Raw genomic sequence first — 133,329 nt, 5'->3', positions numbered from 1 at the left:
AAAACAACCAATCTTTTATTGTCTTTCTAGCTGAATGGAAGAGGTTGGGTTTTCTCCACATGAGCATCTCCAGGAATAACAGCAACCTATCAGTATGTCAAAAATTGCAACATGTATTTAAAAAAAATAAATATATATATATATATTCATGTACTTCTATAATAGGAAATCAGAAAATTATGTTAATTCCCTCAACATTCCTATATTTGTTTCCTTCCCACATGCTCTACTTGAATCTGAAGATCCAAACCAACAGCATGAAGTGCAGTTCTGCAGGTATAATGGCTTTCAAACCATTAACGACTATATGAAATAAGGTGAGGGTCTTTGAGAACACGTTGTTTTATTAAGGCAAGGACAAGCTAAAAGAAGTCAGTCCATCAGCCCTCCGTGAAGCTGTAGAAAGATGGTTTGGTCCCAGTCACACATGAACTTGCCACCTCGGCGTGCCTGAAGCTGCCGTCGGCGTCTCCGCTTCTCCCAGCCACTGCAGCTCACTGCTCACCACTCTGCGGCCTGCACGGGACCACCGTGCTGCTTGCTCATCTCTGAGGTGGTGCTCTCACCTCAGCAAGATGAAAGCTCCTTCCCTTCAGACTCAGAAGCAGACAACAAACTGCTGAGCAGCTGATCCGTGGGGCGGTGTGGTCCAGTGGGGGAACACGGCAGCGGCAAAGGCTCATTGCCAGGCCAGGGACACCACCAGGTCAAGCCTTGCCTGGTCATTCAGGGGACATGAGAGGAGCAGTGAAACCCCAAAGCGTTTCATGGGAACAAAAATCAAGCACATATAGACAAATTTACACAGGCGTGCTTTTACACACTGGCGGCGTTACAACATAACATGAGGTTAGAGCACTATCAGAAGAGCAGTAGTATATCCCAAAATAAGATTAAAACCATTCCATATCTAAAGGCTCGCTGTTAAGTTTGCGCTACTTAAAGATGCCCTCATTGACGATCTATGGCAGGGCTAATACACAATCAAAAAAATATCATCAAGACAGGATTTTTTATTTCTGCAGCAGGGTAATTGTCTAGTTGTGCCTCATTCACCAGACAAATGGTTTTATTCTAACACTGATGTAGGAGATACTTCTTTTGCACAGAAGATTAATAGCAGTTGCCAGTATAATTCCCTGCTGCATCCCACAGCGAATGTTTAGATAAAGGCTGCAACCAGCTGCAGGTGATAAGACGTGAAACTACTGGGTTTTTTCCTACCAAACACAAATACAAGCTTAGAAACTCACGGGCCTGAGAAAATATTAGGTACGTTAGATGAGACCCTAGATACATGAATATGTGCAAAGATGCACACACAGAGACAGAGACATGGAACACCTTGGTCTTCCTCTTTGTGTGTGTGTCTGTGTGTACGTTCACATAAGCACATGGATGCAGATGTGCACACACAAGCCCTTTGCCGTGCCGAGCCTGCGAACTGCTCAGTTAAAAAAAGTAAAAGAACCAGACTCAGTTGTGTCAAAATAGATAAAGCCTGACAATAGAATCATAGAATCATAGAATCTTCATGGTTGGAAAGGACCTTTGAGATCATTGAGTCCAACCATACACACACAAAAAAAACCCCTACATCTCTGCCACTAGAGCATGCCCTGAAGTGCCACATCGAGACATTTCTTAAACACCTCTAGGGACGGTGACTCAACCACCTCCCTGGGCAGGCTGCTCCAGTGCCTGACCACTCTTTCAGTAAAGTAATTCTCCCTCATATCTGATCTAAACCTCCCCTGCTGCAACTTCAGACCATTTCCTCTGGTCCTGTCATTATTCACCTGGGAGAAGAGGCCAACACCCACCTCTCTGCAACCTCCTTTCAGGTAGCTGTAGAGGGCAATGAGGTCTCCCCTCAGCCTCCTCTTCTCCAAGCTAAACATGCCCAGCTCCCTCAGCCTCTCCTCATATGACCTGGTCTCCAGACCCCTCACCAGCCTGGTAGCTCTCCTCTGGACACGCTCCAGCACTTCAATGTCCCTCTTGTGCAGAGGGGCCCAGAACTGAACACAGGACTCAAGGTGAGGCCTCACCAGTGCCGAGTACAGAGGCACGATCACTTCCCTGCTCCTGCTGGCCGTGCTATCCCTGATACAAGCCAGAATGCTGTTGGCCTTCTTGGCCACCTGGGCCCACTGCTGGCTCATGTTCAGCTGGCCGTGCACCAGCATCTCCAGGTCCTTTTCTGCTGGGCAGCTTTCCAGCCACTCTTCCCCAAGCCTGTAGCGTTGCAAATGTGCATTAATTCAGCTTTATTCTAAATTATAACAGCCCGTGTTTTGCAGCACCAGCGCAGTATTTTAGTCAGCTGAAGTTGTTGAAGTTTCTTCAGGAATTTTGGTTCCTAAGGAAAGTGGCCGTAAGCACATTGGCTCCATGTAATGTCTGCTTTTGTTGTTCCTCTGAAACACCTGGCAGAGCTGGCATGGCCTTCCAGCCTTGGCAGAAGGTAATAAAGACATCAAGCCTATAACTTAGCTTCTTTCATCTTTTTTCTTTTCCTCCCCCCCTTTTTTTTTTTAACCTCCCTGGCAAGCTCAAAGCCTTCCTTCGGCAAGACCTTGCAGGCAGACAAACAGTGCTGAGCCTTTCAATGACTGTGCACGTATTTTATTCTACCTGGATTGTGCCGGCTTCCTCTTCTACATTAAGCAGGCTTTTAAGACAAAACAATACACAAAAGGAAAAGACCGTTTGCATCTCTAAGTCTTAAAATCGCAGGTACCCACATCAAGCCCGAGAGTTCCCTATTTTCTTGCTGCAAAGCCTCAACACTGTTAACGCCGACGTGCTCTTACCAGAGGCTGTGAGTACCATATGCAGGGGCCCTGCACTCCCCCTTTGTCAGGATATAAGGATTCCTTAAAAGTTCCCCAGTACTTAGGATGCTCTTCCTCTCCTGACAAAAATATGTTGATTTCTCCTTTGTAGTCACCCTTTTTTGCTTCTGCTATCCTGGCTTTGTTTCCTGCTGACCCCGGCAACTCCTCCCCTGCGGAGCTGGACACTGAAGCCCTTTCTTGCCCAGTCCTGTCCATACCAGCATCACCATTAGGAGATTCCCTCTCCCACCCAGGTCACCTGTCCCCATCCGGTACCCATCCTCATCCCCATCCCCATCCCACACCGGCCCCACGCTCCAGACCCGAGTTCAGCAGAGAGGGACGGTGCCCCAGCCCTCCCCTCATCCCCCAGCCCTAATCCCACCTCCCACCACCTTCCACCCCTTGGTGACAATGGTGGCCCATTCCTGCTCTGTTCCCACATAGGCTGCTGCCAAAATCACCTGGTCCTGAAGCCAGCCTGACCTCCCCATCACATGACCGACACCGCGGGGCTGTGCACGCCAACGCTTCATTACCCCCACTTTCCCCTCCTGCCACTGTCTTTAACAAAAAACACGAACCACAGCTGGTCACAAACCCATCGCAGGGAGCGCTCCCTTCCAGAGCAACACATTTGCTTAACGCTCCGTGTTTTCTTTCCTTCAGTGTGATGGGATTGGGGTTTTTTTTCCTCCCCTCCACTAATTTCCCTACTGAGCCTCATTTTTTCGTGCTTCATTAACGTTTTCCCTTGTGCCGCTTCTAATACATAGCTTTACTTACAGAGCAGGTTCTCCCCCTCCAGCCCCCCTCTTCCACTCCTGCTGGGCTCTCTGCTTGCTCACCATACGCTTAGGAACGTGGCCGTGTAGGTAGGCACCGTTTATGTCTGGAGTCCCATATATGTTCCTCTTTACTCCTTGGGCTGGAGTTTGTGACTTGTCTCACTCTCGACGTCTCTAACCCCGAGTGAATCAAAGTTTTCCCTTTTGTGAATGGGACCATCAGTAAGAGACTCCTTTCTTTTAACGCGCTGTTGCAGGAGATGATTAAAATCCTTGTAGAAAGGTATGCTGGTTCTCCTTTGTTTGTTTAGGTTTGTTTTTTTTTCCCTTGTTTTGTTTCTTTGTGGGTTTTGGGTGTTGTTTTCTAAGAACAGGGCTTACCAACTTGCTTGCTGCTGGAATTTGTGTTGAGAATGGCGGTTGGCTCACATGACCAACAAGGCTCCATAACCCCCATGGACCGTGACTGCCAAAGGCAGCCCCATGGACTCAGCTTTCAAAGGGGGATGCAAACTGTGCGGCTTATGTCCCGTGAAGGCGATTCACTAAAGTGGCCTATTTTTAAGAATTTTTTTTTTTTTTTAAGAGCTAAACACTCAAAATCATCCAGTGCGCTTGTGGGTATCTGTACCTCACAGAATCACACCGCCAACATTCAAATGGCTTACCGTGGAGATAGCAGCCAGACTTCAAGTATGGTACTCAGGAAATTAGGCACCAAATGCACCTGATTTTGCTGCTCACTTACTCCCACCCCTCAGCACAGAGGGAGTTAGGGAGGTTGTGATCCCCGGGCAGGGGAAGGCCACGGTGAGAAGCCCAGCTGGCTGAATGTCAGGCATTAGCAGCACTGGTGGGCTCGGGGACGGCGGTGGCTGTTGCCATGGGCACCGGAGCGGCAAACGATAATAATATCAAGGCAGACTAAGGGGGAAAGGGTAAAATAGGATATCTCCATTTCACTTCGAATATGTCTTCAAATTAACGGTGGTGAGTAATTACCTGTGAAAAAGTAATAATGATGATTCTGCAGCTTAGAAGAAAACTCCTTTAACAGCGGGCTGCAGGAGACACCTTTGATTTTGCCTGCTATTAAAGGGCTTTTTTTTTCTTTTGTATGAGAAAAGAAATCATAGCCATGAAGTAAGTCACATCAGTTATTGCTAAGACAGCTGTTTCATTACAGCGTGCACTGCTAGGTGTTATTTTTTCCAGACTGTTGCCTGTTGTGCTCGGGTGGCCTTCCCGCCTGTCCCCGTCAATCCCAGTGGAAGTTTTCCATTTTCATCTATAAGAGGACATTTCCCCATCTTCCCCGCGCAGAGTTTTTCTCCAGCTGAGCTCCGCGCATGACCCCAGCACTTTGATCCTTGCCTCGCATCGGCAGGATAACTTCCCTGACTTCCATCCGATTTATACAAATCATTTGACCTTTTTCCTTTTGCCTTCGGCCACAAAGCACTCAACTGCCACAAAGAGCCTGCCAGCATCCCACAGAAGGAAAAGAGCATCGCGTCAGGGCTGTTCAAGAGTCACCTTCTTCTTCCTCACCCCCTTTGCACTGCTTTGAGTTATTTAAAAAAAGGAGTAGCACAGAAGTGAGTCAGCCCAAAAAGGCCCTGTGGGCTCAGTGAAAAGCATCCCTCGTTTTGCCCGCTGCCGTGTCTTAGAGCCAAGGCTTTGTGCCTGGGCTCTTCTGCTCTCTCCTGTAACACTTCAAAGTCTGTGTGGGACTGTGCAGAGGACGACGGCGGGTCCTGCAGCCTCTGTATAGTGTGAGGCTTCTGGCACTGAGAAACCTTGCCTCTTCTTTCTGGGGAATGACTTTTAACCTAAGTTAACGATACTACCTACATTCAGCATTTCCCAAGTCTGGGCACCTAACAGCCTCATTTACAAAAGGAAGGCTATTGAAGTTAGGGCTCCTGGTCTTGCTCCTTTCTCTTTTTCCTTCCCTCCCCCCATCGCCCCATTTGCTTCACGCTGGAGCTGTGAGAACAGTGGTCCTTAGCTGGCAGCAGCAGGAGCATCACCCAAGCCCCTGCCCTCTCCACCTGGCTTTCTTGGCGCTGCCAGGACAAGCGTGCGACGCCGAATCAGCTCCGCTTCATCACATTTGTTGCGTGTGCACGAAGTGCCGCTGTGAGCACGCTGCGCCTCCGCCAGGTCACAAAGCGATGGCACCAGGGCGCGCAGACAGCCGCCGTCTCAAATGCGGTGCAGAGGAGCGGCGCCTGTGCGTCCGTCCTGATGGTCTGCAGCTCCCATCTGTAATCCAACATGGCTCTGCTGTGCGCTGCCATGGGCTGTCTGGGTTTAGCAAACACTTAGGGAAGTACCGGGTGCCGTGAACTAGATGCTCATTTTAAAAGATCCTGAGAGGCAGAGAGTTGCGTGTATTTTTTGCAGTCATTACTGCACAAGAAACGGAGAAATCCTGCGGGTGGGATTCATCATCTGCAGCACATTATCCCGTGACATGGAGAAGAGACACGGGATCATTCCCAAAATATCCTTCCCCACTGATAAATTGCAGCGAGCAGGTTTGAAGCTGCGCAGCGTGAAGGATAACCTACTTAGGACGGACACGTGCGTGATGCTATCAGCAATACTGATGCAGTTACCAGACCTCACGACGGGTTGGAGGAAAGGGTGACATCGAATCACAATTTGCAGAAGCGCAAGGGAGCCGGTAGCCTCGGGGCAGAGCCACCCCACATTTCCTCCAGGCTGGGCTTTTCCCTCAGCCGCAGGGTATTTGCTCACTGCAGCCTTCCTCCTCCCCCACAGTGTGAATATAAATATTAAAAAAAACCCAGAAAGCAGGGGAATACTTTGTGTTCGAGTGGGTGCCGGAGGAGCGGTGCCAGCTCCGCTCTGGGCAGCCCGGGCAGAGATGCCTCCAGCCGATCAGCCGCCCCACAGGGAGGTGGCACAGTGGGGCCGGCGCCGCTACTCGTGGGGGGATGAGATTTTGGGCATCTCTGGAGCCAGGCTGGGGACCGACCTCCAGCTGGGTTGGGGATTTACACGGGGGAATTCAAATCCGTTCATCCTGACAGTGCCCGGCATGAGTAGGGGCGAGAAGGACGCAGAGGGGCAGCAAAGGGGCTGGGGGGCAGCTCATCCATCGGGGTGATTTGCTTTATACATGGGTCCAGGCATTTCACAAGATAATTTCAAGGTGGCACAGGCAGCGGGGCACATTTTTCAGCAGAGCGTTTGCAGCAGAGGCCTCTTTAAGGCAGAAATAGTTTAATTTATGAAAAGCTCACGTGGGGCTTTCCTGGCTGAGGCAGGAGCACCAGCCGACTGATGTTTTCCAAGGCAGTCATCCATTAACGGGCGATTTCCCCATCCTTCCCTGAACTCCACTGCCCTCTGCTAAGCTCTGGTGCGCATCGTTTCTGTAAGCACAAACCAGCATTTTAATTTTAAGCGCTTGACGGTGTCATGGGTTTCACTTCAGTTGTTCTTACAGGCTGCAAGACCCCAGTTGTACCCTGCGCTCCGGTAAAGGCAGGAAACAGCAACGCAAGGAGCAAATCACTCGGCACTTCAAATTTCTCCTGTAATCTAAAGGAAAGGAAGAAAGGAAGGAGAGAGGAAGGGAGGAAGAGCTCTAAAACTGTAAGAGCTAACAAAATAGCTGTAAAACATGTTTGCTCCCCCCACCAGGAAATATTAATATGATGTATAGGTACGATGCTGTATTGGTCTAGCATGTATCTGGTCGCACTAAACGCAGCCATACATGATAATCAAACCCACCTACACACAGGGAATATTCTCTTTAGTCACAGCTAAGCAAACAACAAATCTTTCTCTCTTCTACAGCCAGCCCAGTGCCTTTACCACTCTGGTGATTGCGCTGCAGTCTGCAAAGCGGCTGGGGGCACACGCGTGTGTGGAAGCAGCAGGGGTTATATAGAAATATATATAGCTAATCAAACTTTTATTAACCCATGGCCTTCCATCTCAAAAGGACATGGTCGAACCAATGATGATTTGTAACGGCTGCAGCCTCTTGACTGAGTAGAAAAATCATTTGCAAACTACTCCTGATTTTCTGTGAGGGTTTTCATGATGTGTCGGCGTTTGCTGGATGCCCTTGGGCAGTTTTGCAGCCCGGGATGAGCATGCGGCCGCTCAGGATTTGCTGTCCCGAGGGGATGCCCTGGGGGTGGCAGTGGCACCGGGTGCCCAGGGCTGTGCAGCACCTTCACTAGCCACACACGGGCCCACGCCGGCCACGCAGGAGGGTGTCTCTCACAGCAGTGGTGGCAGAGGAGGCTCCAGGTGGGAAGTCCTCGTTTTTGGTTGTCTGTATGGCTTTTTTGTTACGTTTCAGCACAGCGAGGCGCTGAGCCGTGAGGAGGGCAGGCCCTGACAACTTGAGGTCCGCAGCACTCTCATGCCGGCTTGTAATGGGGATGTCCTCTGAAACCAGGGCTTGTTGGTCCTGCTGCCAGGCTGGATGGCTGGAGCATGCATCACAAAGGAGAAAACAGAAACAGAGGAGCCTTTTATTTCTTAAGCTGGCAAGTAGCAAGCAACTCCATGTCCCAAATATTAGCCAGCTCTTCAAAAATCCTGAGACTTCCAGATTTCCAAAATGTTTCTGTTCCTTATTATTTAATAGTTCACACATGATCCCCAAAAGCTACCCCAACTGCTTTGGCTCACATTTGCAAACAAGCCCTCATTCACCCCATCCTAGCCCAGTCCCGTCTGCCCTGGGGGGCTGCTTCTTATTCACCCCCCAGATTCCCCCCCTCTGTCCTGGGATCTCCAGAGGTCCCCCAACTCCATCCCTCCTTTCCCCTCTCCCAGCACCACAGGGGAATGCCTTTGGGGTGCAACAGGGAAGGCAGCAGCCTCCTCATCCTCTCCTGGGGTGCATGGCATGGCAGCTCTGCTGCCAGAGGAGCGGTGGCTTCCCTGGAGGTGGCAGCTGCCCGCAGGGTCTGCGGGGTAGGGGCAGAGCCAGAGCCGAGCCACTGCGGCCATGCCAGGAGGGAATGGACCACCTGAGGTGCAGGAGGACCGCAGGGAGGTTTCTTCCAGGGATGCAGGAGCGGAGGGAAGGACCAAGCAGCTGGAGACACAAAGACCTTCTCAGCCATCCTGCTCATAGCAGCAACAAGCATCTCGTCTGCGAGGTAGCAAAACCAGGATGAGGTGGGGGGAGAAATAAAATGAAAGCTTAGCTTGATTTCAGCCTTGCATAGAGGTGAGTATGTGACAGCGAGCACCACACAGTCTCACACCTTTGCCTTGAATGTGGTGACTCATGCAGGTGCAGAAAGTTTTCTGCTGCGGATCTTGTTTCAGCTCCAACCCAGCGCTTTTGGTCCCCATTGCTTCCTGCTGTTTGTGCCGTGCTCCTTCTGGCACCCTGTCTTTCTCACAGAGCTTTTACCGCGCTCTCTCCCTGGTTGCCATATTCCCCCTCCATCTGTTTCGCCAGCAGCTCTTCTCTTCTTCATCTCTAAGGCACCAGGGGCTCTGCCCCCTCCCCTGCCTGCCTCCTCCTGTCCCCACGCACCTTCCACCGGCACTCACTGCACCTGGAAAACAGAACTCCACCTCCCAAGCCCTGCCTGCTCTCAGCTGCTCTCTCCCCAACACCTACTGATGTCAACCCGATAGGAAAGTAGCTCCTGTTCTGCTTTCCATGCTCCAGTGGATGGTGATGAAGCACAGCTGGCACAGCTGGAGGGGACGGCGTAAAGCCTGAGCCCCTCGGCTGGAGTTCACCCTGGGCTTTGAGTGCAGCGCAAGGTCCCAGCGGCTTGCAGGCCCTGATGCTGCAGTGCTTGTACCACCCAAATTCCCCAGCAAGTGACTCCTGTGGACACACACGGGGCTGGATGAACTAATTACAGCCCCTGCAGTTCAAAAACGGAACGGGCAGAAACGTCAGGCAGATTTCACCTTCGTCGGGAAGGCAGAGCAAAGGCTGCTGGTGCACAGCAGGTGGATGTATCAAACGCAAATGCTTTTCTATTACTTCTGGATGAAGGTAAGTGCAAACAATCAAATGTCCTTTCCTATTTTCTGTGTCTCCCTCTGCGACGCTGATAGAGGGAATCCAAATGTTTCCAAGCAGGCAGCGCCTATCTGCAGCAGGCAGACAATTTCTAAATGTATTAGCAGCCCAGAGTCAATAGAGAAATAGCAGTCCAGCATATCATCCAATTTTCAAATGTAAACAACCAGACCACTTTTAATTTGAAGGACTACAGCAGGGAATAAAACCAACCCTGGAAAATACACACAGCAATGACCGCTGGTCGTGATGCATTACCTTCAGGCATGCCTGTTATTTTTTCCCCGCCGGCTGCCATGCCACAAAGCAGAGACAAACCGGTGGTTCTGGCCTGTGCCGAGCGGGCTGAGCCCCCAAAACGGCCCGAATGTGTGAGGGAGCAGGCAGGCTGTTCCCAGGAGATGGTGCAGAGACGCAGCGCTGAGCACCCCGCGCAGGATGCAGCCCTGCCTCGCCTGGCCTCTCCCGCTCTGGCACGGCTGGAGGGGGAGACGACATTCAGGAGAGGCGCTGGCAGTGCAGCCGGTCACCGGCAGCAGTGCTTTGCCTCTCTCCGGAGACCCCTGGTGCTCCCCACCTTTGGTCTCACAAGCAGCAACGCCTCAATGTCCCAGCCTGTAACCCGCCGATGCATTTTGTTAAGGTAATCACGGGCAGAGTAAGACATGGGATGAAGCATCCGCCTCCCTCCACAGCGACTGCAAGGAGGAGGGAAACAGCAAGAAACCTCCAGGGGATCCTGGAGAGGAGGGAGAGGATGGGGAGGAATGATGCTTTTAGGAAAAACCCTCTTGGGGTTTGCCAGTGTAACTGAGAGCAAAATTGTCCCCTTGTCTACACTGCTGTTGTACGACTGCTGAAGGGAGGCCTCTCACAATCTTATCTCTGGCGGCACACGCCGGCTTACAGCGAAGCCTGAGAGGAGGGGACATGCTGCGGCTGCAGCCCAGGGGACCGGGCTGCGAAGCCATCCTCACCCTCGCTGGGCGCTGGGCTGCTCCCGCCAGCCGCACATCCCGAGGGAATGCCGGGGGCTGTCCTGCCGAGCCAGCAAAATGGGTCTGACACCAAGACAGGCAGTGACACAATGGATCCGTTCAAAGGAGGAGACCAACCAGGCAGATTACGTCTTGAGTGAATCCGCCAGTCTCCATTGAACGCAATGGGAACGGGCAGGTTCAACCTGGGGCTCCTCGTCCTACTTTGCTCTTTCCTCACTCCCTTTCTGAACCACCGGTGGGGGTTTGCATGGTGCATGCGAGGGGGGTGACGCGCTGGAGGTGCTAAGCCAGATTGAAAAGGTCACCTTCTCATCACGCCATTAAAAACAACAACCACCACCTCTGGAAATGAAAGATGAACATCTGCTTTAAAGTCCACCACTTCCCAAGGTGAATCTGGCATGCCGGTGGAGGCAGGATATTGCTGGCGAGAAGATGAGGCTTTGGGAAGCCAGCAGCAATATCGGGAGGGCTGGCTGAGACCCTCCCACCCGTGAACCTCTGCAGCTGGGCTGGGCCGTAGGAAAAGGCTGGGTCTGGTTTTCTGCGCGAGCCGTGTCACAGCGGGTTGCACGGAGCAGAGGAGGGTGCTGGGCTCGCAGGGAGCCATGAAAGCCCGCAGTGGTGACACCACCTGCGGTGCAGCAGGAGCGATGTTGTAGTCAAGATGATCCAAGCGTGTGAACAAGGCAAGATTTGCCATACCTTTCATTGCAGGGCCTGATCTAGTCGGAAAAAAACAGACAAGATTTCAGGCGCACACGACTTTTAGGCTTGTTTGCCTAAAAGCTAGTCTGCCCTTGTCGCTGTTGTTTTTTTTCCCTAGTCTCATGAAAAATACACTGGAGACAAAAAGTGAAACATCAGACAGAAATGATGGGTGTCCTAAGATTTCCCATACGCTCGGTGTCGGTGTGAAAGGGAGGTCCCCTGTGCTTATGGAGGACCTGATGCTGAGCCCTCGGATGCTGCTTCATCAGTGCTGGGGCCCTGGGCAGCCGCAGCCGCTGCAGCAGCACAAAACCGGCACGGAGCTGCATCCCTAGCACGGAAAGGCAGGAAAGCTGGGAGCTGATCCCCAGGCTGGCACTCAGTTGTGGAACAGGTTTGTCTTAGGGGTTAAAAAAAAAAAAAATCAAACCACAACAAAAAGTAGAAAAAGAGCAGCGCCCAGAACTGGAAACTGTTAAAAGTTTGCTCTTTTTCAGATTTTTCTCTCCCATCTAGATCCGCTGGCGCTTGGCCCCGCGTGGTTTGACATGAGTCACGGTGTTGTACGTTGGGGTCCAGCCAAGATTAGCTGTTTTGTATAGTGCTGCGCTACCTCGCAACTACTGATTCACTGCAGTAGAAATGATAGATTGTTTTACAGGAGGAAGAGAAGGGGAAAAAGAAATAGAAGGCCCACCGGTAGCTAAAACAGTGGATGTGCTCCACCTACCGGCTGGTAACGACAAAGTGAGCCCTGATAAAAGGCGGCATCCTTACAGAGAACCGAACCAGCGCTTGATGTTGCCATCCTCTTGACTTTTTACATTTGGAGGGGAGCCCAGGGGAAGAAGAAAGGAAAAAAAAGGATGTGAAGAAGAAAGGAGAGTGAGAGAAGATGAGGGCTGCATGTCAGGAGAAAAAGAAATAAAAGAAATGAAGACACGGCTCTTTTGATTTAAAAAAGAGATGCTTCAAGCATATGTAAGCTTGCAGCAACCTTGGCCATGTAAAGCCATTTTGATTTATTTCAAAACTCCCAAAGGAGAGTTCTTTGAATCTGTGTCCTGTTTTTGATTGATGGCAATGGGGTTTATACCTCAGAGAGCTAAGGACACGTCCCAGGCTGCCACCTGCTTCCTTCGGCTGCCGCTGCCTTTCTCGCCAAGGCTTTTGGGCCGGGCAGAGGGATAAAATTCCCAGGGCTCCTGCATCCTCTGCACCCTCTCTCCCAGTGAGCGTAGCTGCCTCTACTGCCATTATGATATGGAGTCGCCACACATTTGTCTCCTGCTCCTGGTCCTTGATAGCAAAGCAGACCTTGCTTTCATTATCGTGCTTCCCCCGTCCAGGACTCTTTTTCCATTCAGGTCAATGGAGCCTGTGAGCAGTTGCTGCCTATGTAGGATCTACCTCATCTCATACGATCTTCAGTCCCCACAACGTCTCCTGTGAAAGACAGAAATATTTTTTCTCTACTTGCCAGGGAAGAGGCAGGGACACAAAGCAGACTGAAGGTAATGGTCAGAAGTACACAGTGTCAGAGTCTCTGTGATGACTTTAAAGTAGATATGACTTAGGCACTTAAGTGCCATTAGGCTGGTTGAAAATCGAATTCTCAGCATGATCTTCTGTGAATTTCTTGGATTAACCAGTGTGAGGATCAGGTCTAGTGGTTTGTCAAGCTCAGGGTGGAGCTGCTACTCAGACCTGGACAGGGAGGCAAGCCACTGCTAGTCCCTCCATCAGTCGAAAGGTTTGTGCACAGGACACAGTCAGGGGAGTCAAAAAAAGCTAAGCTGCGATCTTCACTCCAGATCCAAAAATAAAAAAAAGGCATTTGCAAAATAGCACTTCTCCAGTGCTCTGAGGCGTGAAAGGGATATCTTACTCACTGCTTGTTTTTTCTTAAGAAAAAACCAAACAAAACCACCCAATCTTCAGAAGGTCTGTCCTGAAGCAGGTGTTTTTTTAGTATGTTTAAATTTATATAATATTTTTACATACTTCATATATATGTGTGTATGTACATACACACATACATATGTATACACACTTATATATTGTACTTATATACGCGCACACACACACACACATATATACAAATGCCCTCACACAGGGGTCAGGAAGCTCATTTCTGCCAAGGTCTACTTTAAAAATATTTAAGCACGTGGCTGCACACACGTAGTCAGGTATTCCTGCTCTTATGCTGTCCAGTTGCATGTTCCCTCTGCTGTAGTGTGATACTAATGAGGACATACGGCCCTGGGCTTGCTGCTGCTCTGCCCACACAACTGTAAGCATGGCCAGAGCGAGCACAGGTCCACCTATATCCAGCCACGTAGACCTGTCTGAAGCTGTTCAGATCCCTACTGTCCTTGAAAACCTCGTGCAAAGCAATTGCCCAAGACGGTGCAGCGCCTTTGTGACAGCGCAGTAACTAACCACAGGTTAATGCAATAACAGTATCATTTAATATCCCATGGGACAGCATCTGAATATGTTTCAGACCTGTCCTGAATACAGATATTACCAGTGGGGTGTAATTTGTCTATGCCTTTGCCTGCAGCTGCTCCTTTCTATTACTCTAGCAAATATTGCAGAAACGAATAAAAGCTACGGAAGAGTAGTAGGCTTATGAAGTGCACGCCGGCTACCATTTCCTTGTACTCATTATTAATGTACTCTACTTTTTCATCATTCTGTACCAAGTCTGTCTCCTCCTAAAAAAAAAAAAAGATGCTTCCTTTTTCACTTTGCATTGATACGAGCCTTCAATTCAGCCCCGTCTGCTGGCTTTGACAGAGCCACGCTAATTTGTAATCAGATTGAGGATATGACACCGTTCAAGTGCATGCAAAATATGAAGGATATAGGGGAGAGAAGGAGGAGGAGGGAGAGAGAGAGAGAGAGAGGGAAAGGGAAAAAGTATATGAGTGAAGTCGCTGCTTCTGGTGTTACATTCGACTTCATGCTCTAGTGCACAAAGGGACACCAACGGGCACAGGGAAAGGTATTTTGCCTGAGGAGACACCACTTCCAGCCGAAAAACTGCTCTGCTGTACCTCGGTGTGTTACCACAACAGGCCAGGTAGAGAGGAGAAAGAGAGGACAAGGTCAACCAGCGAATGAAAGGAGAGCTGGGGGTGACCAAGGGCATGGCTGAGGCTAGAGCGACGACGGTGATGCAAGTGGTGAAGCAAGGAAAGAAAGTCAAACTATATGGTGGGGAAAAAAGAACAAAAACACCAAGAGAAAGATAAAATAAGGGAAGGAAAGAGCAATAAGAGCACAGAGAGAGGAAGAGGAGATGTGTCCTGACAACATGAAGCACCCCTCTGACTGCTGCTGGCTGTAGCTGCTGTTCAGGCAGCAGGCGGGAGCAGCCGGGGATGCTCGCCATCCCTGACCGAGCGTGCGTGGGGCCAGGAGGTACTGAAAATGAAGCTGCAGCACCCTGAGCTCCTTCTTTTCCCTGTGATCTGGCAGGGCCTGAGTAAAAATAGGTAAGGTTTTGGCTTTTGCTCTGGCACTGTTCTGTGAAAGCCTCCCCATCCTTCTTCATGGAAGCTCGAGATACCCCAGCCCCCCCTCCTCCCCGCTCCTTCTGGGTGGGACACCTTATAGCTGTCTTCTATCTCAACAGTTTCCAACATGACCTTTACTACAGGGGGATTATTCTAAATGCATTTCATTTTATTCTCTCCTCACTTTATTAAAGGTGCAAACTCTGGTGGCCTTTTTGCATGACAAATCTCCGAGGCTGCCACATGATGTCTATTTTCTTTCAACTCCCTTGAGGGGAAATACCTCCCTGTTCCCCCGGGCACGTGAAACGGCTGATTACAGGATTTAGTACACCCAGCACCCAGGCATACTATATTAAACTGTAATCCAAGGGCACAGAGACTGAGCATTACGAATGGCTAATGACTTTTTCTCATGGTTTTAGTCCAAATATGTGATCTTAGTTATTTGTCATTTAAAGGGATCTAGGCAGAAATAGAATTCAAAGCTATTGATTGCAAACACTTTTTTCTTCAAAGAAAACCAATGTGAAACACTGAGAGATAGTGGGCCAACTTATGTTACGGCTTCTTCTCTTTTTTCTCCTTTGTGAAGAGGTTTCAACAGAGATTACAGCTTTATGGTGCAGAAATATGTTTTCCAGGTGAGCTGAAGCAGGACTGATTTGAGGTTTGACAGTCTGTATCAAAGCCTTCCCCCAGCTTAGACAGCACCTGTGGTGCTTTGAAGGCTGTCAGCATCAGCCCAGCTCTGCTCCCATCACACCTGTGGATGTTCAAAAGGGGACAGATCATGATCCCTCCAGTAGCCAACTGGCAGGCCCTCCGGTCTGTCCCAGGCTACTCGACCTACTCTTTGGCCAGTCCAGCCTGATGCTTGCTGGTGACACATGCTGAAACACCCACTCCAGCTGTGGCCCAGAGGCACATGGGCACTAAGACCTGTGGGTCCCTACTTCAGCTGCTGCTACTCAGACACCATTCCCCCCCCCACACACACAGGAAAACGGTCAGAAACAGAGTTTAATGAGAAAACAAGGACAGGCTGGTCAAGTGCAGGGCAGGGTCAGACAAGCATGGTGACCAGCAACTTATGTACACAACCACCCCCTTTTATCCCTTTTCCCTTCTGTTTTCTCACACTTGCCCCTCCCTTCCCCGATCTTGGGTTCCCTCCCCACCCCAAAACAGCCCATAAAGTCATGTGCAGTCCCAAGATGCTCATCCCATAAAGGGTCCCATCCCGCCACAGGCAGTGACTGGGGGCAAGTCAAAGCTGTCTGAGTGCCTTTTGCTGACCCCATTGTGATGGACGTCCCTCCTGGCCATGGGTCTGGTCACCTCCTGTGATAGCCTGGAGAGGGACAAGAGCAGGGTCATGGTCCTTTCCACCCCTGTGCCTCTGTCCTCTTTTGTGTGTGGGGACACCAGTTCTTCATCCAACACTACCAAATTGTTGTCCTTCATTCAACATAACCAAACAGCACCCAGTTGCTCTAAAGTTCATAGGAGATTTTGGAAATGCCATAAGCAATAAACAAAATGGTGCTCTAATGGAAGGGGAAGGGATATGTTGAGATGAGATGCCACCACCTTCAGCAGTTGCCATCACCTGCCACCAGCGTGTCATGCAGGCAGTCACGCACATACCTGGAACGAGGGCAAGTAAAGATTTCTAAAGCAAAAAAGGAAGGATGGAAGAGGTGTGAGGAGAGAGAATATAAGCGGAAGGCAGAGACAAGCTGAGAGGTAGGCTGGTCTCAACCTGCTGCTGACAGAAAGGAGGCAGAGGATGAGGACGGGGCAGAGAAAGGATGGGGAAACCAACAGGAGCAGAATAAATCTGACAAGGAGAACAATGTGGTATGCAGGGCTAATTTCTCATCCACAAATACATGGAAGCATGCAGTGAAGGAGAATGTGAAAAATAAATAAGAAAGTGGAAAAGAAATACATATTAAATGAGGCAGTGCATTCAAATGTGGAAATATAATAGCACAGAACTGAGAGGACCCATGTCAAATAATCTGATTACACTGAAGTAAATTTTCCAGGAATTCAGAGACAAATGGAACTGTACTTAGAAAAGGCATAACTTATGAAAAACTCAGTGTGACTCTAGTTTGCTGAGTGTGAAGTGAAAAGTAACCCTAAGTCATGTAGTTGGAAAATTTTCTGCACGGGGTACAATATTACATCCACACTGCAGGGTTTGGTAGAAATACCTGTAGAAATCTCCACGTTGGTGGAGCCAGGAGCTCTGCCACTGGCAAGCAGGGAAATTTACCCTCCTTGGGCTCTGCTCCTGTTTCAAAGCAGCGCAGGGGGTGACTAGTATGGAAAGGGAGGTGGGCGGCCAGGAGGACCAGGCGGGCAATCCTGCGCTGTGCCTGCCTCCTCTGCCACAGCACCATCCCTGAGGCACCTTCAGCTCTCATTAAGGTCATTTTAAATGCCTACATGAAACACATTCATAAGAATCCTATATTCATGGTGTCACAGGATGGTTTGGGTGGGAAGGGTCCTTCAAAGATCAGGTAGTCCAACCCCCCTGCCATGAGCAGGGACGTCTTTCACCAGACCAGGTTGCTCAAACCCCATCCAACGTGGCCTTGAACACTTCAGGGGTGGGGCATTGCTCTTTCTGCTCTGAAACTTCATTTCATTATCGACTTTAATCTTTGGCAGCTATTAAAATAAAGAGCTGGTAAATAATCGTTCTCTTCACTCGTTAGCCCATATTCCAGCATTTAATTGTTTTTTAATAAATAGCATTAATTTTTTAGCTCTTAGCTTTTATTTTCATTCTTCCAGCTTCACTCTTGAAAATAATTCTCTCTCATCTTCTCCTTCACATCTCACCAGAAAAAGGAGAGAAGCTCAACTTATGACTGAATAATTTCCACAACAAACAGACTTTGAGAGGGAAAGAGGAAAGCGTGATAGACTAGAAGATGATACTCCTGCTGAGAGAGAATCTAAGAAATCTGTTAGAGAAATACTAACAGTTACGTTATAAGAATACTACAGTTTTAGGGTAGACATTAAGAAGAGAACTAAATGCTGCAGGATCCACATGAGAAATTTAGAGAAGTAACTGAAAAATAACTTGAATTCATAGAGAGATGCAATTAATTGAGGCTCATTTGTATTAATTTCACCCCTAGAAGCGCAGAACAATATGAAAATTAAATACTAGGGTTTGTAGGCTGCACACTTTTTTCATGCCAAAAGTCCCTGTGACAAGGCAAATCTGTCTGAAACTGCTAGGATTGCACTGAGGGCTCAGAGAAGAAAAGCAACTTGTTTTTTTTAAAGTAAGCAAAGAACCGCATTGCAATTCATCCTTCAAAAACACTTTAGGAAATGCTATCTTAAAGGTTTCAATTCCCACACGTCATTTTTTCTGGCTGGTTACCTGCAGCCACAGCCCCACTTGGTACGATTTAAAGCCTCTCCCTCTACCCCACGTACACAGCTCCGTCTCTGCCTGCATCTCTGCGCCGCGAATCCGCCACGAGTCTGTCCCCGTCCGGAGTCTCACCCGCTGCTTCTCTAACCCACGCGCTTACATGCTTTCTCTGGCACCTTTGGACACTTCCCAGTGGATGTAGCTCTTTTTCTTTGGCTGGCTTTGTCATAAAACCTGTTGGTGGTGCCTGCCCTCGTATTAGCCCGTCAGTTTATCTATCTGCAACAAAACCGTCTGAAACAAGCGTTCTTTTTTGTCTTCCGCAAGTGCCCCCTCAAGGACCTTACACGTCTGACTCCGTGGAGTGCTGCCAGGGAGCTTTGGAAATCACCTATGTATTTTGTCTTAGTAATATCCCAGAAGTAAGTCCAGAGCTCCTGAAAATTAATGAAAGATTTACAGAAGGATCATGGTAACTATATTCATGCATATACACACACATACACAGAAACGCCCCTGATAATAGAGCAGAAATAAGAGAGTCAAATGGGTGGAGACTGGAAAGACATTAAGAGGTCAGGAGGGATAAAGCAGCTTAGGGAAGGATTGGGGTTTGGAATTAAGTTGGAGAGGCTTTTCAAAGGAAAATGATACTTGAGGAGAGGTTAGGGCTTACTGGAGAAGATTTCTGAGGTGAGAATATAGCAGAATAATTAGGATCAAGTGAAGGGGAACATAATGAGATTGGATGGTGAGAAATGCCATTTCGTTGCTGTGACTGAAGGAGTTAGTGTCATAGGAAGTTTCTGGCTATGGACAAGCCAGTCGCATAGACAAATTATCGCCCCCCAGCACATCAATGCGCTAATACAATTTTGTGGTTCAACAGTAGTTTTGCCCTAAAGCAATTGGTTCATAAATTAAGAAAATTCACAAATTAGGAAAAAGCAATTCCTGAACACCTTTCAGCATCCCCTGAAGGCAGGCAGAACTGTGGCCTGATTTCGCTGCCTGTGCTGTTTTGGACTGTACGCCCTCGAGCATCTCTAGCAGCCACCACCTCCGCTGCCCCACCAGCCCCTCTTTTTTCCACCCGGAAACTTTACCCCAGCATTAAAAAAGATGCCTGGGACAGTCATCCAGGATTTCAGGCCACCCGAGGGCTGGCTTGGGCCAGCGGTTCTGACCCGAGGACTGACAAACCCTGAGCCAGAGCACGTGTGCTGTGCAGCCGAGGTGCATCGATTCCTGTGTGCCTGGCGTCAGGCTGGCCTCGGTGTCCTGAGTAGCGTTTCGGGAAGCTCAGCAAAGCCCTGGGTATCCAGAACACCCTGGATTTTACTGTGTATGCACTGTGTAAGCATGGACACATAAGTGTCGCAGGACTTCCCTGTGGAAAATATGGAAATCCGCCTGCTGAAAGTCATTTTTCTTCCACAAGATGTTATGGTCTGTTTTTCTGTATATTAATTACATTTTGAGTGCATTTGCTGAAACCTTGTTTTGCTAGGCTTAGTAAGTTATTTCCAGGAAGACGCTCGTTACAGGCAATGGAATGTGAAAATTATTGAAGTCCAGAATATGGTTTTGTTCATTTTTAGCATATGCATTGGCTAGATAATACAAAACCCCAGGGCTTAAGCAATCGCAGAGCTAATGTTTCACAGGAACAGCACAATCTCTTTGTGAAACTACTGCAGATACGGAACGGTGCCTTTTGCCTTTACCACTTATTTAGCACCTTCAAAATGCAGACAGCATTTTCTGATTTGACTTGCGTGCTTATTGGATCCCCACCTGGGATGGTGCTCACCTGGTGAGTGGGGGTAGCAGATCCTTAATCCCTGCCATCATCACCAGAGCTGCAAGGACACCAGCCCTGTGGTCCAGGCCACCCCCTGCCACCTGCTCTGCGCTCTCTGGTTAACACCCAGCCATGAGAAGATGGCACTGCTGGAGAAGGCTGGAGGTACGGGGCTCCTTATGAGACCTTGCTCACATCAGCTTATGAAACACACAGAGAAGTATGTGGAGCCTTCTTACTGGGACATGTCATGGTAAAGGCTAACAGTGGCAAATTGCTTTTTCTAATATTTTCCTGATGCATGTCAGATGTAGTGACAGAGATTGCTATCATGCATTCACTTGGAGAAACGTACGGCATGACACTAAAGCAATGTCAGAATCGGTGCATTTGCATTTCCCAGTTCCTACTACTCAGGTTCACCCTTTCCTTCCAGCACCAGACCATGAGACACGTGCTGTCTGCACCACCGGTTTGCTGTAGCCTTCCAGAGGGCACGGGGCACAGCAGGTATTTCCAGGATCTTAGGCATGCCAGTTTGAGATCCAATAAAGCCCCTGCTAATAGAAGCTGAGGTCAGAAAGGAAAAACATTGTTCAGTCTGCCACACATTTTTAGGTGTCTTTGTAACCTGTTACCCACGTACATATAGATTTCGGTGATGCCTGGCAGCCCTCAGTGTTTCTTAAGTGAGAACGGACAGTGCCATTTTGTTACTGGCAAATAATACTGCAACTAATACTAATATTAATACCTAATACAAATAACTAATACTAATACCAGAGCAGGGCTTTACTGCAGGCAGCTTGCTGGAAACTTTCCCTCAAGTGAGGAAAAAAATTAACACAGGTTCAGACACACAAGAGGCAGAAATGCTGGATGTTGGGAAACATCCCGTAATGACACCGGTTTGCCTCTTGTATCTCCTTGAGCCTTTGCTTTCTACTGGTGTCTTCTACTGAGGCCAAAGACCCCTTACCCAAACTCGCAGCCCGCTGCTCGGCTGCCCTGTTATATACGTTGTAATGTCACCACCTGTCAGTCTGCATTGCCCTTGCTAGACTTCTAAAATGGTAATTTAATAAAGGGAGGTGATATGAATCATCAAGGAACAATTTGAATTATCATCTGTAGATAATTCATTATGCACACATTTCTTGTGAGATCCTTAAATCAGCAGGGCTTCTTAATCAGGGACTTAAAAATTTTGTCTGTAACAGCTAGAGACTTGACCCATAAATCAACAGCTAGGCCAGCAGGTCCAATTCATGCTTCACATTTTTTTTTCCCTGTGAGAACGAGGCACTTAATTACCACCAAGGTCACAGAAAAGGGGAAAAACCCTGTAACACAGAGTTGGTTTTGACAACGTCAGTTCTGGCAGCGCCTTCTGAAAGCAGAGCGATTTGCAAGCAGAAGGCGAAACCATGGCCGGCGATGCTGCTGCGACATCGCCGTCCTAACAGGATGATCTAAATGAGTGCTGGTACCCTTAGAGTTAGCACAATTTTTCTTCCTCTGTCAGTGGTAGATAATATTTGCCCAAGAGAGACAGTCACACTCTTTGTCAGATTTTTATTAGTAAAAATGACTGGTTATTCTGATATATCTTTCTTTTCTATTCTTCAGTGGAGAAAACACACGGTTTGCATGCTTCCCTTTTGGGGGAGAGGAAGCATTTTGTGCAATTTATGGGAGGAAGCAGATCGTGACTTGACCTGTGCGCCCAGCAGCGGTGCCCGCTGCCCCGGGCCTGGGCTGGAGGCAAGGTGCCTGCCTCCCGCGCCCCATGGCCATGCTGCGGCCGGCCAGCATCGCTAGGGAGGGACGGGCTCGGCTGGACCCACAGCCCTCCCTATAAATGCATTCACTGAGGGGAGAGGTCCAGCCACCTTCATTGTCGGTGCGGATGTCTTCTTCTGCCCCATTTTGACAAACGGGTCTCGTAGAGGGGGCCGCCAGGGGACCAGGAGTAGCACAGCCAGAAGAAATACGCGTGGAGCACAGCTCTCTAAAGTGCATTAGCCTACCTTACGATTTCAATCTCTTATTTTCATGAAATGGCATGGATTTAGCAAGCATATAAACCCCTGCAATTTGAAAAGGAAGTATAGGTTTATAAATCCACACTTACCCAGCTAAGTAAACGGCCTGGCTCTCAGAAGTGCTAAGCCGCTGCCAGATTCCCCTGAGGGGAAGAGCACTGAATATCTGGTGCCTCTGAAAGCCAGGTGATAAATTTCAGAGTTTTGCAAACTCTGGGCCCAGGGTTTTGCTAATCAATAGTCGTCGCTCAGATATAATGAGCTGTCTAATAGCACCTAGTTTGGATGATGGATGCTCGTCGGATCCTGGAACAGAGAAATTAACCAACTGGCCACATTTATTGGACTGAATTCAGCAAATCAGAAATAAATAATTAGTTCTGTTAATACTCATTTGAAATAGAGTTAGGGTTTTGGGCATGGTTGGTTTTCCCTTGTTTTTCTTTTTTCTCTTTCTGGCAGTGCAGGCAATGCAGTTCATTAGGGTTGGGAAGTGCCTGAATTCTGGTCCAGCTTTCGTAACGGGTGGCTGAGCAATGCAGACCCCCAAGGAGAGGGGGAGGAAACCGCTCTGCCCTCCAGGAAAAGAAAATTTCTGTGAAGAGTGACCCCACTGAGACATCTTGGCAACCGCTGCATTCCGACACTAGGAATCTCTGTGTCCAAAATTTTCAAGGGTTCAGCAGACTTGGAGTCCTCCTGAACTTTGCACTGGAGGAGATGGTGTCTCCTTTTATGTTTTATACAACAAAGAACATACCTTTTTTTGTTCACAAGTATTAATAATTGTTGCTCTTTTTTATATAATAAGAGTCATAAACTAAACTCATCATGAAAACACGGCTGGCTTTCAAGCATGATTAGTTAAATACGTTTTCACTGGTGGCAAAGGCATTCAAAAACATTTGGGCTGTATCGTATACATAAGGTCAGCCTTTCCATGAAACTAACTCCACTTGTATGTACGGCTTGGGAATTTGTTACAGGTGGTTTTCCAAGGTACCCTTGGATAACAGATTTTTACTCTCAGTGAGGGTGCACCAGAGAAAAGGAGACTGTAAACTGGCTGTGCCCCGGCTCCAGAGGGAGAGAGGACCGTGTTGCTATTTTAATTTCTTCCTGGTTGCTATATGGTAATTTGATTGTGTTATTTGACTTCGGCATGTGATTCTGTCTATTTTTCCCAAACTCCAATATGGGAGAAGTAAAAAGACGAGACATTTGTTTCAGGGCTCAGTCGGTTTTGAACATGCTGTGCTCATTAAATGAGTGTGTTCTTGGCCAGAAAGCAGCAATCACGTCGGCAGGTAGGATTCATCTCGCTGTCAGATAACGGAGGGAAGATGTTTGATGTTTTGCAAGGGACAGGCAAGTGGCTCCGGCATTCAGAGAGTGACTGAAGGAGGCATAAAGTCGTCAAGCGTCTGCCTTACCTGTATGGCTGCGGTCAGCGAGAAGCTGCCTGTCCAGAAGCGAGGGCTTGGAAGATTACATGCAGCACTATAAACCGATGATGCCTCCATCTGAGGAACTCAATCTGAGTTGTTCCAGCTTAAGTAGCTACTTTTTACTAGCAAAGGTGCATTTCTTAAAAAGGCACCGCTGTATTTACTTTTATTAGCTGCCAGGAGACCACATCCAACACGCTACGAAGTGTCTCGCACTAGGTAAAACACAAACCAAATCTTTCCTCCTCAAGTACTAAGTTGATTAATGCAATTATTTCTAGGTGTGTTTGAATGGTAAAACCAGGTTGGCTCCGTTTCTTTGTGTTATTACTACTGATACCTGCTTCTCTTCAGGCAAGACGCCGGAAACAGCGAGGAGAGGGCTCCCTAGCCTGGGAGCCGCGCTGTACAGCAACGCAGCAGCGCTTGAAGCCCACAAAGCCCCAGCGTGAGATATGGGATTTGCCCGACACAGCGGCGTGGGCCTCACTCGCAGCCCCTCGGGAGGTGGGATGCTAAATGGGCTGCTTCTCTGCTGCAGGGAACATTTGCCACACTCCTCCTTCACCGTAAATCCAGACATTTTTCCAGTTCTGGCATCTCTGTACGCTTCCCCTAAATGCCCCGGGGGCACTTGGAAGCCCTGGGTACCTGGACACGGGGAGACAAATTCCGCTGGCTTTGTTCGTTTTAACTTGTTTCAGGCTGTCTTCAGTTCCAGAGAGATGTAATGGTAAACCAAAGCAGACTGCAAAGTCAGCTATTTTTTTTTTTTGATGCGGCTTTTCAAACAAACGTTTGAAGAGAAAGCAAGAAAAGCACGAAGTGCAATTTTAAGGGTAGAAATCAGATGCTTTTCTGGTTGCTTAACTTACCTGGACCAGAGGGCTGTGAAATGAACAGCCCCAGGTGGGTCTGACCGACAGGGTCCGGAGCTGGCGTGGGGCTGTGCGACTGATTCCAGGAGAGGGGGACGCCCTCTCCCCCGCTGCCTTGTGTAAACCTGAAATTATTCCTTTACCTCTTAAAAAAACTGCCTTTCTGGAGTAAATAGCATTTGTCACTAGCAGGAGGGGATGCTGACACTCCTTTTTTCTTACGGCTGGCATCACTCATGTATGTGCGGTCGGACTATCAGACCGAGCAGAAGGGCTAGCTTACAGAAGTCGTATCAGCACATTTGATTCCATAACACATTTTTTATCATTAAAGAAATAAGTCTCCTAAAAAATCCCACTTCAGCCATCAGCAAAATATTTTACCTACTAACAAACAACTGCATCTTGCTGCTGTGCAGCATTCAGAAAGCATTAAGTCAGGCCATTAGAATTCATTAGATTCTCTTAAAAATCACAACGGGCATATTATCACGTAGGCACACCCACTTACACACACACATTGTTCGCGGCCCAGGGAACGCTCCCTGTCACCTTTCTTAACAATCAGGCACACCAGGAGCATCTTTGATTTTAATGAACTCAAGATTTTCCCATAACTGCCCGTCTCCAGGGCTCCGAGAAAACAAACGCTCAGGAACGGGGCTCATTTGGCTGCGCCGTCACAGTCCGTATCGGCTATTACAATCTCGTTCCCACAACACGCACTTAATAGCATTGGAGAGCCTCGCCGTTATGTCACGCATAGATCAAAAGAGGTTCAAAAGCCTTCCGCAAGTTTTAAGGCTTAGCCCTGCTGGTAATAACATCAACGATGAAATTGCAATTGTGTTTGAAAGGAGCAACAGCAGGCACCTTGGGTCTCATCCTGGGAAGTACGGAGCTGCCGCAGCCCCCAGTAAGTCCAAGGAGAGTAGTTCAGCGCCACGCAAAAGCACATCCTTATTTATTAACAATGTATTTACCAGGTAGTCCAATTAAACTTGACAGCCTGTTTACAGAGGCTTTCTGCCCAGCAGCAGCTATACGGGTATCAGCCAACAAACTGGAACACAGCAGCAAACGGAGCAAAAGATGCTGGTGCTGGTGTCTTCATCGGTTGAGCTGTACATCGTTCACAAACATTGATACGAGTCCAATAAAGGTCACAGCGCATTTATATATCTAGCTTTAGGTGAAAGAACACCAAAGCCTTTTTATGCTGACAATGCTTCCCAAAATTTATTGTGACCTTCAAGAACCTGAAAATATTCTGCACCATCATCATCTCGGGGTCAGTATACATTCAATATTCATTAAAAAAAGAAACTGCAGGGGTGACAGAAATCTATGGTATAGATTAGCTGCTGAGATTTCTGAATTCCCAAATCATCTGCCAGGGAAGCAGCCAGCAGAGAGGAGAGGGGCAAGCAGAAAGCTTTGGCAATTATCTTGTCCATGTTAGTTATGCCTCCAGTTACAGTACACAAGTGGCCATAGCTACTTCTATAACCACTCAACTCTCATTCTATCTATTCCCTCCTCCCCAGCACCATGTCTTTGAGATCACGAGCAGACCAGACAAGCTTCCCCCTCTCATGTCCTTGGACGATTTCTTACTTTGCTTGTGCTTAACTCCTGTCATCTCTCTGATACCTGAAAGCCTCCGATGGGGTTTGGCCTGACTCCGGCACGGTGCTCAGCAGCACAGGAGCTGGGGTTTCCCCGGGTGGAGAGGACTCCACACGTCCAGAGATGTGATCCACAGCCTGACCATTTCAAACTCTGTTCCTTTCTAATTCTTTTTGTGCCTTCACTCCGCAAGCAGTACTGCATTCTTGTTTCCATCGCTTTCCTTCCTGTCATTTCTCCAGGGTATTTTACGCCTAGCCATTTCATTTTTAAGTTCCGTAACTCGCCAATTACAGTGACTGCTTGGTATGAGTTAGATCTTACCTACTTCATTATTTCACCAAAGCTGGGGCTCCTGGCAGTGTTAATTATATCAAAGGCAGCAGTTCATATTAATGTATAACATGCTTAGTTTGATTGGGAGGGGAGGTTGTTTTTACTGTATGTTTAGAAAACATGCTTACACTAAATCTATTTAAATCAAGCAAATCATGATGTGAGACAAATCTAGAGGTTTCTGGGCTGAGCCAGAATGACCAGGGATTGTGCTGCTTCTGGAACGGCACGAAAGCACATCTCGATTTTCCTGGTCTGTGTATTTTTTGTGCAATTTTTATTCTCCTATTACTCTGAGTTCTTCTTCTTAGTTTTCACCTTTGTATTTGAGAATCCCTATCACTTTGTTAAATGCATCTCTCACTAGACCTTTTTACTTTAAAACACGTTAAAATCTAGTTGCTTATTTGTTTATATAAATCTAACTTTATGGAAAATAAACAGTACAACAAAATGCCAGCCACGGGTGTACAAAGGGTATAAATGGTTAAATCACATTGCTGGAAAGGTAAATGGAGACAAGTACAGAAAACAGAGCAGTAACAATAGTGTAGCAGCATATTTTAAGAGAGGTAACATGTAGCTAGTCAATTAATGAACTCCAGTAATCATCCGCTTTCTTTACTTTCTGTGGTATGTATTTTCTTGCTTAGCACATTGCATGGTTCATTCTGCACCGCTGTTTTTCATTGAGTTGAGTGCCTTTTCAAAAAGCCTTAATTTTGAGAAAGAAACACATCTTTTTAGTAGATTTGCATATTGTTGTCTGGATTAAATACTTATCTGTCTGTTATTGTTCTTGAATTCTTATGTTACTTTGTATCAGTACAATACAAATAAGAATTTACAGTGTCAGAATGAGCAAGCTGAGGAGAATTTAACCTTTTGCTGTATTTTACTATTACTTAGAGATGGGTTCTTGAATATAAACCTAATTTCAGTTCTCAAAAACTATAAAATCACAGAATCACAGAATCTTCAGAGTTGGAAGGGACATCTAGAGATCATCTAGTCCAACTCCCCTGCTAAAGCAGGATTGCCTAGAGCACATCCCTCAGGGCTGCATCCAGGCGGGTCTTGAAAATCTCCAGAGAAGGGGACTCCACACCCTCCCTGGGCAGCCTGTTCCAGTGCTCTGTCACCCTCACTGTAAAGAAGTTTTTCCGTGTATTTGAGCGGAACTTCCTATGTTCTAACTTGTGCTCATTGCCCCTCGTCCTGTTACTGGGAACCATTGAAAAGAGTCTGGCACCATCCTCCTTCAACCCACCCTTTAGACACTTGTATGCCATAATAAGGTCTCCCCTCAGCCTTCTCTTCTCCAGGCTAAAGAGTCCCAGCTCTCTCAGCCTCTCCTCATAAGGGAGATGCTCCAGTCCCTCAATCATCTTAGTTGCCCTGCACTGGACTCGCTCCAGTATTTCCCTGTCCCTCTTGAACTGGGGAGCCCAAAACTGGACGCAGTATTCCAGTTGTGGCCTCACCAGTGCAGAGTAGAGGGGGAGAATGACCTCCTTTGACCTACTGGCCACACTCTTCCCTATGCAGCCCAGGATTCCATTGGCCTTTTTGGCAACAAGGGCACATTGTTGCCTCATGGATAATTTACTGTCTACCAGGACCCCCAGATCCTTCTCCTCAGAACTACTTCCCAGCAGGTCCACCCCTAACCTATACTGGTGCTTAGTGTTCTTCCTCCCCAGGTGCAGGACCTTGCACTTGCTTTTGTTGAACCTCATTAGGTTCTTCTCTGCGCAGCTCTCCAGCCTGTCCAGGTCACGCTGGATGGCAGCACGGCCCTCCAGAGTGTCAGCCACCCCTCCCAGTTTGGAAGTCTTATTATAATTGAGTTCACGATAAGTGTAGTTTTAAGCATGTTCTCCTTTTCCAGACAGTATTTCAAGAAGTCTCTGGATGACTGTTGCCACTGGCCTGATCCCCATTCAGGTGGCTGGCCATTGGCAGCAGCCAACAGGCAGTGTCACGGCTCCCTGTGACAGGAGCTCGTCCTACTGGAACTAGGTGATCTTCAAGGTCCCTTCCAACCTAAACATTTCTATCATTCTATGATTCTGTGAAATAAATGGGCAGCTTGCATGTGTTTTTAAAGATAAGGGACTAATGAATAAGAGATCTGTAGTCCATGAGAGGGCTAGCAAATATCTATACAAGAGTATTCTGGTATTGTACGGTGCAGACACACAGACTAGGGCATTTCCAAGTACAGAACTCAAAGGTACACAATGTATCCCCAGCCAACAGGGGTTGACATACGCAGAAAGCTGTAGCTTGCCAAAGAGGGCATGGGGCTGCTGGATCCCAAATGTGCTGTTTGACCGCTACCTCTTATATCCCCCTTGTGAAGACATGTCTCCAGCAAGAAGACACGCTCTGTGCCCAACACTAGGCAAATTGAAGTTGGTCTCTACAGAGTTGGGATTACAGGCAAACCAGAGGGGTCACGTGGTGCCAGCAGTAATCGGCCTCATCCTGGAGTGCCAATACTGGGTCAGTGTCCCTGGACTACCCAGGATGGCTACTGTTGTCACCGCTATGCCAGTACCAATTGATGTGAGAGTAGCCACTGGGAGAGGCAGATCCTGGAAGACGCCACCAAGATGACCTGCCTTTGGCCAGACTGAATTTGATGGGATCTTTGCTCAGAAGTGCAGCTCAAACTGATCTGGGCCGATGACTGGCTTTTGCTAATGCTGTCTTTGAAGGTGTATGTATTCAAAACAACAAGCGAAGCAGCTGATGAACATTCTGGATATGGCTTTGACTTTATCCACACTTTCTTCTACCCTGGCGTATTCCTAATTCATATTACATTAAGGAAGTTTAGCGTTATTTTATTATAGCGTCTTTCATTGGAAGTTTTCTCTTGGGTATGAAGAGATAATCCACATGAATATTTTTTTTTCCATTATGGGCCACATTATTAAGTCCACTATTGTATTTTAATTGTTGTTATTATAGCACATTAAGTACTTTGACATGGGTTAGAGATAGTTTGTTAATAACACTAAAACACTAAAAGCTGTGTTTCTATTCCGGTTGATGTTGAAGCTTTCAAAATTGTACTCATTCTGTCACGTAGCTTGGGATCACAAATCTGGCATTATCCTACTGCCTTTTATAGTGCTTCTAACTTCCCTAATAATCTGCTGTTTCAACAATGGCCCTATATATCACTGAAGCAGAGGTGACGCAGAACAATATATCATGTCTGGTTACAGCCATTGGCTGTGTCGAACAAAATTTTATCCTACCCCAAAAGTCTGAATGACTTCAGCTTTGATATTTAAATGAGTATCGACAGAATAACTCTCAAGATATTTATAGAATTTAAGCTTAGCAAGTTGTGGGGCTTATTTACAGTCTGTTGGGGTGTTTTTTTCCAGTATTTGTTTCAGATGCCTTTGTGGCTCCACATCCTCAGCAGAACTGTAAACACCTTTATCATCAACAAATCCTTTCCTGCAACACCCTGCATGAATTAACAGGCTGACTTTGTCAGCCACAGTATTTCTATTTCTATTCATCATAGACAGATTTGCAGCTTTCTGTCCTGTGTCATGTTCCAGGTTAAACAGCATTGAAGAACAGCAAAAAGTACAGGCACCTTCCTTTTTTAAAAAAAACTAAGCAAGCTGCTTTACAGTGAAATATAGTAAATGGGGAGCCTCTGATTAACATGTGGGCTGAGCTCTCTTTCAAGATAGGACTTTACTTCACAAAGGCTAAGATGAAACACCTAGTAAGAATTTCCATCAGTATAGAGTTTAGGCTTGTATTCAATACTTACGTGTGAGTCTCGACTTAAGCAGACGGAGGTTATATCTATACTATTTAACACCATAAGACATTCCTGGGCATTGCAACTTAATCAGGTATGCTTTTAAATTATTACGTCAGCCTCTGGGGCAGTTTTGGCCAAGGGTAACTCATACTCTCCGTACTCCTTATCCTCAGGCTATGAGTTAGGACAGGTCAGTGATCAACCCCGCGATACAGTTTGTAAATGACTACCCTGCTTGGGAGGCTAAGAAAGACCAACACCGTGGATGCAGATTCTTCTGTGCTGACTCACTCCATTTCCAGAGTGTATTCCTTGGAACATTTAATTTGTAAACAGAGATGTAGCCAGCTAGTCCTGTTGAAATAATGGCCATTTTAGCAGGTGGCTTACATGAAATCTCCTAATGTTTTCTACAGAAGCCCAAGCCGCGGAAATGAATGAGACAGCCTATTTTCCAGCCAGAATGTGGAAAGACCGTTCCCATCAGCTTCAGTGAGAGATGGATCAGGTCTTGTAGGCAGAAAGCCATAGACAAGCAAAGCAACAAGGAAAACCAATCTTTTTTCTCTGTGAGATTGCCAATACAAGCGTGTTATTCATGAAACTCAAACAGCTCACATAAACTTCTGAAAGTCTGGGAGGGAACTATCTGAATTGGACTATTTGGCACTTACACACCTCACCCAAAATACTACAAACCGGACCAGTGTAGCTCAGTCCCAGCTCTTGAGTCACAGTCAGGTCAAACTCAGCCCTTACACCCAGGGACTCTGTTTTGTGACCAGTGGCGAGGTAGTGCGGACACGGGGACTGCTCTTGTCTTGAGAGAAAACAAGCCAGTGGTGAAAGTCCATTTCACCATGTTTTTCCAGGATCCAGCTGAAAGTTCAACCCTTTCCCAACCGTGAGGGGAGTCTAATTCATGCCGTGCTGTGAGTTTTCCTTCTCTCACTTCTTCGAGTGTGCTTTTTCATAGCTCTCTGTCACACGGCAGTGTTGATGTGCAAGGAGTCAGGCAGGTGGACCCTGCCTGGGCTCTGTCATTAGCCAGCGTGAAGCGCTTAAGTATGCCAAAAACCTACCCCTGTTGTTTGTGCACAGAATTGTTAAAGAAGTGATGTGATCAACTGCACGGATATCTCTGACTGCATTGCTCTTCTTGACTTTAATTTCTGTCTTCTTACCCCACTTCACGCTGTCCCCACAAAAAATGCAATAACCTTTGATACCGGTGAGAGAAGTTAAGGCTACAGGACTGTTCATCACAGTTCAATGAGATTCAAGGGGCACTGCACAGAGGGGCTTTCTTACAGATTTCTATCAAACTGACACCAATCAGTGTAATTTGTGCCAGCAGCACAGCTGTGTATTGACTACGGGTTTTCTTTCAAGGGGAGAAACGCTACTCCACTACATATTCTCACCTAACACCTTCAGAAATGCAGGGCAGAGATTAGGTATAAATTGCTATTTGTCCTAGAATTTATGTGTAGATAACAGTGTATGTAAGCCTTTAACTATGTGAAATAGATGAATTAAACATGACATATGCAGATAAAGCAAGTCAACAGCTATTTGGTTGCACATTTTTATGGACTGTCACATACTTTTCTAGGCATAGGTATTTCAGTTGACTCTGTAAGGTAAGTCTTACTCTCTTGGGCTTTTTCTTTTTCAGAGGAGTGTTTCTCCTGTTATCCCATGTGAGAAATTTTACTTCTCCTCAGATAATTTACTCCATTCCAGGGAAGACTGAGGGGTGTCAGGGTGGCAGCCACTGCGACTAGTGATGGCAGTGCTGGAGCAGTGCCACAGTCCATGAATCCCCAGATGAATTACCAGTTTCTCTGAGCTTCTGTCTAGGTTGGTTTATTTGGTTGGTTGTTTTTTAACATAAAACTGATTGAAAACGGCTCTCAAAAATCTTTTCTCAGCAATATGGTGCATGGTAGTCCACAGACTACAGCTGCATTGACGGGACCCTATGGGTATTTATGGAGAGCAAGAAGCAGTCCTTCTTTCTTTTTCAAGGTCTCGTTCTTTTCTGTGTGGAGGACGACTCGTTTTGACTTCTGGATAAACTCAGCATTGGGAATGGAAGTATTTTGCTAAGTCAGGTGCTTTCACTTCCCTGCAGAGGAATTTTTTTTTTTTATCATCCTGATGACCTTCCCATAACCTTCAGAGCATTTTTTTTCCATGTTGTAGCACTGGACTCCGAGAGCTTCTCAGTTTTAATTCTCGGTCTGCTAAAGGGGTCTTCTTTACCATCAGGAGGTCAATTAATACTCCAAATCTCCATTTCCCCACAAACATCAAGCAGTGTTGTGGTAATAATTGGGAGTTTTTGATGGAGCTCTCATTAGCAGCAGCTTCATTAAAATTTTATTTAAAAAAAAAAAAAGAAAAAAAAGAGGGGCTTCCAGCTGACATTACAAAAGAGTATTTTGTGCAGAGGAGACAAAGATTCTGAGAGCAGGGGGTTGGAAATAGATGATCTTTAAGGTCCCTTCCAACTCTGACCATTCTATGATTCCGTGACCTGTCTCTGACCTGGCCCTGTACAGCACACTTGGTTAGCTTGCTGACGCCTACTCGGGCAGCCGTGGCAGACAGGTTTTTTCCTCACGCCATGAGCTCCGTGCATCCTCAGTGCCGGCGCCGATGGTTCCCAGCTGCACGGCAGAGGTGGGCTGCCCAGAACCACTTCACAAATGCTGGGACCCTATTTATTTTGGTGGGTTGCAAAAAGGTCTGTAAATATGCCATGCTTCCAAAACCAGTTCCCAGTGCAACGAGAAGGCTTTTCTTTTCTCTCCCTCACCCACTTATTTATTATTTTTTCCCCCTTTCTGTAGCAGCAGGTAAGACAGCCCTCCCAGGCAGAGGCAACCTGCCCCAGGAGCGTGACCCAGTGGAGGAGGAACAAGGAGCAGCGGCTGCATCAAAGGCAGCCAGCTTTTCACCCTCACAGTACGGCATGCTTTTAATTGAAAAAGGAGGCCTTAACAGGCCCAGGGAACCGCTCAGAGCCTGCTTCTAAAAGGTACCGAGCGGTGACTCAAGGCCAGCACGTATTTTTCTGTTCCCTGCGTTTCGGCTTGAGGCAGCTCTGTGCTTCTCAGGGGCTGCTCGGGACCCACCAGCTCTGACTTCCAGGTGCCGTGTCCCGACAGAAGTCAGCGTGGCAGCCAAGTACTAAGAGGCACTAATAACGTTGTTATGCTTTGCAATCAGCTACTAGATTTTGCTTCTGACAGTCAGTTGGCAGGGGTCTTTTTTCTGAGTGTACCGGCACCCCTTGCTGACCAGCACGCTCGTCTTCAACACAGCACACACACCGGGGCGTCTACAAGGAAAATCTGTGATTTTTCTGTGCAGCAGGAGAATATACTGGAGTGTTAGGCCATAGAATCAGATGAAAGCAAAAAGAGGAAAGTGCCTGAAATATTATATTTTAATGTGTTTAAAAGTATTCTTAATCCGACAACTCGCAATATTCACATAAGCAGCAGGAATGAACTCTTAATATTTTTGATTTCAGTGCCAGTCAGTTTTGGCGTGTGCCAACAGACGAGCTTCCCTGGCATCTCGTCAGGATGGGCCTTTATTCCCTGCCCTGTTTCTAAAGGGCTCCTCCTTTCTCCTTCTCCTTCCCCTGCTCTCTGTCCACATGGAAATTCATTTAAAAGGCAAAATAGCCAGAATGCCCTTTTACTGTAACTGTGTGTGGACTTCTTTCAAAACTCCCTTTAGAGCTCACTCATGGTTAATTAAAATCCTCTCATTCTGAGGAACCAGTTTCTGAGGTGGCATTGCCCTTGTTTTGCTGCCCTGCATACCCCCAATAAAGGGAGGATAAAGTAAATTCCAGGGCATCTGTGGCATCTGTAGCAAATCCCCCAGAAGGACAAAACAATTGCTGAGCAATATCTACACCATTCTAGCTTCTTGCTACATTCAAATACTTAATGACAGCTAAAAAATATCCCCTGAGTGCAACATCTGAGGAATATCGCAGTAAATCGTGCTTATCTGCATTGTTGCTGTTTTCTGCAGTATTGTTTTCTATAGCAAAAAAGTAATTCTTCCTAAAAGCAATATTGCACAATTCATAACTGAAGGACCAGAAGGTGTTCTTGTGCAGTTATGCCGTGTTTGTGCTTTTATCGAGTCGGTTCTGGCCTGACGCAGGTCTGTGAGTGGCAAGTGCTATAAAAGGGCCATGGGGGACAGTCATCTTTCCTGGGTCTGCCGGGTGACATGCTGTCGTGTGCCCGAACTCTCCTGGCTGCCCAGCCTCCCTCCCCTGCCCTCTCCATGTGCTCCGGTCTGGGCACATCACACGCTACTGGGGAGGTCTGGTGAGGCTCCTCACCGGCACCGGGCTCTGCATTCGCTCTTTGCCGTGTTTTGCATCCCTCGGCCTCCGTCACGGCTCTGCTGGGCCTCTTAGCAGGTAGGGGTGGGAAGCATCGGTAAGGATTCAGTACCCGATCACATCCAGCAGGACGGATTCAGTATCCGCTCACACACGTCACTTTACGGGAGGATTAAAATGCAGCATCTCTAATAAGCTGGATTGGTATGCCTGGGCGGTCTTTTGAGGGATGCCAGAGGCTGATGGTGAGGTCAGATATCACCAATATCTGCATAGACACATGCAATTTCTGACAATACAGGCTCCGAAGGCACGGCTTTGGGACATCAGCAGGAATTAATCTTGTGGGTAAGCAGGGAAATACACCAAGATGCTTTAAGATGCGCTTTTCCTGGAGATACGCAGCAGCCTGCCTTAGAGTAATCACTTCTCAAAATCAACTTGTAATAGCAATCATTGCATTTAGCTTTTGCTTTGTTTGAACCTCGTGCTGGGAAAGAGTAAGAGGATTTGGATAAAAGCCTAAACCCGATTAATCTCTTAGGCTTTTATGTTTCCTCAATTTGACTTTGTTTTCTTAGTGTATTTTACATATAAAATTCTTTTATCTAGGGAAGATAAGTTTACATTATTTTGCTATCCCTGCTATTTCCTAAAGCAGGATGAGGCAGTCCATAGATCTGTAATGCCATTCAGTAGTCGCAGGTTATACAGCATTCAGCCTGAAGCACACGTCACTGATGGCATTTTATTTCTCTAAAGTATCACGCTTGGAATTTCCCAACAGAGAGCGCTTTGGGCTTAAAAAAAGGGTTGTATAATTATTCTCCCTGCCTTGGCTGTTTGCTGAATGAGTTCTTTGCTCATGCACATGGTGAAGACAATGTCCAGAGGTTGGAGTCAGTAACACACTGTGTTTGGGTCTATGCTCACTAAATCCTGAGGTGGACAAATTCCCAGGTAAGGAACTGAGTGTTTCTTAAACACTCAGATACACAAGGATACCGATACTTTTGCAGGATATAAAACCAAGCCAGGTATGACAGGAAGGTGGCAAAACCACGGCAAAGCAATTATGCAGCAGCAAGAGAGCAGCTCTGCCGACATCCCAGTCTGCCCTCGCGGCTGGTAACACCAATTAGCACGCCGCTGCCTCACCTCACGTTCATTAGCATATGCACATTCACACATCTCGTAAATTTTTATCACATTCGGTAAAAATTGTCCTTCTGTTCCCTTTTACCCTTCTGTGAGGAGAGGCATCGCCATGGAGCGGGCGAGAGGCAGTTTCCGAGGCTGCGCCAGCCGTTTCTTGGCTGGTGGTGGTGGTGGCGGCTGCCACCCGCGCCAGGCGGGGTGACTGTCCCACTGTGTCCCGCGGTGTAGCGGGAAGTCAAGCAAGCTAGGACCTTTGGGGAACGGGCAGAAAAATTGCAATAGGCTGTGTGAAAGGGACAACTATTACAAGTAACCATTTATTTTTAAATTCCCCTTCTAGCTGCTCCCAGCAAATGCAGCATCACATGTGCCCTTTTGTCCCCTGCTGCCCCTGACGCTCTTGGCAGCAATGGAAGCCGTCAGGTGCTACACAGCACCTCGCGCTCGTCTTGATTAAGAGACTGCCCTCTCCCACTAGCTCACTCAGTGATATATCGCAAACTCATTGTCCCAGATTTTTTTATTTATTTTATTTTATTTTATTTTATTTTATTTTATTTTATTTTATTTTATTTTATTTTATTTTATTATTTCATTTTATTTTAAATGCTTTTCTGAGAGCCTGAGACAAAAGACTGTCATAGTGTCCCTGTGTATCTACTGCACAACTAAAACCCCTTCCACCTGAAGTGATGACTCCTTGTACTTTGCAGTTTTAGCCTCTGAATGGTCTGACATGCCCTGACATTACTGTTCATTTAACCATGAGGAAATTAAAGTCCCTGGAACACATTTTCCTAACCCCTACTGACTTTTGTCCTACGAAGTGCTTAGTGTTTTGCTGTCACATGAATACCTGCAGCCAGTTAACACTGTTGTCATTAAGAAGTTTGAAAAGCTGAGTTTTCTTCTCCCTACATCAAAGGAAACTCAGATGAGCAGAAGCCAAGCAGTAAATCTCAAAGAGGGCTTTGTCTAAAATATCACAGTAACCCCCGTGCTAACAGTGAATGCCTAATGGAGACAGTTAATTCCCAGATAAACCCAGATCAATAAGCCCAGGATGAAGCTTGTGACTATCGACAACAAAGTCTCCTTCCTCGAGGGGCTGCAGTGTTGGATGGGGGAGGATGTTGGGGCTGAGCAGGGCTGGGATATGCTACCTAACTCTTGTCCTTAGTCTCCCACTGAGGCAGCAGGAGTGGAGCGGGGAGAGGAGAGGAGAGGAGAGGAGAGGAGAGGAGAGGAGAGGAGAGGAGAGGAGAGGAGAGGAGAGGAGAGGAGAGGAGAAGAGAAGAGAAGAGAAGAGAAGAGAAGAGAAGAGAAGAGAAGAGAAGAGAAGAGAAGAGAAGAGAAGAGAAGAGAAGAGAAGAGAAGAGAAGAGAAGAGAAGAGAAGAGAAGAGAAGAGAAGAGAAGAGAAGAGAAGAGAAGAGAAGAGGAAACCTCTTTGCAAAGAGTAAGGAGATCTTATGCAGAAAGTCCCTGTTAAGTTTATCAGGCTATGGCTATGGAGATTGTGGGAACTGTGTCAATTTTTTTCAGAAACTGTTTTCTACAGAGTCAGCATTGAAATAAATGTGTATGATACTAATTTTTCCACAAAACCTTCATTGATTTCTGTGGCCCAGATTCAACAAAATGCCCATGTATGCTCTTAATTTTGGCCTATGGTGTACCCTAGTAAAACAAACGGGCAGAGAATACTTCTGCCCCACTGAAATCAAATGTTTCCTTACTGTCACAGCAGAGACCATCCCCAGTCCTTGCTCCGCAGAAGACTCTGTTTGTGGGCAGTTTGCTTGCCCAGAGATTGAACATGAGGAAAGCACAGAGCATCCTCAGCTAGAGGAGAAAAATGGAGCCATCAGCTGAGCAACATGGGGGTAGATGATGGAGTGCTGAAAAGTGTGTGCTGAAAGAAGAATGGAAGTACAATATTAGATGCTCAGCATTTATTTAAATTAAAAAAAATAATCTTTTAAAACAGCAGGCAAAGAATGTGGAAAAGGTTTAGAGAAAAAAGGAGTACACATTTTTGTGTCCATACCACTAGCAATGTTTCTTGGGCTATTTATAATGATGTTTAAGACTAAAAATCTTTGAGATTACTTTAAACAAGCAGGCAGGCTAATCAAACTGACAACAGAACCAAAGCAGCAGTTTGGTAGGAAAACCCCAATCATTATAGGTCTTTGTATGAACACAAGCCGGTTATATTAACTTAATGCAGTGAGAAAATCTTTCTTTAGAAACGGTTTTAACCTGAAAAGCAATCATGTGTCAAGTAAGTCCCACTTCCAAATGACTGTAAGTGCTCTTCTGTGCAAGATTTATAATTTTCAAAGATTTTTAATACCATTTGATTTGTTCTGCATCCAGCTGAGTGATCCCCTTCATGAGAGGGCACCAGCAAAAATCAGCCAAAGATCTTGCAGCTTGAAAATGCCAGCACTTTTGGTAAGGTTCAGTACAATTTCACTTAACACTGGTTTTCTGATAAGGGTCCTGTATGTGACCACAGCGAGCAGAACTAGTGGCTCAGCATTAGGCATTTAAATGTTGCCATCCACCTAACGCTCATACATACCAATCTGAATATTAATTTTCTGACTCCTTTTTTGCAGGTATGTGATGACACACTGGTCACGGGAAGTATAACATAAAAATATGTGAACTGCATATCAAACCTTGATACTTAAAGCACCAAAACAATGGTTTCTTTTCAGGCGGAGACACCTAAGATCTCCTGCTGAACAGCTGCGGTATTGGAGGAGGTAAAAGCATGACAGAAGCATCCACCTTTTTCCACATGGCAGCTCTGCAGTTGATCTACTCGCAGGAGTCGTGTTTCATGATTAAGAAGGAACTTGGGGAAGGAGATTTCTTCTGATTCTTGGTATGCAGCAGTAGAATATCAAGACCAAATATTTGTCTTAAAATCCAGGAAAGTTGCCTCAATAACCCATTCTTCTCCAGCCAGACTCTTCACTGTGAGGTAAGGAGTTGACTCTTCACTGTGAATCGAAATGCTGAAATTTCTCTTTCTATGTATGCACGTATGTCATCAGTCGCAAACCCGAGCGAACGCCACCGCAGCTCCCGGTAGCCTCAGAGGGCACCGCAGGACTGACACGGTGCTTCCCATCACTACCAGGAGGCGCAGCACTGAACTCACAGGTGACTCCGTTGTGACAGACACAGCTTTCCAAGCAGCAGAACTACTGGCATTGGTGGGGTAACCTGTGAATAAAGTTACTTGGCGATTACGAATTTTGCAGACTTAGGCCCTGTTTACTTGATTTGTCCTTGGTTGCTGTGACCAATCAAATATAAATCAAGTTTCAGATGGGAAAAACGTGCCAAATGCTGTTACTTTTGTCATTTAATACATTGTGACTTTACGACATTGAAAAATCCCCAAGGCATATGTTGCGCCAATTAGCTTGCTTTCAATAGTTGAATACATCTGAATAATAAATTCAATTACAACCTCTATGCATGTTATGGAAACGGGATGACATGAGGCCCTACTGATGTTTATTTAGCTGTGTGAGGATGATACCCTTAGCACAAGAAAAAAAATTAGAAAATATTGTCTTCATTGCTGAAAGAAGAGTGAAGCCAAGTCCTGCCCTGAAGAGGTCCAGCTATGGTCGTGGTGCTGCAGAGCCACGAGGGCCTGATGAGAAGGTGGTGCGGTTGGCCAGGGGGTTGCCATTAGCTTCTGCAGGCTTCTGCTCAGGTCCTGGGCTTATACCCAGGTAAGGATAATATCGTTGTGAGTGCAGAGGAAACGTGGCCAGCCAGACAATTTTTTGCAAGGCAGCAGAATATATCCCCTCAAAGAGCAATGTGGTGGTTGGTTCAGGAGAGAGGAGCAAAACCTCCAAACCCTCCTGTTACACTAACTCAAAGGCCTCATACTGAGAGTTTCCCCCAGTGAGGTCCAGCGACGCCCATTTCTTGCACAGGGATGAAGGAATTGGGAGTCTCTTAGAGAGCTCGACTGGTTTGTGATAAACGCTTGCTCAGAAGTCTGAGGCAGAAAAACCCCCAGACATGCATTGTGAATTATAATGTGTCCTCTTTCTAATTTGAATTAAACTACTTTGCTTTATTTGTTTAGTTTCTCCTTTTCTTGTTTTAACTGAAAAGCCAGAGGAAAAGCAAAGGACCAGTCTTAAATAAAACTGGTGATAATTTGTCATTTACATAATATAAGTACACTCGTGTTTGTTGAAATCACTTTATCTGCAGATAGATGCATACGACAACTGTATTCTCAGCTCAGGAGACAACATCAAATTGATTACACATATACACTGTGAAACCATAAAAATTGGCGTACTTTCTTTCACTAACATTTGGCTCCTCTGAGGGCGTGAAAGTACGACTTAGAGCATTGGCCTCAAGGACTAAATAAAGAGACCATAAGGAAAATCTTGCATCCCTTACAACCTTTGTGTTATAACCCCTCCTGACTGACCTGATCACTCTTTGTCATAACCTTGTATTTAATTATGAGCCAAATAATTATTTTGCACTAAACGTAGCGTAAACTCTGTGGTAATCAATTTAGGTCCCTGGAAGCAATTCCTATTGAATCCCTGTTTATCAAAGTTGCCATAAATAAAAAAAAAGGAGGACAGTTTAAGGCACCGACTGAACTTAAGGGAGCCTGAAGGCAGTGCTTTGTTTCAGCAGCGTTGCTTCCCGGCTGTCCGTGCAGCCCTGCTGCTTCATGCCAGCTCGGAGGTGTCCCCTGCTGGCTGTAACATCAACAGGACCGGCCACTGACTGCCCAAAGCTTTCCTGAGGGATTAGATCAAATGCCCCAAAATGTAGGCAATGGATCAGGCTAAGTGTAGGTAAAATAGAAAAGATTTTAACAACAACAACAACAACAAATATATATATATATATGTATCTGAAAAAGCTTTTATATGATTGGGTTTTTTTTCTTTCTTTGTAGCATGGGGAGTTGCCCACCTCCGTGGGTTTCCAGCGTCATCTAACCCATCCCTTGCTACAGCAGTGAGTCAGTATGATACCCCGCTCTTTTCTGGGCCACATTACGCCCGCTTCCCTTATACTTTCTTTCTAACTCTGTCAGAAGTGCTGGCAAATGTGTTTGTGCCCTGCAATGCCTCGGCGTCTGCAGTATAACGCAAAACGCGTTCACATTGCCCAATTAGCAGCCCATGGAACGGTTTGCAGGGGCAATGGTGGTCCCTTCTGAATCCGCATTTCTAAAAATATTTCTTTGTTGAAGCTAAACTGTATGACCTTGCCTTTTGACACATCCTGTGCAAAGCTATGCTTATTCAAACATAGGCTTTTTACTACATTATAGCTGCTCAAAATGGTAAGAACAAACGTAATATAACCTGAAGTGCAGCAGAGGAATTGCAGGTCAGAGCTGTGAAGCCCGGTCTCACTGGTGCTTATTACAGAGAAAATCTCTGTAGGGTAAACATTGTCCAGGTTAAAAGCAGAGAAGGAATGTGGGCAGAAGGAGAGAATAAATCAGCATCTTCGGAATACTTAACAATGTGACCCTTGATGCTTCTATGTTACTGACACTTAGTTCCTCACCTTTAACTGAAAATATGTATCCGAGGCTTCAGGGGACAGCAGGGTATAAAGGTTTTACTGGAGCTTACATGATATGGCACACCAAGAGAAATGCAGCACGCAGGTCACCTCAAATTAGTGCCAATAAGACTTTTATGTACTCTTTTTGAGTACTTAAATGGTGCTCCCATCTCGGTGCTAGCCAAGCACCATGAAGCATCAAAGTGCCCTGCTACACCACACTGCCGCGATTCTGTATGTTTCAGGTGTTTTGGATACTATTGCCATGGAAGCCACGGAAAGGATGTATACCAAATCAAAATGCACGGAGCGATGAATGTTTTAAAATTATTATTGAAGCAATTTTTTTATCTCTCTACCTAGAAGGCAAATTCTTTCATTTCTCCCAGGCCATGCTGTCCCAAACATGCAAAATGCCAAAGCGGGGGTCCAACAAAGAAAATGGAGGAAAACGGTGGAAAGCAGAATACCCACTGGTGCTTTACTATGCTTTGGTGAGTGGCACTGGGCCAGGCTGACGCTGAGGAGCAATCTTCCCTCAGCCCACTGGCAAACCCAGGGTGGCAGCTCTGCCCTGCTCTTCGTAGATGCCTGACCAAGGAGCAAGGAATTTGGGGAGGCCAGTGTGCACAGGCAACTGCCTCCCTCTGACACTGGATATTCAGGGCATAATCCTAACCACCTTTTACTTTCCAAATCTAGCCTTAAGGGGCTACTGGGAACTCAAAGGAAACAGAAACAGTTTTCTCATGCATGAGAATGTGCTGACTTTAAGATCTACACTGACATTTTTAGAGCTAGAAATAAACGCTACGTATTACAGAGAGAAACTGAGAATATCCCTGCTTTGGTGGTATCGAATTATACGTCAAACCCTATGCATTGCAAAGCACTGAATTTTAAACATTTGAACGGTGAGAAAACGAATATTGCCCTTTTAAATGTGGAGAAAGAGGTTGGAATGAAAGAAAGAGAAAAAAAAGTAAAATTAGTAATGAAGAGAGACTGTTTCAATGTGCTGAGTCCTTGGAAATTAGCGTTAATCCCAGAGAAAAGGACTAGAAAAGATAAAGGGCAGGTGTATAAATCATTAGTGCATTAATCTATCCATAAATTTGTATTTACTGTAGTTGCCCGAGGAAGCTTAATTTATTCTCCTTGTGCTCGGATAGTAACAACAGTTTTGGCCAGAGGTCTTTCTAATCAGTTATCTGCATCTGGTTTAACTTGCATAGCCAGGAACAGGCTCCCTGATACAAAATGGCCAACCCCATTTCTCCTCCATTTTTAATACATTTTTTTCAAAGGAATCTCTTCTCTGTGAAAAGATAACCCAGCGAGGAACCAAAAACTGAGAAATAGTACTGAGCTGTCGAGCTTAACGTCCTTCTTTGGTCTTGCCCGTTTCACTCTGCCCCAGCTGTTTTCCCAAGTGCTGTAATGAATAGGCCAATTGATTTCTTTTTTTAGTACAAGTTCATTGCAATTTCCATTTTTAAATATGAATTGGGCACTGAAACCCAATGTCATCATTGTGCCTGGTAGCCCTTCCTCTAGCTAATGTCACCAGGCTTAAATGTCTTGCTTTCAGATGCTTATGATTTAGTAACCTTTAAGATTTGCACCAGAATTTTCCAGGCTGGAGGCCTGCTTTGAGTTGTCTCTTGTTGTTGATTTTAAGTTTAAGTCATGGTGATCCAGCTGTTTCAGGGAATTAAGGGAAAGTGTTGGTAGTGAAAAAATGAAGTATGACAGAGAGGGTCATGCTGGTGTCAGCAGCACATCCTGATCGCTGCCAGGAAAATCTGTCCCCTCAAGTGTCGTAAGCGACGACTATTAAAGAGGCAGAGTTTGTTTACAGAGACTCATTAGGGGTTAACAGGGAATTTTCCAAACATTATAAATGAACTTCAGCACCTCGCAGCTTCCCTGTGTACATGCTCACCGTCCTCGGTGAGGAACCAACCACGCTTTCCCACCGAGTGACAGGAACTAATCCAGTTTACATCTCGATTGCTTCCTCTGGCTCCAACAAGAAATGCTCCAATGCTTGTCCTCCCTCCAGCTGCCAAGCAGCACCCTTGGGTGCCTCTGCTGTCACTTGGGGATTAAGGAGGAAGCAAAGGCCATTCATTGGAAACATGAGTGATGAGGACCTGGACCTGCAGAAGGCAAAGGAAAAGACAGGGACAAAGCGCCCAATGGAGAGGGGACACTTGAAAGAAGGATGCTTGAAACTGTTGAGCAATTTTACTTATTGCCACCACCATCATCTCTGCCTCTGAAATCGTACTGATCTCTGTTGATATGGTATTTGTTCCAGGTTAAGCAAGGTGCTCCCTTGAGTCAGTTCTGGACAAGCACTTTTTAAAATCAGATCTGCTGGCAAATGGGGCCACCTGGACTCCCTGCAGACAGGTGGGAGCTGAAAAGTGTTACGTGTGCTCTTGAAGGTGGTATTCTGCAAGCACTTGTTGGGGATGCTGAGAACCAACTTCACGATTCCTATTCTAACTGAACAGATGGGGATCAGGAGATGAAATATTAATCATCGGCGGAGGTGCTCTTAGGAAGGGAAAAGCCACCATTATTCTGATGGGGTGATTATTACAGAGAAAAGTCAAAGGATTTTGATTTCTCCCTGAACATGAGCAAGATTACTGTGCTTGTTAAGACTGAGGTTTGCTCGTAAGCAAATTAAGTCTCTGTGTAGCGGAAGTGACAACCTGCCTCAGCAGAACCCTAATCTGCCTTGTAATTAACTATGAGCTCCAAAGAGCCTCGATCAGCCATCCAGGTTGCCAGCTGCAAATTAGGACACAGTGAGGCTTAAGAGCTTGGTCTGCTAAGGTAAAGTAGTAATAACTCATTCTTTTATAGCATTTAACGTTGCCAGATCGAAGTACTTCATCACTAAGGTCAGTATCACCGTCCCCTTTTTCCACAAAAGGAGAAGTGGCAGCACAGGGAGGTGAAGTGACGTGTCCAAGATCATCCAACATGCCCAACAGCACTTGTAGAAACATAACTGAGGCCTCCTGAGTCTCAACCTGTTGCTGCAACTACCAGATTTTCTTTTATTGGAGAGAAACTATTTTTTACATAGAGTCAGGAGCACCATTTAAAACTGACAGGAAAATTAACACAGGAGAGAGGCTGAGGAATACATAGACTCTATATAAGCTTGCAGAGCGATTAGGCCTTGTCTTGTGGCAACCATGCTGGTTTAGTTGCGAAACTGTGCTAAAGCACAGACCTGCAAGTTGAGCCTCAAGGTCTCAGGGAAAATGGAATGACCTCTGCAACCTCTTGTACGATTCCTGATAAAAGGAAAAATTCTTGCTCCAGAGGCTGATCCAGCATACTGATGTGGTCCAGCAGGACGAAGCAGCTGGTCAGCGTTGGCTTAGGAAGCTTTTCAAAGTCTAGCACTCTGGCTTCTGTCAAGAGACTGCTTAAATTATAGATGAGCAGACGTGAAGCTTTTCAGAGGCACGCATCAGACCCTGTGTCGCGCAAAAGGCATTGCCAGCATCTTTTAATAGAAAAACACAGACAACGAATTAGGACTGGAGAGTGATTCCCTTGTTTGGCTCAGGAAACCCAGACCATACTCCCACAGGCCTACCTCTGCCCTGCCTGGTGTCTCATCTGTGAAACTGCGGCAATGCTACCTTTTGGCAAAGTACTTTCCACGTGAAACCGCTGTGAGAGACCAAATTATTATTATTTCTTGCTATTTGCTCACAGTTGGTATACCTGGACTGGGGAACCTGAGAAACAAATACGGGGACGTGTGGGTAGGGAGCGAGTTAGAGTGCGCCTCATCTGGACCTCCACCCATCATACAGGATTCAGCAGACATGGACAAACACTCTTACGCTACAGCTCAGAGTCTGTGTAGTGATCTGCCTCAGCCTTAATCCCTGTAAATGTCTCAGACGTTTTTCAGAACTGAATTTCCACAAATGAGATCACAAATCGGTCCAAAAACACTACCGTGCCTCCAAATGCTCAGATTTGGATGTACGTTAGAAAGGTAAGTTGTGTTTACTTCCAACTGCTAACACACACAAAAAAGAAGCTTGCAGAAAAAATGCTGTCCCGTGTTAGGTTTTTTTCTTAATCTTGTTCTGAAAGAAAAGATACACAAAGAGTTTTACACATCTTTATTGAAAGTGTCTGAAAAATGTCATTGCATGCCACCAGTTTTGAACATGTTCTGTCAGAAGCACGTGAGTGGCAGAAGGAAGAAGGATAATGTATGTGAGGCTGCATTGTATTGACACATATTGCAAAATAAGTAGCACAAACATCAGTCTAACAAAGGAAGGCAAAACTCCCCTCTAATACAGCTTTCAGGTGAGACCATGTGCAAGACAGACAAATAGAAAAAAGAACCAAAAAAGGGTAAAATGAAGATGGTATTAGGTAACACAGGCCAAGTCTTGTTTTATTTAGTGATTCAAGATCCGTATGCTTCTTAAAACATAGTATAAAAGCTATAAAAGGAGCTAAAGCAGTCTTCTGAACTCCGTTTTCATGCCTGCAGCACACAGGTAGGGCTGAGAGTCACTGCAGGCTTACGGCCACTCCAACTGAGAGGACAAGTTGGTCAATGAGACCTTAGAAACTGGACTATCTCTCGATTCTAACGCCTTTCAGTTCATGACTCCTTTCACTGAAATGAACTTTCTAAAGACGGGGTGAGGATATTCTTGCTCAAGATCTGACATTTACTTTTCTCCATTTTCCAATACACTGAAGTAATCTCTCAGCGGAGATCACAACAATACACGACTGGATAACCCAGCGCTTCCTGCCTTGTTCTTAATTTTCTAGTTTGTTCTTGCACACATCTGAACTCAAAAAGGTCAGCTCATGAACACTGCTTCTGCTCATCAGAGCTACACAGGTTTTGAGTGCCGAGCACAGGTTACAAATGGGGAAATGCACAGGGAGTTACCAACATAGCCTCCACCATTTTGGGAATTTGGTCTGCTTATTTCCTGTGCAAACCTTGCGGGTGGAGATCCAAGAGGTCACTGTGAGATCTTGAAGGCCGTGGTGCCCGGAGTGAGACCTTCTGCTTGATTATCTATGAAATTAATATTAAAGTAGACACCCCTGAATATGATCATGAGTTTAAAGAAAAACATGCTAAACATATATGACTATAGCACTCAACTCATAGAATCATAGAATGGTTCAGGTTGGAAGGGACCTTAAAGATCATCTAGCTCCAACCCCCCTGCCCTGGGCAGGGACACCTCCCACTAGACCAGGCTGCTCAAAGCCCCATCGAACCTGGCCTTGAACACCTCCAGGGATGGGGCATCCGCAGCTTCTCTGGGCAACCTGTTCCAGGGTCTCACCACACTCACAGTAAAGAATTTCTTCCTGATATCCAATCTAAATCTACCCTCTTTCAGTTTAAAACCGTTACCCCTCACCACTCTCCACTCAAATCTTGCTAAAACATCACCCCAGGGAGGGGAAGAGATAAGGTTATGATATAAGGGATATCTGGCAGAGAGAGATCTCTCCCAGGGAGAAGAAGCTTGAGACTTAGATGAGACAGTCGACGGGCTGTGCTCCTCTTCCTCTACCAAGACAGGGATGCCTTCTTGGTAAGCATTGCGCCGTCACCTTTTGGTGAAGAACACCCGGGATAGCACTTATTCATCTATTCATTTATTTTGCTAGCATTATTATAGCATATTAGTGCTATTGCAGCTAGTGCATTTATCAATGGCAATTCCAAATCTGTTATATCTGTCGTTTCAATAAATCATTTTTCTTTTCAACTTTGTCAAACTGTCAGTGAAAGACCTTTGTGGGGCTCTGAAACAGGGAAATGATGAACTGTTTCAGTGAAAGCCCTTAGCAGGGCTCTGAAACAGGAAACTGTTCATCTCTTCAACTTTCCGACGCTGTCTTTGTGAAAGCCCTTGGTAGGGCTCTGAAACAGGAACAAAACCAAACCCTTAAGGCAACAACCATGCCGTTGAGGTTACAGCTGTGTGTCTCCCTGTGTGTCTTCACCCAACTGCTGCTACAAGGCTGGAGCACCCTCAGATTTGTCTTTTTAATGCAGGACCACACATGAGGGACTGCTGCCTTTTCATTTCTTCTTTTCCATCCATGATTCCTTGCTTTCACCCAATTACATCCATGAAAGCCAGACAAACACCGCATCATTGTTCTGTCTTTACCCTGTGATTTTGAGAGCAGTCTGCTAATTCCGTATCAGACCAAGCCCCAAATAGGTGTAAACAGCATACTTTCTGCTAACTTCCCATTAACTAGACACAGAATCACAGAATCACAGAAACTTCAGAGTTGGAAGGGTCCTCTAGAGATCATCTAGTCCAACTCCCCTGCTAAAGCAGGATTGCCTAGAGCACATCACTGAGGGCTGCATCCAGGCGAGTCTTGAAAGTCTCCAGAGAAGGGTACTCCACACCCTCCCTGGGCAGCCTGTTCCAGTGCTCTGTCACCCTCACCGTAAAGACGTTTTTCCGTGCATTTGAACGGAACTTCCTATGTTCCAACTTGTGCCCATTGCCCCTCGTCCTGTCACTGGGAACCAGTGAAAAGAGTTTGACACATACATAGCAACTACCATGGCGGACACTAGAGAACAGCTAAGCCCTTGCTTTGATATTTCCAAGGTCTAAGTGTAGCCCTGACACAGAGGGTCTCTCCTGTCTTTGAAACAAATCTCCACCATGTCTATCACCACCAAAGAGATGCTCTGCTTTCTTGCTTCCACCTGTTTGAATCAGGAGCATGTTCATTTGGCTTACAGAAAGAAAATGATTACATCTGCAAAAATCAAAATTGTGATGCATTAGTGGTGACATTCTTAGGGTTGCATATGATCTACGCTTTATATTACATCGGGTTTGATATTGCTGGACTGAGCAACAGAGTGGAAGATTATTTTTCTTAGCCATTCTACTTTCTATCCTACGATCTACTAAACAAAACTTTCTCAACTGTGAATCTCAGCTAGCAGTAACGTTATTCAGTCATTCACTTGTCTTGGTTCAGTCCACCTTGAAATATACAGGGTATACTTATATTCCATTGCTTCATATTTGCTGTTTGTTAAGAAATAAATAAAAATATAGTTATGTGCTAAACTCACATTTTTAAACAAAATGTCCCAATTATGACAGCCTAAATGGTTGTCTCTGATATGCCAATATACTGATGTATCCATGTAAATTCAGGCTTTGGGTCTGACTGCAATACAAAACAAAAAAGACGTCCAATCCCTGCAAACTTCATGTTAACACTGAGATAAGAGACAGAAGCAGTCACTAGAGGGAGACAATGTAATTTCACAGAACACATCCAGAAAACTTTAGTTGGAGAATTTACGAAAAGCTGTATAATCCATACCTGTGAGAGGGTTAACTCGCTGGTATTACCTTGCCTAGTGAACTCAGAACTACAGAACCACAGCAATATTTGCCTAAGCTGGAAGTAGAGAATAGACATTACAGAAAAAAAGAACTAACTTACCCACTTTTCTGTCATGAGCAGTATTCACTTTTAAAATGCTTTTTCTGAGAGCCTGAGACAAAAGACTGTCATAGTGTCCCTGTGTATCTATTGCATGACTATAAACCCTTCCACCTGAAGTGATGACTCCTTGTACTTTGCAGTTTTAGCCTCTGAATGATCTGAAATGTCCTGACATTACTGTTCATTTAACCATGAAGAAATTAAAGTCCCTGGTACACATTTTCCTAACCCCTACTGACTTTTGTCCCATGACATACTTAGTGTTTTGCAAATTTATTTAAAAGCGATGGACAAGTTTCCTCAGAAACAAAGTTTTGGGATCTACAAGAAAATATAAAAACACCAGGAGGCAGTGCTAGGAATGCATTACATACGGGATTCAGAATATATTCAATTTTAAGTTTTAAGGGCTAGACAGGAAAGTTAACAAATTCATAAGCTCTGAGGTATGATATAGGTGTGTTGCTTTTGGTAAAAATACTCACCTTAATTCAGCAAAATGAACTTACCTCAGCAGCCATTTCTCTTCTTCATTCTCACTTCTTTCCTTTAGTTCTCTGTTTCATCCCTTTCCCCATTCTTCTTTGCTTATGCTGCCTGTGGCAGCACCATTGATGACCTAAGGTTTAGTCTTCTGCGTCTGTCCAACTACAGACCCATCAGATGATTTTGATGAAAGATGCTAAGAGAGGGGCAGCACAAATGTTTACTGTTTCCCAACCAGGTTTATTATGACTAAGACCTGGATAAAGCAAATTGCGTATTATATTCTTTTCCAGGAGTACTTGGGTCAGTGAAGCCAACAGGTTCCATGGTAAATTGAGGAAATTCAGCAAAACGCCGAGTGAGGACTGGCAGCAAAATAGCGGTCCCTGATAGGGACTGTAAAAGGATTGAAGATACTGCTGCCTCAGGGAGCTCCTTGCACTTTCTCAAAGTTTTTTCAATACAGGAAATTCGTATTAGTTTAGCTGTGCTGAATTAGCAATATTCTTCCATGAGAGAATTGTGTATGCTAATCTAATCACCATTATTCATTTATAACAATATTCACACTGGAGGCTACCTACTATAGCTATTTCTGTTTTAATAATAATAACAGCTAAAATGATACAAAACTTGTTTTATATGCACCCAGAAGCATACAAAATCAGCACCCGATGCAAAAGCGCTAGTCCTAAAAAATTTGTAACAGATGCCTTACCAATATCTACCATTCGAGTCTCGTCCTCTGTAATTATGGAGCAAATGCTTCCTCCCAAAGCCCGCTTTCTATTTATTGTTCAGACCCCTCTTGAGATAAAACTGAAGCATAATCAGCTTTGAACTAATTTCTGTTCTCTGTCTTCAGGGGAAAAAATAATTCTACATTCTCCTGTTTCTGTCACTTGTGACAAACCTGAAGATGTCCTGCCTGCTAACTCTGCTTGCAAGCATCCAGTGACAAAGAGCAGCTGCTCTCAAGTGTGACACAGAATGTTTGTGTTTTCTTTTACCAAAATCACAGGTTGAGTTTTGTTGTTAAAACTTTAAGAAAAAAAACCCCAAAACTCTCTCCTCTCTTCAATCCTTTTATCTGCTTAAATCTTATGCAAATGACAAAGGTAATTAAGTAAATTACAGATAGTGAAAACTGATGTGTTCATTTACTCAGGGCTGAAAATGAAGGGAATGAATATTCAAAGCAGTGTGATGTACCACTGTGTGAGGGGAAAAGACTTCAGCCAAACTGAATTAACTGTTTATTGGTAGCATCTTTGAACTGGATCTTGCTTTTATGAGTAACAAGGTCACTCGCCAACTACTTATAGAATCATAGAATGGTTTGGGTTGGAAGGGACCTTAAAGATCATCTAGTCCCAACCCCCCTGCCATGGGCAGGGACACCTCCCATTAGACCAGGCTGCTCAAAGCCCCATCCAGCCTGGCCTTGAACACTTCCAGGGATGGGGCATCCACAACTTCCCTGGGCAACCTGTTCCAGTGCCTCACCACCCTCACAGTAAAGAATTTCTTCCTAATATCTAATCTAAATCTCCCCTCTTTCAGTTTAAAACCATTAACCCTTGTCCTATCACTACACTCCCTGATAAAGGGTCCCTCCCCATCTTTCCTGTAGGCCCCCTTCATGTACTGGAAGGCTGCTCTAAGGTCTCCCCAGAGCCTTCTCTTGTCCAGGCTGAACAACCCCAGCTCTCTCAGCCTGTCTTCATAGTACAGGTGCTCCAGCCCTCTGAGCATCTTTGTGGCCCTCCGCTGGACCCGTTCCAACAGGTCCACTCAATAGGTACTTCTCACTGAACTCAACAATCAGAAAAAACAGTGAACCACCAGCTCCTGCCTTTCACCAGACACTAAATCCTGCACACAGTAGTCCCCTTTCTTCTAAATTCAGAGGATCTGGACAGATTCTGTAGAAATGAATAGCATTTCTTGTGGAAACCCAGTTTCTGCTAAATTGGGTTGTGGTGCGCTTCACTTCTGCCTCCACCCCACGCATGACACATTCTTAACATATATTTAAAAAAAAAAATCCAAAGAAAAAACACAATTCAAAACCACTACAGCTGGTATGCCTTACTGTTTTTTCACCTAATCCTTGTCTCTTGTCACAATACTCAGCATTTTTCTTGGTTTGGGAGATTGCTGTGGCACTGCCTTTGATGGAAGGGTCAATTCACCTGCCTGATCCTACACAAAGAGCACTCGGGAATTATGATGATGGATGTGGTATTCAAAGAGGCAAGGTCAGCTAAGCCACGAGTGAGCTGTACGCTCCTGAAACAGTATGGATCACAAATCGTCTGCAAACAGATCTTTTTCATCCCAGAGGAAGGGTCTCTTGCTTTTTTCTTCTTGTGCTCTGATTTGTGGTTTTGCTTGAGGGAAGAAGTGAAGAGGAGGCTGCTTGAATGATTTCAACTGACTGGTTTCCATGTCTTTAGAGCTGCTTGAAGAAGCTTCTGTGCCATCACCAGAACTCCGCCTGTACGTATTATGAACCGCAGATTCTTCAGATGGCAAATAGGCGAGATTTGGATGACAATTTGTGTGCATTTCCTATGATTGCATAAACTAGCTGTCCAAATTGCCATGCAAGTCCACAGAGGTACAGTAGATCCACTCTATTCCCTTTTCCATCCCTTTAAAACCCTCTCTGCAAGCATCCTTCTTTGGCATGGTAACAAAATTTTACTTACAGAAATACTTTCAGTGTTTATTTCAGAGTAACCTTAATGGCTTTATTTATGTTCTGACAATTATATCAGGCTCTTCAAAATACTGCTAATGACTCTGATAAGTAGGAAGAAAAATGCATCATTTATTTATGCTCACTTGCTACTTCTAACTTAATTCAAGGTGTCAACTACAGATAAAAACTGTTACCATTAATTTCAGTCCTTTTATATGACATAGTAGATGTCTACAGAGATCTTTATGCTGACGATCTTCTCTGTATCCCATGTTAATTCTAGCTTTTTATTGTTTCCGAATGTCATTCACTTATTACTGTGCATACAATCTCTGAAAATGTGTTGGAAATCCCTTTATTGCTGTAAATTTGGGAATAATCATTTTATTTTCCATGAGGTGTTATTTGAATAAAATGCCACTAGAAACCTCTATACCCCTGTCGCAAACTGAAAAATAATTTTCTCATTATTTGAAAGTGTTCATCCAAAATTCCATGCTACCAAATACTAATTTCCCAAACAGTTTGTTTTTCTTCCCACCACCATATTTGGTTCACTGTCATTATAATTAATATTCATATTCTTGCCATAATTAGCATTATATTAACATAGCCTCACATCCTCAGTGCTAATGCTCTGACTACCATATTCAGAATAGCTCTTCTCGCCGACAGGTAATTTGTGTTACGCTGCTTTGTTGAAAATTGTTGCACTCAAGCGTTTTGCTAGACTACTTCAAGATTATTAAAATTAGGCACTAATCTGTCTTTTCACCCGCTCCATCTAGAATTGTTTGTAAAACCCAGGCTGCTTCGCTTCTTTTGTAGGTTTTTCCTTAGTATAAAATTAAAAGCAACAAACCAGTGTCTGCAGCCTGTTCTGCAGTTTCTCCTGCCCTCTGCTGGATGCCACGTTAGAACAGCTCCAGGAATTTGTCGTCTTCATTATTTTGTGCTTGGTCAAGGTGAAGAATTTACCCTCCTCTTTCTGCTTCCCAAGCGAATACTACTACTTATGCCTTCTCTCTCAGGTGGTAATATGTATTTGTGCAAAGGAAAGACAAAAAAAAAATACAGCTAGTCTTTTATTTACCAGGAAAAATAAAACAGGTAAGGCTTTTTAGGTTTCAGCTTTGGCACACTTCTTGCTCATACTTCAGCTTAAACAAGCGCGTGGGCTCTCTGAAATCAGTTTAGATATTGGAGTACCATGAGGTTAAACACAGTATGGTTGCTTTCCACTTAACTAAAGAAGAACTTACACTGGACCGGCTCTCTGGAGGTCATCTGGTCCAAGCCCTGCTTGAAGCAAGTCCAAAAAAGTCGTGCCCACTGGAGTTTTGAGTACCTCCTGGGATGGACACCTCACCACCCCTCTGGTCACCTGTTCCAGTGTCTGACCACCCTTACTTCTGAAAACGTCCTCTGATCATTATCTACAAGCTCTCAATTTGCTCATCACCCTGCCACCCCTTTGCACAGAGCACAAACCTTCCTCACTGCCTTCCTGGTTTGTCTTTTCCTGAAGAGTTGTACATCAATATCACTACACCTACCTATGCAGCATGCCACTCATAGACGCTATCTCCCCACGTATGTGCCAACAAAGTGACAGCTCTGCAACTGTTAACAGGCTTCTAATTTCTCCTCTTTGTTTCCCCTGCAGCATAGATTTGTCTACAGACACTCAAAACGGACCCCGTCACTCTACATTCACAGAGAAGTTCAAGACTCTCCCCATCATGCTGTCGCTTCCCCGTTGCTCCCTGTGCCTTTACTCCTCTATAGGTTATGACAGACTTTCCTCAGCTTACCCAGTTTCAAGCTGTCCTCACTAGGTCTGAAGCCTGAAGACACTCTTGCCATACTTTGTCAGATGGATCTTGTTCCTGCTTTGAAGTCTTCGCTCCTCCAAAACGATCACATGCGTGCAGAAGCCAAACTCCTGCCTGTGACACCAGCCATGCACCAAGTGTCGATCCACTGAAGGTGGATCACCCACTCCTGTCCAAAGTTTCCCCTCTCACTGGAAGGACTGAGAACATCACTTGTGCCCCCTCCCATGCCATACTGCTAATTACTGCTAGTAAAAGCCTGTTATGCCATATCCTTGACCAAGCCATGTATGTATACTCCGTCGTAAGGAGGCTGGGCTCTAAAAACGGAAAAAAGCTGTAACACTAGTGGCAAATTTCATAAGCATCAGCAAAGACAACAGCACATTAAACATGATCTTAATTTGTGACATGCCTTTGAAACTATGCCACATGCTGAGAATGCTGACACCATGTAAGTGGCATGTTCTCTGCCCTTATCTGCACTGCTTTTCATACAAAATGAACCGGCAATCTCTCTCAGGTATAGAATCCAAATCAAAAACAAGTAAAAATATATCTAGTCATACCACTGATGTAAATTACCATGGTAGTAAAATTTTAAATGGCAAAAGGGAAAAATTCCCATGTTTTATCTTTAATGTATTTTCAGTTCTCTTGAAAGACTCCTAACTAGAATTCCCAGTGAAATCCCCCGTTTGCTCTCATGTCACACATACACTTGACAATACAAAGTCAAAATGTCTTTCTGTGACTCATTATTGTAGCCAAGCCCAACCAAAAGCATCAGTTCTAATTATGACAGGTATGGTCTTTGCTGCTGATAGGTCTTTTTGCTTATTTGCATTTCTGTTGAAGCCACTGGTGAAGATGCTACATATTTAATTAACTTTCTACGGTTCGCTTTCATACATGCAAACATAATTCCTTCAATCTGGACTACGTCTCTACCTACACAATGTACTAAAACATTATTTGTCTGATGACTTTTCTTCATCATGATCAACTTTACCCTGTAATCTGTATGTTGTTCTTTACTGTGCTGTTATTTCTCTTTAATTTTGCTTATGCTTTGAGGTGTTCAAGGTTGCAAAATAAAATGATCCTGTCACTAAGCAACTTCCTTCTAAGCTGAGAGGTATATACAGAGACGACAGGATACAGTGAGGACCAGACATCCGATCTCGGTGGATTAGCAAAAGTTTTTACTGCTTTCCTAGGAATTATTTTGGATTTCCCCATGTGAAAGTAGAAACCGATCAAGAATGTTTGTACAGCCCAAGCAATCCCATACGCTGCTCACACTTCAATGGCAAAAGATTCACTATATTCACAAAAGTGAAAAAAAGACGGCAGCTTTGATTTAAGATTAGAAACCTTATGCTATCAGGACAAAAATGAAAAATGAAGCGAGCTACTTTCCGTATAGGAAGAAGACGAGATGACACCAGACATGGAAAAACTCTATCAGCGAGGAGGCCAGATGTAACACTGTAATGCCCTGGGGCAAACTAGGGCAACTAAAACAAAGCAGCATTTTCAGGATTTCTAGAAAACTTTAGAATTCAAACCCATACAAACCAGGTGAAAGATTCTTCACAGCCTTCTCAAAAGGAGGCGGCTACTGCAGGATCACAGTCACACAAACATAACCCTCTTTAAAAAGGCCCGGGGTGGAGCTAGGAAATTATAGACCAGTTTGACCTTGGTGGTAGGCAAGATCCTAAAGATATTAATAAGAGATGAGATCACAAGGAACACAGACTGGGCAAAGTGATTAAAGGACATAATCTACTTGGATTTCAAAAAGGTATTTGACATAAAACTGCAAAGTAGATTAATGCACAACGGTAGCAAGCATAACATAGAAGGTGCCATCCTTGAATGAATAATGAGAAGCACAGATACTCCGAGACGATCTGCAACTGCACTCTCACAGGTGGTATGTTAACAAGTCAGATTCCTTTGACATATAAACTGCAGATGTACACACATTAAGGCTTATTTACTGTCCTAGGGCTGCTGGTCTCTTAAAGATATAGTGGACGTACTTTGCTCTCAGTTACACTAGTGAAGTCAGTAGAGTTGCTTAAAGTGTACAATGGCAGGATAGACTGGAACCTACCCTAGGTCACTTGCCTTTGCTTAGCAGACATGTTTCACATACTATTTTGTTAGAACTAGTTTTTTTGGTTGTTGTTCCTCCCACCTCCGCCCCCAGTATACTGCATCAATTTCTCACTCTAATGTCTCATCGATACAGGTTTGTTTAGTGTCTCATCAATACAGGGCTGTTTGCTAGTAGATTTAGCACAGTGGGTGCTGAAGGCTATACACATTCTGTATTAGGTACCGCATTTTCCTGTCAAACTAAATTATTTTGATTTGTCAGTCTTACTTTGGATTTACAACAGCGTAGATGAGAGAAGTATTTAGCCCTTCTTCCGCAGCACTGAGTACTTTGCTGGTCACTTTCAGGACCCTGATTCTGTATCCTTTGCATATTTGGATCAATATAAATGCAGGACGAACCAGAGAAAGCTGTTCCACTCGCACAAACAAAAACCTAGCATTGAAAGGATTAAATGCGTACTTTGGGCCACATCGTCTGGAGAGACTTCATCTGAAGACTCAATTGCATCAATTACAGCAAGAGAGAATTTGGCTTATGTAACTTCTTTACTGCTGATCCCTTGTAATGCCAAAAGGAAGTTCCTACCATTTACAAGCTGACGTATATAAAATGTGAATCCACTGGGACATTGTAAGTCTCCTTTGGAAACCTTGTCAACATCAACAGCTCAGGCTAATATCGGCAACTGCTGCGATAATAGTTCAGAACGGTCATTCCTTTTCCCAAGTGTAAAGTTGAAATGGCAAGATAAAGTTGCTGCTTACACTCGTGTTGTTACTTCAGTTGGTTATATTTATCTCATTACTACTGGAGAGCTTGGCAGTTCACTGAAGCATCGTGATGAACCGAAGTTAATGACAGCAGGGAAGCCAGCTCTGTTCCAGATTTGTCATGTGGATGTGACGCCATGCACAGTGGACTGCGATATCAATGAAGGAATCGGGCTCAGCTGATCGCCGCAGATTCAGGCACCAACAACTACCACACAGCCACAACATAAAGTCTCCCTACAGCAAGAGACCATCAGACTGCATACTTCTGGTACTAGAAGAGGCTGCTGGCAGGAAAAGGCCCAGAAGTGTGTATACCAAAGTGGCGACGAATCTCTAAGTTCAGCTGGGTAACTGAGAAGGGAATTTGACTCTCATCTGTTGACAGCCATGCGTGTGCAAGTCACAGTGCCTTTCAGGTGTGTTGTGGTGGGAGGCTGGTTTATTTTGGTGGGGGTGATGTTGCACCAAAACATGTTCTGAATTTGTTTCTGGGCTCTACCAGAAGTAACATCACCACTTGACAGTAAAAAAGCTCTATTAAACTCTCTCTACATCATTGACCTCATACAAACCCAGTCCTCTGATTTAGCAAAGCCACACAACCCAGGTTGGGAAAACGCACGTTTCAGCTATTTACATTTATCTTTTTGCTAATGGTGCTCCCCTTTTGTTGGATCTCTATCATCTGAGAATTTCACACAGCCCTTTCCAAAAGGAAGAGAAAGCCAAAGAAACTATGTACTGATCCTGCTTCTTGTCCATGCCACAAATTTCTTGTAAAACTCATCAGAGGCAGCCTTAGGGCTTATAGTCCATGATCCCTTTCTTGCAGATGATATGCACTATAAAAAATAACCTTATCTTTTATTTTTAATTATGTCTCCAGTCTCTCTCTTTGTCAGAATAGTCATAAGCTGTTATAAAGCAAAAGAAGGGAATCTAGTTGCCAAGAGACTCTTGGAAATGACAAATAAACAAGACCCAATCTTTCCTCCCACAAACAGCTAAAATCTCCAAGAGAGAGGTCTCTCTCACAACATATTGGAGATTCGTATTTCAGTCTCTTTCTTTTCACTGGAAGCCTGGCTAATTTCTTGGTTACTGTTCCTCTCAGTCCTCCTCAACACCTCCTTGGCTGACACTTCCAAGTTTTTGGTCATTCAGATATGGTAGATTAGAAAGAACATGGAAAGAAACACATGTGTGTAGGAAGTAATGTGACAAACGAACTTAGAAAAGATGTAGTTATGATAGTTAAGAAGGATCCAATTACTAATGGAAGAGAAAACCAAATTCACAGATTTCCTAAAGCAGAAAGAAAATGACCACTGGACAAAGAAACGGCACAACATTTACCTACCATGATCAATCCTAAGACAGAAAAATTGAGTAAAGCCAGGAAGAATAATAAGGTTTACTGAAATGGTCTGAGTGTCAAAGGCATGGGGAATCATCTCACATACCAGGAGCTGGCACAGAGTATAAGACATTTTTGGAGAGTCACGGCTGAAACAAATTTGTTTTCCCATGCATGAATGGCCTTCTCTCCTCTTCTGGGCAACACAGGTCACCTCAACAAGTTATCAAAAATACAACCCAAAGTGATTTTTGACCCCATTACAAAAGCATTTTACATCAGTGCCAAGCTCTGCTGAGTTTTATTTCTTCTTACACGGACTCGGAATTTTATACAGTTATGACTTTAAACCCTTGAGCTTTGTGGCCTGGAGCAAGCAAACCCAATCAAGCCCAGAATTCAGACAGCACAGAGACAGCATGAAATTACTTTTGCCCACCTTATTCTCTGCTGGAGCCTCTTGCCAGGCTAAATACAGAATATGGCCCATCGTTCCACATGACTTGAACTAGAATTGTTAAAACCAAGCTGATGTTTACTTAGGATATATGTTCTTACTAAGAATATTTCTCTTAAAGCATTAAGACAGCAAAAACGTAAATATGTTAACACGTGAACTACTTTTTGTCTGTTTACCTTACAATTTTATCAGAAAACGGGTGCTAATCTCTAAATAGCTTATTTATAAAACTTTTTTTTTCAGGAAAATTATCAAAATGCATTTTTTTCATGTAATGCTTACACGCATATTAGAATACAGTGGCTACAGAATTACTTAGAAGTCAATTCCGCTGAGCAAAACCTGCACTCTGTTTTAGATTCATGTGGCACCCCGGCAATAAAACTACCACGGCTCACTAGGGGAAGCGAGAGACAAGTTTTTTTCAGACAACATACAGAAGCCCGTGATGGTGAAAACTGAACTGTCAATATTCTGTGCTTTCTGTAAAGCTGTGGAAAAAGACGCACATGGCTAACAGATCCCTCTGTCTCCACGGGTGCTTGCTTCCTTTTGCTAGGAAGTAATGACCATGGAATTGCTCCCTTTTGGTATGCCATCTATAAATTGAGGGCTGTGTTGCTGTGCTGGAGGTTTAGCCCTAAGGACAGTGTGTTTTCTGAGTCCTACAAGGGATTTCAATGAGCAAAGGATTCTCAAATAAAGCTGTGAATCTGCCTCAATCTGTCTGCTTAGCCTTGTGACTAATTGAGCATCTCACAAAATGAAGGCAACTGAGGGAAGGCGGTACCAACTAGGCATGCAAATTAAATCGTTACAAAGATATGTGTTGAACAACTTTAGATAAAATAAATCACATTACTATGAAAAATTATAGGCTGTACAATTACACAGACTAAAGATGCTTCTAATTATCCAGTGTTAATTACCTACTTAAAATACATTGGGGAGGATGAACGAATAGGGTATCTGTTAGGAACTTGGTTTCTGCTCTTTATTGTGCAGGTTGCAATCACAGTATACGAGCTAAATTGTTTTAAATGAATGCCTGGAGAACAAAACAAAGGTGTTTTGTATCTTGGAGAGCAAATCAATATATAGAGAGAGTCTCAATATAACTGTAGTTTAACTGTACTGGCAAAATCACATATAAGAAAAAATTTAAACTGCCTCACAACTTCTCGGCCAAATTCAGGACTTGGCGACATGTATTACGAATGCTCTGGTGTCACTGAAGATGCAGAGATGTAACTGAGGAAGGTACTTTTCACATTATTTAAAGAAAAAAAACATCCCATGTAGTTATTTTTGCCAGTGCTAAATGGATATGAAATGCTACTACTTCAGCCCAGAGTGTCCCCTACACACACTTTGTCCCCGCTCTTGACCATTACAAATTATGAGATGTGGTGCAATGTAGTAACCGCTCACTTGCAATCGTATGACAGGGTAGGGACACTTCCACAGCTGGTAGACATCAACATTAATAAACCATTACATTTATCTGAGAAATAGTTGCAGAACAGACAGAATTGGGATCTAACAAAACTTGACGAGATGCTAAGGCCTTGCAGAAATCAGCAAGAACCGTCGAGGAACAACAGTTTGCACAGGAGCAGGGATTTCTATACCGTGGCAGTAGTGTAACATAGAAAACATAAAGATGCGAAAGATGAAGACACAATTCAGGCAAAACTGAAGAGTTTGGAGAAAGTTATTTATATAAAAAGAAGATATTGGACTGGAACTACCATTTCAATTTTAATTATAAAGGTCACCTTGTAAACAATTACCTAAACTGAGCTGACAAGCTGTCATTTCAGTTAGGACTCCAGGTTATCGTACTGCATGCATCATGGCAAAAGGACAGTGATCTAAACAGACCTAATTATAGACTTTTCCCATTCGTAGGCTACATGGAATTGAACTTCAAACAATTTAGCCTCTGGCAACCTTAACCTGGAAATAAACTGCAGTTTTGGTCTATCTTTAATGAGTATATTCCTCTTTTAATATATTCTGGGTGGTAACTTGGACTTGGGGGTATTAGCGTACCATGGTAAAATCTAGGTAAGATTCTCAGCTTACACAGACAACTAAGAGGACTGAAATGGAAATATAAATTGACAGTACGGGTTTCTCTGATGTCTGGGGATCCTGTCATTATCAACTAAAAACCACGCAGCAATGAAAATTTGCACATTGTCATAACTTACGGAAGAGAAAGCCCAGAAAAAATAATAATTTACCTATAGGAAGACATATATGCACGTTTAGTTCTCTTTCAACTAAGTATATCTTTGTCTTGATTCTCTTCTCAGATATTTAGGAGGATGGGGCCAGGCTCTTTTCAGTGGTGCCCGGCGACAGGACAAGAGGTAACGGGCACAAACTTGAACATAGGAAGTTCCACCTAAACATGAGGAGGAACTTCTTCACTGTGAGGATGGCAGAGCACTGGAACAGGCTGCCCAGAGAGGTGGTGGAGTCTCCATCGCTGGAGACATACAAAGCCCACCTGGAGATGTTCCTGTGCAACCTGCTCTAGGTGACCCTGCTCTGGCAGGGGGGGTGGGACTAGGTGATCTCCAGAGGTCCCTTCCAACCCCTGCCATTCTGTGATTCAGGGTCTGAGACAACTCAGGGGGAAATCTTCCAGCTATGTTAGGTTTAAGTGTGCTCCTTAAAAATCTAAATATAAAACCAGCTGTGATGAGTTTAAGAGTTCATTTCCGTACAGTATGTATTTTTTTTCTAGAGTTGAAAAAATAAAAATAATCAATGCTGGTCCCATTTGATTACTGTTCTAAAATCTGCCTCATCCTTCAACAAACCCAAACCAAACAACAAATCACACAGCTTTTGCAAGTCCTTGCAAGCTTATTGACTTCAGTAACATTTTTGTCTGGGTGAAGCTGCGGGGCTGACAGAATTCAATAGCACAAACTTGCTCCTGGACCTATACCAGCTCCCTTCCATGTACACCTTGGCAGACACATCTTCTGGCTCAAACACTGCACTGAGATAGGAAATAGAAGCAGTGAAAATCAGCCTCAGCCTCCCCTATGCTGATGGGTCGCAGAAGATTTATGGCGTTGCTAAGAAAGGCGCGGGGCCAGGAGCCCTGCAAACCCTCCGCTCCGGGGATACGAGCGGAGTTTTGTCTACGCTTTGAAGCTGGCTGCCTTCCCATGCAAACGATGCAGAAGGATTAGCTTCTGTGCCAAAGTAAGCGCAAATAATTTTGCCTTGACTTGAATGTTAACAAGTAGCAGACCCTCTGTATGTGAGATTTGAAAGGTAATTTTAAAAAGCAGCTATTTCTTTAAGCTTCATGCTGCGTTCTAATTACTGTAGAACTGAATGTTTTTCACTTGAAACCAGACACAAGATAGCCTGATAACTTCGGGTGACAGTTTTGGAGTGAGGTCCTTATTTCCAAGGATGAATAACATAATTCCAGCTATTATGTTGCTGAAAGTATTTTCAAAGGCATACGTAGACTCTGAAAGAAAACATTTTCTTGGGGACAATGTAGACAAAAAAAGTAACTTTTCCTACCTGCAGACAGGCACAGCCTTCTATGGTAGCACCATCAGCCACTGCCTAATGTGAAAAATGTAACCCATGTCAAGAACGTGCTCTGGTGGTTTACTGCAATAAAGGATTGTGTGTCTCCCTTGTGGCAATGTAAATTAAAAACACACAGCTATCTGTGTTTGGAAATTAGTAGATACCTCATTTGACATATAACTGAAAGAGGGAGTGAAGAAAACGATTGTAAGGAGAGGCTGAAAAAAAATAATGATTAAAAGGTTATTTAAAAGGTATTAGTTCCCTGAAGTATGTCTCTCTGATACTCAGAATTCATCTTTTTTTTTTCTTTTTGTTTTTTTCCTCCCTGAGAACTTTGCCTAGGTTTTCTGATGGCCTGCACCCACGCTAATTTCGCCTGGTCACGCAACTCTGGAGAATTGCTACAATTCTCTTTCTTTTGTTTGCTCTTATTCCTGCGGTACCTGATAGAAGGTTAATCAGAACCTGCTTCTGTGCTCTGCTAACCTGTGTAGAGAAAAATATACAACGCTGGACTGTGACAGCCTTGAATAGCACAGAACAAACGTATCTAAGCTATGCATTTGAGAATAGTCGCGCAAGTCTATAAAATGTAAGCCTTCCATACAAACCCAGCAGCAGTTTAGTTCTTCCTTGTCTTCAGAGAATATGCTTCTTTTCATTAAGGAGAAAAATGGTGGACTAAGTTGAGGAGTGTTGTTTTAGAGAGTGGAAGGGGTTGAATCTTTATTATGAGTGTCTCAGTGAAACACTTTCCCATAGACCATTTGGAATTTCCTAAAAATGGCCTTACTCAACATTCGTCTAATTCCACCTAGTGACAGCAGTGTTTATTTCCAAGTTTCATATGCTTTATATTAGGTCCTGTATAACTAGCTTTTCCCAAACAACCAGTGATCTGCGCATGGAAACAGGATCATAGATACTTGATGTTGTGTGGCTTGATTCATTAATTGCTTTTAGGTTGTTACCAAGGTATATGTAGCAGCTAGCAAAAGGACCTCAGCAGAGAGACAGATGTAAGGAGAAGTGAAGATGGTTTTTTTTGCGTCAGCTGTCTTCACGTTTCACTTCAGTTGGGGTAAACTGCATTGGATGTGTTGGAAGCACCTGCTACTATTGACCATCAGGTGGAAAAGCAGGGACAATGCTTTTCAGGTAGCTAGAGATGAGAAGTCCCACTTGGAAACTAATGCAACTCAGCAAGCAAGTTTGCAACCAACTCAAACAGCACATATGACCTGGTACGACTTTGACAAAATGAAGTTACATGCCCCCAGCTCTACAGGAGACACATTTGCAAGTGACTCTGTAAAATCTCGTTGTTGCATACAATAGTCCGCAGTGCCAAGGCTGCAGAAGGACACAGTACTACAAGCACAGAGGTCATATTGTGTGCAGTCCTTGAGAACCACCAACACTGTCTCGTGCTCTACTCTGACCTTAGATTATCATTAGACCTTTACAATATTCACAGATGTCACAGGCTGCTGGCTGTTTAGTGCTTTACTGATTATTGTCTTGAGGTGGGAGATCACAACAGGGAATGCAGTCACAGATATCTTCAGTTAAGCGTTAGCTTCTCAAGAATTGAGGGAACTGTTTCAATGAAGCGTTGCAGCACAAGCCAGGATTTAAAAAACGTCTTAGCTCAACTCTCCTGAACTACCAGTGTTCTTCAAGAACCCCACTCTTCCTCTACAAGTGGTGCTGATGACTTACAGAACTACTCTGGCTGTAAGGTATGCAAGTACTAGCAAAATAATCATAAACTGGAAATCAATGATCAAGACATTTTTAACTATTTAATTATGGGGGTTTACCTTAAAGCTTCCTTTTCAAGGTCCAAGAAGTTATATGCTTTGTCCAGTTACCTGAGGCAAAATCCTCCGTTATTACCTAGCAACACATGAAGGTCATAAATTACATTTATCTCTGACTACTAACCCATAGTACTACGTACTATGACGACACTGCAGCCTCTGTGCAGTGTCTCCACAACAGAGTTGGTTGTAGTCTACTTGTGCATGCTCACATTAACTTCTATCTAGCTAGAAACAGCAACAGGAGTAATACAGACTCAGCAGCGCATGCTTCTTCATTGGCTCTACAAACCTGCAGAAACCCCTGTATATATACATATATATACGTGAAGTTTGTGAAACCTCAATAAAACCTATAGTGCTATGTTTTTATGACTGTTAAATTGCAGGCTACTAGATTAAACTTGGCTCGGTTATGCCCCATCATTTACTGCACAAAGACACTCAGTACTAGCTCAACAGACTGAATGCTAACAGTGTTTTCTGCGCATCCTACGTCCTACTAAAGCAGTCCTACTGCTGCCCCTAAATATTTTGGTAGGGTTAAAACTAAACATTCCATATCAGGCTGTAAAATACAATTAAAACAATCACAGAATGAGATATATTGTATTCTAGTTAATGAGCAGGAAACGCCACAAACTTCATGTATTTGGTTTTTATTTGTATCCTGCAGCACAGATGCAACTTTCTGTAGTACTACAGAGCATGGTTTGAAAATTGTTTTCTATTATACTTGTGTATCTTTTCAGGAATATAACAACAGATATCAAAAGGAAATATTTTCATCGCAGTCAAAACACACTGTTCCTCCCCTCTGGAACAAAACACACAGCTCTAACACCCTTTATGCCTCTCTTGCCTGACAGATATGAGTAGGAAAGCAAGAGAGAAGGAATGTAAGAAATATTTGATCCTACGACAGTAGCGCTTCCTATATGTTGCACAGAACTCTTAGTCATTCCCATAAGGATGGGTATTTCCTTTCTACAGATCGGGTTTTTCTGACCCAATCATTCTGACTGCTCTTACTAGCAACCATATCTGATGCGATGTGGTAATCTGCTATCTGCCCATACTCCTGTTCACAGGACAAACTGTCACCGAGCAATGACTGGGCCGCTGACAGTGTGTGATGATGAGTTCAGACAAGCAGTCAGTACAATTCAAAAGTACTATCTCCCTTTCAAATGCCACATGTCAGTGAAAAATATGGGCACTGGAAATACCACCCTGATGGCAAAAAGGTTACTCTCATCTTGAATGGACTGCAAACCATCAAATCACCCTAAGTTAGGAAGAGCACATGCGATCTTCTGTTATGATAATTTACAAATGTATCTCTTTTATTCTTGAGAATTTCAAAATCCTTTTCCAGCAATTTTACAAATCACATACTTACCAATCTAGGTATATCTATACAACACATGTAGGTCATAAATGGTAAAATGGACTCACACCACAGTCATTGTGCCCACTGCAGAAGTATAGCCACACCTAAGATAAAAAAGAACAGCTAATTTTATAGACTACAGTAGCCTCACACAATAGTACTGGCACAGAAGGAGCAAATTACATCATTCATTTAAATTCCTGCTACCACAGGGAAACTAGGTATTCAGAAACTGGAACTGACCAGAGCACCAAAGTTAATTGCAATGAAAAATTCCCCCAAAGGAATCAATTATATATATCATCCAAAAGATAAATACGGTCTTCATGTCATTTTAGGAAAAAAAAAATAATCACAAATCCTCTTTGACTTGTATTATTAAAGCATTTGAACCCTAACAACAAAAATGCATGCACGCAAGCACGTCTTTTGACTTCTCTCATACTACATATCCCTTTCAACCACTCAGAAAACACCTATGACACAACACTTGCTTTATATGTTATCACTGATTCGATTCATCAGCCTTTCAGCACCAAGTAGCTCTAGTGACAATAACTATGCCAGGACTGCAGCAGTTAAGAAGACTCTGCAAAGGAACACCTGAAACTTCTCGTAAGTTTTTAAATGTGCTTATGGAGTACCCGTATTTCTGTAGAATCTAGTTCTTCCAAGTCACAGAATAGAAATCTGGAAAGCAGCAGATTTAGTTGTGGAAATTGCAAAGAGAAAAACAGGGACTGCTCCATAGCTTTTCTTTGAGGAGAGTGAAAGCCAATTAAAAGGTGCACGCTGACACTAGCTCTACTGCTCTTCCCAGTATCTGTTGTATTCTGTGTCAAAAGACCATTCCTCAAACAGCAGCAGAGCTCTGTCCTCGCTTGCTAGACTAACTCACAGAACCCAAGAATACAAAGGCATGCCTTGAAAACTTCCTGGTGTATATACCGATGTGATCGTGGTGTTATATGTCTCATGTGGAGAACACCAGACACAGAAAAAACAATACTGAGGGATAATGCCTTCTCTGCCTTCTCATTTCCTGGACACATATATGCACATTTATACATACATACACCAACAGGTTCCCCAAACTCTGTCAATTCCCTTCAGAGGGTGTAACAAGTGACAGTTGCTTAGATCTGCACTTTGTAAGGTAGAAAAGATTCCACCTTAAGACAAAGTAATAACATTTTTTGACCGCTCTTATGAATCTTTCCCATTTTCTCAAAGGTTTATTCGGACATCTCAATTTTGGTATTGCTGTGTTTACTCCTAAGTTCCAAGATAGCTTCATTTTTAACTCAGCTTCTTGATCCATGCTCCCCATTAAAACAATAAACATTTTATACTGTTCTCTCAAGAGTTACATGGCTGACACAAATTTGAAATGGAAAAATAACCAGGGTACCTTGTAAAGTCAAAACAACTTTGCTGCAGAAGGAAAAGTACAAAGGGTGATGCATAGGTCCAAAAAGTTTTGACTATATTTGGAATCTAGTAGATGAATCGTGCACTACAAACTGGTTTTAGGGCATAGAATTCACCTTAAGATGAGGAAAGACCGAGGACACATTCATTGAAATGTAATGTAATACAGAGAGGGCAGGTGGTCTTACAAACCAACGATACAGGATTTATTAAAGAACTGCTAGACAGTTTGAGGCGTTTAAACTGACACACCAGGACTAAAATTTCCTATTCGATTCTGTAGGCAGAATTAAAATTGTTATAGAAAGGATATCCTTCACTGTGAGCTCTGGTTCTACAGGCTTTCACACAAATAACTCTGCTTAGACCCTTAACTCTGCAGTTTCTTGTACACAAGTAAACTAGCAGAGGAGCCAGCAGGATCTGGTGCTAACTCAAGGTATTACCACAGGCCTATAGATTACTCTGCCTAGACTTCATCCCAAGATAGTTTCCTTTCATACGGAAAGTGATACGAAAAAATGGTACCTCCTGACTTTAGACAGGCATTCTTGACATTATTTTTATAGTGATGTTAATTACTTCAAGTACACAAAGACCAAAAAATGTTACTTCTTTTTGTAACTAAAACTATGACAAATTGGGTCATACTGTATTCTACTTTATGCATCATCAAATAAACCCATTAGGCATATTCCAGTGACAAAATACACATTACTGACCACTGTGTAATAGGAAGAAAGAACTCAGTTTGACATTGTAGATTCAAGACTCAGTTTACAGTGCTTACATTGAAAAATTACTCTTTTGATTTGTAAATAGAACTAACTCAGTATAGGAACTACTCAGACAGAAAACATATGGAATGCTAGAGGGCCGTTTTATCAAGATACTTTTCTGGCTGCGATTCTTCGGCACAAACATACAGAAAATTGCTTTCTTCCAAAATAGGAAAATGTGTCTCTTAGATTGCTGTTCATAAAGAGGAAAGGGGAGCAGAAATAACTACATTTTTGTTCTGCTTGAAAATGAATGTAGCATAGAATTTAAATCACAACCTGAAATCTTTCAAAGATGCGTAGTAATAACTGCCATAAGCATTAATTTTTTAAAAAAACTCACAAAAACCCAAGGGCATTTTCATCTAGAAGTTATTACAGAACTGGATTTAACAATGAATTCCATTCCACTTTGAGTTACTGTCTGAGCAGCAAGTACTGAGGTCTAGTTTTCAAACTTTTCATTGCATATACTGCATTTTTTAAAATAAAGAAAAAAATGGTGATGTATTTCAGAGCCCTGTCTGATACTCTGGTTCTCACACAGCTGTCTAAGAACTGACCTGATTACTCAGTGCCAGCTCTCCTTGTTTCCAGCTGCTAAATCCCATTAGAAGCAGCTAAAAATACATTAAATACTTTCCTAATATTACTTTTCCATATAATCAATTGTTGTAGTTGTCACATGGATAAGAGGAGGCAGAAGAATTGGATCAGCAGTAAAGTGAACTCCTTTCAGAGATGTGTTCAGCAAAGTTAAAACATATACAATCTTTGATTTCTGCGGTAGTCAGGCACCTAATATCCATAAGGATTTTTTTCCTAAACTCTTGAGCGGAGCTCTGGCTCTGCTATGATTAATTGTGAAGTTTCCAGACTGATTAATTTGCCAGTAGCACAATCCTACTCTCAAATCTATGACTAGCTAAGGGCAGACGAAAAATGCAAAGTCTCTGCAATTTCTGTTGGAACACTCCTGCTTTGAAAGTGGGATGGGTGCAGACAAATCAGGCAATTGCTAGCTGATAGTCCTCCATTACAGTCCATTGCAGAGGACTGCAGAGGAGAAACATCATTTCCAAACAAAAATAAAGGACTGGTTCCTGCTGAACAGAAATGGAGCCATTGACCTCACTTACATGATGCTGTGCTGGCTAGCTAAGATACCCTGGAGTACAACGAGTTTACAGACAGGCGGTGAGAAACCGCAGAGGAAAGGTTTGACTCGGATGTTGATTTGAAAGATCTGTAAGCAACAAATGACAGGATGAATTAAGACCGTAGGCTGGACAACACAAAAAATGCTGAACAAGCCAGGGACAGTACTTGAAATCCAGGGCACAGAGACTCTCATGTGCATAACAATCAACAGCTACACAAAGGGCTGTTTCTCACGTTCTAGGAAAGTGAGACTAGATAGAACTACTGGAACTATTCACTGGGTCCAAAAGCATGCATTTGTATTTGGAAATTATGGAATTTTGCTGAGGAATGTGCACTACAGCATCTTGATATTAATTCCAACCACAGGATAAGCATCAGTCTCTCTTAGATAACAGTATTGTTGCACCGAGATCCTGTTTACTTCTGGTTTTGCATCTTGCCTCTCCAGAAATGCTAGTCAGGCTTGGCTTGTTTCCGATGTAGGGATTAAAATACAGGAATTCCTTAATTAACTTCACGCAATCTCTGATACAGAAGCCAAGGCCTCCACATGCGGAAGATGACGTGGAGAGTCAGTAATCACAATACGAGACACATGCCCCCTCCTTTCACCCCTTCACCCAGATCTTTACCAGAGAGAGACAGAAGGCACTCTGCATCTGCTCCGATTAATTTCTTTGCAATGGTGTTTCCGTGGCTCTGATGAACAGCACTAAGAGGAAGAAAAAAAGATCTAAGACAGATGCTAGCTAAACAAAGAATAATATTTGAACACAAAAAGAAATGAGAAACGCAAATCATGGTCTTTATCATTTGGGAGGAGATGCTTTAGACCAGTTTACACAGGCACACTAGCAGAAGATAATCTCAAACTAAAGGCCCAATCTGTGGACGAAAACTCGACATACACCGACTAAACCATCTGCAAGGCTGTGCCCCAACAGGAAGATTTCAGCCTCCGTTGACGTCAACAAAAAGTCAATCTGTATCGTCACAATTGCCTGTAGTTTGTCCTGCAAGCAGAGGGACACAAAAACATTACTCAGAACGGCACAGGATGATGAGAGCTTAGGGCAGGAGCACAGCACATGGGCGTTTTTATGCTAATAGGTATCCCTCTGCATAAATTGAGAACTGTGCCGTAGACTTTGTGTCTGCACACCTCATTGTTGCTGTCAATAGTCGAGAAAATAAGGCCCCAAAATTTCAATAACCGTGCTCAGAGAGAGGTTTCTGTCAAGGCGTAAGCCCTTACATAGTGATGCCACCTCCCACCCACTCACTCACTCTGCCTCCCAGGCCCCGGCTGCCCGCTTGCCCCAACCAGGCCCCGCCAGCACCGCGGGGCTGCGCAGCTCCACGGCGGCACGGCCGCGACTCGCGCGGGGGCTGCCGCGGGCACATCACCGTTCCTTCCTCTCTCCTGTTTGTGCGCCATACACGGCCCGGCTGCCCCCTCACGAACCCCTACCCCCGGCGGGCCGGGCCGGGCGGCCTCCAACCAGCCGAAACCGGCTCTGAGAAACCTTCACTTAAACGAGCTGAGGAAACACCCGCGGTAGGAAGGCGGAGGAAGCAGGAATACGAGGGGATCCTACGGCCAACAGCCGCCCACCGCCTCCCCCGGCGGCCGCTGATTACCGCGCGCGTTCAAACCCCCGCCCCCCCTCCCCTGCACGCCCCGCCGCCAAGTCTCGCGAGGGCGGGGTCAGCCGGCGGCGGCGCGCGGGCCCGCGCCATGCCGGAGCCTGGTCGGCGCAGGCCGGGCCCCTCCCCCAGCCGCCGCCGCCGCCGCCGCCGCCGCCGCGCGCCCGGCGGCCTCAGCGCCCCGCACTGAGCGTGCGGCGCAGCCCGCCGATCCCGGAAGCGCTTCCCGGCCGCGCTCCGCGCTCCCTTCCCCCTCTTCCTTCCCCCCCCCTCCCCCCTTCCCCCCTTCTTCCTCCTCTCGCCGAGACCCGGTGCCGCCCGGAGAACGTCCCCTCCCCCCCCCGCCCCCCCTTTCCCGCTCCGCGCGCCCGCACCGGGGGGGGGCACGCGCCTTCCTCCCCTCCCCTTACCGGCCGGCTCGCGCCTAGGAGGAGCGGGGGGGCCCGCGCGGGGCGCCCCGCAAGGCCCCCCCCCCCCCCCCCCTTCGCCGCCTCCAGCGATCGGTGTCCCGGAGGCCCGGGGCAGAGGCGAGGGGCCGGGCGGGCGGGCGGGCATGCCGCCGCCGGAGCCGAGCCCCCAACGCAGCACGGTGAGGGGGGGACAGGCCCTGGGGCCGGGGGGTGGTGTTGGGGGGGGGGGGGAGTGAAGGCTGAAATTGGGGGCGGGAAGGGGCTGCCGGCTGCCGGGGGCGCCGTGTCGGGGAGGGAGGGAGGCTCGGGGCGGGTGACACCTCCCTGCTCCCCCCCGGCCCCGTTCCGTCCGGCGGTGGGGTGACCCCTACCCCCCCGCCCTCCGCCTGGCCAAAGGGTTGGGAGCGGGGCTGGAGGTGGCGCCCTCCCGTCGGCGGGCCGGAGGGCGACGGTGCCCTGGGGGAGGGAGAGGGCCTCAGGGCGGGGGGTGTGTGTGTGATCCGCGGGGTGCGTGGGGGTGTGCGGGGTGTGGTGATGGGAGGGTGCTGGTGTTGATCCTGGCTCTTGTTTTGCTGCCGCACTCCCACGCACCGACCCGGGGAAACTTTGGGCTTTGTTTTTGGAGTCCTTTGGAGAAGGTGGCAGGTTGGCTGCCCGGAGGTCCTGTGCAGGTGTCCACTTGGCAGGGGCTGTGGTGTCTGCTGGGCTGCAGATGCTGTTATTGCTGTGTAAAAAAACAAAAAAAAAAAACCCAAATAAATTCACAGGTAAAAGAGCTGCTACTGCCTCCTTGACATGTTGGCTGCGGTATGCTGCTGCTGCTGCTGCTGTGGTTTGGTTCTGGAGATAGAAGGCCCCCAAAGGTAGCAAGGCCTTAGTTATGCTCTGTCCAGAGTCTTGTCTTTAGGTCAGATTTGAGATGTTATTGCTTTTTTGTACTGGCTGTTGGGAAGAATAGCTTGGGTTTTCTTTTGGTTTGTTTTTTAATCTAGGTGAATATGGTGGAAGGATGCTACTCTTATTTATGACTTGATACTGTTCCAGTGTTAGTGTTTGACTGTGTGGTTGGTGTGTTTTCCCCTCATTCAAGCATGACTTGTAGTGTAATGTTGGCTGTTCTTTCCCTCCTTTAGCAAGGAGAAAACAAGGAGAGGAAAGGTAGTTGCTTAGATGCTTTGAGAGTAACTATATTTTGGATTTTGGTAGGGATTTCCTGTCACCAAAAAAGTGGAATGGTCCAGGTATGCCACACTAGAAGGTAATGGAAAAACTTAAAGCAAGACACCATAATCAGGTAGATATGCCCAAAACTGCCTTTGAAGGTTTTGGTGGTAACTAATTTGAAGATGCTCTTACTACTCTATTAATATCTTTATAGTTAATGAATACAGTATTAGTTAAATAAATTAGCTAAAAGGATAGCTTTTTGTAATGTTTTTATAATTGCTTTTATAATAACTACATGTCAAGATTTTTCAGCTTGGTGTTATGTGGTAGCTTTCCTTTTCCCTTCTTCTTCCATTCTAAATAAATATTGAGAGTGGATAGGCCAACCCGTCCTGTTGATGTATTGATAGGCGTCTGTTATTTTTAGTGTTGGTGTTCACTGTTACAAAATTGAGTAGTAATTATTTATAGGCTTACGTTCTGTAACAGGTCCACTTGACCAGCTCTGATTTCAAAGGGCTTAGTATAAAAGAACTCTTAAAACTTACAGGTAAAGCCTGCGTGGTCAAAGGTCAGTGTCTGTTCTGATAACTTTTAATTTTGTTTTCCAGGTCTGTGAGAAGAGAATAATTTCTTCTGCCCCTTTTCAATTATATTTTCAGTTAACATATTTCATGTAAAAAGAAGAAATGTTAAATTCATTTCCTCTTAGTAGTGAGAGAGGAACAGGATTCTTAAAAATAAAGTATTTCACAACATTTGTTAAAGCCTGCCCTTTGTCCTGTGTTGTGAATGCTGTCAGTTAATAGCAGCACTCTGAAGAATGCTATAACAGCCCGTATTAATGTATATATAGACTGTCTCAGTTCATACATAAAATTACTAATGTATCAAATTTTACGCGCATTAGTAAGGGATAATAAAATCAGCATTTAAGTCTGCCTTTAGTCTTAAATATTTTTCAAGTACAGTAAGTTGGATAAGTGTGATGGATGGTTATTATAAACCTTTACTTTTATGATGTGTTTTTATCTGGCTTGCATCATAACCTTTACTATAAGTCATTGCAGATAAATATAAAGAGGGTATTGTGAGATCTGTGTCCATTCTTTCTTGTTGTTTCCTGGATGTCATCAAGGCTCCTTTCTCCTTCCATTAGTCGTCATCTTGAGGAATACAAGATAAGTTGAATAGGTGTTGTGAAAATGTGTCGTCTTTTCCACCCAACTTTGGTCTGTGCTGATGTCTGTCCGCTGAGTTGCAGAGAAGTAATTCTAAGCAGTAGTCCTAATGGTAAAGGATTCCATTGAAGTTGTCCAAGACAATACATTAATATATTTCTTCAGGTTATCTGGTAATAACGTGTTTCTTTCTGTCCCCTCCCAAAAATTATGTAGTGCCTAAATGAAGTTAAGTTTTTGGTTGCACTGGTCTGTAGATGATTTCTCCTGACTTTAAACCAGCAATGATTCATTTCGTATGTATTTTTAAATAGCATAAGTAGCTTCAAAGTATGACCTGCAAAAGTACTCTTGGTTAGGGTCAGAGTTACATGGTTTTTTATGTACTGCAGTACACAATAAACACGAAACTGAAGAAGGTGTTTTATTGAGCTTTTTTCTAAGCTACATCATTAAGTGGGATGGTAATTCAAATTTTTACTTCTGCAGCTACAATGTTCTAGCAAAATCACTAACAAGACAAGCAAAAGCCTTCAATTTACTTCTTTAACACCCAAGATATTTTAGTGATGATCCAAACATTGAGTAAATGATCAAATCTAGTAAATTTTAGGTAATGTCAAGTCTATTATGTATGCTTAGTCATCCAACTCAACTGTGATACAACACATTTTGCTCTAGGAGTGTCTGTGTGATGCTCTTCTTCCTAGTGCTGTGAGCTGAAGTAGGTGCAGTGCCTGGTGTTTATGTACCTGTGTGGGTGCACATAAATGTAAGTAAAGGTATTTTCAGTGAAAAAGTTATCTTTGTTATATGGTGCACTTAAAAGGCAGGCATCAAATGGAGAGTGAAACTAAGAGAGACTTTATATAAAGCCTCAAACATTTTCATAAGCACCTTTTGGACTACTTTTGACTGCAAGTGTTTTAAGTTACAAGGTAGAAATATTTGTGACCTGTCCCTGTTACTGTCTTTCCTCAAACAGAAAAATAAAGCTAAACTGGAAATTGGTGGTGCTGCGTAGTGCAGTCAACTGATATTAGGATATTATTTTCAAATCCCTGCCAAACATTTCTGGTATTATTTGACTTTTTATTTTGCAAGCTGAAGCTATACTTTAGTTATCTATATAATGTCAATTTTCTTTAGACTGTTATTTTTGTATGGGCACCATAGACTAAAATATTGTCTGAAGGGTGATATTACCTGTCTTGTTCTTGTGAAAGACCAGGAGTCATTTTGTTGAGATTGAATGTGTGGTGATCTCATGGTACTAATTCGAATGCGTGAAACGTTATTTCTAAATGGAAAGATGAGGGTTTTGAAATACTTGTTTAGACTCCTGTATGCAAACATTGAAGGTGTTGGTTGAAAACATTTCTAGAATAGGTTCTTGTATTCTGCCAGACTTTAAAGAATTAGTCAAAGTTGTTGTTTGAAAGGCTTTCAAATTGTGGATATGCTAGTTTTGCTATGCAAACTTGTCTTTCCAGCTTCAGACAAATGATGTAAGTCCTACCTGATAGTGTAGATGGTTCAGTGGTACCGAGTATCCATTCTGAGTATCTCTTATTCTGTATTAGGTGGATAGTTGGTCAGTGACTGTATTGTGTCAGTCAGTGCTTAAAAGGTGGCACTGTGGTATTAATATACAAGAGACTTATGTGCACAACTACCAGAAAAAGTATCACTGAAGCCTTTTTATTGACATGAGAAGCTGAAATACATCTAGCAAAATTCAGTATGTAATAAGAAGATAAGACAAAGTTACAATGTTGCTAATAAAACATACAGATAAAGATCAGCAGTGAGTTTTTAATGTTTTGTTTTTTCTTTTTCTCTTTTTGAAGATTACTTATACTAGATAGATCACGCTCTGTGTCTCAGTTTGTCAGAGTGGAACTAGCATTTCAGTATTCTTACACCCCATTGATTACTACATTGAATGCTTTTCCCTCTTCAAGTACTGTTTCGTAATAGCCAGCATAGCACTACAGTATAAAAGTGAAAAATGTCATCTCTGTTAAGGTTATATACAGCTTTGTGTTCTTAAGAAGCATTAGGTCTTGAATTCCAGGTGGGCTTTATTTTATTCAGGGTTTGAATTTAAAGTAGTGGTATTTTAAAAGCATCTTCAATGTATTACCAGGTTTTGTGCTAGCCTACCTCTATTGTAAGGAAAATTCTCCTTTTGCTCCTTTCTGGGGCTTGTATAAAGCAGGATGGCTTTGTAAGCAAACAGTAAAGCTACAGAATAGAGATAAAGGTCGTTCTTCTATAGTAGTGTTCAGTAACCTGACAGTCACAGCTTAAGTATAGATGTTTTCCTACCAGTCGGTGGGCTTGCTGGTGGATAATTAAGAATGTTTTCTTAAAAACACCTTTCAGCAGAATATGTCCAATCAGTCATGTTCCAGATGCAATACACTTTAATGAAATACTTGCTTTCAAATGAAATTGTATATCGACTGAAGTGTATATTAATTTGAAAAGTGGATCAATTTCTGTAGAATTATGGTTAATCTAGGATTACTTTTAGAAAAACATTCTCATACTATCAGTATTTGTCTTGGATGTTGTGGCAGACAAAAAGTTGGATGCTTTTCTAAAATGTATTCAGTGTTGACTGTTTCTTATCAGATTTGGTAACAAGTTCCACAACAGTGCTAGTATTTTAATGTTGTTGCAGCTTTAAGCTTTCGTTTTTCCCTTCCTTGGTTATGTTTTAAGTTAATTTGTACTGAAGTCTCATCTGTTTGAACAATTCGTACTGGTTTACAATGTCACGACTTACCGAAAATAGCTGGCAAAAGGCTTGTTTTGTTCTATGTATGTCATAGCATTTGTCACATTGGTATAAATCGTCAGGTATAATTCTTTTTGTTCTCTGGGGAGTTTGTATAGTTTGACTTAACTGAAGCTGTAGACACTTATTCCTAGCACTTGAAAGAGTCATGGATTGGTTTTCTTTGTTTTTTTGGCATTGGGCATGGGATCAATAATAGTTCAGAGCAAGTAGAGGGGGTTGTTGGTTTGTTGTTGTTTTTTGATTTTTTTTTTTTTTTTTTTTTTTAAATCTGTATGTTGTGCTAGTTATGAAAGGAATGTAAAATTTGCCTAGGTCCTTTGTGGAGCATTGCTGTTGAATGTATCTGCCTTTCTTTCCTGAAATTCTTAAGATTATCTTGATTGAATAGTAATTCTCACTGTAATCCTTCTATGTCAGATGAGAAATGAAATGTCCAGGTATGACAAAGTGTTAATTTGGTTCAGTTTCTCTTCGTTGCTTCATATTTGCTGAAAAAAATGTTAATAGCATAAATTTGTACTAGTAAGCACTTCTACATCAAATATTGTCTTTCTTCCCACTGCTGACTTGAAGGTGGTAAAAACTTTTTATTATTTTGTGGGTAATTCTACTGAAATGCCTAATGAAATAGGTCCTTTCCTGGTACAATCAAGTTTTAGCTTCTAGGTGATCTGACAGTGTACAGATGTGACTTTAGTAATTTTGGAATTGCTGAGTAAGTGTTGTAACTGAAGTTGGAACATTTATATGAAATAATATTTAAAAAGACACACTTTTTTTTAGTGCTTTTGTAGATTAGCATGGGTTTTGCAACTCATTAGTAAGTTTCAAATGGTGTAACAGTTATTTTAGTCTGGGTCTCTGCTTCATTTCCTGCTGTTAGGAAAGCATTGTGAAAATGTGGTTATAAAAGTTTGCTTGCTGTTCCTTCTTCATGAGCATCAGTGTTTTATAAAGGTATTTCAAAACAGATCTCACTGTTGGTCTGCAAATACTTCATGTGTTGTGATCTTATGAGCTTTTTGAATAATTGTTCAGGATGATGTATGCAGTTTTGTACTTTCTCTTGCTTCTATACTGAAGATGTTAGCCTTTAGTGTGTACCACTTTCAGTAGCAGGTAGTGACAGTGAGGTGAGTCCCGGTTCACATCCGGCTTCCTTCTGTGTTGGTTTGAGCTTATTATCATTTTTTGTAACAAACATATTCTTTTACTATGGTTATCTTTAAGTTCAAAGTTTAAAGGAAGAGGGGACGGAAGGGGAAAGCAGTTTCTATCATATCTTTTGCAGCAGAATTAAGTTTATAAATAGGAGAATGTAGACCCTCTTAAATGAAATCTGCCTCTGCTTTTGAAGCCCTTTCTCTAGATCAGTAAAGCTTCTTTTGCTTTGAAGAAAGTTCCAAGTCAAGTAAACATTCTATGTGCCAATCCTTTTCCAGATTTGGGAGTTGAGGTAAATGAGGCTGAAGGTAGCCTTAGGCCTGAGAGAGACCTAAGTAAGATCAGGTTTTTTGATCTGTCTTTAGAAATGATCATCTACTGTATTAAAAAAAAAAAAATGAGAGAAATTGGGTCAAAAAGTCCCCAAAGTGTTGAAATAGAGTTCCTTCATCTAGGAGTAAGGGGTCTTTGAGAAGGAAATGAATTAGTGGTTTCTGTAGAGGACAACCTTAAGTTTTCCAAAGACAAGAGAGAGACTTACTCTCAGCAACTCTATATACCAGGTCTTGATGTTTTTAGTACCATTAACCAGATGACATCTTCCTATAGTAATGTGGACACTGAGGGATCTTCACTGATCTTTCCTGTTGTTACTCAGCGAGGCACTAGTACCAACAACACAGACATCGATGGTATTGTGACAAACAGTACTTCTATTTCTGGAGGAACACCCAGTCACTTGAAAGCTGTTTTTTCCCTAACTGAGACCACTTTCTGTAAAAGTTGTAACAAAAATGCATGACAGGTCTCCTAAGAGCATATGTTACCCAAGATGTGATCAGGGCGCAGAGGCAGCAGCTTGTGTTGTTTGGTTCTTAGCTAGTTCAGTTCTGGGCTTTTAATTTTCAGAAGTCCTGGTGCAGTTTGTTCTCATGTACATCTGTTAGTGAGAAGTCACAGCACAGCATTAGTGGACAGGTGTCTTCAGTCTGATGGAGGATTCCCCTCCTAGAAAAAAACAGAAAAGATGAGGGAAGAACTCCTACTCCTCTTGCATTTAAAGGAACCCATATCTTCTCAAAGAGAAAATTCTGCTTACTCTTCTGGTGGTTGGGGGAGGTGGAGAAAACTTTTTATTGCCAGTCTTGGACTCGCAGAAGTGTTCTATGTGGGGATTGCTGTTCATGCACTTAATATCTCTAAGAAGTGCATGAAGGGGAAGTGGTCTTAGGGAACTGGCAGGAAAGGATCAAAAGAAGTTTGACTATTCTTCTGTGAATTCAGTTAAAAAAACCCCACAAAGCCAAACAACAAAAAAAAGAGTCCTTTTCTGTGTTGTGTTTTCTTTGTTTGGTTGGTTTTTTTTTCCCCTTCCATTGATTCCTATTAAAATTTGAATCATAGATCATTGTTTAGTCCATCTTTCTGTAAAGAAGTCTAAAGAATTCTCTTAACGTCTCTTTTTTTTTGAAAGGTCCAAAAGGTAAGGGTTTCATAAGTGCCTAGAGCGCTAGAAGAAGACCGGGGAGGAGAGGGAAAGAAAAAGGTTTAAGTATTTTTCTTTGATTTATAGTCTTTGATTCAGGAAGGAAAACAGTAGTTATGACATTAACATTTTAGAAACTCATGTTCTTATATTTTTATTATGTGGTAGAACACAGATTCCAGAAAATACAGGTTTGTCTTATGGTAAAAGTTGTGTTCTTGTGACAGTGGCAAATTTCTGCTTTGGGGCTACTCTGAATAAATTTCCCTGAGCATAACTTGTTGGTCTACTATATCCACATGTTCATTCACAGAATACTTGAGTTTAAACTTTGTCGGTAGTAATTTATTATAAATGCTACTGATATTTTGACTTAATTCCTGAATCCTACTTTGCAAACTGAGCACGTTTGTATACATTTTTTGCCACTGTTTGTTGTATTGCCATCAGTAAAAATGGTTATGATGACTGCCCCGTCCTTACGTAAGCTGCACTCATTTTTAAATGAAACTAATTATGGTACAGGCTATTTAGTCTGTTCAGAAAATGAAAACTCTACATACTTAGGAGGCATGTGTTTAGACTTAGACCTTTCTTTTGTCTGCTTTCCCTGAGTCTTGTCTCTCCTTTTTTTTAGCTGCAGTTGGTTTTATTGAGGGTTTTACTTGTTTTGTTTTGTTTTCCCAGCAAGCATATGGTATACTTAAACTTGTAGGGCAAGTTATTTCTGTGTATAGCAGAATTTGTGAATTATGTAAACATGTTACATAATCATAATCTGAATTTTTATTAAACTATAAGAAACGTCAAGCAATCAGAAAAACTTGAAGTTTCAGACTATTTGTCCATGAGTAGCAATGATCCTGTTATGTAGTATGAGCATCTCAGTTGCTTGTTTACCTGGTAGTATGTGTAGCATGACAGAATGCTACTAGAAGTCTATTGAGTAGACAGGTGTTCTGCAAAAAAATTGCTGGATTTCTTGCAATATTCAGGAAAACTTGTGGTGGTTATTTCAGGAACGCATGTGTAAAAAGCAGTAAAATAGTTGTTTTGCAATTGTATTACACAGTATTTAACTAGGGTTCCTTGAATGGTTAATTACATTGCTAGCTATGAAAAAAAGAATGCTTTAATATTAAATGACTTTACTAAGGTGTAAACCTCAAGATTGAATTATAGTAGTTTATTATTATGCGTCTATTTAAGTACATATAATTTGTGTTCTTTTTACAAAATAAGTTACAGATAGCCAAAGATGACTAACTTCTGAATATATTGATGTAATTGTAAAACTTTCTGCTGAATAACTTCTCAGGAGGGATCTGTGAGGATTGCAAACTACTTCTTAGGTGTTTGATTTAATTCTTTTATGGGACTAGATTAAACTCATATCACTTCTATGCATCTCATATTAAAATACTAACATTTTTCAAGCACAATATAGGTATTTTGCAGTTTGCCCTGCTGTTTGAGTTATTTTCTCTGTTGTGTTAATTCATCTTCTTTGCTAATCCTGGAAGTTCATTCATAACTAAAATGCACTGATAGCTTTGGGTTTTCTGTGGTCAAGGCTAAGAACTCTTCCTGACTCTTTCAAATAAAAAAGAAAATGAAGACTCGGGCAGGTTTTCAGGGAAGTTGGGAACAATCAACTCCTCTCCAAGGTGTAGGTTCCTGCCTGTTGGAATGTAGATCACTTGGATTTTGCAGGCATACTGAGTGTTCTATCATTTAACCTTGCAAATAAGACCTCTAGAAATGTCACCGTTTTTTCTTCATCTAAAACACTAGGTATGATTAACCAGAACTATTGGGTGCATAGTTGGTTGCAACTGTGACGTGCCTGCGTGTCTCGGAAAGAAATCTGCTAAATGGAATCAAAGATTTATGACTTAGACTATCCTATTATGAAAGCAGTCCGATTTGTGAGTCTTTTACCTAAAGGGAGAATCTGCTTTTGAGATCTTCCTGGTGAGATCTTATTGTGACTGTTTTGATCTAACACTTCTAGGCCAGGTTGGATGGGGCTTCCTGGCCTAGTGGAAGATGTCCCTGCCCATGGCAGGAGTGTTGGAACTAGATAATCTTTATGGTCCCTTCCAACCCAAACCATTCTGTGGTTCTGTCTCTCACCCCTGCCTGCCTGCTTCTGTCTCATTGTTTTGTATTCGATTATGGCAAAAGATTTCATGGAGTTTTGAGGTGAATCAAGGAGCTGATCCAGATTGAGCTAGTATTTAGGGTTTACAAATCGAAGTTCAGCTTTAATAATGTTCAGTTTGCCATTTGGACCCTAAACATTTGTGCTAGTGCACTGGGAGGAGCAAGCATTCAAAGGAAAGGAGAAGCAAATTTTTTTTCAGAATTATTGTATTTTTGCTGGTTTAAAGTGATTATGAAACAGTCAGATGAGACTTCCTATGTGATAGTTTGCTCTTGTGGAAACACCCAGAGTTTGTGCTATAGCTAAGCATTTTGTGCTGGGACAAAGAGATTTTTTTTCCTACAAAACATATTTCCTGAAGTTAAAGGGATTTTGTGCCTAATGCTCACTGGTTTAAATTTTTAATGTTTGTCAGAGTTCAACAACAACAGAAAAAACCCCGTCTCTTTTTCTGGGATTGCTGCTGGCTGTTTGGTATTCTCAGTTGTGACACCATATGCTGGAGAAGAAAATGGATGGATTTGAATGTTCAGTATTTCTTTTCTCTTATGACTGCCTATTTCTGTCTCCCTGCATAGAAGGGAAGTAGATTGTAGCCCTATGCTCCCTGTTTAAAAAGTTTGTAAGAAGCTTGATATTTGGGTGTAATTATGTTTGTAAATTTTGGTGTGGTTTTTTTTTCCTTTTGTTAATTATTTTGCACTTCTGATGCTTAAGAATTTTTTTTCTTCTCTCTTTTTTTTTCTGGAAATTGCATTCAATAGCACCTTAATCAGAAGTTCTAATATTACAGAATTTACTAGTAAGTAGTTTAAGTCCTTCTACTGAATCCCAGACTAGCCTAGGTTACATTTATTCTGTTATATACTCTTCTCTGAAGAGACGTATTTGTTAATAGTAGTAGTTTAAAAACTGATTTAAAGGGTAAAATACACTTAAGTTCAATTTTATTTAGATAAAAGTAGTTGTATGAACAATTCTGTAAATTGGGAACATGTAATTTTGAATATTAATGAGATTTCCTTTAATTGTAATTTGAAAGTAATCATTTGCATTTTAAAAGTTGCTTTTTGTAATAAATTATTAAAAATCTTCATCCTGCATAAATTTAAGCATGCTTGTTATGATTCTTTCATGATGCTGTTCAGTTATTGACAAGTTTGGTGTACATGGTGAATACTTGGACATAAATAAGTAGGTAATCAATACTACAGCGTTTGAACTTGTAGCTTAAATGTATGCCTGGTTTTTTTTTATGTGCAGTTTCTGCTTATTCTAGGGATCAGTTCAGTTGATTTGGGTGTGTGTAACTTCATAAAGAAAGTCTTTACTTTTACACATACTTGGAAATTTGTTTATTATGAACGTAGTGTCTCATTGGAAGAGTGTTTTGTCTGTGTCCCGATAACTTAGTTTTCAAATAGGTAGATAGTTGCTCTTCTGATCAGAGTGAATGGTTGGGTGTGGAAACCTGACAAATTCTCAAAGTAATAGCGATCTTGTATTTGAGCAAGTATGTCCAGAATGTTGAATGTCCAGTTTCTTTTTCAAATTAGTGTGATATTTATTTTTAATTAACTTCAAAATTAGACAAAATATGTAGTAAGATAGTTGAATTAAGACTAACTCCACAGGTTAAACTGTTGATATGGTAACGGAGAACTCATGGGCCTCGAGTATCCAAGGTCTTTTGTATACCCTGAACGGAGCCTAGTAATCTTTGGCAGAAAAGTTTGCTAAAATACCATGCTGTTATGTAAATACGGTAACTGGGATTCTTTTGATTGTGGTTCTCAGGTAAATATTGTTTTGAAAAAGATTCCACTCTTTTTTTTTTTTTTTTTTTTTTTTTTTTGGCCAAGAAAACTCCCAAACTTTAAACAATACCGAATTTGATTTACTATAATGGAAAACTGGTGATGTGAAACAGTCATTAAGGTAAGAATCAATGACTTCTGTATTATAAAGGTTTTAAATTAAAAAAGGTAAATTGTCGTCTTTTTTTTTTTTTTTTTAATCAAAGGAACAGGCATGTTAACAGAGGTATCTAAATACTTGCATATTTCTCCAGCAAGGGGAAAGAACAAGAGAATCTGCATGTGATCTGTAGTCAAACCAGACAGGTCTATTACAAGTATTCTCTGCTCATTTGGCCATTCAGGTATCAAAACCCAAGTTTTAAATACACAGTCCTACTTAGCAGAGTTATTCTTAAAATGTGCTTATTCATAGCTTTTTAGAAGTATGTTTATATCTAATTTTTAGATACGTTTGAATTTGTTTCAAAATAAAGTAACAATTTTTATTGTCCAGAAGTGTAGCATTGCATTCCATCCAGTAGGGAAAGAATGACAAGGAGGGAAAAAAAGCACAGCGTATCCTTCTGAATAAGGCTTGTGCTTAAGCAGCACTATAAATGTCAAAGACTTTCAGCTCCTTCACTGTCTTCCCTCTCTTCTAAAAGCAGAGAAAACCCAAAGCATACACTTGAGCCCAGGTCATGCAAATGCTCAGAGCTGTGATTTGTTTGCGTTTAACGCTTGTGAGAATTCTGTTTGGTTAAGCAGAGGGTGTGACTACTCAGCTATGATTTCAGAATCAAGGCATCAGATTACAATGTTATTTTAATGTATTTTTGCTTTCAACTGCTTTTTTTTTGTTCTGAAATGTACAAATCTGTCACTTAGTGCTGCTTGTGTCTAGGGCAGTCGTTATCTGTCAGTTATTGGCTTCAGGGGAATACCCTGGTGGCAGTGTGTTTGGCTGGTGTGGGGATGACTGCAAATTACTTTAAACTTTAATTTTTCTGCTGTCTAACCTCCTGTTGTATACAAGACTGCATTTGATTAGTGGGGAGATGCATGACCTTGATTTTTTTTTTTTCTCTGTGTTCTCTGCAAATGATGCTCTTCTAAGACTCCAGAGAGACCAAAAGATCTGTGTTTCAGATTGAAATTCTTAGCATCTAAATGAAGAGCTGGACATGTTTCGTATTGTTACACTCTACAAAACTAAGGGACACCGCCTCATTTTAACAGTCAAGAAATTGGGAGGTATCATGGTACTATACCAGATGAAAGACACTTAAGTTGTAGCTTGCATCTGCAACCACTCAAACTGTTGGATGGGTATCTGTTGCACTCTTCCGTTCTCATAAAGGTGAAGAGCATTGAGCACAGCACAAAAACTAGAGCAATTTTTGGGTAGTGTAAAGAACGTTTCAAGCAGTTCTTCTGCTACTGCTTTACCAAGTTATTCATAAGATGCTGTATAGCCCATAAGAATGGAGAGGTTAAAACAAAAAAGGACACTGCTTTTGGAGGATGCACCTACCTTGAGCTGCTGGACAGCATCTTCTTAGAGAAGTGAAATAATCCAAACCTCTTTAAGAGTAGAATGAGTTAGTAACTATATTAAGTTGAAGCTGTCTTTGAGCCCTTTTTTTTTTTTTTTTTCTTCTAAAGCAGGATTATGAGGATAGCTTCCTAAAAGGGAAATGAAATCATAGCACTTTATCCTACCAACCTTAATGGAGTACAGTAGGGCAGATCAGTGTGGAAATGATCTGGCTTCAGAGAGATTCTGATTGCTTTAAGTGTTTAATATGTATGTTTACCTTATATTTGGAAGAATATTTGTCATACAGAATAAAAATAAGGTATTTTAAAAACTGAAATTGTGAATACAAACTTTGGGGTGAAATGCTTTGAAAAGCCTAATACTACTTATTCCTGAAAGTTTTTTCAGAAAGTGCTTAATTCATTTTGTCTTGTATTCAGATTTATACTTTTTTTTTCTGTAGCTGTACCTGATGAAAGTGAAATTTGTCACTTCACCATCAGACAGGCATGCAGTGTCGACTGTTGAAAGACTGGCTAGTAGGAAAGGACTTCTTTCCCTTTAATTTTTATACTGTAAGCCTGATTTTTAAAGCCACAGAGTTCTTTAACATGTTCCTGCTATGCCTTGTGATCACAGACTTTATGAAAGAGGGCTCTAGCTCTATCATCACAAAATGGGTCATCTTATATTCAGCTGTATGTAAAAAGTCATGCATGCGCTAGACAGGAATTGTGTTAATCTCATCACTTGGATCTGGAATTTTCTGGCCTGGTACCAGACCAACAAAATTAAACAAATGTTGTGGCTGGTGACCTGAATACTGACAACCTGCCTTTCCAGACAACGTCATGGAGCAACCAAGGTGTCAGGACTGCAAACACAGTTTTCATTAACCGACCAGAGTCATGACCGAAAGCCTCTGGGAGAGAGGTAAAGCATGGTCTTTAGAATCAGTTTATGCTGTTATATAGCTATGAGTTACCTCTGAATGATTGTAATTAATAAAGCTTCTAGTTTAATGTTAAATTGTTGGAAAAATCAGTTTCCAATCCTGTCCTCTGCCCAGCACACACAGAAGAGTATGAAAATTTATTTGGCAATGTGAAATGAAAATTAATATCATTTGTGGTAAAGTTCAGTGTTGGTGGCTGCCCTTTTACTGCTGCTATCTGTAGTTTCTCAGACTGCCACCTCTGGTGTTAAAACACCTGATGTGGTGCCAGGCTCTCTGTAAGGAAGAGGACACTCTAAAGCTTTTATCAAGTAAAGCTATTGGATACTGTTCAAGCCTTTTGAAGCTGTACAAGAATTTTGGCAGGAATGCATCAGTGCATTTTAGGATGAACAATTGTATTCATATTCTGGTCTTTCCATTATCTGTTTTGGCTTGTCCTGTTTCTGGCCTGAGATTATGGAACAAGTGGGTCTGAAATATCTAGACTTCCTCGTGGAGATTTGCCATTGAAGCAGTTACACAGACAGGGCAGCTATAGCTTTATCTGAGTGTCAGTTGTTTAAACATTACGTTATACTACCAAGGTTTCTCTCTGCAACAGTTATAATGTAGACCTTGCTTATGGAAAGCAGGAAACTCACAGCTTTCCTTCCACCAGACTTTTTTTGTATACTATTAGTATTCTTCGTACAGAAGGCTGAAGCCAGTGCAGAATGAAAACATTTTAAAATGTCTACACTTGTATAGTATCTAAGGCTCATCTCCCCAGAAAGTCAGTCTGTGGCTAAGCTGAGATAAAATTTTTCACCTTAAAATAATTTTAATAGAAGATGAATGTGGCCTTAAAAGAAAATTAATTATGTTGCAGAAATAGAGAAATCTAATTTTAAGGCACTCTTCCTTCTCTGCCCCCAAAAGCAAAATCAAAAAGGCAGGGAAGGGGGAGCGAGAAAAAGCTCAATCTAGGATTTATGTGACATCTGTATATACACACACACCTATATACATACGTGTGTGTGTGTATATGTTGTTGGCATGTGATATTTTTATTTTAAGGTATCTTTTCTGTTTTCCTAGGAAATTGAGTACGGCAGTTCCTCAACTGTGGCTTACACTGAAACATCTAGAGGTGTACACATATGATTATAGATAACCTCAGTGTATTAATATGTTATAATTATATTGGAATAAACTTATATAGATAAAATAAATACGATTAATGTTAGGTGTAACCTTTTAATATGACCTCTTTTTGGGACACCCTTATGGGTGGGTATTCATGCAAAGACTTGTCAGAAGATACTACAAAATAAGCAAGGTTCATGTTACAGTTCTTTATCTTAACAAATTCTCCTGGAATGATGGAGGAGACGGGCATGGTGCATAACTTGTCTACCATATTTTATAGCAATTAGTCGTGTCAAAGAAATTTATGCAGTCAGGCCACCAAAGCTTAATTCAAAACTTCAAAAATGGAAGCTGATGTTTTCTGGTGTGTAAGGAGTATGTGGTTTGTATTTCTCTGTATTTTTGATAATCTTTTGCATTGCTCTGTATTGACTCCTCTCTGTTCCTTGTTTTTTCTATGTCTACTCTCTCCGTATTTCTGTCTTATTTTTCGTTCCCGTTCATATGCACCTGTCCACTTCCCTCCTCTGTTTCCTCTGTGTGGAGTCGTATCATACCCAGAATCACACACAGAATGGTTTGGGTTGGAAGGGACCTTAAAGATCATCTAGTTCCAACCCCCTGCCATGGGCAGGGACACTTCCCACTTGACCAGGCTGCTCAAAGCCCCATCCAGCCTGGCCTTGAACACTTCCAGGGATGTGGCATCCACAGTTTCCCTGGGCAACCTGTTCCAGTGCCTCACCACCCTCACAGGAAAGAATTTCTTCCTGATATCCAATCTAAATCTCCCCTCTTTCAGTTTGAGGCCGTTACCCCTTGTCCTATCGCTACACTCCCTGATAAAGGGTCCCTCCCCATCCTTCCTGTAGGCCCCCTTCAGGTACTGGAAGGCTGCTCTAAGGTCTCCTTGGAGCCTTCTCTTGTCCAGGCTGAACAACCCCAACTCTCTCAGCCTGTCTTCATGCGACAGGTGCTCCAGCCCTTTGATCGTCTTCATGGCCCTACGCTGGATCTGTTCCAGCAGGTCCATGTCCTTCTTGTGCTGACATGTATCCTCCATTAGTATGTATTTGCTGAGGATCCTGAAGTTTGGTTTTCTCATCCCCTCACTCAACTCCATTTCTTTCTAATCTAGGGTTTTTTTTCTTGTTTAAGGTGGCCAAAGTGAGGAGAGGCTAGTAGTAGTCTTTTCTTTCTCAGCTGGTGATCTTGCGTGTAAGAGTTGTAGGGAACATAGGCAGTCTTTGCAATAGATGTTGCTTTTTTGCGCTGTTGTCAGTTACATGGGCCACCAATTAACTCACACGGGTAATTTAAGTTGAAATTAATGCTAGATAGTATCTCCTTTTATCTCTGCAGGAAAATGAATACTTCTTTACAGATATAAATATGCTCTGCAGTCATTTTCTTATTGATGCAGAAAAATGTGAAAGTTTAAGACAGGGTGTGTTACAGAAATTGTCTGCATCCTGTCCTGTAATGCTCTTCCATGTATGTAGTTACTAACAAAACAGAAATTTTTGATTCAGTCAGTGTATTCAATACAGAGTATTTTCAAGGTTCGTCATATAAAAACTCATCAGAGACTTAAGAGAAAAATTGTATGAGTGGTTACTTTTAACTGTTGTTTACAAAACTGTTACTGTTAGCCATCCCAAAAGTCTGTCAGGGATATTTCAGAATACATAATAAAACCTGATGTTTAACCAGTTCATTTAGAACTTTTTTCTTCTCTTTCTACCTTAAGAATGACTCAATTCAAATAGTTCAAATTTTCTTTGATAGCATAAACAATTAAATTTTATTTTTTAAAGTTTCTGTTCTCATCAATCACTTATCCTATGGCTATTTCATAGCATCGTTGACTAAAAGGAGTGAATTTAAATTTTGTATTTCTTGCACAGCTTCAGCTGACTCTGAGAGGATGGCCAAGCTTTTACTTCTCTGTGATATTGTTTACTGAGCCACCCAAGTAAATCAAATAACTGGTTAAAAATTCAAATGGTATAGCCCTGAATGCATGAAGTGCAGCGGTGTGCCTTTTATGGAAATACCAACACGCTCAGATGACTAACGTGATTATGTTGCTTTTACTCTGCAGAAGGACAGTAGTTTTGTTGGTAGCAATTCATTTTTTAGAGCAAAAATTTTTAATAGGGAGAAGCCTAAACCAAAGTGAGAAGGTGAAGAAAAGTGAGGGAGACATTTAGGGTAATTATGTAAATAGCCATTTGAATGCATAACAGTTGATTTATGAGTGTAGTTAACTCTGAAATTTTGCAAGTTCTATGTGGTAAACCAAATGACAATTTGGTTCATATTTTTAAAATCATGACTGTTGTCTTCGGTCTTTTTAAAACATCTGGCTTTAGTGAATACTGCTGCTCCGAACTTCTGCAAATGTAAGTACAGTGTTTCATTTTGTGGAAGTCTCTTGTGGAAAGACTTATTGCATTTTGATCAGTGTAGATAAATATATCTTGCAACAAAGTCTGTTCTGAATGTCTTACAAATGAATTCAAAGTGTAGCAATGAATTTGCAATGTAGGAGCAGGAGCTAATGCGGATAATCACTTACCTTGTGTAGGAACTATCTCTTAGGCTGGAACAGCGTTAAATTTCTGTTGAGCCGGTTGAGATTCAAACTGGTGACCTGCAGATAACTTTCCCTCCATAACAATACTCAGAGACATTTCTTCTTTGAGAAATGTTAATCTCACAGCTCTGAGAAGGAAGCTCACTTTCGGGAACAATTTGTGTATTAAACAACAGTCCAGTGTTTTTGCAATTTGTTAGCTAAGTTTCTCTCTAGTATAAACCTCAGCTTCTAGTAATTGTTAAACCTGAAAATACGAAGAACAGACTGTACTTAAAAAATAAAATGCTGAAGTTTATGATCCATGGATTTGCAGTAGACCTTTCCCATGCTTTATAGTATATACTTAGTTTCATGTTTTCTTGTATCCTTTCTGGCTCGTTTCCCCCCCCCAAAAATTGCATCGTTATAAAACTGCTTTTAGCAGAGCCAATGCTTAGAGTTTATGAATTGGAAAATCTGACGGTGTGCTTATTCACTGCAGGGTTGTTTTTTTCCAGCCAAAGACTATATTTCACAAACATTCAGTCAATAATCGTAGATCATATGTCCTGGTAAGAAAGGCAGTTCGTTGTCCTCATAGCTTTTGGTACTAACGTGATACTTGTGATAATCTCAGGATTATCTGTGAGGCATACAAACCCACTTGTGTTTACAGCTTTTAGTTTCACCTAGTATTCTGCAGAACTCTTCTGGAAATTAGTACTTGTTGCATAGTAGCATCATTCCCGTGTCTCACTGCCTTGAAAACTTACTTCTCTTGTAACTTTCTTATGTAGCAAGAACTGCTTCCGGTTGCTCCTTGGAGTGAAAGAACCGTAAGTTCCTAATGAAGTATTTGCTTGTATCTGATGTGGCTCTTCAATATATAACAGAGGCTTATAAGAAAGATGGAGGGAAACCTTTTACCAAGGCTTGTAGTGACAGGATAAGGGACAGTGGTTTTTAACTGAAAGATGTTAGGTTTAAATTGGACATAAGGAAGAAATTTCTTATGGTGAGGGTGATGATACACTGGAACAGGCTGCTCAGAGCAGTAGATGCCCCATACCTGGAAACATTCAAGGTCAGCTTGGATGGGGCTTTGAGCAAGCTGATCTAGTGGAGGATGTCGCTGCTATCAGCAGGAGGGTTGGACTAGATGTTTTTTAAAGGTCCTTTCCAACCCAAACCATTCTATGATTCTGTAGTCTACTTGGTAGAGGAATTACTTGCTAAAATGAGTATCATTGTTCCAGTTAAGTAGTCTTCTCACTATTGTTCAGTTTTTAATATCTCCTGCTGTAATGTACCATGTAGCTATTAGAAGTAAATTATACTTTGTGGAGATTTGGCTTGTATATAGGCTAGAGATGATTTTTCACTCTTTTACTTCCAAAGCAGTGGAATAAACCATCCAAGTTTCTCTTAGCTCATAATTTCATATTGATTTTGTGTGGTGAAGACAGACCCCATTGCATCACAATATTCCTCATTTATAGAATCCGTGGAAATGGTTTCAGACATGGATAAAACTGATCATTCCTTAAGTTTAAGCTAGTAAAAGAAAAAAAACCAAATCACCCCAGAGAAGGAATGTCTTCATTGCTTTACACTCCCATTTTGTTAATGTGAGATAACAATCTTCTCATCATGCTGCTTTAATGAATTGCATTCCATTTCAGTAGTCCAAGCTGTTCTAGGCCATCAAATGGCGTATCTGTGTAAGTATTGTATGGCTAAATGGACAGGGGTATCAAACCAAGAATTGTCAGGTGAGCTTGAATAATTTTACCATAATACAAGACAGCAATTACTCAGCAGTGATAGCTTGTCAGCTTTATTTTTAGTTTTTATTTTGCTGTATACCTCTATTGTGCATCATATTGCCTTCCTACCATCCAGGAGCTTTATGAATCACTTTATCTTCTTTTATACAAGTGAACAAATCTTCATTGTAAGACAGCTTGCGAAACCATGAAGTTGTGTATTTAGTGATGTGGCCAGGCATTGAGAGCAGTGACAGCAGCATGCTGAGCTCGACTCTAAATATTGACTGCTTTTCTTTTGTTTTGTTGAACTTAATATGTCTGTATGAACTGATAAAACTTCTTTAAATTCTGTTGTATGTGTCTTTTCTCCTTTGTGAAACAATACGGTCCCAAAGCAGTGGGATATGTTAACCCTGTAAATTCAAAAGCTTCTGTAACAAAAGGTGGTTGTGATTTGTGAGGTGGAAGAATTGTTCTTAGCTATTTGTAATCCTAAAAATTATTTTAGCTGGACTGTTGCAGGGAAAAGTAATCTTTGGTTTTTGTCATGCATCATGTTTAAAAAGAGCGAGTGTGTGACTGAAGATGGTTGTGAGGAAAAATTGTTCTCTTGGCACTGTTAAAACAGTTTAGTTTCTCGTATTTCTGAGCTTTTAGGATCTTCTAGCTAACATATCTTTATAAAGGTGTCACATTGCCGTAAAAATACTTGCCTGCCTTTGCTGCAAGAGCAATCCAAAGTCTTAGCTGGATTGATGGATGTGAGTGTTCTGACGTTTGTGGGATGAGTTGGTTAATTGTTTTTGTTTATTTGAATGGTTAAATAAATGGAAACTTAGTGTGCAGAATGGTTCTCTCTATTATTCCCAGTATCAGTATAGTGTGATGACTTTAAACTGTTTACAGTTACGTTAATGTTCTACTGCAGGCACTTTTGAATTTAAGCCAACAGTGGTTCCAGAGGCTGATCAAGGATTAGAGGTGAGATTACGTGATTGCATCTGCAGCCAGGTCACATGCCAGGCATGTTTACAAGGCTATAATTGGGTGCAGATGCCTATTAAGTAGCAGGTATGCGTGGGCGGGGATGCTAAAAAACACCTTTTTGCTTAATTAATCCTTTGTTCCAAGCAACTCAGTTTGAATCATCATCTTCAGTCATCATCTTCAAATGTCATGCTTTTATACAAGCTTGTTTACAAAAATGTTGCTATTTATCAGGTTTTCTGCTCTATGTTTGCAGTCATTGTAGGAAGCACCACAGTAATTACACACCTTAACATCTAGTTGAGTATTGAAATACAGAAGTGGAATTGGGATATGATCATGTAGTAATGTAGACTTTGGCCAAGATCATATTTAATTGTTTAAAATACAGTGTTAGGTAAAATCCAAAAGGTATTAATTCCTTGTCTAATAAAGTGCTTTCTAAATCTGTTGGCTGAGCTAATTCCCTTCTTGTCTTCTCATGTTTTACTACTGGCATGCGGTGTATGGAGGGTATTCTAGCCTTTGGAAGCATGTAACCAATGCATCAACGGAGATGTAGATGGTATAATCGTATCAGTGATAAGGAGCAGGCTGCCTATAGTCATTTGGTCCGTCATAGTTTTCGGAAAGAATTTTTGTAGAGAGCAGTATTGCATGGACTGTGGGGAAGTGACGTGGAGTTTGAAGTACAGTTTTGGTTTTGACCTCTTGCTGGTGGTATACCTTCTGAGCACAGCTCAGAGTCAGCTTTCTTGTAGTGCGACAACCATGTTCTCTAACTCCAATATTGACAGCACTTTGCAAAATCTCCATCCTGTTTCAGTACTATTCATACAAGAACAGTTTCCATTCTTTTGTTCTAAGTCTGCTTCAGGTGAAGGTGCATTTTTGTTACGGCTTTAACTGATCAGTTGGCTTACCTGTGCTGAAGAGAGGGAGATGGTGTTCCTGGTCCTGTCTCCTTTTCTCCTTTTTACCCTTTTTTCTTCTTTTCCACAGTGGTGTGATATTCATTGGGATATACATTGTGCAGGGTAGGCTTATTAAACTAGCAAAAAGTGTTGTGTAGGGGGATTTTTTTGTCTTTTTTTTTGTTTTACTTTGTTTTGTAGGCTGACTTAGTTCAGCTGAGTTGACTGGAGTGGGAAGAAAGGTAGAGAAAGCTGTTCAGTTGTGTATGAATTGTAACTCGCTGCAACTGATCTCACTGCTTTTTCATGCTGTCTCATATGCAGTAAATCTTGGCGTCCTTGGAGGACTGCAGCCAAATCTGTAGATGTCTCTGGAGGCAGTAGAAGTTTGTCCATATCTACTCTAGAAGCTAAACTGACACCTGCCCCCTAAGCAGTCCTTGTTCATAGGGTAACCATTCAAGAAACTGTAACGAATTTGTAATTCACTGGATAGTTTTCGTTTTATGTAGGTGTCTATGTCAATAAAAACTTTGAAATCCTTTTCCAGTAAGGCACTTTCTAGCGACTTAACTTGCCCAAGTTTTTGTTCTGTGTGTTGTTTTTTTTTTTTTTTTTTTTGTTGGGTTCCCCCCATCCCAAGTAATAATAATGCTTTGGACTAGTTGCTGAATTTGAGTGCTGAAGCTGGAGTAGGCAATATTTTACTTTTTTGAGAGGTGGAGTGTTTTACTATCTTTCTTGGGCCATAGGGTTTAATAAAGTAGTAAGGTAATCTTTTAAATGCAGCTTAAGTCTTTGTTTGTGTTGTAGTAGTACAATGAAATAGTTTTCCAATTTGGGAAAATAATAGATTATTTGGAGAATCTGTTGTGCACTGTGCCTGGTAAAGGACAACACTGTAGTTCAGTAGCTGGATGACTTTTTGGTAGGATTATTTCCATACTATAAGACATCTTGAATTTAAGAATCAAGAAATAAGTAGTCATGAAACATGAACATCTTAATATATGTTTTTAATAAGCAACTAATTTTTTTTAATTATATATATAAAAAGTTGTGATCTATGTAAAATTTTTTTTTCACTTCCTAAGCACTCCGCGTACTCAAAGTTTGCTGTATAGCAATATTACTTTGTAGAGCAAGTCTAGTAATACTAGGGGTTTTGTGCTTTGAGCATGTATGGTCTGTGTTCTTCTAAAAGGCTTTACAGACTAGAGCAGACTTTTTTCCAAAAAGATGGAATAACTTATTCTTGAGACCAACTTGAGAAAAATAAATAAGTAGGAAAAATGCAATGAGAAGACTGAAAAAGTAGTTTCAAGAACTGTAGCTAACAAGACCAAACTGAGAGAAACATCTCATGGATTGAAATTAACTCAAGAAGGAATATGATTAATGAGATACATTCACAACTTCTTTCCATTCAATAAATAAATTTGGAACAAAAGATTTAAAATGTCACTCAGATTCAGAACTCATGCTGTGCAGCCAGTTAGTCTAGCATGGCTTTGAAAACAAAATGGCATGTTTTAGTAAACCAATTACAAATGAGTGTTAGTTAAGCTTTTGTTATTGTTCTTCCATTTAGAGAACATCGTATATTTCTTTTGGGCGTGATTTCGTTTTTATTTACCCTGCCATTTTTGGTGAAAGTAAAATTCTGTACTAATGAAGATTAATGAAACAATTTTAGAATTTCATTATCTTTTTCTGCTTCCTCAGTTCCTATCCTCACTCTTCACGGTTCTCCCTCTATTCACTGCCAGAGAAATAAGGAAAGTTCCTGTTCAGGGAGGGTACTCAGACTGTTGCTGCTGTTCTGTTTGGCTCAGAACAGGAATAAAATTCTGACTGGCACTGATACCACTGTTACTCAGAAGTTTTATGCCTAAATGCCACTAGTAAATATAAACAGGAATGAATTGTTGGTATTGGCAAATGATATTTAAATAGATAATTAATTGGGGATTACTGTCATGAGTTTGGATTGTATACCTGTTTGTTGGATTTGCTACTTCATACTTACTACAAATGAGTTTAAATGCCTCTAAAGTCAAAGTCACTTTTGCTTGGTGGAGATGTTATATGTGTTCATTTTTCTTTCAGCCTACTGATTTGTGTTAACATTGATTTTGTTTCTTTCTGTTCTAAAGATTCCAGAATTAAGAAGTTGATATTGTTTTACTCTTTCATCCACCTAAATTTCATAGTATCTTCATACTCCAGTTCTTGCAACGCTTAGACAGAATAGAGCATCCAGCTTTACTAGCTTTCCCAGGATCCTTTTCTACCTCCTGGCTAAAAGCCTGTCAGTCCAGTGCAAGTGTTTGAGGGAATTGTCCTATGAGTGCTTAAGTAAAAAAAATTCCTACTGCATTTATGAATCCAAAGCCCAAAATTTATTTTCAACACTTTGATCAAACAGGCATGAACAAGGAGGGAAAAAAAATAGATTAATTTACAGATATTATGTTGAGTTCATATGAATGCAATTCAGTAAATCCACTTTTTATCTGTAGGTGTCAGTATGCGTTTGATTAGAAGACAGGACAATGGACTTTAAGAATAACTACTTTTGTGTAGTATTCTGAGGAAAAATTGAGGTTCTTTACCTGACTGCGCTTAAATACATCTGTGTTTTCTTATCCTTGTTATCCAAAGATTTAAATAATATTTTAAGACGAAAGAATTTATGTAAAATGTATAGAAGCAGGATGCCTTTTGAGGTGTTGTCTTTATAAACTGATCTGTCTGGTATTGTGTTTTGTTGGTTTTTTATTCTCATCCTTCAAGGCCCAACTGTTATTGTAAAAACTCTTAACAATTAACTTTAAATTGATGAGGCATGAGAAACTGTCTTCCAGGTAACCTGTTTTCTGGAAATTCACTCAGGAATTATTTTGGTTGCTGCATACATTGTAATTGCGTAAGTGCACACCAGTACATAACTTATAAACTTCCAGATAGTTTGTAATGACCTAATTTCTTTTTCATTTGGATCTCATTACTGATGATTAGGTGATTTAGTGCTTCAGAAATAACAGTAGTGAACTGGATTTCCTTCTGCAAATATTTGAATATGTCTGTAGGGAGTATAAAGACTATAGCAATTCTGTCGTATTCATTCTTTCAGAAGAGGCATCAGTTGATTGATGGAACTGTTGACCATTTTCTTAACTTGCAAGGTACACAAATGGCTTAAGGAAAGAAGATTAAGATGTTGTTTTCTTGTACATATAATATGGGCATGTAAAAGGTGTGAAAAACTGATTATTGTACTTGTTTAGGAGTTGAGTGATGCTTTGCATAATCCCTAAGATTCACTAGTGGGTCTTGGGGTCATCTCTGTGTGTTAACACAGCGGGACAAATTCTAGGACAATATCCTTTGTTTTTGCCATGAGAACTGCCATGTATGTTGCAATGTTAATTTATTCCTTCCTTGTGAAATACTTTTCAGCTAGAGTTTGTGTATCCTCAACTCATATTTTTAAAGTTACAGATGAAGTGACTTGCTTTCATTGTGTCTTTGGGTTGTTTTTATGCGTTCTACTCTGTGAACTTTCAGTAATTGTAAGGCTGGTAGTGTAGCGCACCTTAGCATGTCCCTTAGCCCGTGCGTGCTGTGAAAGAAAGAAGCTTTGAAGGATTGCTTTCCTAGTCTCTTGTGGCTCAGTAGGAGCTCTTGTTGTCTAAGCATCTTAGCTGTGTAGTCTGCGCTGTAAACTTGGCTCTCTAAACAGCTTGCTTCTACACCTGCCTGGTGCTGTGGAGCAACGTGGGAAGCAAGCATTATATTCCAGACAGTTTGTGCCTGCTTAGGGTGGAAAATGTGCAGTCAGTTGTAGGCAGGTCAAGCAGAATAGGCAGGACAAAATGCTGGGCTCCTAGATATGGCAGTAGTGAATTTTGTGGTATTGGCCGAAAAATATCAAATTTCCACAGTAGTGTAGCTATGGAATCCAAAGAGTTCTGAATGATCGTGTGCTCGTGCTTCTCAAGAGAATTATTTCGGGTTTCTTGTAGAATTTTCAAGGCTATCTGTGTAACTGTAGAGGCTAGAAGCCTCAACTCTTCAAAATGAGAATGGAAATTTCTGTTATCCATTAGTTGTGTTTAGAAAAGAAATCTGTGATAAAATTCATAGTTGGCCAATAACTGCCAGTTACTTCGAGTGTTACACCTCTGCTCACCACATACATTCGGCAAGTGTTAGAAAAACATAAATGAAATTATTAATTAAGATTGTTATAAAAGTATTGTAGAAAAACACTGTATGTATCGATGATGGATCTCCGGTCTGCTCATCCATGTTACATTTGAATTTGCATTTGAAGACCGAAGTGATGCAAAGGCTTTTGGTCATGCAAATGAAATTCTTAAAATTATTATTTTTTACTCAGGTTTTCAGATACTGTCACTATTATTCCACAGGGGTTTTAACTGCAATTTACTCTGGTAGGGTACTCCTCCGTTACTGTACTTCATACGCTGCCTCCTGGGAATAGGAGAGTTGACTAGAAACACATAGAGCTAGCTTATTGCTGTCAGGTTTTCTTTGAGAATTCTTGTCGTGATCTGGCTTTCAGACTATGATGTTTGTTTGTAATTTACAAAAAATAAGTTTTTATAAAAGATCCCCTACTGTGAGTGTAGGTCTGAAGTTTCAGCTGGCTCTTGTAGTCAGTGGAAACTCGTTTCCTTTTAAAATAAAAAGGGGTCTGCAGCATTACTGCAGTGGACGGAACGGCATTGTGATTATACAATGTAAGTTTATTGTTGCCTAACTCATGACAGCAGTATTTCTTAAATCACAGCAGGATAATTCACCTATCTCACAGTTGCTTAAACTTGTCTCATTTATCTTGAGAAAGCGTGTGATTTGACAGATACTGGATACTAGACTATATCAGATATGACGGAGAACAACCCTTCCTGTAAGCATATGTGTTATTTAATGAATGCTAATGTCAGTTAGGAGCTGTCCACGTACCAAGTAGCCAAAGAGTGGAGTGGACTTGACTTCTGTTTTTATTGTGGTGGTAGTTGTTGTTGGTTTGCCCCTTTTCAGAGAAAGGAAGTACTATTTAGAAAGAGGTGAAAAAAGAAAGATGTGTTTATTAAATATTCAAAATAATAAAAAACCCCAAACAAAACAAAACCAGAAAACCCCAAACACTGAAGCGTTTTTACCATAAACCAGACATTTTATATTTTTTTGAAGATATATGTTCTATTTTCTTGCCCATGAAAACTAAGAGACTTTCTTAGGAAGATAGAGGAAACTGTTGGAGTTTATTAGTGCATAAAGGTATGTGTATGTTTGTGCTGACCTGTTGTACTGCTCTAGACAGGTATTTGAAGTTGAGCTAACAAGTGAAAAGCTGATTGGAATACTTATACTATGTGCCACCCACAATTGCACTGAGGGTGAGATAAGATGTCTTAAACTTGGGACTTTTGAGTAGCTAATATATTACTTGAACACCACCTCTGCTGGTATCTGACTTTCATTTCCATTTTTGAACACGGCACTACATTCTCTGCCGTTAAGAATTCAACTGAGTAGTAATGTTGGAAAGGCTTTTGAAGCTTAGCAATAATAGATGTGTTACAGGGGCTATGTCATGTACCGCCTTCACACAAAGTCTTTGTGAATCTTTACTTAGACTTCAGCTACCTTTTGATTACTGCTGTGATCATGAGCCACAAGTGAGAAAAGCATTTGTTGACTCAGACTGTATTTGCCTTATAGTAGTCCTTGGGTATTGAAGTTCAGATAGAATTTTGCTGTTGAACACAAGAATCCTGAAATGGAAGGAGGGTTTTTTGTCACTAATCATGTTAGTATGAATATAATAGGTCCTTTACAAAAATCTTAAATGGATGCTTATCGTAATCCTAAAAAGGACTCTTTAAATTCTGTTTAACTCTTGTTGTGTTTCACAAAAATTGCTTCCAGCTGCTTGGGGTTTTAGTGATGTAAAGAGGAAAGAGTTTAAGCCCTGTTACTGGGGGAATATTTTTGGATAATTGTGCTACTTAGTTTCCCACCCTGTTACTTCTAGAGTGTTGTAAATAATAAAGACATACATGCTTAGTGATAACTTCAGACTTTTCTACAAACCGTTCAGAATTTCACTGGGAATAAATATGTAACAGTTCCATGTTATGCAGGCCAGATTAATTAAAGTTATACCTACATGGTACCACAGTGGTACTGTATAACATCTGAACTAGCACATTCCAGTGACAAGTCATGTAGACATACCTGTGATATGTTAAGTGTTTTAATATTAGAATTGGAGACATGATGATTGTTACGCTTGTGTTTAAGCCATCGGCTGTCTTGATAATCATAGAATCATCTAGGTTGGAAAAGACGTTTAAGGTCATCAAGTCCAACCATAAACCTAGCCAAGTCCACCACTGAACCGTGTCCCTAAGCACCAAATCTACATGTCTTTTAAATACCTCCAGGGATGGTGACTCAACCACTTCCCTGGGCAGCCTGTTCCAATGCTTGATAACCCTTTCAGTGAAAAATTTTTTCCTAATATCCAATCTAAACCTCCCCGGTGCAACCTGAGGCCTTTTCTTTTCATCCTGTCACTTGTTACTTGGGAGAATAGACTGACACCCGCCTCTCTACAACCTCCTTTCAAGTAGTTGTAGACAGCAATAAGGTCTCCCCTCAGCCTCCTTTTCTCCAGACTAAACAATCTCAGCTGCTCTTCATAAGACTTGTTCTCCAGACTCCTCACCAGCATCATTGCCCTTCTCTGGACCCTCTCCAGCACCTCAATGTCTTTCTTGTAGTGAGGGGCCCAAAACTGAACACAGTATTTGAGGTGGGGCCTCACCAGAGCTGAGTACATCCCCTAATCCTGCTGGCCATGCTGTTTCTGATACAGGCCAGGATGCTATTGGCCTTCTTGGCCACCTGGGCACACTGCCGGCTCATATTCAGCCGGCCGTTGGCAAACACCCCCAGGCCCTCTTCCAACAGGCCGCTCTGCAGCCACTCCTCCGCAAGCCTGTAGTACTGCATGGAGTTGTGCATAACTCGGTCCTTGGCCTTGTTGAGCCTCATACAACTGGTCGTAGCCCATTGATCCAGCCTGTCCAGATCCCTCTGTAGAGCCTTCCTGTCCTCAAGCAGATTGACGCTCCCACCCACTTGGTGTCGTCTCTAAACTTACTGAGGTTGCACTCAATCTCCTTGTCCAGATCATTGATAAAGATATTAAACAGAACTGGCTCCAATACCGAGCCCTGGGGAACACCACTTTTGACTGGCTGACAACTGGATGTAACTCCATTCATCACAACTCTTTGGGCCTGGACATCCAGACAATTCTTCACCCTGCGAAGGGTATACCCGTCCAAGGCATGAGCTGCCAGTTCCTGCTGGAGAATGCTGTCAGAAACGGTGTCAAAGGCTTTACTAAAGTCTGAGTAGACAACACCTACAGCCTTTCCCTCATCCACTAAGTGGGTCATCTTGTCATAGAAGGAGATCAGGTTAGTCAAGCAGGACCTGCCCTTCGTAAATCCATACTGACTGGGCCTGATCACCTGGTTGTCCTGTAGGTGCCACGCGATGGCACTCAAGATGATCTCCTCTATAACCTTCCCCAGCACCGAGGTCAGACTGACAGGTCTGTAGTTCCCCAGATCCTTCTTCTGGCCCTTCTTGGGGATAAGCATCACATTTGCTAACCTCCAGTCAGTTGGGATAATGCAGTAATTCTTTTACACATGCAGCTGGGGAAGGAGGAAATGTTGTTGTGATGTCTTAAAAGATAATTGATTGTGTTTTCTTTCTTACAGAAAATGCCAGAAGCCTCAGAAGACCATAATCATCGGAAGGCTTGTTGACTTCCATTTTTTGGTAATCTGGAACATCATCAATCTGGCATGGCGCAGGGCAGTCAACAACTCGACGTGCAGGTACTCCATGATCTCCGGCAACGTTTCCCTGAGATACCTGAAGGGGTGGTATCTCAGTGTATGCTTCAGGTATGACAAAGAGTTTTTAGGTGTCTGTGTATTTTATTTTCGTAGTATGCAATTTCTTTTTAGTAGTGTACATGAAGCATAGATTTTCGGTCTTCTGGTTTTATTTTGAAAGGGTGGAAGGCTCCACTACTTGCATTTATGTCCTGGCTTTTATGTACAAAGATTTTATTATATTTCACTTTTGTGAAGTGAAAAAACCCCACTTTTGTGGGTTTTTTTCCGGTGACTGTTCTTCCTTGTCTATGTGACCTGTGAATGTATGTTTACAGGGAATAAGGAAGGTGGCTAATGGGGTGATTATTGATGATGGCTATATTAATAACATACATATACTGCAGGAGATTTTAGCAAACAATGACTCATTCTTCCAAGATAAGGAACTGGCCTTATCTGGGAATCTAAAGGTTTTCTGTCTTCATGGCATCTTTTTGTCACAGCTGTCCAAAAGTTTGTTTTTACTCCTCTTTTTCCAAGTCAGAAGGCAGGGGGAGTGGTTTTCTTTTGGTTGGTTGGTTGTTTTTTTTCCTTTCTATTTCTTCCTTCCACCTTCATCTAAAATCACAAATTGGAAGCGATAATAAGTGACCACATATAATCATTTTTCAAAGTCATGGTCATCTAGGAATACCTTTTGTTAATGGGAAGATTCATGAGTGGAATAGAAACAAGGCCTAGTTTGGCCTTGTGTGGCCATAGCTAAGGTGGAACCTAATGTGATAAATTGCTGCATCTGAAAGTAGTGAAGCTCTATTTGCACCCTACCTGTCCCTGGCAGAAGAGTACGTTTACTTAAAACTGTAGCTGTAATTTTTGCATTGTGTGTTTTCTAAACTGTACAAATACAAATGAATTGCTTTCAGACAAATGTAAAGCTAGGGAAACCCTGCAGTATAAAGCTTTACTTATCCTGACAGTCATCTTGTCTGTACTGTTAAGTACACGTTCCTTTTGATGAACTATGTTTAAGTCATAGACATCTTGAAGCTTGAGGAGGGATGGGGGCAATATCAGGCTTTCCTGTGACAAGCTGTGGGACGACAGGTAACAATGGTTAGAGGGACAGTGTGGCGAGGGCCTGCAAGCCTGTTGCTCTGGGACATGCTGCCTACACTGCAGCACACAAAGTCTTACAGAGATGAGACAGGGGCTCCTGAGGTAATAGGAGCCAACAGGGAAATGCCAGTGAAACACCCCAAAGGAATTAAGGAATGTTCCTCTAAGAAGGTGACACAGCTGACAGGCCAGCTGAAATGTCTCTACACCAGTGCATGTAGAATGGGCAACAAAGAGGAGAAGCTGGAGGCCACTGTGCTGCTAGAAAGCTATGGCCTGGTTGCCATTACTGAAAGTTGGTGGTACAAATCCCATGACTGGAGTGTAGCTATCAATGGCTACAGGCTATTCAGAAGGGACAGGTGAGGAAGGAGGAGCAGAGGTGTTGCCCTCTGCATCAAGAAGGGGATAGAGTGTGAAGAGTTGTCTCTGAAGAATAGCCATAAGCAGGTCAAAAGCCTATATGGGTAAGAATAAGACACCAAGGCAACAAAAGGAACCTTGTGGGTGGTGCCTGCCACAGGCAGCCTGATCAATGGGAGCTCATTGATGGAGCCTTCTTACTCCAGCTGAAGCAGGCTCTTGTCCTGCTGGGGACTTCAGCCACCCCGACATCTGCTGGAAAAGTAGCACAGGAATCCAGAAGATCCAGGAGACTCCTGGAGTGCATCGAAGATAACTTCTTAAGCCAGGTAATAGGCAGGCTCACCAGAGGGGATGCAGTACTGCACCTGATGGTCACCAACATAAGTGAGCTAATTGGTGATGTCAAGATTAGAGGGAGCCTGGGCTGCGGTGATCATGCACTGGTGGAGTTTGCAGCCTTGAGGGATATGGGTCAGGGGAAGAGTAAAGTCAGGACCCTGAATTTCAGGAATGCAAACTTAGAGTTCTTCAAGGAGTTAGTCAATAGGATCCCCTGGGAAACTGCCCTCAGGGACAAGGGAGCAGAACAGAGCTGGCAGATCTTTAAGGATACTATCCGTAGAGTGCAAGACCTCTTGATCCCCAGGTGTAAGAAATCAGGAAAGGAGGGCAAGAGACCAGCATGGCTGAGTCAAGACCTGCTGGTCAAACTAAAGGGCAAGTAAGAGATGCACAGGCAGTGTAAGCAGGGACAGGTATCCTGGGAAGAGTATAGGGACACTTCCCCGGTTTTGAAAGGATGGGATCAGGAAGGCCAAAGCGTGGCTGGAGATGAACTCGGCAAAGGATGCAAAGAACAATAAGGGCTTCTGTAGTTATGTCAACCAGAAAAGGAAGGTCAAAGAAAAGCACACACATCACACCCCCGCCCCCCCACCCTGAGTTGAGCAAGACTGGCAAACTGGTAACAATGGATGGGGAGAGAGCTGAGGTACTCAACAACTTTTTTGCCTAAGTCCTCACTGGCAACCTCTCTTCCCACATCTCTTGACTGGATGGATTGCAAGGCAGTGACTGGGGGAGAAAAGTCCCTCCAACTGTAAGAGAAGATCAGATTGGTGACCACCCGAGGAACCTGAACATACAGAAGTCTATGGGACCCGATGAGATGCACCCCGGAGTCCTGAGGGAATTGGCTGATGTACTTGCCAAGCCACTATCCGTGATATTTGAAAAGTCATGGCAGTCAGGTGGCGTCCCTGGTGACTAGAAAAAGGGAAACACTACACCCATTTTTAAAAAGGGTAGAGAGGAGGACCCTGGGAACTATCGACCTGTCAGCCTCACGTCTGTGCCTGGGAAGATCATGGAACAGATCTCCTACAAGCTACGCTAAGGCACATGAAGGACATGGACGTGATTCGAGACAGCCAGCATGGCTTCACCAAGGGCAAGTCCTGCCTGACTAACCTCGTGGCCTTCTATGATGGAGTCACTACATCAATGGACAAAGGAAAAGCTATGGTTGACATCTATCTGGACTTCTGTAAGGCCTTTGAAGCGGTCCCCTGCAACATCCTTCTCTCTAAATTGGAGAAGTATGGATTTGATGGATGGACTGTTCTGTGGATGAGGAATTGATTGGATGATCACAGCCAGAGGGTAGTGGTCCATGGCTCAAGGTCCAGGTGGAGACTGGAGACAAGTGGTGTCCCTCAGAAGTCCAAACTGGGACCAGTGCTGCTTAATATCTTCACCAATGAAATAGAGAATGGGATTGAGTGCACCCTCCGTAAGTTTGCAGATGACACGAAGCTGAGTGATGCAGTTGACGTGCCTGAGGGACAGACTTGGGAAATGGGCCCCTGTGAACTTCATGAGGTTCAACAAGGCCAAGTGCAAAGTCCTGCACCGGGGTCAGGGCAACCCCCAGTATCAATGCAGGCTGGGGGATGAAGGGATTGAGAGTATCCCTGCTGAGATGGACTTGGGGGTAGTCAGCAATGTGCACTTGCAGCCCAGAAGGCCATCCACATCTTGGGCTGCATTAAAAAAAATGTGGCCAACAGGTCAAGGAAGGTGATTCTGCCCCTCTGCTCCACTCCTGTGAGACCCCACCTGGAGTACTGTGTCCAGTTCTGGAGCCCTCAGGACAGGAAAGACATAGACCTGTTGGACTGGGTCCAGAGGAGGGCCACAAAAATGCCTAGAGGGATGGAATACCTCCTCTATGAAGACAGACTGAGAGAGTTGGGGTTATTCAGCTTGGAGAAGAGAAAGCTCCGGGGAGACCTTATCATGGCCTTCCAGTACCTAAAGGGGGTCTACAGGAAAGATGGGGAGAAACGGTTTAGCAGGGCCTGTTGCAATAGGACAAGGGGTAATAGCTTTAAACTAAAAGGGGAAAGATTTAGACTAGATATAAGGAAGAAATTTTTTACAATAAGGGTGGTGGAACACTGGCACAGGTTGCCCAGGTGGTAGATGTGCTATCCCTGGAAACATTCAAGGCCAGGTTGGATGGGGTTCTGAGCAGCCTGATTTAGTTGAAGATGTACCTGCTCATTGCAGGGGAGTTTGGACTAGATGAGCTTTAAAGGTCCCTTTTCCAACCCAAACTATTCTATGATTCTATGATCTTTAAACCGATAAAATTAAAGAACCACTAACACTGCAGAAGCATATGGTGATCCATATCTACAATACAGTGTTCTGGATAGCTAGTTAACATTACATTGCAAATATCTGTCAAGTGTAGAATTTGTTTCCAAACCCACTTTATATTTGTTTTAAGATACCTGAGCTGGTTTCCATTGACCTATTGCAATTCGTGCTCTAGATTTAAACCAGTGTGAGTTTTGGACCTATTAACAATTGAGAGTACTTTGCAATGACAAATACATTTTATACCTTGAGAAAATCAGATTTGGTCTTGTCCTGTCTATGCTCTCTCTACCTCCACCCTGACAAAGTGACCTAAGGAAACTGAGGATTCTCTTTATGAAGTCCTGTTTAGATGGCAAGTGGCTGATGGTAGATGGCAAGTGGCTGATGGTAGATGGCAAGTGGCTGATGGTAGCAGTTAACTTTTTTGAGACTACCATCTTGGCACTGTGGTGCTGGGTATTATTACAAGGTCTGGTTTCCACATGTTACGGTTTTAAATTTTTCTGTGATACATGTGGATATTCCCATTGACCACTGGGGTCTAGAAAGGGAGATTGGCCTGAAGGGGAAATAGTCAGGGAGAAGTATCCCTAGAGTGAGAGCCATACATAATAAAGTGCTGGACTCTTCTGTCATGTTCGTTAGTGCATCTTCATCTGAGAGGATGCTGACTGTGTGTTCATCTGATAGTGAAATCATACGAAATTTTGGGAAAGTCATCTTCACTTTAGCATTAAGACTGACTAGGTATCAGTCCTTTAGAAAAGAAATGTAACTGTGACTTTTCAACCAACCAGATAGGCTGTTGAAAATTGTACTGCAAGGCCACAGGAGTATTAATATGTATACGAACTTTATATAGTGATAGTGTTTAAAATAGAGTGAAACCATTATTAATGTATATTTCTTAGAATGGTAATCTTCACACACCAAAGAAGGCGGGGGTGTATGCGTGTTATATAAATATATACACAATCGTTCTGGTAGGAGGTGGCGTATGTCATAGAAGGTACTAGTCTTGGATCACAAGTAACAAAGTTTGGATACTGAGGGCCAGATGTAGTTGAACTGGTCTTAAATTGATTTTTTTTTTCTTTAACTACTGTTTAAATTAAAAACTGAACCACATCTGGTACAGGCTGTTGGATGAGAAACTGGGGAGGAAAAACAATTAATGCACAATCTGGAATGTTTTCTAGTGATTTTACTCTTTCAGAAAAGCTATCACTCGTGTCGTTCTTTTAACAAGACTAGATTAAGCTAAAATGAGCGGAGAGGGGAAGAAGGGAAAGGAAATTCCCCATTATACATTTGATATGATTCATAATTTACTGTCTGTATAGTTTCAACTGCTGGCACCACAGAACAGATCAAACATTTACAGGAGTTATGATGTATGAATAAACCTTTTTTTTAGCCTTGATCCTGAAATTTTTAAAGGCAGTCGAAATTATGTCAGAATTGTAAGGTGCTTTATGGATTTGCCAGTACTTTTTCAGTGCTTATTCTGACTTCATTTTTAAGGCACTAAATTCTGTTCTACCAAGAGAAGCTGGTTTAAAATGTTGGACTTTTAAACTTTTCAGGTAAATCGAAATACTTAGGTAAACAGTAAAATAAAGGTGAAAACAGTAAACACTCCAGTAAACATTAAAACATCGTCTGCATTTTTGTTTTGATGTTCCAGAGTTTGCAATTTTGATCTAGTTTAATTTGATTTGTGGTGATGTTAGTAGTAGTTAATTGTACATACCTGTTCCTTGCAGAAAATAGCAAGAGTTGTAACCATTGCTTTCCCCAAAACTGGACTTGATTATTATTTTTTTTAGTATGTCATACTGTAGCTAGTGTTACTATAACATTTTTCTAGGTTCAATATGTACTGTGACCTAGAAGGTATTACCTTTGTTTCAAAATTCCTGTCTGTGAAATGTTATTCCTAGTTGTGTTCAAGCTAGGGTTGATTGCAGCTTCAGTTGAATGCTTGTTGCATGTTGAGCAGTGGCTTTTTCTTTTGCTATTTGACAATAATAGCTGTCCATTCTTACTCCTAGAACAACAACAACCTAGATGCCTGTTGTCGAGCCCTCGCACAGGAGAGCAACAAATACTTATATATGGAGTACCATAGTCCTGATGACACCAGAATGAATAGAAATAGCCTTTTGCACATTAATCTGGGTATTCATCCTCATACCAGCTATCATGCAGGGGATGGAGCTCAACTTAATGGTGGTCGTACACTGGTACACAGTTCAAGCGATGGACATATTGATCCACAACGCACAGCAGGTAAACAGCTGATATGCTTAGTTCAAGAACCACATTCTGCTCCCGCTGTTGTGGCAGCTTCTCCTAGTTACAATCCATTTTTCATGAATGACCAGAATAGAAATGCAGCTACTCCTCCTCCACAGCCACCTCCACAGCCATCTTCCATACAACCAGGAATGAACACGTCTGCTATGCAAGGCCCTCCTCCCACGTATATGCACATACCTCGGTACAGTACAAATCCCATTACTGTTACAGTATCACAAAACCTCCCCTCTGGACAGAGTGTACCCAGAGCTCTACAAATTCTTCCACAGATTCCAAGCAATCTTTATGGGACTCCTGGCTCTATTTATATAAGACAAACATCTCAAAGTTCTTCAGGACGACAGACTCCTCAGAATACACAGTGGCATTCATCGCCACAGGGCCCAGTTCCACATTATACTCCCCGTCCTCTACCTGTGTATCCACATCAACAGAACTATCAACCTTCTCAGTATTCTCCTAAACAACCCCAGATCCCTCAGTCAGCTTTTCGATCACCACCGCCATCCCAGTGTCCCTCTCCCTTTGGCTCGCCTCAACACCAAGTTCAACCTCCTCAGTTGGGTCATCAGAGTTCACATGTTTTCATGCCTCCTAGTCCTTCAACTGTCCCACCTCATCCATATCAGCAAGCATCCCAGACTTTTCAAAAACAGGGCGGTCACTCTGTATCGTATCTTCCTCCTTTTGCTGGACCTAGTTTATCCAAAGGTTCCATGAATAAAATAGAAATTACAGTTGAGCCACCGCAAAGGCCTGGGACTGCAATGAACAGAAGTCCTTCACCAATAAGTAATCAGCCATCTCAACGAAACCAGCACCCGCTGTATACAGCCACTACTCCTCCTTCAAGCTCTCCATCAAGAGGTATGTCAGGTCAGCCCAAACCTCCATTTAGTGTTAATCCGGTATATATTACCTACACTCAACCAACTGGACCTACAGGTGCACCAACACAGTCTCCTCGGGTAATGGTATCTCAGCCAAACCCAACCATTTTTAAAATCACAGTAGGTCGAGCACCGACTGAGAATCTTTTAAATTTAGTGGACCAAGAAGAGCGTTCTGCAGCACCAGAGCCGATTCAGCCTATTTCTGTAATCCCAGGATCTGGAGGAGAAAAAGGAAGCCATAAGTATCAGAGGAGTTCTAGTTCTGGATCAGACGACTATGCTTACACTCAAGGTAAATGTTTCACCCTACAAATTGTGTTATTGTAAAATGCATTTTCAGCTTGATTTTGCTACTTGCTAAGTGAGAATTTTTGAACGTGCACAGAGAAGAATAGAAATTGCACCAAAAATCATCTAATGAGAGAGTTTGTTCTGATTTTTAAAAAAAATTGCCAAATTTCAGTCTAATACTTTTATTAGTATTAGACTTCTAATCCAATATCTTCTAATACAGAATTTCTGAGGTTCTTGCAGTTGCTATGCTTTTGATGTTAGAGGAATTTCTTAAAAGAAAACAGTACAACTAACGAGTAAATGGTTTGTTAATATACTGTATGTCTGGTTTGTAAATTCTGTGTTGAAGAACTGAGTTATAAATTTACATGTGTATTTTATTATTTTTGGTATTTGTTCCGTACTCGGGTGCTTTATAAAACTTGAAGCACTAACATCTGGAAGGAATTTGAATCCAATTTATTTGGTTTAGATTGAAGAGTATTAAGTGAGAGGAGAGAGAGGTAGGGTTGCAGCTAAAATTACTTCAGGTGTCAATACAAAACATATTTTTGTTTTGAAAGGTATTAAAGTAATTATTTTGGAGAACTTAATAGAGAGTTTTGAAACAGGAGGAAGAGATTGGCAGACAGATTTTAGGAAATGTGTTCTGCTGCATAGGGATAGAACATAGTCTTAATGCCATGTATAAATGAAGAATTAAGTAATTTAAAAAAAAAAAGGTGAAATCTAACCTTTAGCTGAGAACTGCTTTTTGTCAGAGTAATCTGCTTTGTAGATTTGAAACATTTAAAACTGAGCGAATGAATCAGTCTGCAAGCATTCAAACCAATCATTTGGGATAATGACAGAATGATAACCAGCAGCAATTATTTAAAGAATGTGCTTTGTTTCTGGATTTGTGTTTGGAAAAGAGAGTCTGTTCCTCCATTGCTCCTTCTAGCCTTCCTTTCCCTTTAGAGCTGAAATAATGGTTATAACGCTGCCCTGTAGTTCTTGATTAATTATTTTGCTTTGTGTCTTTTGATCTATTCTAACTAATCAACAAAGAGCTGTTCTGTACCTCGTAGACCCTATTTGAAATGTTATTTAGACAAAACGAACACTAGTACGTCTGTAACTCCTAGGCCTTATGCTTTGTTTGGTAGAGTCCCTATTACAGTTTCATTAAAGATTGTCAGGTGAGAAAACTATAAGTAGCTTAACATAACTGTGAAAAAACTTATTCTGAAATGCCGAAATCTGGTTTTGGCTTTGTATCTTTGACTAGATTTGTGTATTTTGAAAACAAAAGCAATAAAACCAGTTAGTATATGCTTTTTGGGGCATCTGCTTTTGTGGCAATACCTACTGCAGCTGTGACTTTATTATAGCCTTTGGTATTGCTACACTCTGAACTCTTGATAGAAATAAATTGTAGAAGAATAAACATTATATTCTTTACTACCACAAAGGAGTCCTAAAGAGGAGTATATTTAACAGCTTAATATAGGGAACAAGTTTATTTAATTTTCGCTTGAATATGAACCATTGTGAAAAGTGTTACCAAAAATCTATTCTGATGCCTGTGTTTCTACTGTTTCTTTGTAGTGTGAGTCACGTTTGATGAGTTGTACTAGAGTATGATGCAAAGCTATGTAATGTAGTCATATCAGATGTTAAGTTGGAGGAGTCGCACAAAGACAAGGTTTGATAGTAATAGTGGAAAATCATACAGCCTGGTAGCTGTACCTTTGGTATGGTTTCTTTTAATTTTGTGATCTCTGAAACTACTTGGATAACTTTTGTACTTCAAAAAGTAGAGAACAGTTCAGTAATACTGGTGCCTGTATTATAAAAACATCTGATGTTATTCTTGGATAGGATTTTCAGTGTTTATTCTTTTGCCATGAATTTGTGGATCCATACAAAATCCAAAGTATAGTGCTACTTTTTTTTTGCGCAGAATACTGACATCTGATAAAAAGCACTGTCATTTTTATACTCCCGACTGGTTGGGATTTTTTTTAATCCTCCCCCAGTAAGCTGTGTCATATTGTTCCTTATTTTTCTAACTTTTTTTTTTTAGGTAGTATGCAAATATCCTTGAGATGTTATGTGGTTTTTCTTTGCCTCTGTTAGGGTTGAAGAAAAGGGCAGATGCTGGATGGTGCTTTGTATGAAGAAGCATTTTGCAGATTCTACATTGTCTTCATACATTTGAACAGTTTGCTGGAACAGTGTTATATGAGCAGTGTGCTTGCCTGAATACCCACAGCGAATTTCTCTTATTTTTCTCTGTACTAGGAGACTTCAGTCAGATAAAAACAGCCAGATCAGGAAGTATTAAGCATCACGCTAATTAACTTGGACAGTTTTGCATCATGATGAAATACTGAGAAGTGTCTTCCTGCAGAAACTGAATATTATTTTCTAGCTACTCAAGATTCTTTCTTTCACTGCTCTGGGAGCCTAACATAGAGTCATAAATTTCAGTACCATGACAGAAATATGACCCCCTTCTTATTTTCTGGATTGTCTCATCTGTTTTATTGAAGTTCTATAGTTTTGCCTTTCAGCACTGCGAAACTTATGGTATTGAGAATTACAGGACTCTCTGAAAAGCTAAGACTACTTAAAGTTATTATACCATAATCTGTAATAGCAGTGAAAAAAATTCAGGACTGACATTTGGCTAATGTCTTAAGGCTAGTGTGACAGCTGCTATTGAGCAGCAGATATGAAGTGTGTGTTACCTTCTGATCTTACCTCTGGTGTTTATTTTTTTTTGTCAGTACAGTATTAATATAACTAGGTTGCTGTTTCATCCTGAGAAGCTGTCTCCTTGTACAGGTGCCTTTGTATTTTTGAGACGAGAAAGACCAAATGCAAAAAAAGAAGCTTTGACCAAAATGGTAATATCAACTTCAAGTTACTGTCTAAACTGTGTTTTTATTCTGGAAGAACTTTGTTCTAAATTGTAGTTCATTTGGCATGAAAGCATCTTCACACTGATATTTGGCTGCATGTTTATGATCACTTTTTTTTTCCAGAAAGGTCACTCATGAATCTTACGCATAAGTTAAGAATTTAGTTTTCCATGGGTTTGTGTATTAGTAACTATTTCTTCCATGTAAAATATTAGCCTTGCTGTTACATCAACGAGCAAGGATGGAGAGATTAGCAAAGGAACTGAAGATAGAGAAAGAAGAGCTTGAACGCCTAAAAGCCGAAGTCAATGGTATGGAGCATGATCTAATGCAGAGGCGGCTTCGAAGAGTTAGCTGTACAACTGCAATTCCAACAGTAAGCAATTTGTTAGTATTTTAAATCAAGATATGAATTTATTTTTTTGTGTGTTTTCATGAACTAGTGTTGTACAAAACAATACTTAGGAGTATAAAATCTTGACTGGAGATTATTTTTTGTAAGTTCTTGGCTTGTTGTAAGCCAGTTCTTATAATTTAAGAAACAGGTATATGTCAGGCTTTTAGTGCTCACAGCAGAATTTCTGAATCTTGTGTACATGTGCTTTTCTGGACCACAGAACTGAATAGATAGTTAAGTTCCTAACAACCTGTAAAAGAGTATGTCCAAGTCTATTTAAACATCCCAAGCCATATACAACTTCGTGTTCATGCAGCACGGTTTCACTTTTTTTTTTTTATAAAAAGGGTATTTTTTCTATGTTGAGGTATTTTGAGTAGTTGCATCTCCTAGACAATCTATTTCCTATTTAGTAGGTACAGGATATGCCAAGTAACTTCCAATGGTGGTGTCACCTCAAACAGTTGGCACCTCTCTCCTCTTTTCTTTGTTGGTTCTTCCTATCTGCGTGACTTCCACCTGCTGCAAGTGACTCTAGCCCAAATATCTATGTGGCTCTGATAAAAGAATTCATCAGACTGAAAAATAACTTCTGCTTTGTGCAGTTGTTAGCCAAATCAGTTTAGACTTACTCACTGTGTTGATGTAAACAATGCACACAGATGTAGGCTGGAAGGCATAGTAGGAGCTGTTAGCTGCTTAACTAGTATGGCCGCTGTATGTCTCACCCGTCTCAGGGCAGCATTTGGCAGGTATGTTCCTGGGAGGAATATAGAGGTGTTGTCTGAGTGTGCAAGGATGAGGTTAGGAAAGCCAAAGCCCGACTGGAGTTGAATCTAGCACGGGATGTCAAAGACAAAAAGAAGAGCTTCTGTTAGGACATAGGGGACAAAAGGAAGGCTAGTGAAAATGTGGGCCTATCGCTCAATGAGACCTGGTTACATAGGGCATAGAAAAGGCTGAGATACTGAATGCCTTCTTTGCCTCAGTCTTCACAGGCCTTCAGGAATCCTGAGTCCCAGGGACCCTGGGAAAAGTCTGGAGCAGGGAAGGTATACCCTTGGTGAAAGAGGGTCAGGTCAGGGAATACTTAAGCAAAGTGGGCATACATGAGTTTGTGGTCCTGCGTGGGATGTCACACGAGTGCTAAGGGAGCTGGCAAAGAAGGCTAATGATATCCTGAGCTGCATTAGGAGTGTTGTCAGCAAAGGGAGAGAGATTACCCTTCCCCTTTATTCAGCACTGGTGAGGCCACACTTGGAGTATTGTGTCCAGGAGCGGGCTCCCCAGTACAAGAGAGAGACGTGGTCATACTGAAGAGTCCAGTGAAGGGCCACAAAGATGATTAAGGGACTGGAGCATTTCTCCTGTGAGGACAGGCTGAGAGAACAGCCTGGAGAAGAGAAGGCTCAGGCAGGATCTTATCAATGTATATAAATACCTGAAGGGAGGTTGTGAAGAGAACCACAGAACCAGAGACAGTGGGTGCAAACTGCAACACGGGAGGGTCCCTCTGCACATCAGGAATGACTTTTTTACTCTGTGGTTGACTGAGCACTGGCACAGGTCTCCCAGATTGGTTGTGGAGTCTTCATCCTTGGAGATATTCAAAAGCTGTTTGCCGTCTGGGCAGAGGGGTTGGATCAGATGATCTCCAGAGGTTACTTCCAACCTCAAACATTCTGTGACTTTGTGATTCTGTCTGTGATGCTGGCGTGTATCCTAGGATAGGATAGTTATTCCTATATACATGTTAATAATCACTGCTGCTAGCATAAAGAACACTATTACAGTAACTTGCGGTTTCTTAATGATAATGCAAATATATGGACTGATATATTTGCATATATATATAAAATATATATGCAGATATATATAAAATATAAATGATTATTCTGTTAAGAATAATTAATGGCTTGCAGCATTGAATGATTTAAATATACTGGGCTAGAAGGTTTGGCATGTTGGAGCTCCTTGGGGTGATGCATAAATAAACTTCTGACCTTATTCGGCTATAATCAAGTAATAATTAATGTGAACTTCAGCTTGCATTCTGTTTTCTGATCATTTTGATGTAAACTCATGTAGCAAGTCATCAATTTATGCAGAATTTCATAAGGTGTATGTTTTTATAAACGGGCTCAGCTATGTCTTCTTACTAATGAATTTTAGTATTAAGTGATTTGTTCATTTTTGTTGATTTGGTTTGTTTTGCTCCTCAAATGCCAATAGAAGAATGTTTTTTGAGGGAATAAATTGGGTAGAGGGGATGGGACAGACAGTGGAATCCATGTTTTTCAGTGCCTTATCTATACTCAGTTTCTAATAAAGCCATTAACAAAGATACAGCAATGTTATTTCTATGTCAGATAAGATACTGACTTTACCACAATTACTATTTTGGGTTGTTTCTTTCTAGTCTGAGGAAATGACCAGATTGAGAAGCCTCAACAGACAGCTTCAGATAAATGTTGACTGTACACTGAAAGAAGTTGATCTCCTTCAATCTAGAGGTATAGAATTAATAATTTTTTAAAAAATGTAATTTAAATACGGGAGGAGTGTTACAGATGACACCAGGTTAGGCAGAAGTATTGATCTGCTTGAGGGTAGGGAGGCTCTACAGAGGGATCTGGACAGGCTGGATTGATGGGCCATGGCCAGTTGTATGAGGCTCAACAAGGCCAAGTGTCGGGTCCCGATCGTGGGTCACAACAACCCCATGCAGCATTACAGAGAGTGTGGAGCATGGCTGAAGAGCTGCCTAGCAGAAAAGGACCTGGGGATGTTGGTTGACAGCTGTCTGAATATGAGCCAGCAGTTTGCCCAGGTGGCCAAGGTGGCCAGTAGCATCCTGGCTTATATCAGAAATAGTGTAGCCAGCAGGACTTGGCGATCATCCCCCTGTACTCAGCCCTGATGAGGCCACACCTCAAATACAGTGTCCAGTTTTGGGCTCCTCACCACAAAAAAGACATTGAGGTGCTGGAGTGCATCCAAAGAAGGGTAATGAAGCCGTTGAAGGGTGTAGAGCACACATCTTATGAGTAGTGGCTGAGGGAGCTGGAGTTGTTTAGTCTGGAGAAAAGGAGGCTGAGGGGAGACTTCATCACTCTCTATAACTGCCTGAAAGGAGGTTGTAGTGCAGTTGGGATTGGTCTCTTCTCCTAAGTAACAAGTGATAGGATGAGAGGAAAAGGCCTCAAGTTGCACCAGGGGAGGTTTAGATTGGATATTAGGAAAAATTTCTGAACTGAAATGGTTATCAAGCGTTGGAACAGGCTGCCCAGGGAAGTGGTTGAGGCGCCATCCCTGGAGGTATTTAAAAGCCGTGTAGATATGGTGCTTAGGGACATGGTTTAGTGGTGGTTTTGGCAGTGTAGGTTAATGGCTGGACTTGACGATCTTCAAGGTCTTTTCCAACCTAAATGATTCTATGATTCTAATATAGTATGTGATTAAATATGAATACTTGGACTCTTTAAAGTTCAGTTTTGATATCAATATCAGCTTTCCTCTAAAAGGTGTCTTTTTCATTTGCAACCTGATAAACTTCACTTGCTAATCTTTCTGTTGGCCAAGTTATATTACATTAGCAAGAAAGCGGTGACTAAAAAGTGACTTTGTCAAGAGCAAATTTTAAAAAAACCAACTCCTTACTGAAGCTTCTTTACTTAAAAATTTAACTTTTTGCTAACAAAGGCTCTGACAAAGTAGTACAAAATAGAACTACAGGTTGCAATCAAGAAGTTGGCAAACGGAAATCTACTTAGGTCTTTTTCTGCAACAGAAACTTGACATAGAATCATGGAATTGCCTAGGTTGGAAGGGACGTTTCAGATCATCTATTCCAGCCATCAACCTAACTCTGACAAAAAACATCACTAAACTATATCTCTTAAGCACTGTGTCTGCCCGTCTTTGAAATACCTCCAGGGATGATGCCTCAACCACTCTCCTGGACAGCCTATTCCAAAGCTTAATAACCCTTTCAGTGTAAATTTTTTTCCGAATATCCAGTCTAAACCTCCCCTGGCACAACTGGAGGCCGTTTCCTCTTGACCTATCAACTGTTACTTGGGAGAAGAGACCCACACCCACCTCTCTACAGCCTTCTTTCAGGTAGTTGTAGAGAGCGATAAAGTCTCCCCTCAGCCTCCTTTTCTCCAGGCTAAACAACCCCAGCTCCCTCAGCTGCTCCTCGTAAGACTTATTCTTCAGCCCCTACACCAGCTTCGTTGCCCTTCTCTGGACCCGCTCCAGCACCTCAATGTCCTTTTTGTGGTGAGAGGCCCAAAACTCAACACAGTACTCGAGGTGGGGCCTCACCAGTGCCAAGTACAGGGGGATGATCACTTCCCTAGTCCTACTCGCCACACTGTTCCTGATACAGGCCAGGATGCTGTACAGTCAAATAGATTAGAATATGCATAGTCCTCCTTCTTTACCAAGAACGTGTCCTTCAGAAAGATTTATGTTTTCACATATTTTTAAAGCAATACAGAACATTGAGCTAGAGTTGATTCTGCAATATGGGATTAGCCTGCTAAATATTACTAGAATCGTCACAAAACTGAAAGTACATGACAAAAGTCTACTCGGGAAAAAGCTAATCTATGACATCATAATAAAAAGGTGTATAAAATCTGAAGCCTCTAGATGTTCATATCACTGGCATAGGCATGTAAATAACCTTGGAGTTACGCTTTCTTACTTCTCTCTTCTGACAGGGAACTTTGATCCGAAAGCCACGTGTAACTTCTATGATAACATAGAGCCTGGTCCTGTTGTGCCACCAAAGCCATATAAAAAGGGTAGGTCAACAAAGAAGCATCAAATTACCTAGTCTGCATTGAGAAAGCTGCTTTTTTTTCTTTCCCTTCTTTTTCTAGAAATGCCTGTGATGATAGGATGCAATTCTAATTAGTATAATTTTTCTATATATATAAACTGAAACAGAACATTTTTATATAAGTGCAGTAATCCTGGCTACAACTTGTTTTCCTCAGGCAGGTTGTTGCAAATGAATGTTCTGTTAATACGTTGTTTGTAAATACTGTTGTTCACTATTAGAAGTAGAATTGAAAGCATACAAACTTCTATGCGTTAACTTGAGCTTCCTAATCACGGGGTTTTTTTTAAATACTTCTAGGTTAAAAGCTCTATGTCAGGTTTGTTTGGCTGTCTTGTAATACGTGTTGTTAGGATTTTATAGTTTAGTTAGCATCTTTTATGCAAGTTTAATTGGTCACAGCAACTCTTTAAAATTTGCATTTATATTTTAATTATATTTTAACTTGACTTGTCACGCTTTACCTATTTGTCGTGCAGAGTATGAATTTCACAGTAGCCCTGAAGTTTTAGCACAGCAAGAGCTTCAGACATTTTAAGGACCAAGACAGAACATTTTTCCTCACATTGGTCTAAAGAGATAACAGCGTCCAGTTGTAGAAGTTTATGACTGATTTCTAAAACTTTCTGTGCTAATTGTATAGTATCTAGGATTCATATCCAGCTGAGAACACTCCAGTTTTACCTAAGCACAGAAGCTTAAACCATTTAGTCTCAGTTTTTGCCCAGTGAAGATTCAGACAGTACATCCCGGAGTGACTCAGCTCACCGTTAGCAGACACCTAGTGGCCGTGCAGCTCAGTAGCTCTCTAAACTCTGCTACTTTTAGTGGTGATTTTGTAGCAGAATCCTACCTTTTATCTGAGGTATTTTTGGACTTTTTTTTTTTTCTTTCTACTTCCTGAAACCTGTTAAAAGAATGGTTTCAAATGTTACCTTTCTGCTGAAATAGCCCGTCTGGGATCCTGTGCTGTGATATAGAGAAAACAGTGATCTCTTTCTCTGAAAATGTGTGATAAGACTTATAATTTCGTGTCTCCTCTTGCTGTAACTAACGTGTACTAAAATTGCTAGTGGAAAAGAAGTCACTTATGAATTGGTAATCACAGTCTGCTTGAAAATCCAGTTTTTGTAAATAAATTCTACTTGCTGATAAGCACTTCACAAAGGTTTTTGCACTTGTACAAAGGTGGTTTTTTTTTAATATGAATTTTGAATTCATATAAGGACACTTTCCCCCCTCTTTTGAAACAAGTATTTTACCCTTCAATATAATAAAATGCTTAGTATGTAGAAATTTAAAAGAAAGACAAGGCCCAGAACTACTGCTTGTGGATAAAAAAAAAAAAAAGCAAAAATACTGGGATGTGTTCCAGGAAAGACAGCAGCAGCGAGTGAGCGATGGCATGAAGGCAGCTGCCTGGATTCATGTTAAATTACAGTGGTCATATGGTTGATTTCAGGCACTACTACTTTGTGATGCTCAAATAGATTCTCTTAATGACACTAGCTGATTTGATTTATTATTGCAAAGCAAAATAACATGCAAAACTTGCATGAGAGAAGTGATTTTACTTGGCAGTTGGAAAGATAGTGTCTGGTAAGGATTTGTACAGCTTTTATAACTAGCTTCCTAGTTTTGTCTGTCAACTTATTAGAGATCAGTTTTAGGGCTGGTGTACTGTAATCTGACCTTGGCATTTAACACAGAATCATCAAAATATTATTATTTTTTTTTTCTTAAATTCCATTTCCTTAATATTCAGCTGTTGAAGGCGTGGGCAGACAGACAGATATGGGCAGATAAGGGTCTGGGCTGTACTGCCATCTGGCTAGTCAACATGAATGCAGTCTACTGCCCACACTACTTATTTTTGCTTAGGAGGAATTTGTTGAGGCCAAGCACTGTTAATGTGACTACACAACTTCTGGACTGAAGAGGGTTTACATCTAAGCAAGGAGGTTATTTTTATTTTCTTGAAGTATGTCTCTGAAGACAAACCTAAGTACTATTTGCACTAACTTTGTCATCAGCCATCTGCTAGATTTCTTAACAGATGACAGCAATGCGTGCGCGTTGAATTAAAAATTGCAGTCCTTTTTTACAACGTAAATTCTCTTACAATTAAGCTTTTCTACAGATGTTCGTTTAGCAGATGGGTATCTTAACCTTACCTTCTAGGTATGTGTGCTAATGTTGTTTTGAATATTAACATTTTGTAAAATGTTGTTTCCGCATCCTAGGAGTATTGTCATTTCTAGTATATTATATAACCCGTGGTCTTGAAGTGGTGGTAGGAGGCATCGGAAAACCGAGTCTCTGTGTGGGTTAGTGCCTAACGTATGATTTGCATACATACTCATTTTATGAATGAAAACATACTTAGGTGCTGCTTCACATACACACATCCCTGCTGCAAAGCCATGAGGAAGAAAAACAATCATCTTGTTTTGAAACAGGCCTACCATTTTATTTTTATATTGTATTTTCGTCAGCCTGGATAAATGCTAGAAAAAGATGCAGAAAATATATCATCTGTCAGACTGTTCGAATGGACGAAGTTAGAAGTAGTCTTTCACTTCAGGTAAAGTAGGGTTATTGGAATTTAGAATTTGGAAATAGTGTACTGTACGCAAATCTATGAAGTCATTCCTTAGCAGGATGGTGTTGCGGTGCCAGTAACAAACTTCTAGTACGTTTTAAGCTATTAAACCTATAGCAGTATTAGTGACTTAAAGCAGTGACTGCACTTTTTGTTTTTAAGGTACTATGGTTAAGTGACTCTTTACAGAAGTGAAATACTTTTAAATATTCACATTTCACAAATTGTATTAGAAGTGCTTTAGCAAAAGACCCTTAATGTTACCTAAGTGGAAAGGTTTACATGTTCATTTGAAGATAGAATGTCTAATGAGGTGACAAACCAGTAGTATGATCTTGCCTATCATCCTTCTCTTCTGAAATAAGAAAAAATGTTTTCCTTTGGCTTTTTTTAGAGCATCAAAACAGCTCCAAACAGACTCCACGGACTCAGCCAAGAGATGAAGACTTTGAAGGGGCTCCATGGAATTGTGATAGCTGCACCTTTCTAAATCACCCAGCACTGAATCGCTGTGAGCAGTGTGAAATGCCACGATAAACCTGAAAATCAGGAAGGGGCTGCATTGGGTTGAAAACAGGCTCTCAAGCCGTCAGCTGTAGAAGGAAACATGGGGAACCTTTCAGTCCATCTGCCCGGCCTTTGCCAGTCAACAGTCTTCATATTGCAAGGGGTGGGAGTAACGTGTTAAGATGTTTCTGCTTGTGCTACACTGAAAATAAATAAAGGGTGAAGTTCTTTCTTATCCCATTGCTGTGAGCAAAGCAGAAAATGAAACCTGAAAATGTAAAAGGATTAATTTTGGGAAGAATGTATACAGGAAAGCAAATAACTACTGGTGTTTAGTCCTGTGGTTATAGTTACTGCTTAGTGGCTCTGAAAAAAAAACAAACCACAAACTGTTGTTGTTTTTTTGTTTTGTTTTGTTTTTTTTTTTAAAAAAATTATAGGACTCTTAGTAATGGTGTGAAATGTTACACTTAACCAGAAAAACTGAAGAGCCAGAGCTGACTTAACCTGGCCGCAGCTAGCTGGAAAACAAAGGCTCCCTGTGCTTCTAGATTGTAAGCTACTGAAAAAGAAGACAGGTAAATGCAAGGATAAAATTTGCAACGTATAAAAAAACAAGGAGAAGGGTATTTGTAATTGCTGCTTTTTTTCAGGGTAACTTATGTCCACAAAACTTGCTGTTTGAAATAGTAACCTAAGGTGACTAAATGAGATACTGTATGAGTGTTACAGAGAGTTTAATCAGAGGTAGTTTTTTACAATCCTTTTTGCTTGTACAGTGCTCACCTGGCTGTGTCAACACTGGTAATAAACTAAGAATGAATTCTACCGTATTATGGATGAAAATACTGCTGCATGCTTTCATTAGGCCGTCGTGTTTCAAAGCTCAAAGTATGCTTTTATATACAACGATCTTCTAAGCCTGTGCTCTGCAGCAGGACAGTGACATATGCCAAACACAGACTACTCCAAATTCTGTTTGGAAGGCTTGAGCTCAGCCATGGTTGTGTATGAGAAGAGTTTGTACCCAGTTCCTTAGGCCTTTTCAGCTTCCAATTTGTGAAGAATTCATGATGTTTACAGCACAGAAGGTACTTTGTGCCCCAGTTCAAAGTTAGCTGAAAAATAATTAATCAATTAGCTCTTCAGTAAAGGTTTATTTGCACACTGTTAATAAACCAGCCTGTATAAAACAGCAGATGCCAGATCCTGAAAAACTATACACTGTATCCTTTTTATTTTGGTCAGGAAATATTTGCTGTAGGTTGAAGAACACAAGACTTGCAACTGAAAATCATACTGGTACTTTTAGGCATATGATATTCTGTATTATAAAGGTGATGTTCCATTTGTTTGAATGCTTCAGGTTGCTGTAATAAAGCACTCAATACTTGTGAAATCAAATTTGGGTTTGGGCAGCTGAATGATTATGTTACACAACTGTGCAACTGAGTAGGGTGTTGTTGTGTACTGGTCAGAAGCTGGTACAGTGCATTTGAGTTTTTACGTTATAACTTTGTCAAGATTCAGAGACGCAACCGAGCACGTCAGCTGAGTGACGGTAATTGACTTTGCAACTGTGAGGCAAAATGTGCTAGCTAAACCTTACCAGAAGAGATCTAAACTACTTCATTTTATATTGTTCTAAGCTCCTGGCAGCCACATCCATATGGTCAATTACCACAACTCATTTGATGTGTGATAACACGTTAAGCTGTGGTAGAACAATCATGTGTCTGAATCCTTATTTAAAATCAAGCATCGTTTATAAGGGGTGGGTGGAAGAAAACTCATCTTGACTGCATTGCGCAATCTGCTGTCTTCTCTCCCTGCAGTTTATAAAGATAACAGTAAAAAACCACACTGTGATCTTAGATGAGGAACCAATATTTTATCTGGCATTTTTCAATATGTTCTTGCACTAATTAAATCTTCAGCATAATTTTGAATAAGCTAAGAGATCTCCAGCAATCAGTGTGCACCACTGATGAGCAAAACAAAGTCAAAGGCATCAGAGATAGCCCTCCTTGCCTCCACTATGTGGGGAGCTCATCACACGTGGAAAGGGGTAAAAAAATTAGTCAGATGAAGTTAGAAGGCAAATATTAATGTTGTTCATGTAAGTGGACAGTCTGACAAAACTGAGACAACTAGAAAACAGATGAGCAGAAGCATTATACCTAGGATAAGCAGTACCATTGCTGTTATCAGCTGTATAATGAATTACTCAAAACAATACCAGTAACTTCATGACTTTTCTATCATGATGCCTTTGCCTTTGTATTATTTCAAATTTCTGTTCATTTGTACTTCTGTTGAAGTTCTAGAAGGATTTGTTTTTGCTGGAATTACAAAATGATAGCAACTGAAATGACAGTCAGCAAATGAGAGTAGGTGTGTCATGCATCAATACAGTTGTGCCATTTTCAGGCAGAATAGATGCTACTTTTGAAGGGGGGGGGGGGGAGAAAAATGCGTGCAGTCCAATAATTCCCTAAACTGTAATAACCGTAAGTGGAGACTTGCTAATCTTAGTCATAGCTTTACCAGAGGAAGAGAAGGAAGGCTGTCATGACTACAAGATCCTTTTTGGAAGACTGAGTGCCATTAAATTGCAAATTATTTCCTTCATACCAATAATTTTACTCCAGTTTTTCAATTACTCTCGTTTGTTGATTGTACAAAAAAACCCTTCTCTTGTATTCTTTTACTTGTAAATGCCCTCAAACATTTATAGTAAAGACTTTAAATGGTGCTTGAATATTTTTAGTTTGTTAGAATGTAAATTGTATTTTGAATATTGGAAGATCCGTTTTCCTTCTGAAAGCAGGCGATGCCGTTCACCCCCCAACTGAATCGTAGATTATGCCAAAAAGATTGGTTTATGTAATATTTATTGAATGCACATAAAACCCTAATGTCAGCTGGCATACAAAATGCACTGTATTGTATAAAACGTGTGTGTGTGTGAATGGTGGGATGCTAATGCCATTGTGTTGAGTTAATGCACTACTTGTGTTTTCTTTTTTTTCCTTAATGACTGAGCTTTCCCTCAACCATGCTACTAGGGTGGTAGAGTTTGTAACTGACTTGGACGTTCAGATATTCAAAATGACTTCACTGTTCATTGAAATTTTATAAGGCTTATTTTATATTTACTGTGCTATTAAGATGAATTCCCTTTAATTATAGAATACTACTGTAGTTTATTTAGAGTGGGGCTTGTGGAAAATGATTCAGAACATGGTAAACCAAAAGAAATGCTGAACTTTGGATCTACTTTTAATTTCATGTAATTATTAGTCTTGTTTGGGTGAAGAGGAAAGGGGTGGGAAGTCAAGCAAAAGGAAGTACTTTGTAAAACGTAGTCTTAGATCAGATTGAATTGTGTATCTGTGTGTCTGTGGTATGTGTGTGTTTCCCTTGAAAAATGGGAGGTGTGGTGAAAAGGTGTAATAATTCTTAAAAGAGCTGGTCTCAGTACTTTCTGATTATGATATACTACTAAATCACATTTTTTAAAAAAAAACTTTTCTTTCAGTTACTTTATCTGTCCCAGTTATACATCTCTCATTTCAATTTCTAAACACTTTTACATTTAATATTGATTGTAAACCCCCTTGAAGCTGAAATAAAAATACTTGAGTTGAAATGGGGACAAAACAAAATAAACCCAATAAAGAATGTTTTTAAAAAAGAATGTGAGAATATTAAATACGTTAAAAAAACCAAGCTTGTCATCAGGGTGATAGTTTTTGTTTTAAAATTCAGTGGTATACCCTAGAATGTGAAAATGACTATTCTGAGGAGAAGTGGACAGTTGGACATAAACAATTCATCAGCTTGTTTGGTCCCACAGAATTTACGTGCTCTGTAGTACAGTGACTCTTAAATCCCGTAAAGAAAGAAGACGTGCACAGATATCACATCTCATAGTCAGTACTGTCTCTATGTGCTGCTGCATTTGTTTCGTTTCAAAACGTCAATATTATATGAAGCTAGCCATGACTGAATTTTGCCAGATTTCTTCAGTTTGGGGCTTTCATTGCTGTTTATGTCCATAAATATCAATGCGAATATTTTTCTTGGTTTTGAATAAGCGGAAATCAATGGAGTTAATGCAATATTATAACCCTGGATTTTCAGTACCTTTGGAACCGATTTTAAAAAAACTGTGTTCTTGAAACTTATTTATTTATGGTGGCACCAGTGTATCTAATCCATATTTCCTGCTGTGTGAAACCCTGTTAAATTTTTTCATTAAAAAAAAAAAGAAGACACGATCTTGTTTAATCCTGTATATATGGTGTCTACATTCTAGATTTGTGTATGCTGTGAATGAACTTATTACTAAGAGATGAAATTGTATAAAAGCATTCTGAGGCTATGCATGCATGGTACCTCCAGAAAGTGCATACTCCGAGGTGCAGATTCCTGCAAAAATAAATTAATAAAACTAAGCAAACATCACATCCTGCATTTGTTCTTGTATGTAGTAGGAAACATTTGGAAAATACAGCCTTTTTTGCTTTCATAGACCGATTGTTTCTGGTCTTCCACTAGAACCCATAGCTATAGCAAATTTGTTTCAGGGCTTTTGGGGTTTTCTTTGTGGTGACCAGTATGATTCTCGTGAGGCGATTGCTGAATGTTGAACAGGGGTCCAAATCCTGTTCCTGTGAACGTGGACAGCTTGTAGAAGCAGGAGTCCCATTTAGGCCATGGATATTCTGTGGAGCTGGTGTGGAAACGGGACATGGGATGTTCAGCGTGTGAAGTTCAGCTCATCCCTTTTATTTTGGAATGGAAAGCTGTTGCTAAAGGAGTGGCTTCACCTCCGCTAGCAGGTCATCACCTTCATCACCTCTTGTTTGGAGCCTTGATCGAAGGCATTCCTGCTTATCCTCAACAGGATTGAGCATCTGCATGAGAAAAGCCCATCTTCTCTGTAACCTGTTGTGGAAAGGCACAGCTCTGGGAGAGGACGGGGAATTTGAACTGCATAAATCAGTATGCAGGCGATTTATTAGTATGTTTTCTTAATTATCTTGGTTGTATCAGCTCACCATAATCTAAAACTTGAAAGTTCTGGAGCTCTGCTGCAGCTGTATTTTGCTCCCATGCAATTTCAGTCATTAGACACGTTCTGGTCTAACAAACCTACTGTGACTTTGGTTTTGAGCTTTTGTCAGCAGATGCATAAAATAATCTAGTTTTGCATTCATTTTGCTAAACAGAATTTAAAAAAAAATCAGGATAGATTTTTATTTTAATCAAGCATTCAATTCTTTCACTTTAGAAATCATTGTAATTGAAATACTTAGTTTCAAAGCTTTTAAAAAAAGTTAAAAAATGTCGAGGTACCTGTAAAATACATCATGCTAATGGTGAGCACACAAAGCCAAAAGACACCAGATCTAACAACTGCCAGCGGCCACTATTTTCTTCGTGTTTCCCTGAAGTCCTGAGGAGGAGAATCTGCTTGAAATAATTGCATAAAAATAGTTGATTTATTCACTGCTTGGTTTTGACAGTATTACGCCACCTCTTAAACCGGCGGTGCTTAGAGAGATGCTTTGTCTTGTGATCTGGTAAGTATCCCAGGAACTAAGTGCTGCTGCTTCTAATCCTTCAAGGTGATCCATGGTGCTGGGTAAGCAGGTACTGCATTGTCGTTAGCGGCACCCTCTCGGGTTGTAAACACGCTTTCTGGAAGGAGGTGACTCAGGTAACTAATTTCAGTCCTAGCGGCTGGACTCAAATCATTATATATTAAATGGGTTGCCTGACGTTTTGTGGAAGCCTTGTGGAGTTGTTATAGAAGGGTCTCTGTTAATTTTTAGACGGGGTCTGTGCTTGTGACGTGGTCTGGTTTGATGGTAAAAACCAGGCCAGACCCGTAAATTCCTCTTACAGGAGTGACGCTTTGTTTTACAAAATATTCTATCTCTCTAGAAGTAATGTTTTGATGTAAAAACAAATAAAGAGTTAAAAGGCATTCATAAAAACTGCAGATAATGTCTTTCCAGTTAGGCAAGACTTACAACCTTGCATGTATTTGCTGATTTTATAAGTTACGTTTTGGAAGATTTTGACAAACGAATTATCCTTTATTCCCAAACCATAGTGACCTTCTTGAAGTTAACCAAGTTTGCTTAAAAAATGGAGTAAATACAGTTCTGCGACTGCTTTAGAAACAAAATCTAAAAGCCTCCAAATGCAAACATGCAACATAAGTACTACTTGATTTTTCATTAAAAGCTTCGTTATTTATTTTTTTTTTAAGTGTTTTAGGAAAAAAGGTTAGGCATGTGCGAGTGGGTTTTATTTTTTCCTTTTTAGGAGAAATACGGAATAGTTTAGGAAAAATTTTGCTAGTTGAGGGAGGTTATCATAGGCTTGAAAGCGATACAGCTGTTGTATAACAATTGCTACCGAATTCCGGCGTTGGTCACAAAGACCAGGAGTGGTGGATTATGACAGCCAAAGCTGGGGCTTCGCTACCCTAAATTAGAGATGTAAGTCACAGCTCGATGCATATTCATCACGAGCTCTCCAGGGCTCTCTCCAGGTGTGTTCTCAAGTGTCCTGAACCAGCCTTGCAAATCCCTGGCACTGGGGATTGTATTTCACCCGCGATTTTTCTTTACCTAATTTTGAGCCTCTTCAATGAGCTCTAATGACTTGGCAAAGCTGAAGTTGCTTTTGGCCACGGAAACGTGACTGTGCGCAGAGTGCCTGTGTGCTGGAGAGAGCCTGGTGTGGCTCTGGCCAGGGTCCGGGTCTGTGCCTAAGTGGTACCCTGGTGACCCATCCCACGAGGAGGGGGAGAACAACAGCCAAATACCCTCTCCAAATGGATACGTGGGTTAGAGTAAGCAGGGTCTGAGAAAGCATTGCGGGGAATGACGTGCGTCTTTATGATCGTTTGTGAATCCTTTCCCCTAATTAGGTTTCTGTGTACGCTTTGCTTGCTTCATGATGAACAGCTGTGGTGGTGAAAAGCCTTGGTCATCTTCCATCACAGCAGATACTGAAGCCTAATGGATTGGCTTGGTTGCTCTTCCAGGTGACTGATTTTAACTTTCCCTCCCCACCCCCCCATATTTGTCTTAAATGATTGTTCATAGGCCAAAAAGACATTCTTTTCTCTTTTTTTTTTTTTTTTTTTTTTTTTGGCCGGTAATGATATATGAGCGTGAATCTGTCACTGGTCATTACCTTTTCAAACTGAAAGTTTCAAAGCTCACCTACAGTGAGTAGGTAACGAGCTGTGCGCGCATTCACACTCTTCTTCACAGCAGTGATACCTCAGGTCAGCGCCGTATCACACAGGAAGAGCTAGATAAATACTTCATAAACCTATAAAGCAAATCTTAAAAATACATGTCATTTTGTAACTTACTTCAGGCTTTACTATTACTTTTTAATGAAACTGTTTGAGAAGCACACTGAGGACTGTTTTCTCTGGTAAAACGGCAACTGCCAGACAAATACCTTGTTTTGTACAACTGCAGTGAAATATCTGAAATAAGTTTATTTTTTAAAATATGTATGTTGGCCTTTAATAATGAAAAGCTAAGTGATTCGCCTGCAAAATGTCCTCATCTAGTAGTCCATGTATTAATTACAGTATTAAAACGGGGAATCACCAATGAGATTTTTCATGAGACTGGTAACAAGATCCTTTTTATTTTCAACTGCAGCATTATTAAACTTACCGAATGTGACACCATGTGCCCTCAAATGTTCTATCCTGTTTTCCCAGTTGATTGCCACACAGTTCTGGTCCAAGATGAAATATATCTGTCCTGGCCAATCAGGTTCCGCAACTATTTGATGGTTCCTTGACAGATGTTGTCTGATAGCAATTTTTTTCCAAATTTCCAACTTTCAAGTCTGTAACCGTTCTGGGTGCAAACGGTCACCTTGTAAACGTCACCTTAGCTCCAACAATGCTTCTGTAAATGAAGCAGACTCTTAGAAGTGAAAAAATTCAAATAGATTAACATGAACTTCTAAAAGACAACTCCGTGAGTGCTGAACAGCTGTGCGCATGCAGGACCTGTCACGAAAAATAATTTTCATTACTGAAAAGTTATTCTGAGATGTTATTCCATCTGGAAGAGTGGCTGATGCAATTTGTGTCTCAGTGCAAGAGCTGCTGTTCATGTAGAACTTCAAGTGATTCCTCCCTCCAAATTTAATCTTTTAGAAAAACCAAGAATGAGTTAGCTGTATCAACATGCCTTTTTGACTGGATCTTTCCTAGGTTTTCCAGTTAATCCCTAAATTTGGATTATTTTTTCCCCCCTCCAGTGGGATGGAGGTGCAAAGCCCTAACATTTGTGATTCTTTACAGTGTCGTATTTTTTTCTAATAAATCCTTAGTACGAGTTCTATTCTCGTGAGAGGTTGACTATTTCAAATCCCAGCTATGTGTTTTTGGTATGTAGAACTGAGAGGCAATGGCCATTTTTCCTTCTTGTCTTTTTGATCTACTGGGATCAATGGCAATGCTGAGGCTCCCTGCAGCCACCCAGGCCGCTGATCTCAGAGCACCGCTGTGTCCTCTTCCCAGACGCTCTCCCTCATTGGAAATCACGTGGGGTTGGCTGGCTGTACTGACAGGGTGCCCATGCTACTGGGGTTATGGAACATCAGATTATTAGGATCCAAGTCTTACACCTTCGACCCATGCAGATTAGGGTGGGTGGATACCCTGTGCCGGGCAAGGAGACTGAGAAGGCTTTGGAGGAAAATGCAAGGGGACACAACTGCTCCTGTGTGCCGGCTGCCAGCAGCTGGGGCAGGCGAGGGGCTGGGGTGGCCCCTGGAGAGACCCTGTGCTGAGCTCAGCTGTCGGGGGACCCACGTTGGACACGTGTGTACCTGTATTCCCACCAACAGACCTTCATCCTGATCTGCTGGAAAGGGATCGGGTGAGACCCTTGTAAATGCTCAGTGTGTCTGTGGATCTGGGTGCCCAGCCACAGAATCATAGAATCGCTTAGGTTGGAAAAGACCTTGAAGATCATCAAGTCCAACTGTAAGCCTAACACTGCCAAGTCCACCACTAAACCACGTCCCTCAGCACCACATCTGCAAGGCTTTTAAATACCTCCAGGGATGGTGACTCAGCCACTTCCCTGGGCAGCCTGTTCCAACGCTTGATAACCCTTTCAGTTAAGAAATTCTTCCTAATATCTGATTTAAACCTCTCCTGGTGCAACTTAAGGCCGTTTTCTCTTGTCCTATCACTTGTTACTTGGGAGAAGAGACTGATACCCACCTCGCTACAACCTCCTTTCAGGCAGCTGTAGAGAGCGATAAGGTCTCCCTTCAGCCTCCTTTTCTCCAGGCTGAACAATCCCAGCTCCCTCAGCCGCTCCTCATGAGACTTGTGCTCCCAACCCCTCGCCACCGTACGTATCCGTGCTTGTGTATCGCACCGTGTGTGTACGTGTGCCGATGGGGAACACGCGTTCTGCCCTGCTGCTGGTCTGAAAAAAAACAGGGGGTTTGGAGCAGCTGCAGCCTTGTCTCCATCAGGCCACAGTCCCGGCCACTCCACACCGCTGGCAGTAAGTAGCTGTAGGAACGCACGTCAGAAGGTGTAGTCATTCAGGAGAACGTAGCACATAAACATAAGAGAGATATAATCATAGCAATGACAACAGAGTAACAGCAGGATGTTATGCTAAATACGGCTAAACTGTTCAAGTGTATTCTGGTTGTGACACGAATCATCTATCCACCAAGGAGGGAAACAGAGATGTTTTCATGAGTTATAAAACACACCAAGTGTGTGAAATTCCCACAAGGTGATGCCTGGCTTTAAAAATGAAAGCAAGTTTATTACAGCAATAAATGCAGAGTGTGTAAATGTTTCCCAGTAGTTTTCAAAGCTGTTCCTTAAAACTGGAAGTGAAAGATAACCACTTTGCTCTTTTTCCAGCTCACAAATTCTACTGACATCAAATTTGTTCTACAAGAGAAACTGCTTTGAAAAAAATTCTCTGCCCTGACAAATGAGAGGCCTGTTCCTTATCCAGAGGAGTAGCTTACTGTTTCTTTCTGGAGAAGAATTTTGTCTTGTCGGGGTTTTTCTAACTTCTGCAGATAGACAAATCAAGTCGTGCCGTTCTTCAGCTGCGACATTTTTTCACCTGCCTTTGCCAGTTGCAGGCAAAGGCCTCGGTGGCCTCCTGCGGGTCACTGGTCTGATGCTGAAGACCTGCTGTGTGACAGATATGCACATGGGTAATGTAGAGAGGTTTATTAAACGAGTCATGCCAATTTCTTATGGGGAGAGGTGCCCGCGCGTGCTGTTCCATTGGGATTCAGAAATCCCAGCACCACCTCGGACGCTGGTTCCTCTCATGATCTTGGTCACCTCTGAGAGTCTCTGCATCTCTGTCTCTGGTTGCCCCAAAATCAATCTGAACTGCCTATTTTGAAACTGTGCCAACCCAAGTGCAGCATATTATCATTAAAGATATCTGATAGCACCCGTGTAATGCCATATAGCTGACTCTTGCCTTTTTTCCCTGCCCGGCCAGAAGAAAGTACTTTGGAGCTCAGTTCTACAAGCGCACCCAGCAGGACCCACCCTGCTGAAGCGGAGAGGATCCTTTACCTGCATCTGGTTTAGTTAAGCGTGTTTTGGCAGGTTAAGATTTTAGTCACAGAACATGCGAGTAACTACACCCAGTTGCTCTTTTTATTTACGCTATTCAGTATTCAAGTGCGAGAAGAGCCAGATGTCAGTGAGGAACATCAAGAGAAAAATACGTTGTTTCCTTCGTGTAGTTGTTTACATAACACACTGTATTCAAGACATCGTGATTAACTTTTTATTGGCAGTGGTTATCCTTCATGGCTAAAACCACACCTCTCAAAAAGAAAAGAGTGGGGAAGTTTGAAATGTGAGCATCTTCCTCTCAGCCTGAAAACATTAGAGAGGCGCAATATTGATCGTGCATGACAGTTATATGAGACCACAGCTACAAAAAGATTTTCTTACCCACGTATTTGGAAGGCCTAACCAAGGTGTATCTGTCTGAACCTCACACTGTTTTTCCAATTACACTCATTTGTTTTCTTCTCATATTGACAAACTTCAAAATTACTCGACGTTATCGTGTCTTTCTCTCAGCAGTTACAGTGCAATATCTGCATCTTACAAAGTATAACAAAATCTAGCTACAGCTGGGCTTTTCCCTATTGCCACAGCAAGTTTTGTTACTAGTGATCGTCCCTTATTGTCACAGTGCCTTTATTCACACCTCTAGGCAGTGAAGACGGGTCAGGTAAAACATAGATAAGCTGGTCCTTTCAATATTATTTTGCAATAAATTGCAATTAAGCAGTCTTATTTTGTCTCTCTCTCTCTTGCATCACCTTGCCCTTACTGTCTTTTTTTTTCCCCTACCTAATTGGGCGCACAGTTCGTTAGTCCAGGGGTTCTGTTTCTCAGGCATACACCAACACAAATGTTCTACCAAGGGGTTACATGTATTTCAGACATTTTCTCATATAAAATATTGACAAAGATGCAATGAGTATCTTCCAGGCTCCTCAGGATCTATGTTCACAAATATATTAGTTCATGTTTACGTATTTTTTTTTCCTTCTTTTTTGATTCATTGCTTAAAAAAAGGTAAGGCGCCCTGATGTGCTTCACTAATTCTGGACGCTGAAGAAAGGTGCACTGATAGCACTAAACCTAATTCACTTAGTTTTACCTGTCAGCTTTCATGGGATAACCTGCCGGTAAAACCCCCGACATCCCTTTAAAATGTACCTCTCGGTCATCGGGTTGCATTTATTCCCCCGTTGCAGTAGTACAGAATTTCTAACAGGTTAAGGCCAAAGCCCTTTTCAAAGATTTCAGCCATGCCCTACAAAGAGCAACTGTGGCGTTGATTTTTTTTTTTTCCTATTTATTGAGCACTGAAACAGTGGGCCGTGTCTTCCAGGAGGAGGAGGAGCCGAGAGCACAAGTTCTGTGGACAGGGGAGCAGTTGTAACCTGCTACACATCCCTCTGTTTCATCACCATGACAGATTTTGAAAGCAACAACAATACGAATTAATCTCAAATTATATTGGTGTGATGCACGGACTTCTCACGTGTAATGCTTTGTTATTGTTTCTTACCTTCCAATTTACGGAGTTGTGCAATTGCTGTGTTGTACGTTCAGCTGCGGTTAAATCACCGAACTTAGCAAAGAAAAACTACCTACAAAGGGAGTATTCGTGATATGAACCAGAAGATGGGTACTTATATCTGTTTTGGTTTTATTTTCGTCTGATTGATAGGAAAATACTGCCTGTTTTATCTGTTGTTTACCTGCCCTGTAGGCAGGCTGTTTGGTATGGTAGGGGGGGGGTGCGTGTGTGTGTCCACAAATAAAATAGATAATCCAGTTTACTGATAGCCCGTAGCCGGCCCCAGTGGAGCTGTACACTCACATTCATTGAATTAATGTGTTAAAAGAGTAAGAAATACATTACGGGGTTGAAACTGTAAGAAACATACCAACAGCTGTTAACTTATTAAAAAAAGGATTCAATATAAGTAACAAGAGCCTTGGAAATTAAGGAAAACATCCTTTGCTACATCAAAATTAGAAACAAACAAAACATACTATTTTTAATGTTGTACCAAGGTAAAAGAAAACAAAACCCTCCCTGCAGGCAGATGCAATGGGCATTAGCTGGTCCTTACCAGTTTTAATGACATTTAAATAGGTAAATGGACAGTCTTAAAAAATGCCGAAGAGAAATATCAAAGGTGTTTGCTGTCAGTCCATTGAAACTGAGTTATCCCCCACATCAGATACGCATCACCTCAGCCAAAAATAACTGCGAAATGGCTCGGACTGAGCCTGTGTAAAGCAGGCTCAACTGAACTATTGTTTTACGACAGTTTGGTGTATGAGTTTATGCTCACAAAAAAAATCACGACTTAAGTATCAAGCTTGCAATGGCATCTTTCACGCTGAAAAAAAAGCCTCTTGCACAAAACTGATTTCAGTAAAAATTCTCAGGATAAGTTACAAGGAGAATGTTTCAAAACTCACCTACAAAGGAAAAAAGAACTCCCTTCCTCCAAAACTTCTATCAAAATCCAGTTGTCCCAGGTATGCCCTCTGTGTTACTGCCCCGAATTAGAGCATCTGGGAACACAAACAGCAATTTCATTTCATCTGTTTACAAAACTATGAGGTCTACATCATAACGTCACAGCAAAAAAGGACCTCAAATGTTATAGCCTACGCTTTCCCTTTTTGGACATGGACCTGTTGGAGCAGGTCCAGAGGATGACCATGAGGATGACCCGAGGGCTGGAGCACCTCTCCTGTGAGGACAGGCTGAGAGAGCTGGGGTTGTTCAGCCTGGAGAAGAGAAGGCTCCAGGGAGACCTTATAGCAGCCTTCCAGTACCTGACGGGGGCCTACAGGAAGGATGGGGAGGGGCTGTTTGCAAGGCCATGCAGCGATAGGACGAGGGGCAATGGTGTTAAAGTAGAGCAGGGTAGGTTTAGATGAGACATTAGGAAGAAGTTCTTTACAATGAGGGTGGTGAAACACTGGAACAGGTTGCCCAGAGAGGTGGTGGAGGCCCCATCCCTGGAGACATTCAAGGCCAGGCTTGATAAGGCTCTGAGCAACCTGATCTAGTTGAAGATGTTGCTGCTTACTGCAGGGGGGTTGGACTAGATGGCCTTTAAAGGTCCCTTCCAACCCAACACATTCTATGATTCCCTACATCCATTTAAAGAAAAAAACAATATCTGCAACGAGATCCGTACTGAAAAAAATACCAAACTTGGACCTCAAACTAAGATCTGTGCACAGGGTGCCACCAGAG

At 42.2% G+C, this 133,329-nt stretch overlaps 1 protein-coding gene and 1 long non-coding RNA gene across 3 annotated transcripts; one reads left to right on the top strand and one right to left on the bottom strand.

Annotated features, from left to right (window-relative positions):
* Nucleotides 1-68,205: 68,205 nt before the first annotated feature.
* LOC134523803 (uncharacterized) lies at nucleotides 68,206-70,297 on the bottom strand. The gene is made up of 3 exons (XR_010073418.1): nucleotides 69,768-70,297; nucleotides 69,492-69,571; nucleotides 68,206-69,403 (listed from the first exon to the last, which is right to left on the bottom strand). It is a non-coding gene; the product is annotated as an uncharacterized LOC134523803 (long non-coding RNA).
* Nucleotides 70,298-70,992: 695 nt separating this feature from the next.
* Nucleotides 70,993-121,914, top strand: TAB3 (TGF-beta activated kinase 1 (MAP3K7) binding protein 3). Of its 2 annotated transcripts, XM_063343577.1 has the most exons (8): nucleotides 70,993-71,095; nucleotides 100,402-100,590; nucleotides 106,731-107,865; nucleotides 108,046-108,183; nucleotides 111,310-111,470; nucleotides 113,911-114,004; nucleotides 116,222-116,305; nucleotides 119,340-121,914. In XM_063343577.1, the coding sequence occupies exons 2-8, from the start codon at nucleotides 100,489-100,491 to the stop codon at nucleotides 119,480-119,482; spliced, it is 1,857 nt and encodes a 618-aa protein (XP_063199647.1). In that variant the 5' UTR covers nucleotides 70,993-71,095; nucleotides 100,402-100,488; the 3' UTR covers nucleotides 119,483-121,914. The 2 variants fall into 2 exon arrangements, with proteins under 2 accessions (XP_063199647.1, XP_063199640.1); XM_063343570.1 differs by having other exon boundaries at nucleotides 106,731-108,183.
* Nucleotides 121,915-133,329: the final 11,415 nt, after the last annotated feature.

Source organism: Chroicocephalus ridibundus, chromosome 1 (genome assembly GCF_963924245.1).
Source record: "Chroicocephalus ridibundus chromosome 1, bChrRid1.1, whole genome shotgun sequence".
NCBI lineage: Eukaryota > Metazoa > Chordata > Aves > Charadriiformes > Laridae > Chroicocephalus > Chroicocephalus ridibundus.
Note: the sequence above shows the minus strand (reverse complement) of the source record. Positions and strands in the feature narration are given on the sequence as shown.

What these genes read in the sequence shown, in the direction of transcription:
- TAB3 (XM_063343570.1), top strand. Translation starts at nt 100,489, where the DNA reads ATGGCGCAGGGCAGTCAACAACTCGACGTGCAGGTACTCCATGATCTC. An exon ending in TGATCTCCTTCAATCTAGAG is followed by an intron (nt 114,005 to 116,221) that starts GTATAGAATTAA and finishes CTCTTCTGACAG; the next exon opens with GGAACTTTGATCCGAAAGCC. An exon ending in ACCAAAGCCATATAAAAAGG is followed by an intron (nt 116,306 to 119,339) that starts GTAGGTCAACAA and finishes GGCTTTTTTTAG; the next exon opens with AGCATCAAAACAGCTCCAAA.